Source organism: Oncorhynchus clarkii, chromosome 28, assembly GCF_045791955.1.
Source record: "Oncorhynchus clarkii lewisi isolate Uvic-CL-2024 chromosome 28, UVic_Ocla_1.0, whole genome shotgun sequence".
In the NCBI taxonomy this organism is placed as follows: domain Eukaryota; kingdom Metazoa; phylum Chordata; class Actinopteri; order Salmoniformes; family Salmonidae; genus Oncorhynchus; species Oncorhynchus clarkii.
In genome coordinates, this window is record NC_092174.1 from 6630034 (window position 1) to 6774212 (window position 144179).

At 43.0% G+C, this 144179-nt stretch overlaps 1 protein-coding gene and 1 pseudogene across 2 annotated transcripts; one reads left to right on the top strand and one right to left on the bottom strand.

The window, feature by feature from the left end:
* The first annotated feature begins 48462 nt into the window (after positions 1 to 48462).
* Positions 48463 to 114021, top strand: LOC139387549 (activated CDC42 kinase 1-like). Of its 2 annotated transcripts, XM_071133852.1 has the most exons (16): positions 48463 to 48924; positions 58761 to 58938; positions 73860 to 73930; positions 95263 to 95511; positions 96628 to 96780; positions 97667 to 97950; positions 98346 to 98472; positions 98568 to 98714; positions 99270 to 99364; positions 100632 to 100826; positions 101321 to 101412; positions 101750 to 101794; positions 102492 to 104002; positions 112685 to 112780; positions 113290 to 113417; positions 113778 to 114021. In XM_071133852.1, exons 1-16 carry the CDS (start codon positions 48862 to 48864, stop codon positions 113782 to 113784), a joined length of 3441 nt encoding a protein of 1146 aa, XP_070989953.1. In that variant the 5' UTR covers positions 48463 to 48861; the 3' UTR covers positions 113785 to 114021. The 2 variants fall into 2 exon arrangements, with proteins under 2 accessions (XP_070989953.1, XP_070989955.1); XM_071133854.1 differs by lacking the exon at positions 101750 to 101794.
* A 16820-nt stretch (positions 114022 to 130841) lies between these two features.
* On the bottom strand, positions 130842 to 131923 carry LOC139387543 (uncharacterized; annotated as a pseudogene).
* Between the last annotated feature and the right edge of the window lie 12256 nt (positions 131924 to 144179).

The following is a 144179-nucleotide window of genomic DNA, read 5'->3' on the forward strand; positions in this document are numbered from 1 at the left end:
TTCTCTACTTTTCTGTTCCTTCTTGCTCTCTTTCTGCACACACCTCTCCCTTCATCCTTCCCCATTTGAGCTCATATTCAGTGTTTTTGTTCTCACTGTAATAATATATGCCATTTTAGCAGATGCTTTTATCCAAAGTGATTTAGTCATGCATGCATTCATTTTTACATATGGGTGGTCCTGGGAATGGAACCCACTATCATGCCGTTGCAAGTGCCATGCTCTACCAACTGTCTCCTCTCTCTCCCACATAAGCACACACAGTTCTCGCCTTACCACAGTCAAGGACATGCGGTGTGCCTATTCCGGATATATGTCAGGTGTGTCAGTAACGTGTCCGAAAGCGTGTTCATGTGGCCCTTTTAACGGGGCAGGCTGTTTGCGTTCTCCAGTTATAGGTTGGTGGTGCTGTCTCATTTTCAATGTTCCTCCTCCCCTATGGACTGTGTGTGTTTGTGGGACATTGGTTACATTTTCAACAACATTTTTTTTGTTGGTATGAAATACTGTTAAGAATAATAGCCCACTTGTTTTTCAGTACAGTGTGTGGGGCCCAGTGGTGTGGTGTTCTTAAAGAGATAAATTACCCCAACACATATACAGATGTTTTCATGTATCCTACTCTACTCTGCCCACACACAGGCAGCTGAATTCTGATATTTTTCACCAGTCAGATCAGATCTTTTGCCAATAACCGGGCAAACGCACACCATGTGTTGTCTGCTATAGTATGCTTTAGGAAAAATCTGCAGGCTTCAATACAGTTCTTGTCAGTTGGACAGTGACATGTGTTCCCCAGGACCTCCTGGGAGGGCTGAACTGCTCTAAGCTCGTTGTCACACGTTGGCATGCAGTCAGACAAGCTATCAGAAGGCTGTAACACCACTAGTTACTAACCTTGCCCATATACTCGTGATTCACGGCAACCGGAACCATATCAAGGACGTGCTAGAGATGGAGCGTCTGATAAGCGTACGTACGACTCACTCACTTAGATTGTCTGTCTTAATAGTAACACAGACAGCCCTGTAGTATGTGGGAGACTGCATTCATCTCAATCTCGTGTAATCTATTTTTTTCTCTCCTCTCTAAGATGCCCCTTATTTCTAGACTCTCTCCCTCTCCATGTGTTGCCACCTCTAGAGTCTCTTCATCTTTCCATCTCACAATCTCCATGTCTTGGGTACATTTCTTGCTTCGGCACACCTCTCTTAAAGTTTCTATTTTCTTTCTTCTCTTTCCTTCCTCTCACTCTCTGGTTCATCAGGCTGTTATGTGCTGCTTCTCTTATCTTTTCCTTTTTATTTAACTCGGGAAAACACCGGAAGAGCAGGTAGCACATTGACCAGATTGGCAGTGTAGTCTAGCCCACTCACTGCAGGTGTGATTCAATGCGATCTCTGAAAGAGCACATCAGCAACACCCACACATACGTGTGATTACTCCTACGCGTGTCCACAACCAACCTATCATGAAAAACAGTGTGCCACTGTGCCTGTTCTTAGTTCATCCCATATGAGCACTGTGCACATCAGGAGTATGTCAGTGGACAACAGAGTTGAGAGATGGAAACAGACAGTCAAATGATGCCTTGATTCTCTATAAATAGAACAAATGCCTCAGGCAAGTTCTACAGACAGGGAACTATTAACGTGCAAAGAACTTCAACATGCCAACGAGGCACTCGTAAATGTTTGCACCTTTCTGGTGTTGGTTCTTGATAGTCCAAAATGGCTTCTTTTGATCGTCTCCCGTCCTTCATCCAACTCAGCAGCACAGATCTGAAATAGATCAACAAGTAAAATAAGGCTAGATAGTGAATTGGGAGAGTATTCAGACCCTTTGCCTTTTCTACATTTTGATACGTTACAGCCTTATTCTAAAATGGATTATCAATCTACACACTGCCCCATAATGACAAAGCAGCCTCGAGTCTTCTTGGGTATGACGCTACAAGCTTGGCACATCTTTAGGGCTCCCGGGTGGTGCAGCGGTCTATGTCACTGCATCTCAGTGCAAGAGGTGTCACTACAGTCCCTGGTTAAAATCCAGGATGTATCACAACCAGCCTTGATTGGGAGTCCCATAGGGCGGCGCACAACTGGCTCAGTGTTGTCCGGGTTTGGCCGGTGTAGGCAGTCATTGTAAATAAGAATTTATTCTTAACTGACTTACTTAGTTAAAAGTTAAATAAAATAAATACATGTCAGTGAGGACTGTTCTCTACACAATATCTATATATCTGAAAACTCCATAACGTTGTACTCTACTGTACTCCCTGTTTCAAATCACGTTCTTATTAGAAGATTCATCTATTGTTAATCTAGAGCATTATATTACTTACTTTACTTACCTCTCCCAGGTCATAGAGTGCATGAGTCTGAGAAAATACTGCCCTAATCCACCACCTCTACCTGCCTACATGTCTCAAAGCAAAAAGCTTTTAACCCTCTAGAATTATTGTTATTCAATTTTGAAAGTAGACTAATCCCTGAAAGACAAGTCACAAGTGACGGTGCATCCTACTGAATTCAACAGAAGTGGCTGCACATATTGAGGTTAACGTAGGTTATTTGTTGTTGATGTGATGGTATGATAAGGGGTGGGACTGAGGTGAGCTGGAGGGACAGTGGTGGCAGCAGAATAAGCCAAACAAATGTGTCAGGCTGAAGGTCAAGCTGTGTGTGAAGCTGTGTGTGCCCGTGCAGCAGTTTTTAGCTGCTAGAGAAACTGAATCCATGATATGCCATCAAACCCCAGCAGCTTTGGGACATTTGCTCGGGAAATCATGCAAATCTCTGGGGGATTTTTTGGCCCCTATCTTTGTCATTTTCATGTTATAGCCTATGGAACAAAACAAGTTCCAACTCAGTCAAAGCTATTGTTCTTTTAATTCCTTCAGCGTAAAGTGAGATGAAATGCATGTTTAGGTTCCACCTCCAAGGAATGACAAAGGCTACTTAACCATATTCATGGGTGTGGGTATTTCCACGTGGAGTTGATGAACATCAACAAATAGTGCACTGACCGCTCTGTGTAGCTAACCTTATTTAGCTAGCTTTATGTTATCTATTGTTGCTGGATTTTTTAAAAAACTATACCATATTCAAAAGATTAGCCAGCTGACTCTATTGCTGGTACTAGAACTAGATTTGTTATAAGCATTGATTTAGGGAAAACGTCACCACAGATGGAAAACGTCACCAGAAAATCTTTGACTTCACCATCTATTGTTATCTCAAGTTTGGGCATTTTCCATAACTTGCGGCTGCGAATCTGCCATTAAATAGTTAGGAAGAATAAGAGTAAGCTCTGGTAATATTGATACGTATTGAAAGTTGGCTGAAATGCGTTTTTCTACATTGTAATGGACAAGGTGCAAAGTTTGGTTGGCTGCTGGCAGTCTTTGGCTGTCGTACAGCAAAGCCAAGTCAGGTTCGAGCTCATGGTTCTCGCAGGATAAGTTAAATTATAGGCTACAATGACTTTGCTCATGATCATGCATGCCGCAAATGACATGTAACTAAGTTTCTTGAATTTTCTTTTGCAGGTGCCTTTTCATTATATGGAAAGAAACTCATGGTTTCTAGCTAACGTTGTTACACCAATCAAAGCAGTGGAGCCTGTAGTGAAGCAAAACTTTAGTGGTCAAAACCATTCATCTTGGGGTGACGATGGAGCAGGTTTGCAAAATGCTATCATATCACACAATTATACCATTTTATAAAATGGTCATTATATACACTGAGAGTACAAAACATTAAGAACACCTTCCTAATATTGAGTTGCGCCCCCCTCTTTTGCCCTAAACAGCGTTGATTCGTCAGGGCATGGACTCTACAAGGTATCAAGCATTCCACAGGAATGTTGCCCCATGTTGACTCCAATGCTTCCCACAGTTGTGTCAAATTGCCTGGATGTCCTTTGGGTGGTGGACCATTCTTAATACACACGTGAAACTGTTGAGTGTGAAAAACCCAGGAGTGTTGCAGTTCTTGACAGAAACTGGTACGCCTTGCACTTACTACCATACCCCTTTCAAAGGCACTTCAATATTTTATCTTTCTCATTCACCCTCTGAGTGGCACACATGTACAATCCATGTCTCAAAGCTAAAAAGTCCTTCTTTAACCCGTCTCCTCCCCTTCATCTCCACTGATTTGAAGTGTTTTTATAAAGTGACATCAATAAGGGATCATAGCTTTCACCTGGATTCATCTAGTCAGTCTGTCATGGAAACAGCAGGTGTCCTTAATGTTTTGTACACTCAGTGCATATATTTTTAATACAGACCAGCTCAAAATAAGTGAAAATTGTCAAATTACCCGCTGAAAAATAATAATATACACTATCATTCAAAAGTTTGAGGTCACTTAGAAATGTCCTTTTTTTTTTAAAGAAAGGCTATTTTTCTGTCTATTAAAATAACATCAAATTGATCAGAAATACAGTATAGACATTGTTAATGTTGTAAATGACTATTGTAGCTGGAAACGGCAGATTGTTTAATGGAATATCTACATAGGCGTACAGAGGCCCATTGTCAGCAACCATCACTCCTGTTCCAATAGCATGTTGTGTTAGCTAATCCAAGTTTATAATTTTAAAAGGCTAATTGATCATTAGGAAACCCTTTTGCAATTATGTAAGCACAGCTGAAAACTGTTGTCCTGATTAAAGAAGCAATAAAACTGGCATTTAGACTAGTTGAGTATCCGGAGCATCAGCATTTGTGGGTTCGATTACAGGCTCAAAATGGCCAGAAACAAAAACCTTTCTTCTGAAACTTGTCAGTCTGAGAAATTAAGGCTATTCCATGCGAGAAATTGCCAAGAAATGGGACATTTTGTACAATGCTGTGTGCTACTCCCTTCACAGAACACTCTCCCTAACCAGAATAGAAAGAGGTGCACCGGGGCCTCCCACTCAACTAAGCGAAAGGGGAGAAGGGCCCGTGACCAAGAACCCAATGGTCACTCTGACAGAGCTCCAGAGTTTGTCTGTGGAGATGGTGAAACCTTCCAGAAGGACAACCATTTTTGCAGCACTCCACCAATCAGGCCTTTATGGTAGTGGCCAGACGGAAGCCACTTCTTAGTTAGTAAAAGGCACATGAAGGCCTGCTTGGAGTTTGTCAAAAGGCACTTAACGGACATCTCAGACCACGGGAAACAAGGTTCTCTGGTCTAATGAAACCAAGATTGAACTTTTTGTCCTGAATGCCAAGAGCCACATCTGGAGGAAACCTGACACCATCCCTAGGGAATGCACGGTGGTGGCAGCATTATGCTGTGGGAGTGGCTTCGGAACAAGTCTCTGAATGTCTTTGAGTGACCCAGCCAGAGCCTGGACTTGAACCTGATCAAACATCTCTGGAGAGACCTGAAAATAGGTGTGCAGTGACGCTCCCCCATCCAACCTGACAGAGCTTGAGAGGATCTGCAGATCTCCTCTCTTTTTTTTAAAGTACATTTGCAACAATTTCTATACCTGTTTTTGCTTTGTCATTATGGGGTATTGTGTGTAGTTTGATGAGGAAAACAAGCAATTGAAGAATAAGGCTGCTACATAACAAAATGTGAAAAATGTCAAGTGGTCTGAACTTTCGGAATGCACTGTATATCATATTTTCACTAAAACGATTACTTATTTACTTTAATATGGGAAGTTCTGGACATTGTCTTTCAGCTCTAAAAATTGGATTTATACTGGTGAGGCCGTTAAAAGAAACTATCAGCTATCAGCCCTCTAATTCGTTTCATACGAACAGGCCTAGTAGCCTATTAGCGTTTTAGTTATTTTTGATTATGTTTTTTTATGGGATGTCAATGATAGACTGGAGAACTGAGGCAATGATTATTTGGAAGCACCAGTTTTGTGGGGTTGGTGTTATGACCTGACTTTGAACCTTTCTCTTCCTCCTCACTAAGCTCCTTGCTCTGTGCAGGGATAGGCCACATAGCTGGCTGGCAGCTTGTAGCTCCTGGTTTAGTAAGAAGAATGCCCCTCTCCCCACAGGTGTTATTACTACCTATGAGGGTTTAGAGCTTGAGGTAGTTGCCTCATACAAGTACCTGGGAGTATGGCTAGACGGTACACTGTCCTTCTCTCAGCACATATTAAAGCTGCAGGCTAATGATAAATCTATACTTGGTTTCCTCTATCGTAATCGCTCCTCTATCACCCCAGCTGACAAACTAATCCTGATTCAGATGACCATCCTGCCCATGCTAGACTACTTAGACGTAATATATAGATCAGCAGGTAAGGGTGCTCTCGAGCGGCTAGATGTTCTTTACCATTCGGCCTTCTGATTTGCCACCAATGCTCCTTATAGGACACATCACTGCACTTTGTAAACTGGTCATCTCTGTGTACCCATCGCAAGACCCACTGGTTGATGCTTATTTATAAAATCCTCTTAGGCCTCACACCCCCCTATTCTGAGATACCTACTGCAGCCCTCATCCTCCACATACAACACCCGTTCTGCCAGTCACATTCTGTTAAAGGTCCCCAAAGCGCACACATCCCCAGGTCGCTCTTCTTTTCAGTTCGCTGCAGCTCGTGACTGGAACGAGCTGCAAAAAACGCTCAAACTATACCATTTTATATCTTCATTCAAAGACTCAATCATGGAGACTCTTACTGACAGTTGTGGCTGCTTTGTGTGATGTATTGTTGTCTCTACCTTCTTGTGCTGTTGTCTGTGCCCAATAGTGTTTGTACCATGCTCTGTGCTGCTGCCATGTTGTGCTTCTGCCATGTTGTGTTGTCATGTGTTGCTGCCATGCTATGTTGTTGTATTAGGTCTCTCTTTATGTAGTGTTGTGGTGTCTCTCTTGTCGTGATGTGTGTGTTGTCCTATATATTTATTTTATTTAACATGTTTAATCCCAGCAGGAGTGGTAGGCCGTCAGTGTAAATAAACATTTGTTCTAAACTGACTTGCCTGATTTAAATAAAGGTTCAACTGGGCCATACCTCAGACTGTGACCTTGAGTTCAGCCTGGGCCCTGGCCTCCCGCCCTCTACTGTCCTCCTAATCCTCTCACTGCTTCACTCACGTCCACCCAGAGCCCTGGAAAGACCTCCGAACATAACGTGTCACCCCACTTTCCTAGAAAGGTGCAAGCGAGCAAGGATTAGGCCTATATGGTACGAAACCACACATGCACACACTGACTCTCATGAACATTTGTATTTCCTGGGGATTTTCTCACAGTCACCATGCCGAAGCCCATCCTCCTTTTGTTGCAAAGCGGAAAAGCTTTTCTAGGAAAAGGAATGATGAAAGGGCTTTGTTGTGTTCGTGTTTGGATCTGGATCTGGTGACTCCCCCGCCCTGTCCAGCCAAGTGCTGCGTTCAGTATGATACAGTCAGCTCTCCACGAAACCCAGTAGCCCTCAGAGGGTAAATGAGGGAGGAACCATAGTTCACAGAACTCTTCTGCACTGATGGTTTGTGGTGGTTTGTACCATCACTGCACCGTGGGTATTTTTCCCCTATAACTTCTGCTGGTTGCACTTACTTGAACCTTGAAATGCTTTGAAATGCACTCGATCTGTTCAGTACAGTTACAGCAGTGGTAACCAACCTTTTCATGCTAAAGCATGACTTTAAAAAATGTAAACATATTATTAAAAACATTTCTGTAGCAATTAAGTTTGTGAAGTAGGCTACAGGCCCATTGCATTATCACTGCATATTGGCTATGCTTGAATTGCCCTGCCAATGTTGTTCTTTGGAAATTATATTTAAAAAATATAGTATATATGATCACTCTGGATATAGATCAATTGTTATGTTACATTTATTTTTATTTTTGAACTGGACTGACGGCCTGCATCTGGTCAGTCTGAGGGGAAGGGGGCATCATAGTGGCTGTCTCTGACCATCCCTCCGCCCTTCTTCCTTCCGCTGAGAAAAGGGGACACAGTCTTCCAGCTGATGGCAAAACTGAAGTTGCACTGAATTATTTCTCCCTCATGCACCAATTCATGTTACTCCTATCAACAGAAAAAGTGAAATATTCCTCAATATTAAAAAAGAGAAACACTAATAATAACAACGCAAGCTTATCGGAACACTTTGCTATACCCCTTCATTGCAACTGCAGTGCTGGTTGCAGCGTGTGGAAGTAGGAAGAAAGCACATTTTATGGCTTATAAAGGTGTTGAACAAAGTGTTGACAGTGCTGAATAACAACTTAAACACGAATTACACAAACGGCAGCTCTTTGCTGTATTCGTTGAGTCTCTCTAGTCATGGTTTTAAACATTTTGAAATCTCACAGTATCAACTTTGCTGTGCATTTGAACTTCAAGGCTTCTTTTTACAGTCTACAGCTTGAAGGAAACTGTGCAGACATGGTGATCTGAGCTACCTGATTGGCCAGAGGTAGGCTTGATTTGCTCTCTGGGCCTGCTGGGTAGGCGGAGTTCTATCATCACACACATGAAGTGGTTCAAAATGGGAACAGTTTGCCTTCCTGGCACTAGGGCTGCTGAATCAAGTGCACCTACCGCCAACAGCGCGAAACGAATACAAAAAAAATATATATTTTTTTTAACAGAAATTATCAACTAGGAATGCCTTGGAGAGCGACTGGTAACCACTGAGTTAGCGCATAGGCCTGGATCCTTGTTATACAGAACTAGCACCTAGATGTTTTGCTGTGTAGCTTCTACTGACACACTATTTCCTCAAAGTAAGTTTAGGCACCAATGCCGTTTTGAGTTGTTGCAAAGCTTCTACATCACCCCCTGTTCTTGATCCTACAGAGAAACACGTCTTAATGTCAAGAGTATTTATCTTGTCTTTCGGTCTCCCGCCTTGCAACACATAGTGTGGACTGGGGATATAAGAGGAGAAAAGGACATTTGTTTTCAGATATGACCGCTAGCACATAGCCTGGGAGTCTGGCTTTACCAGTGACCTGCCACTGGCAAGCTATAGCTTTTAGCCTAAAGCAGTAATCAAATGGAAAAGCTACCCAGCTAAATAATTCTCTGCAGTAGAAATCAACAATCTTTACCCCAAGCTCACAATATAAACTGTCATATGATATGACCAGTCATTATTTGTTGTGATAAAGAAGTATAATTTTGTTTCAGAAATATTAGGCCTACATCCTTGGCTGTTATACATCCACCTGTCATCGTAACCTATATAGTTTATAATTCAAGGCTGTCTTACTGTAGCCATAATTGTTCCGCAATCAAAAGAATTTGGGGCTATCGCCATATTGCTATCCAGTGGGTCACATAAGTATAACACCTTGACAGTATCATTTTTGAAGTTCATTTCCTTTAATCAGGAAATCTAACATTAGTAGGACAGTATTGCAATCATTACTACCTCTTCTTTAAAATGGGATTCATACAGTAGCATGTCTGGAGGTTTCACCCTCAAGGATGAATTCATCTACTAATTCAACAGCAGTTGATCTTACACTGGAAAAGTTGGCACACACGCACACACATGGCATTTGCAGTTAACTTGTCGCCACTGATCAGTGGTTACTGTAATCGTGTAGATCTGTTGTTCTTGAATGGCTCTTCCTGTATTCCTGGTGTGCACTAGCGTGATAGTAATGCTGTTCTGCATTAACATGCTCGCCTAAAGGCTAGACGTTAGTTCCGAGGGAAATGGGATAGTGGCGCCATCTTAAGATCTGGGTCACGGTTTCCCAAACTCACAAAGTTCCCCAGATGCCTGCGGGCGTGATAATCTCGGATTCTGTATTGCTGTTCATCTCATGGCGACCAGCATATTGGTCGTCTTCCTGACCTATGAGACGCCACACAGCCACTAACTGTGCTTGACAGATTCTACCGCATGACTTAATGAAGCTCAAGTGTCTATTCTATAAATGCTGCGATGAGTCCTGTGGTTCCAAAGAGGTGTTTTACTTTATACACCCAACTGTGATCGCTCTGGCTATTTCATTGTTTAAGAGAGGATGTAGGCTAATTGTCATAGCAGAGTTGTGAGTGTACATGGGTGTGTATGAATTGAATTGGTCTGGACAGAGCTGATACGATCTCCAAAGGATGATAGGACTTTTGATTCTTCTTGGGGCTCCTCAGGAACTTCCCTCACACCCTAACCGTATTTCCCTAAATGTCATCTCAAACTGCCAAATATAACGATGCACCATCTGCTAGCATCAAGTATGTATGTAAAACAAATTCTAGCGTTGACATACTTTCCTGCATGCGACACGGTCGGCTTTCTGCAGCATCCTTAGTCAAGTCCCTGATTTTAGATTTCCACTATATGAGCCCTAAGCTTTGAGAGTAGACCATGGGAATATCATGCAGTGCTGATTTAAAGCTTACCCCAGTAGTGCCTGCGGTCTATCCACTAAGTGTCTTAAAGAGACTGGTGGGACTGGGAGCCATGTCTTTATTAAGGGTGGCTCCCGCCAAAATGAGCTGTGATGTTGGAGTTCGGAATGATACAATTGGTAGCGTACACTCCCAGCCTGTCTGCGATAGGGAAATAAAAGGCGTAAGCCTACATGTTTCACAGGCCTCGGCTAAATGTCTACTTTGAGACAAAATGGCGGGTAAATGGAACCAGAAAGCCCCCCCACCCCCACACCCTAAACCTGATTTGGCCATTAATGGAGCGTGTTAACTTAATCAGTGAGGCAGTGACCCAGCACGGCTCAGCTCAGCCTGGTCCGGCCTTGGCCCACACAATGCCTCCCCACTTCCTTATGCTCTCTCTCCTACGCTATTTTTCTTTTTTTTCTCGGTCTCTCGCACTCTCCTCCACTTATACCTCTTTCTCTCTCTTATTCTCTCCCCCACTATGTTTTTGTCTCAGTATTGTATGCTTCCTGGAGGGATAAGTGCTGGTGCTGATGTGAGAATGAGGGTAAAGAGATCTGGGGGGGTGGGTGTTTAATGACATTGCTGTTGATTCTGCAGCCATCTGGTGTGTGTGTGTGTGTGTGTGTGTGTGTGTGTGTGTGTGTGTGTGTGTGTGTTTATGAGCGACTGAGTAAAGAAATGTGTCAGAAGTGAGAGAGAGAGAGCGATAACAGATTGAATGTGAGTTGAGGAAAACACATGGAGTGAGATGTTTCTTTATTCTGTATGTCTACCACAATCTCTGTGTGCATTTGACATAAGTCACAAATATAACTATGATCTGTGAATATATACAAATATTTTATAAATAAAACCATAATCTGTAAATATGTAAATATATTTCACCTATATTCACCTTAAGTCACAAATTCACTAATGATCTTTAAATACACTATCCAAAAGTATGTGGACACCTTTAAATGAGTGGATTTGGCGATTTCAGCCACACCCGTTGCTGACAGGTGTATAAAATCGAGCACACAGCCATGTAATCTCCATAGACAAACATTGGCAGTAGACTGGCCTTACTGAAGAGCTCAGTGACTTTCAACGGAGCTAAGGATGCCACCTTTCCAACAAGACAGTTTGTAAAATTTCTGCAATGCTAGAGCTGCCCCGGTCAACTAAGTGCTGCTATTGTGAAGTGGAAACATCTAGGAGCAACAATGGCTCAGCCGCAAAGTGGTAGGTCACACAAGATCACAGAACGGGACCGCCGAGTGCTGAAGAGTGTGGCATGTAAAAACCGTCTGTCCTCGGTTGCAACACTCATTACCAAGTTCCAAACTGTTTCTGGACGCAAGGTCAGCACAATAACTGTTCCTCGGGAGCGTCATGTAATGGGTTTCCATGGCCGAGCAGCCACACGCAAGCCTAAGATCGCCATGTGCAATGCCAAGCGTCGGCTGGAGTGGTGTAAAGCTGGCCGCCTTTGGACTCTGGAGCAGTGGAAACGTGTTCTTTAGAGTGATGAATCATGTTTTACCATCTGGCAGTCCGACGTACAAATCGTGTTTGGCAGATGCCAGGAGAACACTACCTGCCCCAATGCATAGTGCCAACTGGAAAGTTTGGAGGAAGTGGAGGAATAATGGTTTGGGGCTGTTTTTTCATGGTTTGGGCTAGGCCCCTTAGTTCCAGTGAAGGAAAATCTTAACACTACAGTACACAATGACATTATATAGACAACTCTGCTTCCAACTTTGTGGCAACAGTTTGTGGAAGGCCCTTTCCTGGTTCAGCATGACAATGGACACCTTGCACAAAGCGAGGTCCACACAGAAAGGGTTTGTTGGCCTGCACAGAGCCCTGACCTCAACCCCATCGAACACCTTTTGAGATTAATTGGAACGCCGATTCCGAGCCAGGCCTCACTCGCCCAATATCAGTGCCCGGACTCACTAATGCTCTTGTGGCTGAATGGAAGCAAGTCCCTGCAGCAATGTTCCAACATCTAGTGGAAAGCCTTCGCAGAAGAGTGGTGGCTGTTATGCCAGCAAAGGGTACCAACATTGTGGACACCAACGAGCAGGTGTCCACATACTTTTGGTCATGTAGTGTATATTCAACATGGCTCACAAATGAAATGTAGAATGATTTGTGAGTAAATGTTTAGAAATCCCTGACATTAACAACTGTGGAATGTGCATTCAAAAAGTGCTTGTGGATCTCTATTCACCCACTAATTAATTTGTCATTTTTGTGTTCACTTTTAATGTATCAATATTAATATATAGCACAACTTTGGATTTCACCCTGGTGTCATAATCAAATAATTTAGACCGTTTGCAAGTTTTGATGGATTGGGAGTGAGCTTCTCTTCTCCCGCATCGACCATGCAGTGCAGGTAGCTAAAGTGATCGCTGTCTTCATTATGAAATGATCAACTTTACCCTGTATATGGAAAAACGACCATATATTATTTATTTTTTCTCTCAAGCAAAACTACCAAAACTACTGCTGATAGCGAACCTGAACATTCAAAATAAAATGTAATGTAAGCCCTGATGAGCATGTAGCCTACCTATAGCCAGATGAGAGTTGTCTCCGGTGGTAGCTTATTGACAACCAATGTCATTTGTTAGGATATTCTTTTACACAAAAAAAATGATATTGCGCAAACCATTTTACAAACGTTTGAATGCTGAATGTGACATGCAGATGTGTCAGATCAGGAATAGGCCAACAGTGCCTTTTTAGAATGTATTCACACACTTTTACCCTTTTCACATTTTGTTGTTACAGCCTGAATTTCAGATGGATTACATTTCGATTTTGTTTCACTGGCCTACACACACAGTAGAATTTATGTTTTTAAAAAATTATTTACAAATGTATAAATGAAAAGTCATTAAATATATGGTGAGTATTTGTGAAATATTTTTTAATTTACGGATTATGGTTTACTTTACTAAATGTTTTGCTATATTTATAGATCATAGTTTTATTTGTGTTATGTTGAATATACACACGGATTATGGTGGACATAATTACAGAATACAGTAACACATCTCACTACAGAAACTCATCAGCATGGGATAGCCACCTTTATCAAAAGGAGTAGATGAGGATAGACTGAAAGAGGGGGAGAGGAGCAGCAATTTATCTATGAATTACAGATCTATGGAGGCCCCTGCTTCAATAGAGAAAGAATGAGGGAGGATGGAGAGAGGGATGAGAAAGAAGTCAAGCAAGGCAGGGAGGTTTAAGCCCACTGAAAATGTGTGATTACGGATTGAGCTGCGAGAGGGGGTGGGAGAGCCCACAACAGCATATTGCAAGGACAGGACAACAAAGCCTCTCATTTGGGAGAGAGAAAGAGAAGGAGAGGATGGAGCATGGGTGACGAGTCGGCAGGTTACCGTTCTTATCTGTGTGTTTTTCTGGAACTGATTGGACCTTCTGTTTTAACCTTGCCGAGCAACTTGTAGAAGAAAGTATTGTTTGTTATTTAAAGAAATTGTAATAAATTCTTAATTGACTCCTGGACCCTACCCAAATCCTAACATACATGAAGGGGAAAGGGGTTGGAATGGGGCATTCCTCTAGTCCCAAATCTGTAAAACTGTGTGTAGTGTGAGTTGTTTGCAATAATTTCGACTAAATATTTTCTTAGACATACAAAGCTTCAAGCACCATTATATGGGAGGGAAGTCAATGAATCAACATCATTTGCCCAATATCTTGATTAATTGCAGCGCCCAGAAAAGTCACAGGAGCAGAGGACACAACTATGTAGGTGACGATGCCTGTACAGTATGTTTGTGTCTACCTCCGTGTGTGTACAGTATTTGCTCGCTGTACAGGACCAGGAGGGTACAGATTTAGTAACGGAGCTGGAGAGGGGATGAGAGCATTAAGCCTGCTCAGCAGGCTGCGAATAGCAGGCCCCAGGACAGGAACAGGACTGGACTGGACCGGCCAAACATAGAGAGGGGAGAGAGAGACGATCAACAACCGCAGTGCTAATACATTTGTCAGTGCCATCGAGACCATGACTCTGCCGTCAAATTTACACTGCGGAGAGAGAATCAGTGGGCGTGCAGAAGCTGTTTCTGCTTCTTGTTCTAATTCTTTTCACGTTCGTTCTTGCTCTACTACCCCCTTCATCCAGATGTCTGCTCAGCTAGCCTCCAGATGTCCTCTCCCTCCCCTCCCATAGTGGAGAGGTGCTTTCTACGCACACACACACACCACCCATCGTGGCTGTGTTTATCTCCCTCTCCGGGGAGGATTAGTGCTCCTCATCAGTGCCTGCCGCCGCCCTCGTCGGCCTCCTGCCACCTCATTGGCTGCTGCTCTCAGGACCACCGCTGACTGGAGATCACTGTGACGACCAGGAAGGGGGAGTTCTGTTATTGCCGTGGTGGTGGGGAGGCGACCACTCACCAAATCACCGACCAACTGGGACCCCCAAAACATTGTGAGGAAAAAAAGGATTGAAGGAAATATAATAACAAGGGATTAACTGTCGGCTTCAACGGAGCAATCAGGGAGTTCGTTGAAAACGGCACCAAAAAACACCCAGATTCTCTCTCTCTCTCTCTCTCTCTCTCTCTCTCTCTCTCTCTCTCTCTCTCTGCCTCTCTGCCTCTCTCTGTCTCTCTCTGTGTGTGCTAAGTTGCTGGTCGAAGTGGACAGCTGTTCAAAAACAAGGGAAGAGGGATGGAGGAAAAAAACTGTGAAATAAAAAACAGCCCTTGGGTAAAAGACTCATTCTACATCCTCTTGTTTTCTAAAGCCACCATAATATAATGAGAGAGAGGTGCATCGCAGAACGAAGGAAGGAGCGGCGTGTGAGCGAGACGGTGACAGCCTGTGATGAGGGAGGAGGGAGGAGTGCAAGGGAGAGGGAGCGAGAGAGCAGAACTGGAAGGTCATTACCACTAGGCGAGACAGAAATTAACAGGGATCTGTCACCCTTTGACACCTACTCTCTTAAAGGCTACCTTCAACACAAATCAACAAAAGAGCTGAATCCTGCTGCATTCGCATATAGGAAACCCCTCCACAGAACCTGACTCAACCAGCCAATGCATTCCCAGAGGAATGGCCTATGTCCATTGTGAAGAGGACACTCCTACCTTGTTCCTATCCTTCTAAATGTACCTAACCAAAGAATTTGGTCACTTGTTATGACTGTCTGACCACAACATCCTCTTTTGACTGCGACCCAAACCAGGAATTGGCCTCTGTCTACAGAAAGGAAGAAGGGAATATATTTGACCAGCCGCTGCTAAGAGGAATAGCCTCATCTGTTGTTCACGAGAACACACACTGGATTGGTGAATGTGTCTCAAACCAAGACGGACTAGGTGTACTAAAGAGACATCCCTATTCCCAAGAATCCCTACACTGTACTACAAACAGGAATATCTGTATCGGTTGACGTAAACACATACTGGAGGGGTAGGCTGAGGCAATTGGAGAGCTGACAGACAGATTGACCGTCAGACAGGCGGCATTTGATCTCAACATGGGAGAGACAGCCGAGTACCAGCGACTGTCCAGCGATGATGAGGAGGTAGTTCCCTTCACACCCACACCTATCATATAATGATGGTCACTTGTTTTCGAACAGTACTGCTGTCCTGCTAGCTATTTATCGGTAGAATATGCAGCATGCATTATGACATGCCAGGAAGTATGTGTCTGTGTGTCTTTCAGGTCCTCTTCTTGTGGGTGTACCTGAAAGTAGTCAGTGTATTATTTATTAGTCATTATTTTGATTGTGGGCGAGGTATTTCAAGTCTACTGATTCAACAAATTACTGTCTTTTCATGTCTGCCCAAGTCTAGTGCTTTGTATTGTAGTCTGAATTTAAAGCACTCCACTAGGGTTATGTGCCCTTTGTGTGTATACTCAATTTATGCTGTGTGTGTTCCAGGTACCAATCTGGTAGAATAATCATAGCCATCCTTTTTCTCCCATTGGTTGAACAAATGCAATGTTTACGGCTAAGCTAGCTATATTGTTTGTGTCTCTATCTGTAATGGTCTGTGTGTCTGCTCAACCCTTCTGTTCATGACCCAGTCACACACTCACCCAGCCTACGTTATTGAATGCAGAACCATGAGGTCATAGATGAAGTGCTGCTGACTGCGCTTCGTGATAGGACTCACCCACACCCTGCTCTGTCCTCCATCCATCCTTCTCTCTCATTTTCTTTCCCTCCTTTCTCATTAGTGTGATATGCAGTCTCTGCATTGACAGAGTAGCCTGTTCTGTTAGGTCGGGGGAGGAGGGCTATGGTTGCCAAAGAGGAGCTAGCTATGCCAGGGAGTGCCTTCTGAGGAGAAAAGTGTCTTTTGACTTTGTTTTTTCATAACCTGTACATTACCCAGCGTGTGTGTTTTGTCTTTTCCTCGATTGGCTTCTCTTTGTTTTTGCTGGGCATGTAAAGTACATATGGACCTTGCAAAGAAGTCAGGTGTGCGTTGTCTCTGACCAGAATGTTGGTGCTCGGGTTGGTTGGCTGTAGGCTCAATTTTCGTCTGGCTTTAAGGTGGCGCTCGTGTCAAACACACGTTAGTTTGATATTTTGTAATGTAAAAACTGGCGCACTGGCATTTTCCAGCCCTAAAGCCAGGTTTGGCAATTTACCTGTCTTCTATTAGCTCGCTTGCGCTGAGATGCGTGTGGTGGAAATGTTTGAGGTTTGTCCTTAAAAACATGATCCAAAGTGCTCATTTCAGGCAGCGCTGATATTAAGACCAACCAAAAGCTGGTTTTAGCGGTAACACAGTTGGTTATGGCATGAATTTTGACAGAGGATACGAAGCCTATCCATCCGTGAATCACAGTGCCCATATGTGACCCACCATCTGTATCCGGTCCTACGTAGCAACATTTTAATGTTTTTTAACATTTTTTTTACATTGGATAAAAGTAGAGACTCAGAGCTACAAAATGGTATATAATACACTACAGTTGAGGAACAATGGGAAAGTAATCCTGCTTTGAAAGTTGATCAACTTTGGTAAACTCACTTTTGAGAAAATGGCCTTTGAATATTTTGATACTACTACTGGAGAGCCCTTCTTTTTCTACACCCATTCAACATCGTTCACACCCTCTTAAGCCTATGCCCCACCCATCTCTTTAAGGGTTGATCCAAGCATTCTGTACTAAGAGCAGTCAAGCACCCAAGCTAACTTGCTAGCTACTTCCAGACATCTAAGTGAGAGAGAACAGCTCACCTAACATTGCTCACCCTAGCAGAGCTGGTTAGGCTGTTATGTTATCCAGAGTAGAGGTCGACCGATTAATCGGAATGGCTGATTAATTAGGGCCGATTTCAAGTTTTCATAACAATCAGAAATTGGTATTTTACCTCTTTATTTAATCTTTATTTAACGTCTTGGTGACGCGGCAGTATTTTCGTGTCCGGATTAAATGCATGCCCAAATTCAAATGCCTGCTACTCATCCCCAGAAGATAAGATAGGCATATTATTAGTAGATTTGGATAGAAAACACTCTGAAGTTTCTAAAACTCTTTGAATCATGTCTGTGAGTATAACAGAACTTATTTAGCAGGCGAAACCTCGAGGACAAACCATTCAGATTCTTTTTTTTTTAGGTCACTCTCTTTTCAATGGGTTTTCATTGGGAATCAATATTTCTAACGGACCTTCTTGCAGTTCCTATCGCTTCCACTGGATGTCAACCGTCTTTAGAAATTGGTTGAGGTTTTTCCTTTGTGTAATGAAGAAGTACGGCCATCTTGAATGAGGATAACTTTAAATGTACTGTTAGATAGAGGCACGTGACCAGAAAGCATGCTGCAGTTTGTTTTCCTCCTGTATTGAACACAGATCATCCCGTCTTCAATTTTATTGATTATTTACGTTAAAAAAATACCTAAAGTTGTATTACAAAAGTAGTTTGAAATGTTTTGGCAAAGTTTACAGGTAACTTTTGAGATATTTTGTAGTCACGTTGCGCAAGTTAGAACCAGTATTTTTCTGGATCAAACACGCCAAATAAGTTGACATTTTGGATATATATCGACGGAATTAATTGAACAAAGGGACCATTGTGATGTTTATGGGACATATTGGAGTGCCAACAAAAGAAGCTCGTTAAAGGCAAGGCATGAATTATATTTTTATTTCTGCGTTTTGTGTCGCGCCTGAAGGTTTGAAATATGCTTTTCTCTCTTTGTTTATGGTGCTATCCTCAGATAATAGCATCAATTGCTTTAGCCGAAAAGCCTTTTTGAAATCTGACATGTTGGCTGGATTCACAACAAGTGTAGCTTTAATTTGCTATCTTGCATGTGTGATCTCATGAAAGATTGATTTTTATAGTAATTTATTTGAATTTGGTGCTCTGCATTTTGTCTAGCTTTTTGCCAGGTGGGACGCTACCGTCCCACATATCCCAGAGAGGTTACTAGGCAAGTCGGTTAAGAACACATTCTTATTTTCAATGACGGCCTAGGAACGGTGGGTTAACTGCCTCGTTCAGGGGCAGAACGACAGATTTTTACCTTGTCAGCTCGGGGGGATTCAATCTTGCAACCTTACAGTTAACTAGTCCAATGCTCTAACCACCTGATTACATTGCACTCCACGAGGAGTCTGCCTGTTACGCTAATGCAGTAAGCCAAGGTAAGTTGCTAGCTAGCATTAAACTTATAAAAAACAATCAATCAATCATAATCACTAGGTAATCACATGGTTGATGATATTATTAGTTTATCTAGCGGGTCCTGCGTTGCATATAATCGATGCAGTGCGTATTCGCGAAAAAGGACTGTCGTTGCTCCAATGTGTACCTAACCATAAACATCAATGCATTTCTTAAAATCAATACACAGAAGTATATATTTTTAAACCTGCATATTTAGCTAAAAGAAATCTAGGTTAGCAGGCAATATTCACCAGGTAAAATTGTGTCATTTCTCTTGCGTTCATTGCACGCAGAGTCAGTGTATATGCAACAGTTTGGGTCTCCTAATTTGCCAGAATTGTTACGTAATTATGACATAACATTGAAGGTTGTGTAATGTAACAGGAATATTTAGACATATGGATGCCACCCGTTAGATAAAATACGTAATGGGTCCGTATTTCACTGAAAGAATAAACGTCTTGTTTTCGAGATGATAGTTTCCGGATTCGACCATATTAATGACCTAAGGCTCGTATTTCTGTGTGTTGTTATGTTATAACTAAGTCTAGGATTTGATAGAGCAGCCTGACTGAGCGGTGGTAGGCACCAGCAGGCTCGTAAGCACTCATTCAAACAGCACTTTTGTGCGTTTTGCTAGCAGCTCTTCGTTGTGCTTTAAGCATTGTGCTGTTTATGACTTGAAGCCTATCAACTCCCGAGATTAGGCTGGTGTAACCGATGTGAAATGGCTAGCTAGTTAGCGGGGTGCGCGCTAATAGCGTTTCAAACGTCACTCGCTCTGAGACTTGGAGTGGCTGTTCCCCTTGCTCTGCATGGGTAACGCTGCTTCGAGGGTGGCTGTTGTCAATGTGTTCCTGGTTCAAGCCTAGGTAGGAGCTGGGAGAGGGACGGAAGCTATACTGTTACACTGGCAGTACTAAAGTGCCTATAAGAACATCCAATAGTCAAAGGTTAATGAAATACAAATGGTATAGAGAGAAAAAGTCCTATAATAACTACAACCTAAAACCTATTACTTGGGAATATTGAAGAGTCATGTTAAAAGGAACCACCAGCTTTCATATGTTCTCATGTTCTGAGCAAGGAACTTAAACGTTAGCTTTCTTACATGGCACATATTGCACTTTTACTTTCTTCTCCAACACTTTTGTTTTTGCATTATTTAAACCAAATTGAACATGTTTCATTATTTATTTGAGGCTAAATTGATTTTATTGATGTATTATATTAAGTTAAAATAAGTGTTCATTCAGTATTGTTGTAATTGTCATTATTTCAAAAAATCTGCTGATTAATCGGTATCGGCTTTTTTTGTTCCTCAAATAATCGGTATCTGCGTTGAAAAATCATAATCGGTCGACCTCTAATCCAGAGCGTTGGTGACTGCAACTGTGCTGTCAAATTGTCCTTTGGTAAATTCAGAGCGTTTCAGGTTCAGAGCGCACACAGGACGCTCTGGCCGATGAGTAGGGTTGATCTGAACGTTCTGGACCTCACAACAGCAGTCAAGCACCCAAGTTAAGTTAACTGGCTAACATTGGCTAGCTTGCTAGCTACTTCCAGACACATAATGAGAGAACACCCCACTCTGACAATTTTACTCGCCCTAGCAGAGCTGGTTAGGCTGTTTTCATGTTATTCAGAGCGTTAGCGACTAACTGTGCTGCTGGCAACAATTGAATTCAGTTTTTTTGCCAACGTTTACTGACACCGGCCATATTCCACGGGTGTTGAGCATTCATAAATTCACGAGTTATTCTGTGCTCAGACGAGAGTAGACGACCAGGCTGAATATACAAATGCACCCGAAATGGTTACTTGCATAGTGGAGTCTTTTGTTAAGACATGTAGCTAGCTAGGTAAACAATGAACCATAATCCCAACTAATGATGAATCTGCAGGTAGCTAACCGACAAGGTTCAATGTTAGCTAGCTAACATTAGGCTATAGCAAGCCAAACAAATTGCTCTGAAATACGAATAATAATATTATACACGTAATGCTAGCTAGCCAGCCAGCCAGCTAACGTTAACTAGCTAGTTAACAGTGCACTTTAACTTGAAATGAAATGTGTAATATCTAGAAATGTAGCTAGCTAGACTATCTTACCCATATACATCATTCATGGATGGACGCGTCTCCTGTCGGATGTAATGATTGCCCTTAGTTTGAAGATGTAATCCGGAGACGGGTGTTTTCTCCATTTCATTAGATAACATACTCGAAATCCACTGATTTCAGAACATGGTCCTCCAGAAAGTGGAGAGCACCACTTAATGCAGTTTTACTACATGATACCTTTGAAAAAAAAGTTGTGTTAGACAGGATTACCTACATACTGACCAGCTCAAATAGACAGAAGCGTGCTATATGGCATGTCCAGCCCACACATTATCTCAGTCAATCACGACTAGTGGGAAAGTTATATTTTTCCGTGGCTAGCCAGCTAGGCTCGTAATTTATCAATTGTAATTGTATTTACAGATGGCATACAAGTTTGTTAAGGCACATTAAAGTTTACATGTTCCAGAAGGCATTTCTGCGAACAAATGTATCTTGATAACATTTTTAGAAACATTCAAATGCCTCTCCTTTGAAGTAGTGACATGCGACATACAGCTTCTTGAAACGGGTCACATAAGGGCATGGAACAAGAGTAGCCTAATGTGCTTTGAGTGCCTTTTTATACTTCGTATTTAGAAACATAAACAGTTTATTTCCCATTTCGTTGTATTTGATTAAAAACCAAGCAAAGCCTCCCCTCTCAATTAAGGCTCTTTTTTTGTCTGCCCAATGCAATCATGAAGTAGTCGACTGCCGATAAAGGGTTTGGCTCCTGAGACCGCTTGAAAATAAATATTAATCACCAAATCTTTATTAAAATGTCAAGTTTGAGAGGAATAAAACAGTGAGCTGACGTTCCCTTTTTATCTATGGATTGTAGGCAGGTCCTGTTTTTGACGTGTGTAAAACCCCCTCTATGATGTAGAAGTCCACCTACTATATTGAAGACTGGTTCAACAGCAATTTGTATTTTTATCTTGCCGATTTTATATCATTACATGATTGCTTGTTTTTCATTTTAACTATATTGCAACCAAATTTATTAAAATTATTTACCTTCCTGGTTTGATGGTGATAATGTCCGTGGCACGCTTGAACTTCTGGAGATGTCTGGATGCAATCTGATCTGTAAGATGGTTCCGATTTATGTTCATAAAACAAGCCTATTTAGGAGCAGTATAATGCTGAGTGGACATTCTCCCTTTCTCTTTCTATTGGACTTTGTCTAGCTACTGTGAAAAGTTTGTATGTGCGTAAAACCCTCCATAATCTGTGTTGTTTTAATATTATGTGCCCATACAAATGATGGTGCCTGTAAGTGTGACGTAGTCTATTTAAAACAACTAGTTTCATTTAAAGATATTCATGCCTGTCACACCCTGACCTTAGTATTCTTTGTTTTCCTTGTTATTTTGGTTAGGTCAGGGTGTGACATGGGTGATGTATGTGTTTTTTAACTTGTCTAGGGGTTTTGTATGTTTATGGGGCTGTTTCCTTTCTAGGTATATTGTATATCTATGGTTGCCTAGATTGGTTCTCAATTAGAGGCAGCTGTCTATCGTTGTTTCTGATTGGGAACCATATTTAGGCAGTCATATTCTGTGGGTACTTTGTGGGTGATTGTTTCCGTGTCTGTGTTTGTTTCACCACACGGTACTGTTTCGGTTATTCACGTTTCGTTTATTGTTTTGTAGTGTTTCCGTTTATTGTTTTGTAGTGTTTCGGTTTATTCATTAAAAACAACTATGGACACTTACCACGCTGCATTTTGGTCCTCCTCTCCTTCAACGGAAGAAAACCGTGACAATGCCGTCCTGCCTAGTTTCATATTCAGTAGGGAATACACAACAGAAAATGTTTTAAAACATTCTGCATTGCAAAGGAAAATGAGCATAATGACCTGTTTCAGTCCATTTTCTTTCGTCAGTAATAATAAATGGGGACCCTCCGAAATCTCATTACCAGACTGATACGATGTCAATTCGTGCCAATGTGATCTGCATTGTCAGATGAAATTGCAACTATATATATTAGGATGGGTTATCATTCAATTTGCGTTCTTGGCCAGAATAGTATTGCTAAAAAGGAAGTGACTTCATTGAATAGCCTACATCAACTAGGCACTTTGATCAATTGTGTAATGACACTTTTTTAATTTCAAGCCTACCTTACTGGTAGTCTAAATTTGGAAAATTCATGGGACCCACTAATAATACATTATATTATTGTAATTGTCTGATATTTTATGCAAATTGAAAGGCTAATGGCCTATTTCACCCCTGCTGCTTGCTCAGTGGTGATATTTTTTTCAATCCAACTTTAAGGTGATTTACACTAAACAAAAATGTAAATTCAACATGCAACAATTGTAAAAGATTTTACTGAGTTACAGTTCAAATAAGGATTTCACTCAATTGAAATACATTCATAAGGCCCTAATTTATGGTTTTCACATGACTGGGGATACAGATATGCATCTGTTGGTCACAGATACCTTTAAAAAAAAAAAAGTAGGGGAGTGGATCAGAAAACCAGTCGGTATCTGTTGATTGTGGCCTGTGGAATGTTGTCCCACTCTTCATTGGCTATGCGAAGTTGCTGGATATTGGAGGGAACTTGAACACGCTGTTGTACATGTCGATCCAAAGCATCCCTAGCGTGCTCAATGGTGAGTTTGCAGGCCATAGAAGAACTGGAAAAATGTCAGCTTCCAGGAATTGTGTACAGATTCTTGCGACATGGGACCATGCACTATCATGCTGAAACATGCAGTGATGGTGGTGGATGAATGGCACAACAATCTCGTCACGGTATCTCTGTGAATTCAAATTGCCGTCGATGAAATTAAGTTGTGTTCCTTGTCCTTATGCCTGTCCATTCCATAACACCACCGCCACCGCCACGGGGCACTCTGTTCACAATGTTGACATCAGCAAAACAATGCCATACACACGTTCTGCCATCTTCCCAGGTAGAGTTGAAACTGTGATTAATCTGCAACATATTCTTACATGTAAATATATCAAGCAACGACAAAAACAAATCTACATTTAAAAAAAAATCACATCTGCATACAACGATTAAAAAAATATATATATATATTCTCATAATTCACCCACAGACATTGCAGGCATAGAAAGACTGGGATACAGATTATTTTAATTTTATTAATGATTTATAGGAGTGATGTGATGGGGTAGATCCTCATGAAGGACCTCTGAGCACAGAAGACGATCTGGAGCGTAGTTGCCTTCTTGAAGAGTGGTGTGATGGGTCAGATCTGCAGTGAAGAGAATCAGCGCATTACAACTTTATCAATTAGAGATTTTAAAAGAACTAGAAAAGGACATTCCTGAATAAACTTTGGACTCAGCTGCTAAACGTTTTTCCATGGTATTAGTTGTAGTTTGTGGAAGTTAGAGCTTGTCTTCAAAAAAGAGCAACTTGCTGATATACATACTTTGCGTCCTCCTCCAACGCGGCGGTCAGGGGCATATTTTAGGACATTCCAGAGGGCCTGCAACACATTTTCTGGCTTTTCATGGCACTTACTGTAAGCATAAAAATACATTTACGATTGGGATAATGTGGACATGCAGGACACGACAGAATAGTAAAATATATCTTTAACAGTCAGAATCTACTACACATTTCTCATTGTCTATGTCATGGAGCACACACTAGTGGTAGCAAAGGCATGTTATTCTTCTGTCACTTCATGTTGAAGTGGGAGACTAATTCATTGGTTATCAATCTGAAACATTTTAAGAAAGGGTATCAAAATTAGACAGTAGTAAATGCTAATGTTTTGCTTAATCCTAATACATCTAATAATCAAAAAACGTTTTATTAACACACCGCTCAATATTCCTGAGGACATTGTCCCAAACAAAGGTTCCCCCAATTGAGGACAGCATGGCAGTCTTAGAAAAGAAAGTATGTGTAATGAGACAATAAAATATGATATTCTTCAAAAGTGATCCGTCATATCATTCCTGCAACAAACATGGTTAGAAATGGGTGTAATTGGAAAATATGTTCTTCTTCTCTGCAACTGTGCACTTGTTTGAGTGAGCGACAGGAAGAATGATCAAGAGAGAAAGGGGAAAACTTTACATGGCTCACCAAGGAAGGAGCCTTTTGAATCAGGACAAGGGTTTTGCGCCTGAAAATCAAGGCGAGTTAAATAGGTTTTTATTTGCTTTACAACTTATATTATTTAGAAGCGGTGCTATTTCAATTGGATCTACTTACAATAAGATCGGGCAATCATGGGCAGCTGAATAGCGTGTATCTTGGAGAATCCAGTCTCACTCACTTAATGTAGATAATTGTTTTAATGCTCATCTACATAGCTAGTACAAACCATAGCTCTTACCAAGCTGGTTATTAGGAATCAATACAGAGCATCAAAGAGGAAAATAACATTTTGCACACACAACGTACTGTCAATGACTATGGGTTTAGGAAGGGGTTGTTCTGCTCTCTCCTTTCCCTGCGAGGTAGCAGAATAGATCACTGGTAACTGAGTGGGTGGCCAAGCACTGCTGTACAGGCCATGCATCAGGTCGTTGACATGCTTCAGGAACTGTAAAGACTGAGATGAATTATGATTAGCCATTACCTAAGGTTGTCACTAAGTTAGACTTAACCTAGCAACTACATTGACTATGTTGCCCCTCTGAATACTCCATAATGACAGTGAAAACGTGTGCAAATCTCATTTACATAAGTATTACCTTTGTTGCTTTGCACACCTGTATTGTACAATACAGTGCATTCGGAAAGTATTCAGACCCCTTTACCGTTTTCCACATTTTATGTTACAGCCTTATTCTGAAATGAATTAAATAGTTTTTTTCCCCTCATCAATCTACACAAAATACCCCATAATGACAAAGCAAAAATAGGTTATTGGAGCAAATGTATTACAAAATATAAAACTGATATTACATTTACATAAGGATTCAGATCCCTTACTCAGTACTTTGTTGAAGCACCTTTTGTAAGCTATTACAGCCTCGGTCGGGTCTTCTTGAGTACAGTGGTTCGTCCTTTAAAATTTGCAGCATACTGCGGCGCAGCTTGAATGGTACCGCAGAATTCTATGGCAAGTTATTTAAGTGTGAACCACTGGTACCATTCATGCTAGTTTGACCACAAGAAGGCATATTTGAGAAGCATTTGATAGCCTTCAATAATGGATTCATTAATTTTATTAGTATTAAAGTTACGTTTTAGTTTGAACGTGCAGACTGGCACTAAGAACAGAACAGCGTTAACGTTTCCCTAGTCAGCGCCATTATTAGTGCAATGCCCATTAAAGTATTGCCAGTGTGGGGGGGGGGGTGGGGGTCCACCCCCCCTCCCCTTTCCTCCTCCCTTCTCCATGGGCTAGGTCGGTCTTCTATGCACGGCTTCTATGCACAACAGGTTTTTGCATAATTCTAAATTAATAATCACTTTGTTTAAAAAATAACAATTTTGGAGATTTCATTTTCAAATAACGTAAAATGAAAAGGCCATTCTTGAACATTGGGTGAGACATTGTTATTAATTTGTAAATAAAGCCAGTTTGTTATTTATAATTATTTATTTATGTTTTTAGAGGGAGAGAAACCAAAAACCTACAGTCATCTCATGGGTCTACCAGTCGAGGCCGGCACGGGTATTGGAGCAGCCTCTGTAGCAACACAGCTTGCATTGCAGGCGCTGTACCATGTGACCGGTCGGGAGTGGCCTACAGTACTATAGTAAGAGCAAAATAATCCCAATAAAATAATAAAAACCTTAGTGTAACAACAGTTTTAGTAAGTAATAATGAAGTTGTGCACAATTATTAGTTTATATTTAGGTTTATGTCACCCATTCATTGTCAGAGACACAGTAGGACCCAAAAGCATAATCAGTGCTCTTACTCCCCCTTGCGCTGGTCTGGAGCAATCAAGTGGTGATGCAGGGTACCGTACTAAACCACAAGTTACCTCTAAGTCCCGCAGCATAACCGTAAACTTTTAGTGGAGCGACCACTGTATAATGTTACAAGCTTGGCACACCTGTATTTGGAGAGTTTCTCCCATTCTTCTCTGCAGATCCTCTCAAACTCCTTCAGGTTGGATGGGGAGCGTCGCCTCACAGCTATTTTTCAGGTCTCTCCAGAGGTGTTCGATCGGGTTCAGGTCAGTGCTCTGGCTGGGCCACTCAAGGACATTCAGAGACTTGTCCCGAAGCCATTCCTGCATTGTCTTTGCTGTGTGCTTAGTGTCGTTGTCCTATTGGAAGGTGAACCTTTGCGCCAGTCTGAGGTCCTGAGCACTCTGGAGCAGGTTTTCATCAAGGATCTCTGTACTTTTTCCCGTTCGACTTTCCCTCAATCCTGACTAGTCTCCAAGTCCCTGCTGCTGAAAAACATCCCCACAGCATGATGCTGCCACCACCATTCTTAACTGTCGGGATGGTGTCAGGTTTCCTCCATACGTGACGCTTGGCATTCAGGCCAAAGAGTTCAATTGTGGCTTCATCAGACCAGAGAGTCTTGTTTCTCATGGTCTGAGAGTCCTTAGGATGTCTTTTGGCAAACTCCAAGCAGGCTGTCATGTGGCTTCCGTTTGTCCACTCTACCATACAAGCGTGATTGGTGGAGTGCTACAGAAATGGTTGTCCTTCTGACAGGTTCTACTATCTCCACAGAGGAACTCTGGAGCTCTGTCAGAGTGACCATCGGGTTCTAGATCACCTCCCTGAGGTGGGGTATAGTGTGAAGAATGATGGGATTTAAAAAAAATGTTTTAACCCATTTTAGAATAAGGCGGTAACGTAGTCTTTTTAAAAGTCAAAACTGTAGCTAACCCACTCAGGAACATTCAATGCTGTCTTGGTAAGAAACTCCAGTGTATATTTGGCCATGTGTTTAAGATTATGGTCTTACTAAATAGTGAGTTTGTCTCGCAGTGTCGGATGGAAAGCAGACTCAACCAGGTTTTTCTCTTGGATTTTGCTTGTGCTTAGCTCTTCTGTTTTTTCCCCCTAACAAAACTCCATGGTCTTTGCCATTGACAGGCATACCCATAGCATGATGCAGCCACCGCCATGCTTGAACATTTGAAGAGTGGTACTCTATGTTGTATTGGATTTTTATTCAGGACATAAAGTTAATTTCTTTGCCACATTTTTTGTTTTGCAGTTCTACTTTAGTGCCTTATTGCAAACAGGATGCATGTGTTGGAATATTTATATTCTGTAAATTCACTCTGTCAATTAAGTTAGTATTGTGGAGTAACTACAATGTTGTTGACCCATCCTCAGTTCTCTTATGACGGCAATTAAACTCCATAACTGTTTTAAAATCACCATTGGCCTCATGTTGAAATTCCTGAGTGTTTTCCATCCTATCCAGCAACTGAGTTAGGAAGGACGCCTGCATCTTTGTAGTGACTGGGTGTATTGATACACCATCCAAAGTGTAATTAATAACTTCACCATCCTCAAAGGGATATTTAACTTGTTACGGGCAGGTGGGACGGTAGCATCCCATCTCAACAACTTCCAGTGAAGTTGCAGAGCGCAAAATTCTAATGATAGAATTCATGATACAAGTGTCATACATCAAAATAAAGCTTAACTTCTTGTTAATCCAGCCGCTGTGTCAAATTTCAAAAAGGCTTTACGGCGAAAGCACACCATGCGATTATCTGGGGACAGTGCCCCGCATAGAAAGGCATGACATTTTTTTTCAACCAGGCTGGTGCACCACGAAAGTCAGAAATAGCGATAAAATAAATGCCTTACCTATGAAGATCTTCTTCTGTTGGCACTCCAAAAGGTCTCAGCTACATCACAAATGGTCCTTTTGTTCGACAAAGTCCTTCTTTATATACCCAAAAACTCAGTTTAGCTGGTGCACCTTATTCAATAATCCACCTGTTTCCCTCCTTCAAAACGTATACAAAATTAATCCCAAGCGTTACCAATAAACTTCTCCACACAAGTCAAACAATGTTTATAATCAAACCTCAGGTACCCCAATACGTAAATAAACAATAACATTTAAGACGGAGAATCTTTATTGTCTTTACCGGAGATAAACAACAAAGAGCGCGTTCTCATCCACGCGCAATGAAACACTTCAGCCAAAATGGGAGCCAATTAGAAAAACTATTTTTTTTCAAAAAACAAGCCTGAAACTCTTTTTGAAGACTGTTGACATCTATTTGAAGCCCTAGGAACTGCAACCTGGAAGGTTTTCGCCTCTCTAATTGACATGACAGCCATTGGAAATGGTGGTAGGCTGAAATCAATTTTTTTTTTTATGGTTTGTCCTCGGGGTTTCACCTGCCATAGCAGTTCTGTTATACTCAGACATTGTTTTAACAGTTTTAGAAACGTCAGAGTGTTTTCTATCCAATACTACCATGCATATCCTAGCTTCTGGGCCTGAGTAACAGGCAGATAACTTTCTAGTTTAACTAGTTTGTCATCCAAACTTCAAAATACTGCCCCCTACCCCAGAGAGGTTAATGTCTGCTTTTTTTTACCCATCTACCAATGTCCTTCTTTGTGAGTCATTGAAAACCTCCCTGGTCTTTGTGGTTGAACCTGCGCTTTGAAATGTACTGCTTGAATGAGGGACCTTACAATTATCTGTATGTGTGGGGTAAAGAGATGAGGTCATTATTAAAAAATAATGCCATATCAAAAGGAGTACTTATTGACTCGACATTTCAGCTTTTACATTTAGTAATTTGTAAAAATGTGTAAAAACAGAATTCCACTTTGACATGATGGGCTATTGTGGATAGGGACATTGTCATCCTACGGTGCATTGTTTTTGTAGCCAAAATAATGGCCTGCCCAGCATTTGTATACATGACCCTAAGCATGATGGAATGTTAATTGATTAATTAACTTAGGAATCACACCTGCGTTCAATATACTTTGTTTCCCTCATTTACTCAAATGTTTCCATTATTTTGACAGCATGTTAAACATGGTACAATGACTGTACACCCCATGTGAGCCTGATGTTTTGTGCCACCCTGTGGCTGACTGCTAGAGCTACAAGTGGGCTGGCCTGGCATAGACTGGCATCATTATTCCCTTGAACCTCAAAAGTTGTGCATGTGTACTCATAACTGTATTTGTGAACTTTTTTTTTTAAAGAGGTGTGTTCAGGGTTTGTGTATTCTTGTATGTATGACATTATGCAGTACTGTATGTATATATCTTTAGGTCTGTTTTTTTATCCTCTGCCCTAACTGGTCCAAACAGCTATTTTTTTACCCACATGTCATTCATGTAACCCCTCTGTATCTGTCAAGCCTTATTTTCTGGAAAGTTGATCCCAGCATGGGTCTGTTTTCAAAGATTTAAGCCAGCAGTGGCCAGCAGGAGTGCTCCTGTATCATTAGGAGCAGACATTCACTCAGTTTGGCTGGCTCTATCGATGTCAATTGAGTTTGCATATGACCTCTGAGTCAGCATGTATAATGGAGTATCGTTTAGGCCTGAACAGACAGACTGATACATGGACAGGCCTATTGCTGCAAAAGCCTCCTTGCGTTCTCTTGGAGTCGCGCTCTCAAATTTAGTTACTTTATTGGCATGAAATAGAATTTGTAGATATTGCCAAAGCAGTATAGTGGTACAGCATGTCAGTAAATACAGTACAATGCAAAGAGGATAATGAAGTACAGTTCATTTCAGTAGTGATGATGATGATGATGCGTATAATCATGCATACAGGTACAACACTGCTGCTGTTGTATTGTGTAATCTTTTGTCAATACATTTTTATTAGGGATGCACCGATATGACATTTTTGGCCGATACCGATATCCAATATTCTCCTTGCCAAAAACATCAATACCGATAACCGATATTTAAAAATGTAGCGGCCTTAAGCATTCTAGTACAGTTAAATAGTTAACACACACATGGACGCGGCGGTCTAAGGCACTGCATCTTAGTGCAAGAGGTCGCTGGGTCGAATCCAGGGTATATCACATCCGGCCGTGATTGGGAGTCCCATAGGGCGGCGCACAAGCCGGCTGAGGCAGGGGAGCCCGGCGAGCCGGTTGAGGCATGAGAGCCTGTAGCAGTTCCCGGACCCAACGTCATTACTCTGACACAAATATAAAAACACTCCCCGATGCTTCCCTTAGGTGAGGTGTTATTCTGTAAGGAGTGCGTTGAGAGTCGGGAAGCAAGTTCAGGGAGTGAGTGTTTTAATAATTAAATGATACAGTAAACACGTAACACAAACGCACCAACATGAAAAACGAGTCAATAACACTTGAGGAAAGAACCAAGGGGAGTGACAGATATAGGGAAGATAATCAAGGAGGTGATGGAGTCCAGGTAGGAGTGTCATGTGTGCGAGATGATGGTGACAGGTGTGCAGGATAATCAGCACCCTGATGTCCTAGAGGCAGGAGAGGGAGTGTATGTGACAGAATTGCTTGTTTACAGCCTCGAGAACTTTTTGTAAGTTTTAACCCCACAGTCTGTCGGCAGTTTTGTTGAGCAGGCATTTCAATGCCATGACGGAGGGTATCACGTCTGCTGCAGACGCAGTTGATGAGCTTATTTCTCAAGTCAGTTGTTTGAATGGCGCTAGGAGTGTGTTCACGTTTCCAAGTTTGAAACATGTTCACAAATGCCATTGAAATGGCAGCAGCAGTATGAGAACCAGCACATTATTGAGCATGCAATACGCCTTTCCTCAGTACAATATCCTGTGCTGTCAGACTCAGCATGCTCGTGGGGCTGACATCGCTGGTCCAAATGTTGTGAATGTTGTGAAGCTAATAGCAGTGACTCTCATAGCAAGTAGCTCATAGATGTGCATTTCAACAAATACTGTGTAACTCCAGTAGGGCAACATCTGAAAAATAGCACTACTTGATAGTGTGTACTGGAACTCGAGGTGTTCGATCAGTCGGCGAAAGCCAACATCATCCACGACAGAGAATGGTTGATTGTCAAGGGCAAGGAATTCCATTATTTTGAAGGTAATAGATTTCGCATTTGAGTTGTCTCGCTGAAATGTTCTTACTCTTTCAAATGACTGCTCGACTTGGAAGTGCCCGCTTAGTATTTTTCTGCTTTTGTTCTGTGTAGCGCTGTATTTTTCGTGGCATCATTACGTCATCTACCTACGTTATATAGGTATGCTTTGACATCGGTTTTGCAAATCGCCGTTAAACTAGACATCGAGCCGATGCTGATGTTGGCATTTTTAGCTAATATCGGCCGATTCTGATATGCTCACCGACATCGTGCATCCCTAATTTTTATCATTGATTGATTGAGATATTTTCTTGAAAAAAGATTACTGTGAGAAACACTCCCAAATAAGATAGAGGTAAAAGTGCATCTCTGTCTCTACCTCCCCTGTCTTGCAGTGACCACTTAGACACTCCTGATGGTCTGTTTGTTTGGTCTTTAAAAAAAAGACAATCTTGCAGTGGTCAGACAATGGTGTCTGTGGTCTGACAGTAAATGGAGTATGGGTCCAAGTCTGAGATTGCATAGTTAACAACACTGGTCCCAAGAGCTGAGCAGTAGATGCACCTTCGCAAAGAATCCCCTCTAATCCTGTCATTAAGAAAATACAGGCCTAAGGCTCCTTTCCATTTTTGTTCACGACCTTGTAAGGGCTATTTCTTTTACTAGCTTTGATAGATAGCTAGATTTGAACCCAAATTGTTTTCCATTTGTTTGCGTTCTGAACAGAACCATTTCTGTTTGTTTCATTCCACTGTTCCGACCAGCAAAATAAAGTTCTGAACGGGTTCAAACCAATCGTTCCCTTCAGTTCCTTTGCATAAGCGTTTTGTTGCGTTTTGCCGTGAGAATAGAACAAAATGCCTGGAACGTAAAATAACGTTTCTGTTTCGCAACTGTATGGATCACGTTCGTTCCATTTCTGTTACTTGAAAATTGTTGTTGTTTACCGGTTTTCTGTTCCCCGAACCGGTTCCAACCCCCGATTACTAGTGACCGGACTCGGGTATAAGGAGAGCTGTGCAAATACATGTCTATTACCCTCAGGGTCTACATGTTCAGGTTCAGAACCTGTTAATTAAAATCCCCACACAAAAGCTCTCTCTCTATCTGTGTCTTGCTGGCTCTCTCTTACTCGCTGGCACTCACTAGCTCTCGCTCTTTCTCTCACTATCTGTCTTGCTGGCTCGCTCTCTCTCCTGTTCTGTCGCTCTTGCAAAGCAACTTATTTTTTGTTTTGAATATTTTATTTTTGCATTTTCCAATTAAGAACATTCAAAACAAAAGTGAAAAGATATTAGACAGTGACAGTAACAGACGAGCGTAAAAAAAAAAAAATATATATATAATTATATATACAAACATACAATAAGAAAAAAATTATAACGAGACATTGGATCACCTGCCGTAGGCTACATATGTGAAACATTATGTGAGGATTATATATAGATTCAATCAATGAGATGTGGGGGGAGATTCTCCATATAGTCAATAAAAGGTTGCCAAATTCTGTAAAATGTCTTTAACTTATTCCTCAAGCAGTAAGTGATTTTCTCCAAAGGGATACAACTATTAACTTCCGATAGCCACATTGCAACTGGCAGGGAGGAATCCAATTTCCATTTAATTTCAAGGCAATACATTTCTTGGCAATCGCTAGCAATATTTCTGTTAGCTTTATAGTATGGCTTTGCCTAAGATTGGTGTTAGTAAAGTTACCCAGTAGACAGACCTCCGGGTCTAAACCCCGTGAATTGAGGATATGGTATCGCATACCCCCTGCCAGAAACCGTGTAGTTTTGAACACTGCCAAGTGGAATGAAGGAATGTTCCTTCATCTGAGCCACATCTAAAACATAGGGAGGAGATATCTGGGTTGAACTTGTGCAGTCTAGATGGGGTGATATAGAGCTGATGGAGGAAATTAAACTGGATCAGTCTGTATCTGGAGTTCAATGTGGATGTAACACCATCCCTGCATAGGTCACTCCATAGATCCTCATCAAGATCAATACCCAGATCTTTTTCCCATCTAAGTCGGGGTTTATCTATCCCAGGCAGTATTAGTCCTGACATAAGAGCATCGTATACACGGGAAATGGTCTTGAACAGTGGTTGGTCTGCGTGGCAGAGTTGTTCAATAGGTGACATCTTAGGTAGGTTCCATTGTCCCTTGAGAGTCACCCTAATAAAGTTTCGTAGTTGTAGGTAGCTGAAGAAGTCCCTGTTAGGCAAGTGGTATTTCTGTTTCAGCTGATCAAAAGACATAAGAACTCCCTCCTCGTAACAATGTTCCAGAAGACTGATCCCCTTATCAGACCATGGTCTAAAGTTACTATTCTGGAAAAACATAGGGATCAATCTATTGTTCCATAAAGGGGTTTTAGGGGAAAGGAATCCCCCTCGTCCGAACAGCTCATGCAGTTTGCACCATGCCAGGACAGAATGTATGATTAAAGGGTTGTCTGTGATGGTTTTTATAGATTTTCTGTCCCATTTGTAAAACAATTCTGCCCCAGTGTCATCATTTACCTCAAGCTTTTCAATGTTCAACCATGAGGGAGAGGGACCATTGTCAAACCTCTGAGCCAGAAACCTAGACTGTGCCCAGTAGTACATTCTAAAATTGGGGAGGTTTAAGCCCCCTTGACTGTAATCAAGGGTCAGTTTATCCAGGCCAACCCTAGGGGTTTTGCTTGTCAGCTTGTCGAGAGAGGAAAAAAATGCTGCGGGAACAGGGATAGGGAGAGATTGAAACAGATATAGAAATCTGGGCAGGACATTCATTTTAATTACATTGATTCCTTGCAAAGCAACTTGAACGTTGCTCGTCGAAGTTAGCTAGTCAAGCAAGCAAATTTCATTTCCAAAATAAGTCTAGAACTTGTTTGAGAGCAACATTTGATAACGACATAATATCAGTACTGTAGATGACGTAGTACAGGCTTGGGCCTTCAGCAAATTACTTGTGTGAGAATGATACACACAGAAGAGCCTTGTCTAGAATAACCACCTGAGCTGCAAAATAGAAAGTAAATATAATTTAGGCTAGGCCTATTCCACTATCTAAATATGTCGTGTGTTATTTAATGGCCAAATAATTACATAATTTATTTTTATGTGGTGATCATGTAACCTAATGAATTGCATTTTTTCCAGTATTTGAGAGCACTGATTGTAGGCCTTATGTTAGGCATTTTGACTGTTATATTTGCAAATTCCACTCAGCTATCCGAGCAGCTAAACGATCGCTGCAGCTGTACTTAGCCCATCTGTAAATATCCCATCCAATCTACCTACCTCATCCCCATACTGTTTTATTTATTTTTCTGCTCTTTTGCACACCAGTAATTCTACTTGCACATCATCATCTGCACATCTATCACTCGTGTTAATTTTATAAATTGTAATTACTTGCTACTATGGCCTATTTATTGCCTTACCTCCTCACACCATTTGCACACAATGTACAGTCGTGGCCAAAAGTTTTGTTAATGACACAAATATAAATTTTCACAAAGTCTGCTGCCTCAGTTTGTATGATGGCAATTTGCATATACTCCAGAATGTTATGAAGAGTGATCAGATGAATTGCAATTAATTGCAAAGTCCCTCTTTGCCATGCAAATGAACTGAATCCCCCAAAAACATTTCAGCTCTGCCACAAAAGGACCAGCTGACATCATGTCAGTGATTCTCTCGTTAACACAGGTGTGAGTGTTGACGAGGACAAGGCTGGAGATCACTCTGTCATGCTGATTGAGTTTGAATAACAGACTGGAAGCTTCAAAAGGAGCGTGGTGCTTGGAATCATTTCTTCCTCTGTCAACCATGGTTTCCTTGCAAGGAAACACGTGCCGTCATCATTGCTTTGCATAAAAAGGGCTTCAGAGGCAAGGATATTGCTGCCAGTAAGATTGCACCTAAATCAACCATTTATCGGATCATCAAGAACTTCAAGGAGAGTGGTTCAATTGTTGTGAAGAATGCTTCAGGGCGTCCAAGAAAGTCCAGCAAGCACCAGGACCGTCTCCTGAAGTTGATTCAGCTGCGGGATCGGGGCACCACCAGTACAGAGCTTGCTCAGGAATGGCAGCAGGCAGGTGTGAGTGCATCTGCACGCACAGTGAGGCGAAGACTTTTGGAGGATGGCCTTGTGTCAAGAAGGGCAGCAACGAAACCACTTCTCTCCAGGAAAAACATCACAGACAGACTGATATTCTGCAAAAGGTACAGGGATTGGACTGCTGAGGACTGGGGTAAAGTCATTGTCTCTGATGAATCCCCTTTCCAATTGTTTGGGGTATCCGGAAAAAAGCTTGTCCGTCGAAGACGAGGTGAGCGCTACCATCAGTCCTGTGTCATGCCAACAGTAATGCATCCTGAGACCATTCATGTGTGTGGTTGCTTCTCAGCCAAGGGAGTGGGCTCACTCACAATTTTGCCTAAGAACACAGCCATGAATAAAAAATGGTACCAACACATCCACCGAGAGCAACTTCTTCCAACCATCCAGGAACAGTTTGGTGATGAACAATACCTTTTTGCAGCATGATGGAGCACCTTGCCATAAGGCAAAAGTGATAACTAAGTGGCTCGGGGAACAAATCATCAATATTTTGGGTCCATGGCCAGGAAACTCCCCAGACCTTAATCCCATTGAGAACTTGTGGTCAATCCTCAATAGGCGTGTGGACAAACAAAAACCCACAAATTCTGACAAACTCCAAGCATTGATTATGCAAGAATGGGCTGCCATCAGTCAGGATGTGGCCCAGAAGTTAATTGACCGTATGCCAGGGCGGATTGCAGAGGTCTTGAAAAAGAGGGTAAACACTGCAAATATTGACTCTTTGCATCAACTTCATGTAATTGTCAATAAAAGCCTTTGACACTTATGAAATGCTTGTAATTATACTTCATTATTCAATAGTAACATCTGACAAAAATATCTAAAGACACTGAAACAGCAAACTTTGGAAATTAATAATTGTGCCATTCTCAAAACTTTTGGCCACGACTGTATATAAACTTTCTATTGTGTTATTGACTGTACGCTTGTTTATTCCATGTGTAACTCTGTTGTTTGTGCGCACTGCTTTGCTTTATCTTGGCCAGGTCGCAGTTGTAAATGATAACTTGTTCTCAACTACCCTACCTGGTTAAATAAAGGTTAAATAAAATGTTAAAACAAATCTATAGCCTATTCTTAATGCATGCATACATTTTATGTATGGGTGGCCCTGGGAATCGAATCCACAATCCTGCTGTTGCAAATGCCATGCTCTACCAACTGAGATATACAGGACCACCCATAGCTAAAATGTACCCTACTTGTGTGTGAACAGACTTGGCTGTACTAAGGTATGTGTCTGAGTAGAGTGCTCATCTGTTTCACCCTTTTCAATCATAATGAACGAGTCTCTTCGAGACACTGTGAATTTTATTATCTGTTTCAATGAAATGCAACATATATAAGACCTGCTTTTGGCCAATGCAAAAATTCACAAACTTTTGTTTATTTGTGTATTGTACAGATCGGTGTCTAATTTACAGTAGCTATTACAAAAAAAAATACCATACTATTGTTTGAGGAGAGTGCACAACAACAAAACACTTTTCACGGCAACTGGTTTGATACACTCACCTCTGAAGGTAAATAATGTACTTACATTCAATATTCTTGCTCTGATTTGTCTTCTTTTATTTCTTCGAGATAAAATGGAGCATAGATTTGTTTGATAAAATCCATTTTTATATTCAAATGTAGGAACTGGGTTCTACAGTTTGAACCCCTGCTGTCTGAAACTATGCACACACACTGCTTCCATCTGGTGGCCAAAATCTAAATTACACCTAAACTCCTATCTGATAGTATGGCCTTTCTCTTGCATTTCAAAGATGAAGAAAAATATATATATCGAAAACACGTTTCTTTGTTTGAATGATCTTTTACCAGATTTAATGTGTTATATTCTCCTACATTAATTTCACATTTCCACAAACATCAAAGTGTTTCCTTTAAAATGCTATCAAGAATATGCATTTCCTTGCTTCAGGTCCTAAGCTACAGGCAGTTAGATTTGGGTATGTCATTTTAGGCGGACATTGAAAAAAGGGTTCCGATCCATGCAAAAACACTTTTATTTATATGACAGCAGTTCAATTTATCGTGGTTGCCCATTGAGAAATGCTGAGCTGCACTACATTCTGAGGTAGACGTGACCACTGACCAATAAGACCTGCTCACTTGATGGAAAGGTCTCTTTTAAAGCGTCTCTGTCTCTAACCACGCTGTACCGTGGGGAGTTTATTTGCAGACTGTATCCCTGTGCAGTGGGCGTTGGGGAAGGAGAGCTCCCTTTGTCATATCCTGTGGTGATGGTCAGGAGCCAGATGCATGACTTCATCTCACTCTTACACAGAATTTCATCAATTTTAAAGAACACACCATTGTCACCTTTAGTGGGAGTAGCCATTTGGAATGAAAGCAACTCAAAATATATAAACTACAGAGGAACCATTGTGGAACCACCAATTAACTTTTTAGCTCCCCAGCTGTTAGTTTTTTTTCCCATTCAGAGAGGATGAAGAAAGGTGTAGACGGAGTCTGTTAACCTGGACCCAACAAACAGTCATCACCTCAACATTAAAAAACGTTTCAAAAACCGTGCGAAAACATTCTCCTCGTGTTTTCCGAAGTATATCGCCAAGCAGTACAGGCTGGATCCTCCTCGGACATTCCTCCTTTAATTAGAGGCAGACTGTGTGACGACGGGATCCCAGTTTGTTGTAGTTGTAGTCTCTCTCCCCCCGCCTTCCTTCCCTCCCACCCTCTCTACTGTCTGGTAGCCTTCCCGTTCTTTTCCTCTCATAAAGAAAGAGCTGCCTAATTAATAACTTTGGCTGTTATGACTGTGTGCTCAGTGTAGCCTTCTGCTGAAGCCTGAAAGAAGTGTGAGACTGAAAAAGAGGGAGAGAAATGGAAAGCAAGGATAGACAAAGTGTAATAGTTCTGACTCATGGGCAGTGACGGACCAAAAGAAAATAGCCTGCCATTGAGCGGGAGAAAAACAGCTGGTATGGGTTTGTTTATAGTCTGCAGAGAACATTTTTGGAGGGTTAGCAGGCAGGAAATAAAGACCGCACCAAATAAAGAAGAAAATACTGTCTGCCTGTTAGTCCCACAGGAATGGAGAGACTGTAGGGAGGAGGGAATGACAGAAGGGGAGAGGGAGAGAGAGAGTGATGGGTTAGCCGGAGAGGGTGGGAAAAGAGAGAAATGGTGGGGGAGCTGGGGGAAAGAATGGGGGAGAGAGGCAAGAGAAGGGCTGACTGGGTCAGAGGGAGAAGGAAGGAGAGTCAGTGTGTTGGAGTGAGAGAGGGGAGGAGTGTGTGTGGTGGTATTAGTGGTGGTGGGAAGGGGGCCTGTTAAGATCCTAACATAAGTAGGGGGTGCACAGGAAACGAGCTCTCCATCCTGCAGTTAAATCTGACCTCTTGGCTCCGGATCAAATGCTTCTCCAGCCGAATACCATGGTGCCTCTGTCCTCGACACGGGGCACTTCCCTGGCTGTCTGAGAGCGTGAGGGAGGGAGAGAACATGGGGTAGGGGTACACTGTAAACCCCAATGTTATTTCATTACTCAACTTTTGAGGAAACCCATTGCACTTAATATTTCTGAGTACAGTTACTTTGTGATTTTGTAGTCATTACTCAAGCCGATAGTCACTGTGACCAATGTTCCCTCAAAACTTTTCAGTCACTGAGCAAATTTTAGGTCTCTTGAGTGCAAACTTGAACGTTGTGAAAATTCTATGCAACTTTCATTGCGCATTTACTGTGAACACTTTAATTTAGTTTTAACAGTGGCTATTTGATCGTAATGTAGGTCTACCACAGTGGCCTACCATAAAAAGCAATGGAGAAAATGCATCCCATAACATTTTAACATGGAAATAGCTGCTCCATCATTCAGCCTACAGTAGCAGCCAACGTGTGGTGTTCAATGTAGGCCTTACATTCCATAAGATTTGTAAAAAAATATATATATATCCAGGGCTCTCTATGGTACGTGAGACGGTAGCGTCCCACCTCTTCAACAGCCAGTGAAACTGCAGGGTGCCAAAACAGAAATCCCATCATTAAAATTCCAAAACATACATGTATTTTACACCATATTAAAGATACACTTGTTGTAAATCCATCCACAGTCCCATTTTAAAAAGGCTTTACGACGAAAGCAAACCAAAAGATTATGTTAGGTGAGTGCCTATTCACAGAATAACACAGCCCTTTTTCCAGCCAAAGAGAGGATTTACAAAAAGCAGAAGTATAGATCAAATTAATCACTAACCTTTGATGATCTTCATCAGATGACACTCATTTCATTCATGTTACACAATACATGTATGTTTTGTTCAGTAAAGTTAATATTTATATCCAAAAATCTGAGTTTACATTGGCGCCTTACTTTCAGAAGTTCCAAAACAACCTTTGATTTTGCAGAGAGCCACATCAATTTACAGGAATACTCATAATAAACATTGCGAAAAGATACAACTGTAATGCATGGAATTTTAGATGCACTTCTCCTCAATGCAACCGCTGTATCAGATTTCAAAAAAGCTTTACGGTAAAAGCAAACCATACAATAATCTGAGTCGGCGCTCAGAGCCCAATCAAGACACAAATATATCCGACATATTATGCAGTCAACAAAAGTAATAATAGCATTATAAATCTTCACTTACCTTTGCTGATCTTCATCGGAATGCACTCCCAGGACTCCCACTTCCACAATAAATGTTTGTTTTGTTCGGTAATGTCCATCATTTATGTCCAAATAGTTACTTTTGGACATAAAGTCACGAAGCGCGTTCACTAAAAGCAGACGAAATGTCAAAAAGTTCCGTAACAGTCAGTAGAAACATGTCAAACAATGTATTGAATCAATCTTCAGGATGTTTTTAACATAAATCTTCAATAATGTTCCAACCGGAGAATTCATTGTCTTCAGAAGTGCGATGGAACAGAGCTCCCTCTCATGTGAACGTGCATGGTCAGAGCATGGTCAGCTCATGGCAGACCTTACTCATTTCCTTCTCCTTCAGCCCCACTTCACAGTAGAAGCATCAGACACGGTTCTAAAGACTGTTGACATCTAGTGGAAGCCTTAGGAAGTGCAACATTACCAATATCCCACTGTGTCTTCAATAGGAGCTGAGTTGAAAATCGACCAACCTCAGATTTCCCACTTCCTGGTTGGATTTCTTCTCAGGTTTTTGCCTGCCATATGAGTTCTGTTATACTCACAGATATCATTCAAGCAGTTTTAGAAACTTCAGAGTGTTTTCTATCCAAATCAACTAATAAAATGCATATTCTAGCTTTTATGGCTTTGTAGCAGGCCGTTTACTCCTACCCCAAAGAAGTTAACCTGTTTATCCTCTTGTCCTTCAAACAAGGAGGTGACTGAAAATGTTTGATGCAAGAAACCACTTTACAAAATAAAATCCATGATTATTCCCATACCATTATTACAGAGAATCAGACAAATTATGCTACTCTGCCTATTGGCTACTTAGCTTATTCAAGCCTGTCTCAAAATACAGCACTGCCCCTTAACTGGGCTAATAACTCAATAACTAGCAAATATATAAACAAATGTCCACACATCGCTACATGTAGCTCTCGCTTTGATCTCAAAACAAGAGCATCTAATAACAACCGCTCATGCGGTAAAAACAGCCCAAAGTGAATCCATGTATCCATGTATTGCAATCGTCTATTTGCATATAGGCCAACTGCAGCTCTGATTTGGTTATGGCAGACCCGTCTGTGTAGAGTATAGGCCTGAGTCGTGCCTATCAATGCAATATAATTGTACTTCGATGGGTTCTGCCTTCATAGTTCATAGTCTTGCATAGTTAGTTTTGCATACTCAGTCTTGGATAGTTTGTTTTGTTTTGGTATGTTGCATTGAAAGTGGCAAATATTGCATTATTTTAATGTATATGTTATTTAGCCTTTAACTAGGCAAGTCAGTTAAGAACAAATTCTTATTCGACCACAATTCTCACAGTGAAGGGAAACATTGATAGTATTAACTAATGGTGAAAACTCTAGAAAGTTGAGTAAAGTTCAATCTTGTGCTTCTCTGCACGGGCTGATATTCCTTCTGTGCGTCAGTCCCGGGGGAGCTGTGCGCCAGTGCATATGCGCAGTTTAGAGGGAACATTGACTATGACCCAGTAGGGGCTCCAGACGCACCCTCTAAACCACACCTCCAATATAATTTCCCAGTGTGCCTTACCTTTTCGAATGAATTGTAGAGTTACCACCTATGATTTTATTTGTTAGTGACCGAGACATAATTGTTGAATTCGTTCATTTTCTGTCCTGTGGCCTTCGCTAAGTGAATATTCCTAGGCGAATATTATCATTATAGTTAAACTTTTTATGACAATACATTACACATCCCATAAGGCCTTTATTTTTAGGTTTAACTTTACCCTAATACAGTGGCCTGAAACTCATGGTTACAGGCCACTTCAGGCCTGCAAGTAGGGTAATTGTGTTAACTTTCCCAAAATTACCAGATAGAAAACCAAAAATAGTTTGGAGGATTTCCAGCAATCTTCCAACCGTGATTCCTGGGAAAACCTGGAAAAAACAGAAGTTTGCAACGCTACCTTATGCTGGCTTGCAAATGTTATTCCTTTTGGAATCCAGACAGTTAAGATATCTAACAGTTGAAATATTTATTTAACTGCATAATAACTGAAAGGATTAGGTACAGTGTAGTCTCATCGAGAACCATGTTTCCCTCAAACGGGAAGCCTGGGGATGTTCATGCCTCCTCGAACATGTTAACTTTCATGTGCCTTAATAACAAACTTGTAAACCATATGGATATACAATAAAATTGTTAAATTACGAGCCTTGTTGGTTAAGCCACAGAAAAGTCAACAACCTTCCCACTAGCCATGATTGGCTGAGATAATGAGTGGGCAGGACATGCCGAGAGATCAGTTTGGATTGGTCTGCCATATAGAGGGCTTCTGTCTATTTGAGCTCGTCAGTCTATGTTGGTAATCCTGTAGAACGCTGCTTTAAAAAAAATATTTTGAAGTGTTGCTCTCCACTTTCTGGAGGATCAAGTTTTTAAATCAGTGTAATTAGAGTATGATAGATAAAGAGATTGAGAAAACACCTGACTCTGGGTTACATCTTCAAACTAAGGGCAACTGTGGTATGGCATTCCTGACACGGAGACACGTCCATCATGCATGAGGATGTATACAGGTAAGATAGTCTAGCGTTAGCTAGCTACATTTTCAGATATTACATGTTTCAAATTTTGACAAAGTGATTTCATTTCAGGCTAAATTGTACTGTTAGCTAGCTAGATAACATTAGCTGGCTGGCTCCCTTGCCGACATTTTTATTCATATCCCAGAGTTGTATTAATGCAGGTTAGTAACGACATTATTTGGCTCTGTGTTCATTGTTGTTTAACTAGCTAACGTTAGCTGGCTGGCTCGTTAGCTGACGTTACGTGACGTGTGTGTGATCTTAAACGTTGTTTACCTAGCTAGCTAGCTACATTTCTGAAGCTAAAGTGTACTGTTAGCTAGCTTCCCAGAGATGTTTTCATTTCTAGTTAGAGCCTAATGTTAGTCAAATAACATTGAACCTAGTTGGTTAGCTCCCAGCTCTGTGGCATTGTTGGCACTGTTCATTGTTGATCAACTAGCTAACGTTAGCTTGCTTGCTCGTTAGCTAAAGTTGTGTGACGTGTGTACAACACCCATTGAATATGGCTGGTGTAATGAAATTGTTGCCAGCAGAGCTGATTAGGCTGTTTTCATGTTATCCAGAGGTAAACAAATCATCGGCCAGAGTGTCAAGTGTCCACTCTGAGAGTGAAACGAGGGTGGGGCTAAAGCTTAAAAGGGTGTGAACGATGCTGAATTGGTGTAGACAAAGAAGAGCTCTTCACTAGATACCAAAACATTCAAAGGCAATTTTCTCAAAACTGAGTTTACAAGTTGATTAATAACTTTCAAAGCAGAATTACTTTCCCATTGTTCCTCAAATGGAGTGTATGATATACAATTTTGTAGCCCTGAGTCTCTAGTTTTATCCTATGTATAATACACCACTTAAAATGTTACATAAGACCAAATCCAGGTGGTGGACACATTTCAGTAACGGGTGCAAAAAATGTAACTAAATGATTGGATCAGTTTAGAAATTGTATTTATTTGTCTTTGAGTAGCATAATCATTTACTCAAGTGGGTATAGAAAGTCACCGGCCACTTTCAAAATGTTCACCTTTTGCTGTCTTACAGCCTGAAATTAAAACACATAAAAAAGATATTTTTCCCGGCTTTATTTACACACAGTTAACCCACAATATCGAAGTAAAAAATACAAATAAAAACTAATTAATTACAATTAAAACGGTAAAATACTCTATTTGGATAAGTGAAACCCCCCCCTTACAATTGCAATTGCCAACTTGCTCAGGTATAACCGACCACCTTCCAGATCACAAATCAAGCTAATTGGCTTCCATCTATGATCAATTGTACTGACTTTAATTAGTTCAGAATAAAAGCATTTGTTCATAGAGGACTCCACTGCTTAGTAGTGCAATTCAAAGCAAAGAATCCACGAAGGGCAGAAAGGTACTTTCAAAAGATCTACGAGATAAAGTTGTGGAAAGGCACAAGTCAGGGGATGGATATAAAAGGATTTCAAAGGCTTTGTCCCTCGGAGCACAGTTAAGACCATTATTAAGAAGTGGAAGGCGTATGGCACCACCCAGACCCTGCATAGATCAGGCCATCCCTCCAAACTGGATGACCGGGCAAGGAGGAGACTTCAGGCCTTCAGGAGCTTCAGGCCTTTATGGCAAAGACTGGTCAATGTGTGCATGTGACCAGAATATCACAAGAGCTCCACTAATCTGGCCTCTATGGGAGAGTGGCAAGTAAGAAAAAAAAATACCCAAAAGCCACATCAAGTCTCATTTGAGCTTTGCCAAATAGCACATTGTAGATTCCGAGACTAAGTGGCAAAAGGTGGTGTGGTCAGATGAGAGACAAATTGAACTTTTGGCCTGAATGCAAAACCCAATACATCTTACCACCCGAAGAACACCATGCCTACAGTAAAGCATGGCTGTGGTAGCATCCTTTTGTGGGGGTATTAATCTTCAGCAGGGACTGGATAGACTCGAAAATGGACAGTGCAAAATACTGACAGATTCTTGGAGAAGAGGGCTGCAGGTTATTACTCACATGCGCCAGATACAACTTGTGTAGACATTACTGTGAAATGCTTACTTACAAGCAATTAACCAACACTGCAGTTCAAGAAAGAGTTAAGAAAATATTTATTGAATAAACTAGGAAGATGGTTTACGTTTCAACATGACAATGGCACAAAGCACACCGCCAATGCAACCGTACAGTGACTGAAGGACAAGAAGGTCCTTGAGTGGCCTAGTCAGAGCCCTGACCTAAATCCCATCAAGAATCTGTGGAATGACTTGAAGAGTGCAGTCCATGAGCGGTCACCACGCAGTTTGACTGAGCTTGAACAATTCTGCAAGGAAGAATGGGCAAATATTGCACAATATAGGTAGTCAAATATTGCAAAGTTAGTAGAGTTGTATTCAAAGAGACTCATGGCTGTAATTAAGACAAAAGGTGGTTCCACCAAGTATTAACTCGGGGGTGGTCACTTATCCAAATAGGTTATTTTACTGTTTTTACTTTGAATACATTTTCAGATTTTATAAACATTTTTCACTTGGATATTTTGGGTTACTGTGTGTAAATAAAGCGGGAAAAAGTCTGATTTTTATGTGTTTTCATTTTAGGCTGTAAGGCAACAAAAGGTGAACATTTTCAAAGGGGGTGGTGATGTTCTATACCCACCGTACATGCAAGACATGTTTTTAGGATGTTCTTGGGATGATGTGTCATGGTCCCCTGGAGGTTTTGTTTAGTTCCCGGTTTGTCCCAGGGACATCCCAAAGGATATTTTTAGGACATAAGATCAGCATACCCCAAATCCAGATGTTGTGAGTTTAATCTCAGGTGGGGTCATATTGACAAGTCAGTTAGTGGTCATGCCAAATGTAATCATATTGCCATTGATTTAAGAGTTATACACTATATTTTAGCTGAACAGCGTACCACTTACCTTAAAACCCCCATACCATTGAATTACTTTATACTTTATAATTACTTTATAATGGCTTGGCACACCTGGGACCATGAAGTGACAAAAACCTCCGGGGACCATGACACAACGTCTTAAAAACGTCTTTGGGGACGTTTTTACACAAGGTCCTGATCACTTTAGGGGACCATTTTGTGACATTCCTGGGACGTCCTAACAACAAATGTTTGTTTGCAGAGACATTCCCTTGGGACCATCACGCAACATCCTAATGACTAGTAAAATGAAAGTTCTGAGAACGTCCTACAATGGTCCGGACATAGTCCTCAGTGACGTTCTGGTAACTTAAAGGGCATTACTTACAGGGCACTAGACACTCCGACCAAACAGGGACCTGTATTGAACGTCCTCTTATGGTCCTGAGGTTAACTTTGTGTTTTAATGTTCCTAGAGTGGGATAACGTCTTGCTGAAACCTTTAAAGGGACCTAATGGGAACGTCATACAATGTCCTTAGGACATCCGGTTTGCTAGGAACCCAGTTTTAGACTGAACTGAAACTTACCAGAGAGAGGGAGGCAATGCAAGAGTCATATCTTTGCCCTAAATCTGTCCGTGTTAAGCAGAGCCTTAATTATTAAGCTGGTGAGATTTTTTTGTATGGGGGTAATGAATGTCGAATTTAGTCAAGATTAACACAAATTACTATATGTGAGGCTTATTTGATCCAATATAAGTTGCGTAATACCTAGGTTGTGTACTAATATACGTGTGAGGCATGTGACATACTGAAATTCAAGACGGGCTATGCATATCACGCCGATGAATTTAAAATGCCTTCACCATATACATCCTTATCAAATATTCAACTCCCCCTCATCTTTATATCAGAGTTGTGCCTGTTGTTCACATGCGTATCTATCCCCTCATTGTGGGAGGGGGGTGTTGACATGAGTCTGGTTCCATCTCCACTCTGTAAGGCAATGTGGTCTTACAGAAAGGCCTTTTGAATATATTTGTGATCATTAATCATCAAATGTATCATTTGCTAATCCCATGACTGAAATGTGTGTCTTCAAATTGAGGATTGTTATTATACATTTTTCTTGACGACCCGATGTTTGCTAAGTAAGAATGGAAGTAAAATAGTACCCCCCCCCCCTTCACCCCCCAATGGATGCAGATGCAAAGTGTTCCTCAAATGTCTGACAGTTAGTAGGCATGCCATTAAAGAAAGAGTTATTTTAGTTATTACATTATTGGTTCAAGTTATTACTCTATAGATTTTTTTACAACTTTATAATGTAACAATCAGCGCATAATGTAATATAATTACAATCAGCGCATAATGCAATATAATTACTATCAGCGCATAATGTAATATAATTATTTAATTATTACATTATGCACACAAACTTTACTGCATTGTGTTCAGCATCTTTATAACTTTATTAGCTTTATTACATTATATATATATATAAATATATATATATATATACAAAAGTTATTACATTATTAGCAGTTATTACATATATGGCAGTTATTACATTATCAGTTGTGACAGGGTTTACAGTGTTTAGAGGGTGAGGGAAAGGGAGATAAAGGGGAGGGCAGGGGAGGTAGCGAGACAGGGGTTAGAGGAAAAGGGAGATGGGCAGAGATTGAAAGGGAAAGAGAGCGAGGGAAGGAGAGAATAGCAGGGAGAGCGGGAATACCAGGAATTACCAAACTGTCTGCACCAGCCATCCAGCAAGAGAAAGAGTAGAGAGTGAGGAGAGAGCCAGAGCGACACAGAAGGAACAGCTCATCCTTCCACTGCACACACACACTAACGTGCATACATACACACAAACACATTAATGTGCACCACAAACAAATAAATACACAAACTCACTCACTTAAATAACTTACCACACATACACACACACACTGTGAGTCAAACGCTCCGCTGCTCCCCACTTTCCTTTTCTCTCTTCTGCAGCTGGCTGCTCTGAGTGAACTGAGACCAGGTCGCTACTATTTTTAGCCCCACGATGGAGGGGATGGATAAACGAATGGGTGGAGAAGAGGCGGGGTAGGGGGGGGTAGGAGAGAGAGACTTGTTTTTTTAGAAGTTTTGCTATAGAGACCTTGCTGCTTTGCATGGAAGACTGTCAGAGTACTCTTACAAACTCGACGTAAACTGACATACCTTGGCTACTGGACAGTATTGAGATAGATCTCAGCCCACCTCGGAATGCTGCCAGACAAACTAACAGTCCCTCAAAGCGCTTTCCTCTGGATTTATCCCTCTGATTCGACCATTGTGTAGGTTTCTTTTGATTTTTTTCCTGTGTTGTGTCGAGGAACTAAAGGAGCTTATGTGGATTGCCCCGCGATGGAATGTAGCCTGGCTCCAAAAGCTCACAAAGTTGACCTTTTCCTTTCCCGGGATTGGGATTCGGATCGGTGGACGCACAATGTTCCCCCTCCGGTGGTAGACCTGGGACTCCCGCTGCTCTGATACTGTCAGGCCACAGGAGAAGGCGCCTCTGAGGATTTAAAAACAGACAATTATACACGGAATTCGGGATGCGGCGTTTCGACAAGCTCAAAAAGTCGTTCCCTTTCCTGGCACACTTCCATGTGTACGGAGTAAGTCTACTTGTTTCCTCTCGTTGGCAAGTTGTTTTGATATTGGTGATATGGTAATGAAATTAATGGGTATAATCGTGGCTGGTCTGGTAATAGAATTGTGAGTGTATCCAAGGCATTTCTACCAAGGTGGAGGAAGTTGGGTGAAGATAAGGTTCCTCAAATGAAATATTTTTGTGTCGCCTATGCCTGTATGGGTCTATCCTATGTCAAAGTGTACGCACCTGACACAAACACATGCGTTCAGTGACATGTCTCAACATTGATATATGCAGTGGTAGGCTGAACCTGTCCACATCCAATGTATTTTGATATGTAAGATCAATTAACATTACTAAGCTATATACTATTAGTTAATTTTAGTATATTGTAAGCAAACGGTATCCTTTCAGTTGTGCGTACTATGGCTTTGCATGTCTACAGGAAGTTGATGCTGTTGCTATGCAACCTCTTGCTAGCTTGAAGCATAGCAAATTACTAACTAGACTTTGGGTGTGTTTGTCAATTCAATAAGGAGTGTCATAGTGCGCTCTGGGCGTTCGTAAATTCAGGGCGTGGTCAGATTGTCCGTTCAAAAATTCGGAGCATTTTGTTCTGGGAGCATTCAGAGCGCACACTGGACGCTCTGGCCAAGGAGTAGGAGGGTTGATCCGAGCCTTCTGACTGGCAGTCAAGCACCCAAGCTAACTTGCTTGCTACTTTCAGACACAAATGAGAGAACATCTCACTCTGACCATTTTACTCACCCTAACAGAGCTAGTTAGACTGTTTTTGTTATCCAGAGGGTATGGTTATTAACTGTTGTGTTTGTCAATAATTTAAATGTAAAAAAAATTGCAGACGTTTACTGACACCAGCCACATTCAATGGGTGTTGAGCATTTGTAAATTCATCAGTTATTCTGCGCTCTGCCTCTGGCAGTCAGACGAGAGTGCTCTGAAATCGGAGTAGATAGCCAGAGCGAATTTACGAACGGGCCCGAATGACGTGAATAATCTAGTCAATAAACATTGGGTAGTTAGTTAGCATAAAGTAAATATACTGGCAAGTTCAATGTACTAGTAACCAACTAACAACGTTACTGTAAGTAGGTGGCTAGCATACCCGGTACATACTGCTGCTGTAATGATATGCTGTAAGGATAGCGTAGCTAACAAATTGTCAGCCAACGTGTAATTTACTTTATTACTGTATTCCATTGCTCAACATTTTCTTAACATTTGTCATAATTAGTTAAAGCAAAGAATTTATATCCCTTCTCGTCAGACTTCGGCTGCATATTTTCCGCCATTTTCTTAAAATCTGAAAACGTTGTGAAGCCAGAATTGCATTATGTGCCCTAAAAGCACGGAAATAGTGTCCACTGCGTGTATACTTCGTATTTTGATGAATTTAGTACTACATCCGGGAACTTTTGGCATACTAACTATATCCATACTATGAGCAATAAGCATACTATATACTTAATTTATGTCACAAATAGTACGGTTAGTGTGGTTAGTACACTATTCGTACACAGCTTAGATCTTTTGAACGTAGGCAAATCTCACTGTAGTTCTAGTGTACGGTTAATGTTGGCAGGGCTGGACAATATGGCCTTAAAATAATTTTTACTTATGGGCAATTTCACAATATACACTGAGTATACAAAACATTAAGGACACCTGCTCTTTCCATGACAAATACTGATCAGGTGAATCCAGGTAATCCAGCTATGATCCCTTATGGATGGCACTTGTTAAATCCACTTCAATCAGTGTAGTTGAAGGGGAGGTGACTGCCTCTAATGACTCCCCATCCCGCATGAGGGAGTGTAATCATCGCCTGACACTAATTAGCATAACGCAACAGACATAAATATTCCTAGAAAATATTCCTATTCATGAAAATCACAAATGAAATATATTGAGAAACAGCTTAGCCGTTTGTTAATCACCCTGTCATCTCATATTTTCAAAATATGCTTTACAGCCAAAGCTAGACAACCATTTGTGTAAGTTTATCAATAGCCTAGCATAGCATTTGTCCAGCTAGCAGCAGGTAACTTGGTCACAGAAATCAGAAAAGCAATCAAATTAAATCGTTTACCTTTGAGCTTCGGATGTTTTCACTCACGAGACTCCCAGTTAGATAGCAAATGTTCCTTTTTTCCAAAAATATAATTTTTGTAGGCGAAATAGCTCCGTTTGTTCTTCACGTTTGGCTGAGAAATCGGCCGGAAATTGCAGTCACGAAAACGGCAAAAAATATTCCAAATTAGCTCCATAATATCGACAGAAACATGGCAAACGTTGTTTATAATCAATCCTCAAGGTGTTTTTCAAATATCTATTCGATAATATATCCATCGGGACAATTCGTTTTTCAGTAGGACTGATTGGAGTAATGGCTACCTCTGTATTTTACGCGAGAATCTCTCTTGGAGCATCAGGTGACCACTTGCGCAATGTAGCCACTTACGGGTATTCTTCAACATAAATGCGTAAAACTACGTCACAATTCTGTAGACCCCTTCGGGAATACGGAGAAAGAGTCATCTTTTTGATAGCCCATTCACTGCTCAATAGGGACGCATAGGAACGCAGTGCTTTCAAAACATGAGGCACTACCGGATTGGATTTTTCTCAGGCTTTCGCCTGCAACATCAGTTCTGTTATACTCACAGACAATATTTTTACAGTTTTGGAAACTTTAGTGTTTTCTATCCTAAGCTGTCAATTATATGCATATTCTTTGAGGCTGTGTTTTGCAATATTGCACTTGTGATTTCATGAATATGAATATTTTTTAGTAATATTATTTGACTGTGGCGCTATGCTATTCAGCGGTTGCTGATGACAATTATCCCACTTAAGGGATGGGTAAGCATCAATAAGTTAACTAACTAGAAAGTTGAGTGAAGTTCAATCTGATATTTCTTCTGCGTGGCAGTACCGGGGAGCTATGTACCCTCGGGAACATTGGTTATGAACACACCCTTCTGTCCGTCTTCAACTGTTTGAACAGCATGCTTGTCCACTTTGTGAAAATGTTGAAATCAAGTGGCCTACCTTATTTCATGGAATGAGAACGAGTTGCGAATTCCTTATATAATATTTTTTTTATGCTCATTGCACTTTTTTTATAAAACACAGACTACAGCTAGTATAAGTCTGGCTAAAATGCTGCTAGCAGTACGTGGTACCGGAATGTTGCTCACAACAGAAACTGAGCATTAATTTTCCAGAATCAATCATCCCATTTTAGTAGGGTCTGCTCTTCACACAATTTGAGGAGTTAAAACACAACCTTTCTAACAATACCCTTTTTAACTTCTCCTCTGTTACCATAAAATAATGTCTCAATGTGTTTCGGTGTCCATATGACAGATTCTGTTGGATCAAACCTCAAATGCAAATAACGAGTTCAAGCTGATTGTTGTCAGAAAGGAAGAAGTGATCTTTAATCTTTGTTGCTCTGAGTGGCAGGGGAGGGGTTTGGTATCTGTGTCTGTGGGAAGATACACAGAAAAGGAGGAGTGAAGGAGACGACCAAAAAGTCAACATGAGAACAAGCGGACATATAAGCTCATAAAAACTAAAAATAAGAAAAAAACTTAATTCTTGCGATACAGGCGTTTGGAATATTGCTCAAAATTAACTTGATATACTGCCCGCGGGCCAAAATGTAAATTAGCTTGGATTGCATAAATTCCTGACCCAAAGATGGTTTATTGCCAATGAAAACTCAAGTAACTTCTGCAGCTGGGTATTTTTGAAGCAACAGAGACACTCTGAGACAGACAACAGGTCATGATGTTCATTGCTTCACTTTGCCAAATGTCAAAGCCCTTCCACATGACGGTCATTGTTTCACATTGCGAGGCCAATGCTAAATGCCTTTACCCAGTTATGAACTGCAATGATGAGTCCCATTTGCCCGTTTAAAAAAACTTGCTTAATAATTTTCTCTGGCTTGACCGAACTTAACCACAACAGCTGTGCTTGCTCTTCTTGAGTTTAGGATGACATACTAACACAATCTACCCACTAAATGTATTCTACTAAACACACTAATGAATACACTATATAAACAAAAGTATGTGGACACAATTCAAATTAGTTGATTCAGCTATTTCAGCCACACCCGTTGCTTCACCATCTGGCAGTCTGACGAACGAATCTGGGTTTGGTGGATGCCAGGAGAACGCTACCTGCCCGAATACATAGTGCAAACTGTAAAGGTTGGTAGAGGAGGAATAATGGTCTGGGGCTGTTTTTCATGGTTCAGTCTAGGCCCCTTAGTTCCAGTGAAATAAATCTTAACGCTAAGGCATACAATGACATTCTAGACAATTATGTGCTTCCAACTTTGTGGCAACAGTTTGGGGAAGGCCCTTTCCTGTTTCAGAATGACAATGTCCCCATGCACAAAGTGAGGTCCATACAGAAATGGTTTGTCAAAGTCGGTGTGGAAGAACTTGACTGGCCTGCACAGAGCCCTGAACTCAACCCCATCGAACACCTTTGAGATTAATTGTAACTCCAACTGCGAGCCAGGCCTAATCACCCAATATCAGTGCCCAACCTCACCAATGCTCTTGTGGCTGAATGGAAGCAAGTCCCCACAGCATTGTTCCAACATCTAGTAGAAAGCCTTCCCAGAAGAGTGGAAGCTGTTATAGCAGCAATGCCAATGATTTTGGAAAGAGATGTTTTGAAGAGCAGGTGTCCACATACTTTTGAGTATGTAGTGAACAAGTCTAGACATCCTATGTCTCGATTAATTCTTGAGACGCTCTGACTTTAAGGCTAATGTTACAAGTGGTTGAAGTAGGCATCCACAGATCCAGTTGAGGAAAGCACTGCTTGCTTTTGCCTGGCTCTGTCTCTTTTTGTTGCCTGACTCATTTTGACTCAGGAACACTGAGACAAATTCCTCTGGGCTGACTTGTGGAGACTACAGGGAGGGTTTTTGAGCAGCATGTCTTGAGAGCAGTCCAGGACCTTTTGCATTTCTTCATTCCGACTAGGGGAATGAGTTCTGGCCAGAAGCATTTTTCACCAGGGACTTCTTGTAGCTCTTCCAACTCCATTCCATTACTCCAAACCCTCCCTCCCTCCACTTGGAGGTGAAAGTTAGTGAGCTCAATCCTCAAGGAAAAGACAGCATTCTGAAAACTTGTGGTGGATTTGTCATTATACTGCACTTCATATCCAATTGTTTCAGACCAGAAGGTGCAGATGAAAGAAAGGTGACAGAGACCTGACCAGTTTTTTTCATACCAGACACTGCAAGTCTAGGGAAGGAGACGAGCAGAGAAAGCCACTTTAGACCATTGAGATGCAGCCTTTTCTGTTGGCCAGCATTCCCCACCGCCCCGTGACAAGTGACACCTAGCAGCGGAACACCTCGTCCAGCTTCCGCCCCTCGTGCCTCCTAAGCGCCAAATCCGTGTACACAACGTCAATATTTCTCTTTCTACTGCCAACTGCCTTGCTCCAAAAAGGTCAGTGGAAACTTACTACCAGGGCACAAGACTGATACCATTTAGTGGCATTTTGCGACCCTTTGACTTGACTGTGTGACTTGCGATTGGTGTGAGCTGCACATTCTACATAGTCACCTCACTCAAAGCGTCCTATTTCTAGGAGGCTAATTACATGATTTGGTCAAACAGTAAAGTGCATTATCCTCATGATTCCTGTAATGAAAGTGTCTGTCCTGAGTCAGATGCTGTGCCTGTTTCGCTGGGGCCTGCTGCTGTGATGAGCGAGCTGCTCTCACTGCCTCTCCCATTGCGCTCCAGGAGAAAAAGAAAAGTGTCCTGATTTGTATAACATTTCAAAATCCAATAGTGGGAAAACACAACTTGTTTAATATTTGTTTGTTTAATGAAGAGATGTTCCTGAGTGTGGATGTTTGTGTGTGCGTGCGTGCTGACAGCTTCGTTGAAGAGAGGAGGTTCTCAGCGTTCTGTAGGTATACCTTTGAGCTCTATAGCACCTATTTTACAACCAATTAATTTGATATGGCTTTGAGATACGGAGCATGCAAAATGCACGTTGGCCATTGCGTGTGTATGGGCCTCATTGGGTAGTATGCTACAACTGCAAAGTTTATTTTTAGGACATTACATTTACTGTTAGATTATTACATAGCTTATACCAGTGGGTATTACATTTAGTATGGAATCTAGCTAGTGTGTTTTGAGTTTTCGCTTACTCGGGTGGTGAATTAGCCCCAAATAAATTAGCCTATGATGAAGATCTAGGCAAATTAATCTTGATTGAACAAAAGTCTGTAGTCCTATTTTTAACAGTAAAATATAACAAAACCCTAATTGCCAACCCATAATTCATGACAATCACTGGATTAGTTTGCACATCAATATATCTCGAGTCATGCATTCTTGCTTGAACTTGTTAGATGAAACGTATTTATTGAATACCATCTCTGTAGTCTATTACACTTTTTAAAGCACTGTTGAATGACATAAAATTATTAGGCCTACTAATTAGTTCTATTCCCTGACGCCGTGAAAAAACTGAAAAGGTTAGTGGCACCAAGGGAATATGTTAGTCTGGAGCCCCAACAGTCTCCTCTCTTTCCTTTGACTCCTGCTTGTTCTCGTGTTGGACTGGACAGATGCTAAGATTGTTTAAACGTTTCAACCCCGACATTTAACCTCTTTTAGGTATCAGCTCTGACAAGCCTGGCTGCCAGGCAAGGGATGTCGACTCATGTCTTAGGCACTTTGGTTTCAACAGCTAAGCAGGGAAGTTTCAGCATCGTGACCAAAATGAAGATTTACAGAAGTTAATGCATGAATAAAGTACCTTGTAGAAAAAATAAAGTACCTTGTAGAGCAATTTCTTTTTCCGTTTTCCACAATACAGCTTAGCATAGTGGCTTTTATTCAAACACCTGACTTCAGCGAATGAATTATCTGAGGATAGCACCCCAGTAAACAAAGAGAGAAAAGCATATTTAAACCCTGCAGGCGCGACACAAAACGCAGAAATAAAAATATAATTCATGCTTTACCTTTGACGAGCTTCTTCTGTTGGCTCTCTAATATGTCCCATAAACATCACAAATGGTCCTTTTGTTCGATTAATTCCATCGATATATATATATATATATATATACAAAATATCCTTTTATTTTGCGCGTTTGATCCAGAAAAACACCGGTACCAACTTGCGCAACGTGACTACAAAATATCTCAAAAGTTACCTGTAAGCATTGTCCAAACATTTCAAACTACTTTTGTAATAGGTATTTTTTTAACGTAAATAATCGATAAAATTGAAGACGGCATATACTGTGTTCAATACCGGAGGAAAACCAAAGCGGAGCGTGCTTTCAGGTCACGCGCCTCTAACAAAGAGTACACTTGCCTCGAGCCTCATTCTGAACAGTGTTACTTCTTCATTTCTCAAAGGAAAAACCTCAACAAATTTCTAAGACTGTTGACATCCAGTGGATACGATAGGACCTGTAGAAAAGTTGATTAGAAATCTGGATTCTCAATGAAAACCCATTGAAAAGAGAGTGACCTCAAAACAAAACAAAAAATCTGAATGATTTCTCTTCTGCGTTTCACCTGCCAAATAAGTTCTATTATACTCACAGACATGATTTAAACAATTTTAGAAACTTCAGAGTGTTTTCTATCCAAATCTACTAATATGCATATCTTAGCTTCTGGGTCTGAGTAGCAGGCCGTTTACTTTGGACACGCTTTTCATCCGGATGTGAAAATACTGCCCCCTGTCCCAAAGACTACTTTCTACTTGGGGGTTGTCGAAGTGGATAAAGCCCTGTTGCCAGACCACTAAGAGGTGTGAAATTCCAAAGTGCTGCTTGGAACATTGAGACAGGAATATTACTGCATGTGACCTTGTAGTGGATTCGTATCAGGATGCAAACATCTGCTGTAACCATTTTGAAACACATCTGAATTAAAATAGAAGTAATCTCTTCTCATGTCACTCATTTGAGTGATGTGTCTATGTCTTGCTAGTTAGTGAAAGGTTTTTGGACTTGGTCATAAAGACCTGTGTGTGTACATGGTGCATAAGTGTGGATGCGCTATCAGGTGTGTGTCTGCAAAAATTATGAGTTGAGATTGTACTTCATTGTCTGCTTGACTGACTAATCGTAGACTCATTTTAACTATGAAACTAAAAGAAGCGACACTCCAGTCTCCAACCCAAACCCATTAACTGTTGAACTGCGAAAGAGGAAGTCATGACCCCCTTTGCTCCTTAACCTATGACCCTGCCTTGGTCAATACCGGAATCCCATCAGTCACAAAAGGCTGATTGAGTCCTCTGACCTAAATGACATACAACTTAAAAACCTGAGTGACATCATATAATTTTGCAATGTCTAACTTTTCTGGAGATCTTAACTGCAAAGCCATCGAAGTTGGTTTCATGTATGCTCGTGAGAATTGTTGTGAAGTTGCAATTTTATAGATCCGTTTCAGTACAACAGTTTTTGGGAAACCAATCAGATGCTACCAATGCGTGTGACATCAAGGAGTTGTCAACTTGTCATTGAGGAAACTTCCAGGCTTTTCACATAGCATTAGAAGTTTAAACAGCATAGCACAGGAGCTACTGTAGCATGATGTCTGTTTTTCTGCAGTAGACCACACACACACACCACACTTATGAGGCACTCACTGAGGCACTTAAAGACTTCCTGACACTCAGGTGACCCCTTGCTTGTCTTCTTATGGGGTCAGGTCTAGATGGGATACAGCTTTTTGTCAAAAGCTGATTTAACATTTTTTTTAATGTATTTATTTATTATTTTCTCAATTTTAGCTAAGCCTAACCCTTTTCCTAACCTTAACCTAATTCTCCTAACCTGCTGCGTTATCTTAAACCTGCTACGGATAGTCCATTTTGACAAAAGTTGTATCCCTTCTAGACAAAACCCTCTTACGAAAGAGGAGACCCCGTATCTGAGGTACTAGTAATTGCTGCTCTTCAGCAGCCAATCACATAAAACTTCTCCCTCTCTCTTTTTCCCCCTCACTATCGTCACCGTTTCCGAGCCTCTGTCTGTCTGTCTGTCTGTTTGTTTGTCTGTCAGTCCTTTTTCTCTCTCTCCCTCTTGATCTCTATCAGGACTAGATAGGTGGATAATTGAAAGCACCTGATATCCGACAAACGCTCTGAGTCAAATAGAGAGGAGAGCATCCGGACATGTTTGATAGAAGTCAAAACAACTCTTGGTATCCTTATGACATTTGTTTGTCAGTTTCAGTTGACTGCTTTCGCCACATAGACAACTCGGCACAGTAGTCGATGTGTAGGCTATCAACCAAGAGCATGCAGCTCTATATACAGCTCTATATATTCTATGCATGGTATGTTTGAGAATTATGAAAAGGGCATCAATTGTTTGGATAGATAGGATATCTGGATAGATTGTCTGTTTGGATAGATTGACTGTGACTTTTGAGGGATGTAATGTAGGCAGGCCTACAGTACATCATGGTACAATCTGATGAGCGGTGCACAGTAGGATACGTGAAGCCTGTTGTGTATCATCTGGACAGCAGATGCTCGTTTTCTTTTCCTGTGTCTATGTGTACTGATGTGTCTGTCTACCAATCCATGACAGTGCTAGTGTATTATTGGGGGGGGGGACGGACGGACGACGACTGGTGTGGTAAATTGCTGTATCTGGTTCTGACTGAAGAGGTTGTGTAGTCTTCTAGTTTTGAGTGTTTTTTTTTTTGTACAGGTAATGTGTGCATGCGTGCGAGGAGTGCACATAATGGCTCAATGTTTAAACCCGGTTTCTCCTCCATTTTTCGTGTGTGTTTTATCCAGAAGCTAGGCAGTAATATGCAGTCGGAGGAGGGCACAGAATGGCTCCTGGAGTTGCTGATGGAGGTGCAGCTGCAGCAGTACTTCCTGCGTATCCGTGACGACCTCAACGTGACGCGACTCTCCCACTTCGACTACGTCAAGAACGAGGACCTGGAGAAGGTCGGCATGGGGCGGCCCGGTGAGTTTTATAGTGGGGGTGGATTGTATGTGCATTCATGCTGTGCATTTTTCGTCCAAGTGCATTAATGTAGTATTTGTTTGTGTATATAAGGTGAGGGCTCAACCAAGTGTGTGTGTGTGTGTGTGTGTGTCCACATTTTTCTTTTAGATACCCCTACCCGATGTGTAACAAAACACAACCATGCTTTTCCATATGTCTAAGGTCTCCTATATATTAAATTATGTTCTTTTTTTTCTTTCTTTTTTTACTGCAAAAGTTGTTACATTTCTATATTATGTGACACACTCCCTTAACTCAAACAGCACAGAATAATACCTGGCTGGAGGGGGAGTGGGCCACAAAAGCTCACGTTACCTAATATCGCAAGCTTTGATATGGCACATTTTTTTAGTACAAGTAGTCAATTGGCTGCTCTACATACAGAAATAAACAACATTACAGTATCTTAAAGCATTTTGGAAATATAAACCTGTAAACACACAGATACAATAAGCAGAAATATAAACTATGAATATTTATGGTGAATGTTAACTTCTCTTTTTGGTAGATGTTCAATTGACCACTTTCCAAGTCAATTTTGCTGTCATTCACTGCTGAATGCGTACAGTTACACGTTTTTAAAATATTTTGTGGCTATTGTTATTGGTTCCAAGGTAACCAAGTGGGCTCAGACATCGAAATCCAATTTTGGGGTCCAGGTTTCATTAAAGGGTGTTGTGTATTTAGCCCCTAATTACAGGGGCAATCACAGATATTTTATATTTTTTCTCAAATCCAATATGGTGTCCAAAGTCAAATATTGCTGCCATAATAACATTTGATGGAGGTTAAATCACCTGTAAAGAGGAGTTTTTTTCAGAATTGTGTATAACACTCATTCATGCCTACAAAGACTGGTAGGAATCCATTTTATTCTAAATCCAATATGGCCAACATGATTACACTCAAACACCTTAGCCCTTGTTCATTTTGTATTGTGTTATTCTGTATTTAAAATGGTTTCATATGGCTCTTGGCATACTTAGGACTATGAGTGGCACTGCCATGCCTGTTGTTTGAATAGCCAAAGCCTTTTGGTCCCCTAAAAGGAGGGGACTATGTACAAAAAGTGCTTTAATTTCGAAACAGTTTACCCGATATGGATGAAAATTCCCTAAAATGTAACCTCATAATTTCAAATCCAAAGTGCTGGAGTACAGAGCCAAAACAACAACAAATGTGTCACTGTCCAAATACTGCTGAAACTTTGATTCAGTGTGTGTGTGAGCCTGTGTGTGTGTGTGTGTGCCTGTGTGTGTGTGAGCCTGTGTGTGTGTGAGCCTGTGTGTGTGTGTGAGCCTGTGTGTGTGTGTGAGCCTGTGTGTGTGTGTGTGAGCCTGTGTGTGTGTGTGTGTGAGCCTGTGTGTGTGTGTGTGTGAGCCTGTGTGTGTGTGTGAGCCTGTGTGTGTGTGTGAGCCTGTGTGTGTATGTGTGTGTGTGAGCCTGTGTGTGTGTGTGTGAGCCTGTGTGTGTGTGTGTGTGTGAACCTGTGTGTGTGTGTGAGCCTGTGTGTGTGTGTGAGCCTGTGTGTGTGTGTGTGAGCCTGTGTGTGTGTGTGTGAGCCTGTGTGTGTGTGCGTGTGTGTGTGTGTGTGTGCCTGTGTGTGTGTGAGCCTGTGTGTGTGTGAGCCTGTGTGTGTGTGAGCCTGTGTGTGTGTGTGAGCCTGTGTGTGTGTGTGAGCCTGTGTGTGTGTGTGTGAGCCTGTGTGTGTGTGTGTGTGAGCCTGTGTGTGTGTGTGTGAGCCTGTGTGTGTGTGTGAGCCTGTGTGTGTGTGTGTGAGCCTGTGTGTGTGTGAGCCTGTGTGTGTATGTGTGTGTGTGAGCCTGTGTGTGTGTGTGTGAGCCTGTGTGTGTGTGTGTGTGAACCTGTGTGTGTGTGTGAGCCTGTGTGTGTGTGTGAGCCTGTGTGTGTGTGTGTGAGCCTGTGTGTGTGTGTGTGAGCCTGTGTGTGTGTGTGTGTGAGCCTGTGTGTGTGTGCGTGTGTGTGTGTGTGTGAGCCTGTGTGTGTGTGCGTGTGTGTGTGTGTGTGAGCCTGTGTGTGTGTGTGTGTGTGAGCCTGTGTGTGTGTGTGTGTGTGAGCCTGTGTGTGTGTGTGTGTGTGTGTGTGTGAGCGCATGTGTGTGTGTGTGAGCCTGTGTGTGTGTGTGTGTCTGTGAGCCTGTGTGTGTATGTGAGCCTGTGTGTGCGTGAGCCTGTGTGTTTGTGTGAGCCTGTGTGTGTGTGTGTGAGCCTGTGTGTGTGTGTGTGAGCCTGTGTGTGCGTGTGTGTGAGCCTGTGTGTGTGTGTGTGTGTGAGCCTGTATGTGTGAGCCTGTCCGTGTGTGAGCCTGTCCGTATGTGAGCCTGTCCGTGTGTGAGCCTGTCCATGTGTGAGCCTGTGTGTGTGAGCCTGTGTTTGTGTAAAGGGAAGGGGCTCGACCATAGCCTTCCAAAAAGCCACCACCAGTAAAACAAAAGGCCATATGCTTGTGTTAATCTCTGGGTTATACCAGTGTGTTAGGGCCTTTTGCCTCCAGTGCGTGCCAGGCACACAACCAACCAAGGGAATGAATGGCAGCCTCAGGAAGAAGTAGGGAAATTCCAGGCAGGGGAAACTACACTAAACAAAAATATAAACGCAACATGTAAAGTGCTGGTCCTATGTTTCATTTGCTGAAGTTAAAGTTCCCATACATTTTCCATACACACAAAAAATATTATTTCTCTCACATTTTGTGCATGAATTTGTTACTTCCCTGTTAGTGAGCATTTTATCCTTTGGCAAGATAATCCATTCACCTAACCGGTGTGGCATATCAATAAGCTAATTAAACTGCACGATCATTACACAACTGCACCTTGTGCTGGGGACAATAAAAGGCCACTCTAAAATGTGCAGTTTTGTCACACAACACAATGCAACAGATGTCTCAAGTTTTGAGTGCAATTATTATGCTGAATGCAGGAATGTCCACCAGAGCTGTTTCCAGAAAATGTAATGTTAATTTCTCTACCATAAGCTGCCTCCAACATCGTTTTAGAGAATTTGGCAATACGTCCAACCGGTCTCACAACTGCACACCATGTGTAACCACACCAGCCCAGGACCTCCACATCCGGCTTCTGCACCTGCGGAATCGTCAGATGGGGGAGGACGGGGTGCTGAGGAGTATTTCTGTCTGTAATAAGGCCCTTTTGTGGGGAAATCTTTTAAATTGTTGCATGTTACTTTTTATATTTCTGTTCAGTATTAAACAATGGCTAGCAGAGTACCATAATGAGTCAATCTTAAAACGTAAGCTTTTTTGTACGTTTAAATCTAAGGATACTTCAGCTAGTATAAGGGACTGCAGATTACATTTGGCTATGTAGCTAAAACTGGTGCAATGTTTGTACATGGTCCCTGTCGAATAAACAAATAAAACAAATAACTTCTCCCTCTAGTTAGCATTCGAATGGTAACAATATTTTATGGTTATTTATCTGATGCCTTCATCCAAAGCAGCAAATCAGTCAACAGAAGTGCCATGCATTATTACAATAACATTTGGGAGGCAAACAACAAATCTATAAACCATATTGTGATATCTCAAGGAGCCCTGCTGCCAAAGAGAAGCTTTGTCTTCAGTAGGCCACTCTCTTTCTGTCCTCTCTCTGCTTTGTCATATAATATTTTTTATTTGTCACATGCTTCGTAAACAACAGGTGTAGACAGTGAATTGCTTACTTACGGGCCCTTCCCAACAACGCAGAGAGAAAAAATATAAAATAACACAAGGAATAAATACACAACAAGTAACATAACTTGGCTATATAGACAGGGTACCAGTACCAAGTCGATGTTCAGGGGTACAAGGTAATTGAGATAGATACACTATATATACAAACGTATGTGGACAGGTGTATAAAATCGAGCACACAGCCATGCAATCTCCATAGACAGACATTGGCAGTAGAATGGCCTGACCGAAGAGCTCAGTGACTTTCAGCGTGGCACCGTCATAGGATGCCACCTTTCAAATCAAATCAAACTTTATTTGTCACATGCGCCGAATACAACAAGTGTAGACCTTAACATGAAATGCTTACTTACAAGCCTTTAACCAACATTGCAGTTCAAGAAGAGTTGACAATATTTACCAAATAAACTAAAGTAAAAAATAGATTTTTTAAAGTAACAAAATAACATAACAATAACGAGGCTATATACAGGGGGTACTGGTACCGAGTGTGTGGGTTGGTACAGGTTATTTGAGGTAATTTCTACATGTATGTAGGGGTGAAGTGACTGTGCATAGATCATGAACAGCGAGTAGCAGCAGTGTACAAAACAAATGGGAGGGGGGTGTCAATGTAATGTCCGGTAGCCATTTGACTAATTGTTCAGCAGTCTTTTGGCTTTGGGGTAGAAGCTGTTTAAGGAGCCTTTTGGTCCTATACTTGGCGCTCCGGTACTGCTTGCCGCGCGGTAGGTGAGAAAACAGTCTATGACTTGGGTGACTGGAGTCTCTGATACTTTTATGGCCTTTCCTCTGACACCGCCTATTATATAGGTCCTGGATTACAGGAGGCTTGGCCCCGGTGATGTACTGGGCCATATGCACTACCCTCTGTAGCGCCTTGCGGTCAGATGCCGAGCAGTTGCCATACCAGGCGGTGATGCAACCTGTCAGGATGCTCTCGATGGTGCCGCTGTAGAACTTTTTGAGGATCTGGGGACCTATGCCAAATCTTTTCAGTCTCCTGAGGAAGAAAAGGTTTTGTTGTGCCCTCTTCACGACTGTCTTGGTGTGGAGGAGGAATAATGGTAATGGGGAATTTTTTCATGGTTCAGGCTAGGCCCCTTTGTTCCAGTGAAGGGAAATCTTAACGCTACAGCGTACAATGACATTCTAGAAAATTCTGTGCTTCCAACTTTGTGGCAACAGTTTGGGGAAGGCCCTTTCTTGTTTCAGCATTACAATGCCTCCTTGCACAAAGTGAGGTCCATACAGAGATGCTTTGTCGAAATCGGTGTGGCCTGCTCAGAGTCCTGACCTCAACCCCATTGAACACCTTTGGGATGAATTGGAATGCCGGCTGCGAGCCAGGCCTAATTGCGCGACATCAGTGCCTGACCTCACTAATGCTATTGTGGCTGAATGGAAGCAGGTCCCCACAGCAATGTTCCAATATCTAGTTGACAGCCTTCCCAGAAGAGTGGAGGCTGTTATAGCAACAACCAAGGGACCAACTCCATATCAATGCCCATGATTTTAGAATGAGATGTTCGACGAGCAGGTGTCCACATACTTTTGGTCATGCAGTGTACATATGGGTAGGGATAAAGTGACTAGGCAACAGGCTAGATAATAAACAGCAACAGCAGGGTGTCTGAAGAGTGAAAAGATTTGGTGCCAAAAGGGTCAACGCAGAGAGTCTGGGTAGCTATTGGTTAACGATTTAACTAACTATGTAGCAGTCTTATGGCTTGGGGGTAGAAGCTGTTCAGGGTCCTGTTTGTTACAGACTTGATGTATCGGCACCGCTTGTCGTGCGGTAGGAGAGAGAACGGTCTATGACTTGGGTGGCTGGAGTCTTTCACCGTTTTTAGGGACTTCCTTTGACACCGCCTGGTATAGAGCTCCTGGATGGCAGGGAGCTCGGCCGCAGTGATGTACTGGGCCGTACGCACTACCCTCTGTAGTTCCTTGCAGTCGGATGCCAAGCAGCGGTGTTGCAGCCAGTCAAGATGCTGTCAATGGTGCAGCTGTAGAACCGTTTGAGGATCTGAAGACCCATGCCAAATATTTTCAGGCTCCTGAGGGGGAAGAGGTGTTGTCGTGCCCACTTCACTCTGTTGTTGGTATGTGTAGACCAATATTAATTCCTTAGAGATTTGGACACCAAGGAACTTGAAGCTCTCAACCTGCTCCACTACAGCCCAGTCAATGTGGATGGGGGTGTGTTCTGTTCCTTGTTAACGCTGAGGTTGTTATCCAGGCAACACAGTGCCAGGTCTCTGACCTCCCTATAGACTGTCTCATCATGGTCGGTAATCAGGCCTACCACTGTTGTTGTTTACAAACTTAATGATGGTGTTTGAGTCGTGCAGTTGTGGGTGAACAGGGAGTAGAGGGGACTAGGCACGCACCCCTGACCCGCCCCCCGTGTTGAGGGTCACGTGGCGGATGTGTTTTTGCCTACCCTCACCACCGGTGGTGACCTGCCGGGAAGTCCAGAATCCAGTTGCAGAGAGAGGTGTTTAATTTTAGGGTCCTTAGCTTAGAAATGAGCTTGGAGTGCACTATGTTGTTGAACGCTGAGCTGTAGTCAATTAACAGCCTTCTTTCATAGGTGTTCTTTTTGTCCAGGTGGGAAAGGGCAGTGTGGAGTGCAATCGAGATTGCGTCATCTATGGATCTGTTGGGGCGGTATGCAAATTAGAGTGGGTCCATGGTATCTGGGATGATGTTGTGAGCCATGACCAACCGTTTCAAACCATTTCATGGCTGCAGATGTGAGTGCTACAGGGCGATAGTAATTTAGACTGATTATCTTGGTATTCTTGGGCACAGAGACTATGGTGGTCTGCTTGAAACGTAGGTATTAGAGACTGGGTCAGGGAGAAGTTGAAAATGTCAGTGAGGACAGTTGCCAGCTGGTCAGCGCATGCTCTGAGTATGCATGCTGGTAATCCGCCCGGCCTAGTGAATGTTAACCTGTTTAAAGGTGTTAACCTCTCTACGCACCGAACCCGTTAGCGGGATTAAATTCGACAACATACGGTGATCGCTACATAAATAGTCATATTAAACATTCATGAAAATACAAGTGTCTCACATGTTTCGAAAGCCTAGAATCTTGCTAATCCAACTGCGTTGTCAGATTTAAAAAAGGAGTTACTGCGAAAGGATATGATGCGATTATCTGAGCATAGAGCCCCATTAAAAAAAACTATTTCAACCAGCACAGGCGTAACAAAATCCCAAATTGCAATAAAATAAATAGTTTACCTTTGACGATCTTCCTCTGTTTGCTATCCCAATGCTCATTGTTACACAATGAATTGTCTTTTGTTTGATAAAATCCATTTTTATAGCCTAACACAAAACATTTTGTGAACCGCTTGTGTCATGAGTTCCGTCTCCATTAAATTTTCGACGACACATTCGATGTAAATACACACACTAAACGTGACTTTTCCAGTCATATTTGGTTTCATTGCAATCAACTGGTTGTTTGTAACACAACCAAACGTGATGGGTAATTTCGCAGGACGTATTGACTGAAAGAAACCGATTTGAAGACAACAAGTAATTACATCATTGTGCACCAATGATATGACCGCAGTTTCGTTGATTGACTGTTTTTTAACCCAATGACCACTGATTGTCTTGAAATCTAGCTTGGTCGATAGCCAATGAGCTGAGGTAAATGGCAATATGTAATGGTTATGTGTTGGAAGACCAACCCATGTAGTAAACTCCGGCGTAAAGAGGGTCATTCGCCATTGAAGATTCATACTGGAAGGAGCATGTTACGCACAGCACTATGTTGGAAAAGCGCATCTTCAGCTGTTTATGTATCAATCAGTATGGCGACTAAGCCAGGGAAAGCTAAATCTAAGTCTAGATATACAGATGTACACACAATTTTAGAAGAAATTGATCGGGAAAGTGAGACAGATTGTTGGAGGACGATTCATTTAGCTAGCATAGCTTTGATTCCCAAATGGAGGAATATTTTTTGAACGGAGAGGACATCGTTTTGGACTGGTAAGTTCTTCTCATGCTAATGCCGTTGTTTGAAATTAATAATATAAAATATTATTTGTGATTTATTTATTTTTTGTAGCAATATATAAAAATGTAATCAAATGTGTAAAGTACACGTTGGCTATACATTGTGGGTGGGGGTATGTTTGTATGTATGTGTATGACCAATAGCCTATGTTTGTGTGTATATATACATATTGTGGATTAGAAAGAGCATGGCCGAGATGCGTGTGTCTGCCGCTCCATCCCACCCCTACATGAAATAGCCTATTTGAGGCTGTTGAGGGGAGGGCAGGCCCACAACTATGGCCAAAGTGAAATGGAGACAGTAGATACAGCTGGTCTGTTGTAATATAATAAAGACAGTAGATGTAGCTGGTCTCTCATAATATAATAGAGACAGTAGATCTAGCAGGTCTATAATAATATATTCAACCTTATGTTCCCTGTACTCCATATACAGAAGGGCAAAAAAGAATTTAGTCAGCCACCAATTGTGCAAGTTCTCCCATTTAAAAAGATGAGAGAGGCCTGTCATTTTCATCATAGGTATACTTCAACTATGACAGACAAAATGAGAAAAAAATCCAGAAAATCACATTGTAGGATTTTTAATAAATGTATTTTCAAATTATGGTGGAAAATAAGTATTTGGTCAATAACAAAAGTTTATCCAATACTTTGTTATATACCCTTTGTTGGCAATGACAGAGGTCAAACGTTTTCTGTAAGTCTTCACAAGGTTTTCACACACTGTTGCTGGTATTTTGGCCCATTCCTCCATGCAGATCTCCTCTAGAGCAGTGATGTTTTGGGGCTGTTGGGATCATTGTCATGCTGAAAGACCCAGCCACGTTTCATCTTCAATGCCCTTGCTGATGGTAGGCTTTGTTACTTTGGTCCCAGCTCTCTGCAGGTCATTCACTAGGTCCCCCCGTGTGGTTCTGGGATTTTTGCTCACCGTTCTTGTGATCATTTTGACCCCACGGGGTGAGATCTTGCGTGGAGCCCCAGATCGAGGGAGATTATCAGTGGTCTTGTATGTCTTCCATTTCCTAATAATTGCTCCCACAGTTGATTTCTTCAAAACAAGCTGCTTACTTATTGCAGATTCAGTCTTCCCAGCTTGGTGCAGGTCTACAATTTTGTTTCTGGTGTCCTTTGACAGTTCTTTGGTCTTGGCCATAGTGGAGTTTGGAGTGTGACTGTTTGAGGTTGTGGACAGGTGTCTTTTATACTGATAACAAGTTCAAACAGGTGCCATTAATACAGGTAACGAGTGGAGGACATAGGAGCCTCTTAAAGAAGAAGTTACAGGTCTGTGAGAGCCAGAAATCTTGTTTGTTTGTAGGTGACCAAATACTTATTTTCCACCATAATTTGCAAATAAATTCATTAAAAATCCTACAATGTGATTTTCTGGATTTTTTTTCTCATTTTGTCTGTCATAGTTGAAGTGTACCTATGATGAAAATTACAGGCCTCTCTCATCTTTTTAAGTGGGAGAACTTGCACAATTGGTGGCTGACTAAATATTTTTTTGCCCCACTGTATCTGTTTATTATACCTGTTGATATAGGGCTCATATGTGAAACTATTCTAACTGAACATTTTCTTTCACAGTGACACTGACTCCGAATGTGAGCCCCAGTGCCAAGGTGTCCATCCCCACTGAAGCTGGTTCATCCAGCCGGACACCTGTTGTCTCAGCGCTACTGGGGCATGGACCGCAAAAAATGTCCCCATTCCAACTGCAACAAAGGACTACAACAAGAGCATGGGAGGTGTGGACCTGTCAGATGCGCTGATAGGCTATTACAATGTTCTCCATAAGACGATGAAATGGTACAAGACCTTCTATCATTTCATTGACATTGCTGTGGTGAATGCATTCATCCTACACAAGGAAATGACTAAGAGCTGTGGAAAGCCCCCCATCTCACAGCTAGCCTTCAGAGAGCTGCTCATCAAGGAGCTACAGCACCACTGCACCACGTTCTGGCCCCTCTACCTCTGTCCCTTCTGCTCCTGCCACAAGTGGTGTTCATCTGCCCAAATGTATTTCTGCAGGCATGGATGTGCCTCAGGGCCAAAAGGGCACAGCATGGAGGCGTCGCTGTGTTCTTTGCAAAATGAAGTCCCCCATCACCTGCACCACATGCTTGGTGACCCTCTGCTTTACAGCAGAAAGAGACTGCTATGGCACCTGGCATCAGCAGCACAATATTGTGTAGAGGACTGAGGGTCTTCCAAATATTGAAAGTTTTATTTCGTAAATGTATATATTTTTTTTCATGTTTTTTCTCCATTATTTGGGGGTGTGTGTTAGAATACCATTTTGTTATTTTGTATATAGTTATTCCATCCAAAATTTATAACTTCACCAATTTGGCCACTTGGGTACATTTGGGCTACTTGTGTGGGACACCTGGGTGACTTTGTGATAAATGTCATGTAGCACACTCATTTTGGAAGTTATCATTCTGAAACTTTGCACAAGTACTGTTGCCCTCTTATGTTTTTCACTGAATTTGTCCCCATCATCCTATCTGAATGTTTGTTTTGTCTTGTTCATTTTAAAGATGATGATACAACAATAAAAATGAAAATACTTATGGTCTTTTCATTGTATTATCTAAACCAGATCTATTGTGTTATTCTCTTACATTCAATTCACATTTACACAAACTTCAGAGTGTTTTCTTTCAAATGAAACCAAGAATATGCATATCCTTGGTTCTGGGCCTGAGCTACAGGCAGTTAGATTTGGGTGTGTCTTCAGGCGGAAATTGAAAAAAGTAGGGGGGTAGCTGTAAGAGGTTTTAATAGCATTGACTACAAAGAGAGCGATCACACAATCGTCTGGAACAGCTGGTGCTCTCATGCATGGTTCAGTGTTGCTAGCCTCGAAGTGAGCATAGAAGGCATTTTGCTCGTCTGGTAGGCTCGCATCACTGGACAGCTCGCGGCTGGGTTTCCCTTTGTAATCCATGATATCCAACGAGTGTCAGAGCCTGTGTAGGAAGATTCGATCTTGGTCCTGTATTGACACTGTCTGGTTTGATGGTTCGTCTGAGTGCGTTGAAGCACCTTTGGCAGTGATTACAGCATTGAGTTTTCTAGGGTATGACATTACACTTTTGGCACACCTGTATTTGGGAAGATTCTCCCATTCTTCTTTGCAGATCCTCTCAAGCCCTGTCAGGTTGGATGGGGAGCGTTGCTGCACAGCTATTTTAAGGTCTCTCCAGAGATGTTCGATCGGGTTCAAGTCCGGGTTCTGGCTGGGCCACTCAAGGGCATTCAGAGACTTGTCCCGAAGCCAATCCTACTTTGTCTTGGCTGTGTGCTTAGTGCGTTCTCCTGTTGGAAGGTGAACCTTCGCCCCAATCTGAGGTCGTGAGCGCTCCCAGTCCCTGCCGCTGAAAAACATTCCCACAGCATGATTCTGCCACCACCGTGCATCCTCGTAGGGATGGTGTCAGGTTTCCTCCAGACCTGACGCTTGGCTTTCAGGCTAAAGAGTTCAATCTTGGTTTCATCAGACCAGAGAATCTTATTTCTCATGGTCTGGGAGTCTTTAGGTGCCTTTGGGCAAACTCCAAGCAGGCCTTCATGTGCCTTTTACTGAGGAGTGGCTTCCGTCTGGCCACTGCCATAAAGGCCTGATTGGTAGAATGCAGCAGAGATACTTGTCCTTCTGGAAGGTTCTCCCATCTCCACAAAGGAACTCTCGAGCTCTGTCAGTGACCATCAGGTTCTTGGTCACCTCCCTGACCTAGGCCCTTCTCCCCCAATTGCTCAGTTTGGCTGGGCGGCCAGCTCTAGGAAGAGTCTTGGTGGTTCCAACTAACTGTATTCTGTTAGGCTAGATTCCACTCTTTTGTCGTGGAGTTACGCAAACTTGGAAGTGAAACAGAATATCAATAGAGCAGATATTTTCTTTCCATCACGAATGCCCTTAATATCTTTTCACAATTCACATTTAACCGGTAATTACACCCTTAAAATGTAATTTCCCCTAACACAGGCGTGCGTCCTTAAGCACATTAGTGGGAGAGCAAAAAAAGTAGTCTTCCTTTCCATTTGTCACTCTCTAAGCCCCCCTCTCAATGCCTCTCTACTCACTCGGATTTCCATTGTCCTCCCTTTTCTCTCTTTTTTTCTGGTTTTCACTCCTTCCATTTACATTGTCTGTAGCTGAGCTCAGAGATGCAACCTGTGAGTTGATTCTTTAAAAAAAAGTTGTAAATCATTCATATACATTGAGTATACAAAATATCAGCTACTACAGCGATTTCATTCACTGCAACACTTAACAAATAGCTGCAGTTGGTTTCAGAATGGGTGGCGAGGAATAAGTTAGAACTAAATATTTCAAAAACTGAAAGCATTGTATTTGGGACAAATCATTCACTAAACCTCAAGTAAACTGTTCACTGCGGACATACCAATAATGTGGAAATTGAGCAAACCTGTCATGGTCAAACTTGTTGATACAACAGTAATTTAGTGATGTCACTTGTTAAATTGATGTCAGGTTACATGGGTGTATTTATTTGTATTATTTTTTTAAAACATTTTATTTAACTAGGTAAGTCAATTAAAAAATATATTATTTTCAATTATGGCCTAGGAACAGTGGGTTAACTGCCTTGTTCAAGGGCAGAATGACAGATTTTTACCTTGTCAGCTCTGGGAATTGATCTTGCAACTTTCCAGTTACTAGTCCAACACTCTAACCACTAGGCTACTTGCCACCCCATTGGAATGTAGCCAACATACACTCTATGTGTTCCATTCAGGGTGAATGGGTAAGACAAAATGTTGAAATGCCTTTGAATGGGGTATGGTAGTATGTGCCAGGCGCACTGTTTTGTGTCAAGAACTGCAAAGCTCCTGTGTTTTTCACACTCAACAGTTTCCCATGTTTATCAAGATTGGTCCACCACTCAAAGGACATCCTGCCAACTTCACTTTAGGAAGCATTGGAGTCAAGGGTGTTTAGTATAGAGTGTATGTTGGCTACATTCCAATGACCATATTAGGATGCCACTTAAAATACATACCCAATCAATCAAATGTATTTACTAATATTACAAAATAAAACTTTGATCACTGCACTACACAAATTGTAACCAATCACAGCACAATCACTGCATAAAATGGTTCGATCAAGCCGCACGTCAACAAAACTTTCCCCCGTCAGCGCATTTTCATAATAACTTGATGTTAAGGGATTTTTTATCAATAATGACTAATTATGTATACATTTCAATCAGGACTGACTAATCAGAATACTATTATGTTACTGTATAGATGTATGAATTTTCTTTTAATCCTAGTACTGAATATAATGTGTGTAATTATAATCAAGAATTAGAACAAAGACTGTCTGTTCCTTGGTAGAAACGAATGAACTTATCGTCAGACTGGCTAGAATGCTTATCTACACAGGGAGACCTTGGCCTGGTCTTAAATTATCTAAACTAGTGGAGGACGATGTAGGAAGGCTTGAGAACTATACTGCCATTGTACCGGAATGGAGCAGGGACGGGACAGTTTGAAACCTAATGATGTCATTTTCAGTTTATAACCTGTTGTAAATTATATCATGTTCAAGATTCTCGAGAATAAATGCAATTGCTTGATTTTGAGACTGGTCTCCGCCCATTTTATGCAAATAAGTATCTTACAAATCCTTAGAAATGGGCTGAGTGCATTAATTGAATTGGGTAATAAACATATAGGAATTTAATTCCTCTATCACTTGAAGAAAATCATCTCAAATTGCAATGCAAAATGTCAGAAGTGCTACATCTAAATCGAGCAGAATCCTGGAGGGACTGAACAGTACAGAACAGTGCAGAACAGGGGATGCTTTTCTTATGTATCAAGTACAGCAATGGTGCCCAACTCTCCTCCGTGAGGGCTACCCCTTCTGGAAGCTTTTGCGACAACCCTAATCTTGCCTGATTCTACTAATTAGCGGACCAGGACCTTGATTAGCTGAGTTGAAGGAGTTACAGCACAACAGGGTTGGAGCAAAAGCTTGCATTGCCAGTTGCTTTCCAGGAAGAGGGTTTGCCAACCCTGAAGTATAAACGCAACATGCAACAATTTTAATTGTTTTACTAAGATACAGTTCATATAAGGAAATCAGTCAATCAAAATGTATTCAGTAGGCTCTAATTTATGGATTTCACATGAATGGGCAGGGGCACAGTAATAGGTCCACCCACTTGGGAGCCAGGTCCAGCCAATCCGTTTTCCCCCACAAAAGGGTTTTATTACAGACAGAAATACTCCTCAGTTTCATCAGCTGTCTGGGTGGCTGGTCTCAGATCATACCGCAGGTGAAGAAGCTGGATGTGGAGGTCCTGGGCTGGTGTGGTAAAACATGGTCTGTGGTTGTGAGGCAGGTTGGACTTACTGCCAAATTCTCTAAAATGATTTTGGAGGCGGCTTATGGTAGAGAAATTAACTTTACATTCTCTGGCAACAACTCTGGTGGGCATTCTTGCAGTCAGCATGCCAATTGCACGCTCCCTCAAAACTTGAGACATCTGTGGCATTGTGTTGTGACAAAACTGCACATTTTAGAGTTGCCTTTTATTGTCCCTAGCACATATTGCACCTGGGTAATGATCATGCTGTTTAATCAGCTTCTTGATATGGCACACCTGTCAGGTGGATAGATTATCTTGGCAAAGGAGAAATGCTCACTAACAGGGATGTAAACAAATTTGTAGACACAATATGAGAGAAATTAGCTTTTTCTGGGATCTTTTATTTTGACATTTCTGGGATCTTTTATTTCAGCTCATGAAACATGGGACCAACACTTGACTTGTTGCGTTTATATTTTTGTTCAGCATAGAATAGGATATTCACATATGAACAGGTCCAGAGAGTTTAGCATTAGCATAACACTGATTGTTATGTAAGCAAATCAATGTTTGGTTTAGAACACTCTTCTTCCCATACATTAATGAATGATGATGAATTGAATATGACTATCACTATCACATGCCATAGTGATATCACTGTAGTTTGGGAGAAGTAGTTTCTGATTCTTGGTCTACATAGTCAGTGACATTATCCTTCTCGCTCCCTCCCTCTCTCTGTCGTGGGTGTCGCTACAGGGCAGAGACGGCTGTGGGAGGCGGTCAAGAGGAGGAAAGCCATGTGCAAGCGGAAGTCCTGGATGAGCAAAGTACAGTACACAAACGCATACATGCAGATACCCTACATACGAATATAATACATGCAGTACACTCACTCTACAGTACAAACTATCTGTCTCGCACATGCACAATGACCCTAACATATTAACATGTGATCGTGTGTATATGTTCGTTTGCTCATACTGTGTCTTGATCCATCCTCTCGCACATTGTCAATCTCTGTTCCTTGTGGACAATAGGACGTGTTATCTTTGGTCTGAATTCACTGTTCCCATAGCTTGGTTTTACATTTACATCAATTGAGCTGAGCAGTTGTGTATACTATGGAGTTGTATGGGGAGGTTAGATGTCTGATTCATTTGTGTGAGCATGCACATGTACAGGTGACTGCCAAAATAAAGGAAATACCAACAAAGTGTCTTTAAAGTGTCACACTGATCCTCAACATGGGGGGGCCCTCAGCTGTGCATGCTTAGTCCCCTCCTGTACTCCCTGTTCACCCACGAATGCGTGGCCAAGCACGACGCCAACACCACCATTAAGTTTTCTGACGACACGACAATGGTAGGCCTGATCACCGACAACGATTAGACAGCCTATAGGGAGGAGGTCGGAGACCTGGCACTGTGTTCAAATCCCATTCATTTATATAGCCCTTCTTACATCAGCTGATATCTCAAAGTGCTGTACAGAAACCCAGCCTAAAACCCCAAACAGCAAGCAATGCAGGTGTAGAAGCACGGCGGCTAGGAAAAACTCCCTAGAAAGGCCAAAACCTAGGAAGAAACCTAGAGAGGAACCAGGCTATGAGGGGTGGCCAGTCCTCTTCTGTCTGTGCTGGGTGGAGATTATAATAGAACATGGCCAAGATGTTCAAATGTTCATAAATGACCAGCATGGTCAAATAATAACAATCACAGTAGTTGTCGAGGGTGCAGCAAGTCAGCACCTCAGGAGTAAATGTCAGTTGGCTTTTCATAGCCGATCATTAAGAGTATCTCTACCGCTCCTGCTGTCTCTAGAGAGTTTAAAACAGCAGGTCTGGGACAGGTAGCATGTCTGGTGAAGAGGTCAGGGTTCCATAGCCGCAGGCAACACAGTTGAAACTGGAGCAGCAGCACGGCCAGGTGGACTGGGGACAGCAAGGAGTCATCATCCCAGGTAGTCCTGAGGCATAGTCCTAGGGCTCAGGTCCTCCTCCGAGAGAAAGAGAGAATTAGAGAGAGCATACTTAAATTCACACTGGACACCGGATAAGACAGAAGAAGTTCTCCAGATATAACTGACTGACCCTAGCTCCCCGACACATAAACTACTGGAGGATGAGACAGGGTCAGGAGACACTGTGGCCCCATCTGATGATATATAGGATATAACCCCACCCACTTTGCCAAAGCACAGCCCCCACACCACTAGAGGGATATCTTCAACCACCAACTTACCATCCTGAGACAAGGCTGAGTATAGCCCACAAAGATCTTCGCCACGGCACAACCCAAGGGGGGGGGGGGGGGGCGCCAACCCAGACAGGAAGATCACGTCAGTGACTCAACCCACTCAAGTGATGCACCCCAGTAAGCCAGTGACTCAGCCCCTGTAATAGGGGCTGAGTCACTGTGGAGAGAGGGGAACCGGCCAGGCAGAGACAGCAAGGGCGGTTCGTTGCTCCAGAGCCTTTCCGTTCACCTTCACACTCCTGGGCCAGACTACACTCAATCATATGATCCACTGAAGAGATGAGTCTTCAGTAAAGACTTAAAGGTTGAGACCGAGTCTGCGTCTTTCACATGGGTAGGCTGACCATTCCATAAAAAGTTAGCTCTATAGGAGAAAGCCCTGCCTCCAGCTGTTTGCTTAGAAATTCTAGGGACAATTAGGAGGCCTGCGTCTTGTGACCGTAGCGTACGTGTAGGTATTTACGGCAGGACCAAACGGAAAGATAGGTAGGAGCAAGCCCATGTAATGCTTTGTAGGTTAGCAGTAAAACCTTGAAATCAGCCCTTGCCTTAACAATAAGCCAGTGTAGGGAGGCTAGCACTGGAGTAAAGGATCACATTTTTTGGTTCTAGTCAGGATTTTAGCAGCCGTAGTTAGCACTAACTGACGTTTATTTAGTGCTTTCTCCGGGTAGCCGGAAAGTAGAGCATTGCAGTAGTCTAACCTAGAAGTAACAAAAGCATGGATTAATTTTTCTGCATAATTTTTGGACAGAAATCTTCTGGTTTTTGCAATGTTACGTAGATGGAAAAAAGCTGTCCTTGAAACAGTCTTGATATGTTTGTCAAAAGAGAGATCAGGGTCCAGAGTAACGCCGAGGTCCTTCACAGTTTTATTTGAGACGACTGTACAACCGTCAAGATTAATTGTCAGATTCAACAGAAGATCTCTTTGTTTCTTGGGACCTAGAACAAGCATCTCTGTTTTTCCCGAGTTTAAAAGTAGAATGTTTGCTGCCATCCACTTCCTTATGTCTGAAACACAGGCTTCTAGTGAGGGCAATTTTGGGGCTTCACCATGTTTCATTGAAATGTACAGCCTTGTGTCATCCGCATAGCAATGAAAGTTAACATTATGTTTTCGAATGACATCCCCAAGAGGTAAAATATATAGTGAAAACAATAGTGGTCCTAAAACAGAACCTTGAGGAACATCAAAATGTACATTTGATTTGTCAGAGGACAAACCATTCACAGAGACAAACTGATATCTTTCTGACAGATAAGATCTAAACCAGACCAGAACTTGTCCGTGTAGACCAATTTTGGGTTTCCAATCTCTCCAAAAGAATGTGGTGATCGATGGTATCAAAAGAGCACAAAGGTCTAGGAGCACGATGACAGATGCAGAGCCTCAGTCTGACACCATTAAAAGGTCATTTACCACATTCACAAGTGCAGTCTCGGTGCTATGATGGGGTCTAAAACCAGACTGAAGCATTTCATATACATTGTTTGTCTTCAGGAAGGAAGTGAGTTGCTGGGCAACAGCTTTTTCTAAAATCTTTGAGAGTAATGGAAGATTCGATATAAGCCGATAGTTTGTTATAGTTTCTGGGTCAAGGTTTGGCTTTTTCAAGAGAGGCTTTATTACTGCCACTTTTAGTGAGTTTGGTACACATCCGGTGGATAGAGAGCCGTTTATTATGTTCAAGTGTTTTAGTACTATATCTCTTGACAATGCTGAAAATAATAATGACCTCTAAACCAAGCACAGGAAGCAGCTCTTTCAGTAGTTTAGTTGGAATAGGGTCCAGTATGCAGCTTGAAGGTTTAGAGGTCATGATTATTTTCATCATTGTGTCAAGAGATATAGTACTAAAACACTTGAGCGTCTCTCTTGATCCTAGGTCCTGGCAGAGTTGTGCAGACTCAGGACAACTGAGCTTTGGAGGAATATGCAGATTTAAAGAGGAGTCCGTAATTTGCTTTCTAATGATCATGATCTTTTCCTTAAAGAAGTTAATGAATTTATTACTGCTGAAGTGAACTCCATCCTCTCTTGGGGAATGCTGCTTTTCAGTTAGCTTTGCGACAGTATCAAAAATACATTTCGGATTGTTCTCATTTTCCTCAATTGGAAAAATAGGATGATCGAGCAGCAGTGAGGGCTCTTCGATACTGCACGGTACTGTCTTTCCAAGCTAGTCGGAGGAGGTGAGGCCTCATTTAACACAATAAATTCATCAGGCTTAAGCCATGTTTCAGTCAGGCTAATCACATCAAGATTATGATCAGTGATTAGTTCATTGACTATAACTGCCTTTGAAGTGAGGGATCTAACATTAAGTAGCCCTATTTTGAGATGTGAGGTATCACAATCTCTTTCAATAATGGCAGGAATGGAGGTCTGTATCCTTGTGAGATTTCTAAGGCGAACACCGTCATGTTTAGTTTTGCCCATCCTAGGTCGAGGCACAGACACGGTCTCAATGGGGATCGCTGAGCTGACTACACTGACTGTGCTTGTGGCAGGCTGGCTAACAGCCTGCTGCCTGGCCTGCACCCTATTTCATTGTGGAGCTAGAGGAGTTAGAGCCCTGTCTATGTTGGTAGATAAGATGAGAGCACCCCACCAGGGTTGCCAGGACAACAACGAAATGTGAGCAAGACAAAGGAGCTGATTGTGTACTACAGGAAAAGGAGGTCCAAATATGCCCGCATTCACATCGACGGGGCTATAGTGGAGCGGGTCGAGAGTTTCAAGTTCCTTGGTATCCACATCACCAACAAACTATCATGGTCCAAACACACCAAGACACTAGTGATGAGGGCTTGACAACACCATTTCCCCCTCAGGAGACTAAAAAGATTTGGCATGGGATCCTCAAAAAGTTATACAGCTGCTCCATCCAGAGCATCCTGACCGGTTGCATCACCACCTGGTATGGTAGCTGCTTGACATCCGACCGTAAGGTGTTACAGAGGGTAGTACGTACGGCCCTGTACATCACTGGGGCCAAGCTTCCTGCCATCCAGGACCTATATACCAGGCGGTGTCAGAGGATACCATGTTCGAGACACTTAAATATTTTAAAGGGCACACATACACAATCCATGTCTCAATTGTCTCAATGCTTAAAAATCCTTATTTAACCTGTCCCCTCCCCTTCATCTACACTGATTGAAACAGATTTAACAAGTGACATCAATAAGGGATCATCGCTTTCACATGGATTCACCTGGTCATTCTTTGTCTTGGAAAGAGCACGTGTTCTTAATGTGTTGTACACTCAGTGTACACAGAACGCATAGAGACGGACAGACTCTAGTATGCTCACAAACTTACAGTGCACACATACTAATGCATGCACACATTCAGCTTGGCTGACTCTATCGTTGTCAATTGAGTTTGCATATGACCCCTGAGTCGGCTATACCTCTGAACTGTACCCCAAACTGTCTGCTGAATAACCACACACACACACACACACACACACTTACTCACTGCCATGTCACTCTCTGATGTCTAGTAGTAGGGAGCTGCAGGCCTCTGGGATGCAGACTGCAGTGTTGGCCGCTCCAGCCAGAATGCAGCCAGGCTGAGGAGATGATAGCTTTCTAAAATTACACGTGTGTGTTTCCGCTTCTGGCACCAACCACCCGTCCAAATAATCTGCCTCCTCAGCCACTGACTGTGTTTGTGTGTGTGTGTGTGTGGGGGGGGGGGCTCGGAGTGTTTGTTTGTGTGTACGGCTATCTGTGTGCGTGGTTAGTTTAGGGTTGTGTGCTGGTCTTCCATCTTCACTATTTAAAAAACTGTCCCATCCCCCATTTAGAACACCAGACTCACCACCGAGACATACACGCACACACTGAAGAAGACTCATTGATACACACACCACACCACAGACATGTGGAGCTGTAAAAATCCCCTCAGCCAGTAATGTCCAACTCCAGCTTTAGACACGGAGGAAAGGGGCTTGATTTTTGTTCCTACTCACTGACACTGGGCCTCCCTGCTACCTAAGACTTCAGCCCCTGCCTCCACTTTAACCAAGTCCAAGGCTTTAATCTAATAGGGTGCTCTAACGAATGCTCTTCCGATCGGCAGTCTAATTCTTGCCTTGTTCAATCAATCAAATGTATTTATAAAGCCCTTCTTACATCAGCTGATGTCACAAAGTGCTGTACAGAAACCCAGCCTAAAACCCCAAACAGCAAGCAATGCAGGTGTAGAAGTACGGTGGCTAGGAAAAACTCCCTAGAAAGGCCAGAACCTAGAAATAAACCTAGAGGAACCAGGCTTAATAATGTTGCCTGTTGCCTGCTCTTAAGCCAATATTCAAGTTTCCTTCTTCCTCTCATAAAGATAATGGAACATCGTGGAGTTATTGGGGAATATAGAATTTTGTGTGTGCATGTGTGTTTGTTAATTCTGTGTTAACTAATGTGTGTCTGAGTTTTGATTTCATCCATGTGTCTTGCGTGCACGCTCGTGTATTTGTGTTAATGCGTGTGTGTGTGTTTAGTAATTGTGTGTTGGTTCATGTTTGTGGCAGTATTGTTTGTGGATGTGTTTAACTATTCTCCACAAGAATAGTAAACAAACAAATGTGACTAACTGGGGACATTTTATTAGTCTCCGTGAGGTCAAATGCTATTTCTAGTTTTTTTTGTAGGGTTAACATTTTAATTCGTGTTAGGGTTAGAATTACAATAAGGGTTAGGAGGGTCAGTTTTAGGGTTAGTGTTAGGAGTTAGGGTTAAGGTTAGTTCTTGGGGTTAGGGTAAGATTACGGGTTAGGGTTAGGTTTAGTGTTAGGGGTTAGGGAATATAGGATTTTGAATGGGACTGAATTGTGTGTCCCCACAAGGTTAGTTGTACAAGTGTGTGTGTGTGGATATGCATACACCCCTGCCCACACCACCCCCCATAACAAGATAACAGGCTAGGGATCACTCTGCACCCTCCCTGCTGTGGCACCCCTGGCCAAGTGAGCCGACCGCGGGGCGCTGGACATAATTGAGCCCTGGCTCTCCTCAACACACACCTGCTACAGCACACACACACTGGCTGGTAGGGGGAAGAAGGGGAGGGAGTGAAGAGAGAAAAGAGAGTGAGGAGAATAACCCTTCACACAACTGGGGCTGGGGAGAGGGCTAGGGAGAGGAAGAAACGAGATAGAGGGAGATGGGTGGGGGGATCGTGATACAGAGACAGAAATGGGGAGACGGAAAGAGGGAAGGCAATATCAGGCCACTTCCCCCTCTACACAGCACACGCCCATGTCTCCCCTTTACAAAGTGCCTCAGCAGATAGCTCAATGAACGTTAGAGTTGAAAGACATGCTATCTCAACTCAACTAGATGATGCGGTCCTACCACCGTGCATCCACACAGACAACCAATGTTACTCTCCTTCTTTGAATACTGTACAACTAAATCAAACCAAATCATATTTTATTGGTCACATACAAATGGTTAGCAGATGTTAATGCGAGTGTAGCGAAATGCTTGTGCTTCTAGTTCCGACCATGCAGTAATATCTAACAAGTAATCTACCAATTTCACAACAACGACCTTATACACACAAGTGTAAAGGAATGAATAAGAATATGTACATATAAATATATGGATGAGCGATGGCCGAACGGCATAGGCAAGATGCAGTAGATGGTATAGAGTACAGTATATACATATGAGATGAGTAATGTAGGTTATCTAAACATTATATAAAGTGGCATTGTTTAAAGGGACTAGTGATACATTTATTACATCCAATTTTTTATTATTAAAGTGGCTAGAGATTTGAGTCAGTATGTTGGCAGCAGCCACTCAATGTTAGTGATGGCCTTGAGATAGAAGCTGTTTTTCAGTCTCTCAGTCCCAGCTTTGATGCACCTGTACTGACCTCCCCTTCTGGATGATAGCGGGGTGAACAGGCAGTGGCTCGAGTGGTTGTTGTCCTTGATGATCTTTTTGGCCTTCCTGTGACATCGGGTGGTGTAGGTGTCCTGGAGGGCAGGTAGTTTGCCCCCGGTGATGCGTTGTACAGACCTCACAACCCTCTGGAGAGCCTTGCGGTTGTGGGCGGAGCAGTTACCGTACCAGGCGGTGATACAGCCTGACAGGATGCTCTCGATAGTGCATCTGTAAAAGTTTGTCAGGGTTTTTCGGGTTTCGGTGACTAGCCAAATTTCTTCATCCTCCTGAGGTTGAAGAGGCACTGTTGCATCTTCTTCACCACGCTGTCTGTGTGGGTGGACCATTTCAGTTTGTTTGTGATGTGTACGCCGACAAACTTAAAACTTACCACCTTCTCCACTACTGTCACATCGATGTGGATAGGGGGCTGCTCCCTTTGCTGTTTCCTGAAGTCCACGATCATCTCCTTTGTTTTGTTGACGTTGAGTGTGAGGTTATTTTCCTGACACCACACTCCGAGGGCCCTCACCTCCTGCCTGTAGGCCGTCTAGTCGTTGTTGGTAATCAAGCCTACCACTGTCTTTTCGTCTGCAAACTTGATGATTGAGTTGGAGGCGTGCATGGCCACGCAGTCATGGGTGAACAGGTAGTACAGGAGAAGGCTGAGCATGGGTGTTTCCTGTTTTAGTTTCTGTCTATAGACTGGGAGCAACAAAATGGAGTCGCGGTCATATTTGGCGGGGGAGGGCTTTGTATGCGTCGTGGAAGTTAGAGTAACAATGATCCAGAATTTTTCCATCTCGGGTCGCGCTTTCGATATGCTGATAAACATTTAGGGAGCCTTGTTTTCAGATTAGCCTTGTTAAAATCCCCAACTACAATAAATGCAGCCTCAGGATATGTGGTTTCCACTTTACTTAGAGTCCAATTAAGTTATTTCAGGGCCGTCGAGGTGTCTGCTTGGGGGAGGATATACACGACTGTGCTTATAATCGAAGAGAATTCTCTTGGTAGATAATGCGGTCAGCATTTGATTGTAAGGAATTCTAGGTCAGGTGAACAAAAAGACTTGAGTTCCTGTATGTTGTTATGATCACACCATGTCTCGTTAATCATAAGGCATACACCCCGCCCTTCTTCTTACCAGAGAGATGTTTGTTTCAGTCAGCGCGATGCGTGAAGAAACCAGGTGGCTGTACAGACACTGACAACTTATCCTGAGCGAGCCATATTTTCCTGAAACAGAGAATGTTACAATCTCTGATGTCTCTCTGGAAGGCAACCATTGCTCGGTTTTCGTCTACCTTGTTGTCAAGAGACTGGACATTGGCGAGTAGTATACTCGGGAGAGGTGGGCGATGTGTCCATCTACGGAGCCTGAGCAGAAGACCACTCCGTCTGCCCCTTCTGCGGCGCCGTTGTTTTGGGGTCGCCTTCTGGGATCTGATCCATTGTCCTGGGTGGTGGACCAAACAGAGGATCCGCTTCGGGAAAGTCGTATTCCTGGTTGTAATGTTGGTAAGTTGACTTATATCCAATAGTTCCTCTCAGCTGTATGTAATAAGACTTAAGATTTCCTGGGGTTACAGTCTAAGAAATAATTCATAAAAAAACAAAATACTGCATTGTTTCCTAAGAACGTGAAGCGAGGCGGCCATCTCTGTCGGCGCTGGATGGTCAAAGTGCAGGGCTGCCTTGGAAAAAAATAAGTTGTTCTCAATGGGACTCCCTGCTTTAATAATAAAATACAAATAAAGTAATACCTTGGCTGTCCACTAAAGTTAAACCTGCTCTTGTCTTTTGTGACTGTTCCATATGGATATACACTAGGTACATCTAGTACCAGGCCGGACCCCCCTTTTCCTCCAGAACAGCCAGATTTCATCAGGGCATTCTACAAGGTGTCGGAAACGATGGTCCATGCTGATGCGATGGCCTCAGCTAATTGCTGTAGATTGGACAGCGGTACATTTATGCTACGGACAGCCCATTCCATCTCATCCCATAGATACTCTATTGGGTTGAAGTCTGGGGACTGCGCAGTCCACTCAGGTAAAATGAACTTGCTGTCATGTTCCATAAAATATTTTTCCACTTCTCAATTGTCCAGTGTCGGCCCACTGGAGCCCCTTCTTGTTTTTATCTGATAGGAGTGGAACCCGTCTGCTGCAATAGCCCGTCTGTGACAAGGATCGACGAGTTGTGTGTTCCGAGATTCCAATATAAAATCCAATATTTCCATAATAGAATCATAACTTAGTCCATTACCCGTGGCTGAGATTAATTTCCCATCGTAAACAAGGACATTTCAAGTGTACTCACACAGAATTTGGCCAAAACAAACAGTTTGTAACCCCATATTGTTGGCTTGTTACGCATATATTGTTTCAGACCAATTCTAGCCTTTAAGACTACCATCCTCATCTATGGACAGGTTCTGGGCGGGCTGAAAATGGGTCTTGCAGGCCTCAACAATGCTGGAGTAGAGAGGTTTGATTTTGCAGAGACTATCAAAGCTGGCTGTGCCTCTCTTCTTCTCAGTGTCGGTGTCAGCTTGTGAGTCACTGATATGAAGTGCCCATGAAATAGTCAGAAACCTGTTAGAAGACATGACAGTGGTGGGGGAAGGCAGTTGGTAGTCTTCAGCTTCTCCAGTAGTCCTTCAGGTATTTCAACTTCACAAGCCCCATGTAAATGACCGGTGAGATGTGACAGTATAGTAATTGGATAGAAATGGGCTTCCATGCCTCTTTCTTGCCTACTTGCTTCTTAGCCCCATACTTGTTGGTGTTAGACACCAGCGAACCAAGAACTGACAACAATAAAAACATCTGGAAAAGATGAAGGAAGGGGGCTGTACTTTCCAGTCATGTCCAGCTGAGGTCCTGGCTGCCTTTTAGGTCAAAATGTTGGTAGAAATGGCTCCACAGCATCCTCTAGCACAGTGTGCCAACAGTCCTCTCTTTTGGTGATAGTCACTGCTGTTGCACTGGCCCTCCTCCACTTCTGGGTTGGTCTCTTCACACCTCTAGATGGCTGGGCAGGGTGGTTGTGGAGCCAGAGACAGCAGCAGGGATTAGACTGGAGAAACCAGTTCCTGTGTTTGAATGAGTTGGGGATGGAGGACTTGAATGTGGTCTCTTTGGAGTTGACTCCCAGAGGTCATCTGAGTCAGTCTCTACCACTATTGAAGATTTTTTATAATTCAGTTAGAACTCAAGTTTACTATTACTTATTTTATTTAACCTGTTGCGACAACCAAACCCGGATCCGGGATTCTATTTATAGACCTAAGCTCATTACCATAACGCAACGTTAACTATTCATGAAAATCGCAAATGAAATGAAATAAATATGCTATCTCTCAAGCTTAGCATTTTGTTAACAACACTGTCATCTCAGATTTTCAAAATATGCTTTTCAACCATAGGAAAACAATCATTTGTGTAACAGTAGCTAGCTAGCGTAGCATTTAGCGTTAGCATTTAGCAGGCAACTATCACAAAAACAAGTAAAGCCTTCAAATAAAATAACTTACCGTTGAAGAACTTCTGATGTTTTCAATGAGGAGACTCTCAGTTAGATAGCAGATGCTCAGTTTTTCCAAAAAGATTCTTTGTGTATTAGAAATAGCTCCGTTTTGTACATCACATTTGGCTACCAAAAAAAGAAAAAAAAAAAACGAAAATTCAGCCCTCAAAACGCGAACTTTTTTCCAAATTAACTCCATAATATCGACTGAAACATGGCAAACGTGGTTTAGAATCAATCCTCAAGGTGTTTTTCCACATATCTCTTCGATGATATATCCTTCGTGGAAGCCTGGTTTCTCCTTGCTCTCAAATGGAAAAATAATTGCACCTGGCTTTGCGCTCCAATTTCGACGCAGGGACACCAGGCGGACACTTGGAAAATGTAGTCTCTTATGGTCAATCTTCCAATGATATGCCTACAAATACGTCACAATGCTGCAAACACCTTGGGGAAACGACAGAAAGTGTAGGCTCATTCCTTGCGCAATCACAGCCATATAAGGAGACATTGGAAAACAGAGCTTCAGAGATTCTGCTCATTTCCTGGTTGACTTATCATCTTGGTTTCGCCTGTAGAATGAGTTCTGGGGCACTTACAGACAATATCTTTGCAGATTCTGAAACTTCAGAGTGTTTTCTTTCCAAAACGGTCAATAATATGCATAGTCGAGCATCTTTTCATGACAAAATATTGCGCTTAAAACGGGAACGTTTTTTTATCCAAAAATGAAATAGCGCCCCTAGAGATCCAAGAGGTTAACCTTTTGCATGTAGGGGGCAGTATTGTTGTTTTTGGCTAAGAACGTACCAATTTGAAACAGCCTATTTCTCAGCCCCAGAAACTAGAATATGCATATAATTGTCAGATTAGGATAGAAAACTGTAAGTCAGTATAACAGAACTGATATTGCAGGCGAAAACCTGATGAAAATCCAATCAGGAAGTGCCTCTTATTTTGAAACCCTTCTGTTCCTATGCATGCCTATCCTCCATTTAAAGGGATATCAACCAGATTCCTTTTTCTATGGCTTCCCTAAGGTGTCAACGGTCTTTAGACATAGTTTCTGGCTTTTATTTTGAAAAATGAGCGTGAAAGATCAAGTGGATCGGTGGGGGCTTTCAGAGTGAGTTTTGCGCTACAGAGTAAAGCGGCCATTGTTCCACCTGGTGTTATTGAAAAACCTACACACTCGGTTGATATATTATCGAATATATATTTTAAAAACAACCTGAGGAATGATTATAAAAAACTTTTGACATGTTTCTCTGGACATTATGGAGACTATTTGGAATTTCCGTCTGCGTTGTCGTGACTGCTCTTTCCTGTGGATTTCTGAACCTAACGCAACAAGAGGTATTTTGGGTATAAAAATAATCTTTATGGAATAAAAGGAACATTTGTTGTGTAACCGGGAGTCTCGTGAGTGAAAACATCCAAAGATCAAAGGTAAACTATTAATTTGATTGCTTTTCTGATTTTCGTGACCAAGCTTCCTGATGCTAAGTGTACATAATGCTATGCTAGGCTATCGATAAACACTTGGATTGCTTTCGCTGTAAAGCATAATTTCAAAATCTGAGACGACATGTGGATTAACAAAAGGCTAAGCTGTGTTTTGCAATATTGCACTTGTGATTTCATGAATATGAATATATTATTTGACTGTGGCGCTATGCTATTCAGCGGTTGCTGATGAAAATGATCCTGCGACAGGGATGGGTAGCGTCAAGAAGTTAACCTTTATTTTATCAGGGGGTGAGCCCTGCATCAAATACACAGCACATACCTATAAACATATACAGTACCAGTCAAAAGTTTGAACACCTACTCATTCGAGATTCTTTATTTTTACTATTTTCTACATTGTAGAATAATATCAAAGACATCAAAACTATGAAATAACACATATGGAATCATGTAGTAACAAATAGTGTTAAACAATGAAATTCTTCATAGTAGCCACCCTTTGCCTTGATGACAGCTTTGGCTTTCTCAACAAGCTTCAAGCTTCATGAGTCACCTGGAATGCATTTCAATTAACAGGTGCACATAGTGAAAAACGCTGCTGCTTCTTTATGGGACCAAACTATTTAAAACTTTTTTTTATGAAATGTTTTAAAACAGAAATCGAATCATAAATGGAGGTAGCTGAAGTCTGAATCCCGTGAGGGTGACAGTCAGACATACTTGCATTACATTTAGCTGGCTATCTAACGTTACCTTGAACAGCAATAACAGAAACACTTAACCGTTAAAAACATATGGACTCCGGTAGAAATCTATGCAGTTGTGAGAAAAGTATGGAGCTGAATTTATCAAAGAAAGAAAGTGCCAATAGCATGGCTAATCTCAAGACGGAGATAAGGAGTCTATGTACAACAATGAAAAAAAAATAGGGACAAAATGAAGCTGAGTATTGAAAAAGGAATGAATAGTAAAGTTGAAAGCTTACGTGCATCTTTGGAGAAAGCCATTCATGATGATCGTACAACTTTCCTGACTCGAGAATAATAACAAGCATCTACAAGACCACATACCTCTTGAAGTTGGACGTCTGGAGTAGAGGTCGACCGATTAATCAGGGCCGATTTTCAAGTTTTCATAACAATCGGAAATCGGTATTTTTGAACACCGATTTGGCCAATTCAAAAAAATAAATATATATATTTGTTTACACCTTTATTTATCATTTATTTAACTAGGCAAGTCAGTTAAGAACACATTCTTATTTTCAATGACGGCCTTGTTCAGGGGCAGAATGACAGATGTTTACCTTGTCAGCTCGGGGGATTCGATCCTGCAACCTTGCAGTTAACTAGTCCAACGCTCTAACCACCTGATTACATTGCACTTAAACGTTAGCTTTTTTACATGGCACATATTGCACTTTTACTTTCTTCTCCAACACTTTGTTTTTGCATTATTTAAACCATATTGAAAATGTTTAATTTTATTTGAGGCTAAATTAATTTTATTGATGTATTATATTAAGTTAAAATAAGTGTTCATTTAGTATTGTCATTGTTACAAATTTTAAACAATTAAATCTGCCGATTAATCGGCATCGGCGTTGAAAAATCATAATCGGTCGACCACTAGTCTGGAGTCCTGTGTAGAATTCCTAGAATCTGGGAGAATAGGCGCTGCGAAAACAACAAAGTTAGACCAAGACGTGTCTATCATAGTGGCAGGACTGCCAGCTGATGAAAACGAGGACCTAATCTCTAAAGTGAACCAGTTGATATCAGTAGGCCTAGGCTGCAAACAGAGGTGATTGCAGTTGAGAGGATGAGGGAGAAAGGTAAAGGTCTCTGGGTTGTGAAGGTGGAGTGTCGGTCTGTGGAGGAGAAAGTGGCTCTGTTTACAAGGACTTTATTCCTTTACACGGTAATATGGGGAAAAGGGGCTGGACGGAACCAAAGCAAAGAAAGTAAATCTCAAACCTGAGAAAAATCCAATCAGGAAGTAGAAAATCTGAGGTTTGTAGTTTTTCAAAGCTTGGCCTATCAAAAACACAGTGTCTATGGGGTCAAATTGCACTTCCTATGGCTTCCACTAGATGTCAACAGTCTTTAGAAACTTGTTTGAGGCTTCTACTGTAAAGGAGTGGCTCATAAGGGCTCTTTGAGTCAGTCAGTGTAACGGCGTTCTTCGTTTGTTGAAAGAGAGGACCGAAATGCAGCGTGGTGGTTACTCATGTTCTTTAATGAAATAAATGACGATACATGAAATAACTAAATGAATACGAAAACAACAAACGGAACGTGAAACCTAATACAGCCTATCTGGTGAACACTACACAAAGACAGGAACAATCACCCACAAACAAACAGTGAAACCCAGGCTACCTAAGTATGATTCTCAATCAGAGACAACTAATGACACCTGCCTCTGATTGAGAACCATACTAGGCCGAAAACATAGAACTGCCCCAAAACATAGAAAAACAAACATAGACTGCCCACCCAACTCACGCCCTGACCATACTAAATAAATGCAAAACAAAGGAAATAGAGGTCAGAACGTGACAGTACCCCCCCCCCCCCAAAGGTGCGGACTCCGGCCGCAAAACCTTGACCTATAGGGGAGGGTCTGGGTGGGCGTCTGTCCGCGGTGGCGGCTCTGGCGCGGGACGCGGACCCCACTTCGCCATTGTCTTAGTCCGCCTTATTGTCCGCCTCCGTGGCTTACTCACCATGCCCACCCCTCTCAATGACCCCACTGGACAGAGGGGCTGCTTGGGACAGAGGGGCAGCTCGGGACAGAGGTGAAGCAGCTGCTCGGGACAGAGGGGTGGCAGCTGCTCGGGACAGAGGGGCGGCAGCAGCTCGGGACAGAGGGGCGGCAGCTGCTCGGGACCGAGGGGCGGCAGCAGCTCGGGACAGAGGGGCGGCAGCAGCTCGGGACAGAGGGGCAGCTGCTCGGGACAGAGGGGCAGCTGCTCCGGGCGGAGGGGCTCTAGCGGCCCCTGGCTGACTGGCGGCACTGGCGGCCCCTGGCTGACTGGCGGCCTCTGGCTGACTGGCGGCACTGGCGGCCCCTGGTTGACTGGCGGCACTGGCGGCCCCTGGCTGACTGGCGGCACTGGCGGCCCCTGGCTGACGGGCGGCACTGGCGGCCCCTGGTTGACTGGCGGCACTGGCGGCCCCTGGCTGACTGGCGGCACTGGCGGCCCCTGGCTGACGGGCGGCACTGGCGGCCCCTGGCTGACGGGCGGCACTGGCGGCGCTGGGCAGACGGGCGGCACTGGCGGCGCTGGGCAGACGGGCGGCACTGGCGGCGCTGGGCAGACGGGCGGCACTGGCGGCGCTGGGCAGACGGGCGGCGCTGGCGGCGTTGGGCAGACGGGCGGCGCTGGCGCTGGGCAGACGGGCGGCACTGGCGGCGCTGGGCAGACGGGAAGCTCCGGCAACGCTGAGCTGAGTAGCTCTCCTAGCGCCGAACAGGCGGGAGACTCCAGCAGCGCTGGAGAGGAGGAAGGCTCTGGTAGCGCCGGAGAGGCGGGAGGCTCCGGCAGAGGCGCCGGACAGGCGGGAGGCTCCGGACAGGCGGGAGGCTCCGGCAGAGGCGCCGGACAGGCGGGAGGCTCCGGCAGTGCTGGACAGGCGAGGCGCACTGTAGGCCTGATGCGTGGTGCTGGCACTGGTGGTACTGGGCCGAGGACACGCACAGGAAGCCTTGTGCGGGGAGCTGCTACCGGAGGGCTGGGGTGTGGAGGTGGTACTGGGAAGACCGGACCGTGCAGGCGCACTGGAGCTCTTGAGCACCGAGCCTGCCCAACCTTACCTGGTTGAATGCTCACGGTCGCCCTGCCAGTGCGGCGTGGTGGAATAGCCCGCACTGGGCTATGCAGGCGAACCGGAGACACCGAGCGCAAGGCTGGTGCCATGTAAGCCGGCCCAAGGAGACGCACTGGGGACCAGCTGCGTAGAGCCGGCTTCATGGCATCAGGCTCGACGCTCAATCTAGCCCGGCCGACACGCGGAGCTGGAATATACCGCACCGGGCTATGCACCCGCACTGGAGACACCGTGCGCACCACTGCATAACACGGTGCCTGTCCGGTCTCTCTAGCCCCCCGGTAAGCACAGGGAGTCTGCCCAGGTCTCCTACCTGGCGTAGCCATACTCCCTGTTAGCCCCCCCCCAAGAAATTTTTGGGGCTGCCTCTCGGGCTTCCTTCCGCGCCGCCGTGCCTGCTTCGCCAACTCCATTCTCTGATAACCTTCCGCGCACTGCTCCATCGAATCCCAGGCGGGCTCCGGCACTCTCCCTGGGTCGGCCGCCCACCTGTCGATCTCCTCCCAAGTAGTATACTCCATGCCATTGCTGTCCATAACGTCCTCCTTTCGCTGCTGCCTGTTAACACGCTGCTCGGTCCGAGTGTGGTGGGTGATTCTGTAACGGCGTTCTTCGTTTGTTGAAAGAGAGGACCGAAATGCAGCGTGGTGGTTACTCATGTTCTTTAATGAAATAAATGACGATACATGAAATAACTAAATGAATACGAAAACAACAAACGGAACGTGAAACCTAATACAGCCTATCTGGTGAACACTACACAAAGACAGGAACAATCACCCACAAACAAACAGTGAAACCCAGGCTACCTAAGTATGATTCTCAATCAGAGACAACTAATGACACCTGCCTCTGATTGAGAACCATACTAGGCCGAAAACATAGAACTGCCCCAAAACATAGAAAAACAAACATAGACTGCCCACCCAACTCACGCCCTGACCATACTAAATAAATGCAAAACAAAGGAAATAGAGGTCAGAACGTGACAGTCAGTGGTCTGGCAGAGTGCCACAAGCTCGCGACGCTCGTTCACTTAAGAGGTAGCTCACGTTCCATTGCTTTTCTACAGACAAAGGAATTATCAGATTGGAACTTTATTGAGATTATTGAGATATATGTTAAAAACCTCCTAAAGAATAATTCTATACATCGTTTGACATGTTTCTACGGACTGTAACGGAACTTTTGGACTTTTTGTCTGGACCTAGTGCTCGCGCCTCATGAAGATGGATTACTGGGCTGAACGCGCTAACAACAAGGAGGAATTTGGACATAAATTATTAACTTTATCGAACAAATCAAACATTTATTGTGGAACTGGGAGTGCATTCTGATGAAGATCATCAAAGGTAAGTGAATATTTCTAATGCTATTTCTGACTAATGTTGACTCCACAACATGGCGGATATTTCTTTGGCTGGTTTGGTCTCTGAGCGCCGTACTCAGATTGTTGCATGGTGTGGTTTTTCCATAAGGTTTTTTGAAATCTGACACAGCGGTTGCATTAAGGAGAAGTCTATCCTTAATTCTGTGAACAACACTTGTATCTTTTATCAATGTTTATTATGAGTATTTCTGGAAATTCATGTGGCTCTGCAAAATCACATGATGTTTTGGAAGCAAAACATTGCTGAACGTAATGCGCCAATGTAAACTGAGAGTTTTGGATATAAATATGCACTTTATCGAACAAAACATACATGTATTGTGTAACATGTTGTCCTATGAGTGTCATCTGATGAAGATCATCAAAGGTTAGTGATTAATTTTATCTATATTTCAGCTTTTTGTGACTCCTCTCTTTGGCTCGAAAAATGGCTGTGTGTGTTTTTGTGACTTGGCTCTGACCTAACATAATCATATGTTGTGCTTTCGCTGTAAAGCCTTTTTGAAACCGGTCACAATGGGTAGTTTAACAAGAATTGTATCTTTCATTTGGTGTATTGCACTTGTTAATGTGTGAAAGTTAGATATTTTGAAAAAAATATTTTTGAATTTTGCGCGCTGCCTATGTTGTCGAGTCTAGCCATAAGAAGTGTTAAGAGAAAACAGCATGTGTTTGATAAAAGACTGTGCCTATTTAAATGGAGATATCAGGGAGGTCAGCTATTACACCTTGAGGAATTACAGACAAGAAATCCTCAACAGTTTTGGAGCCAAATAAATAAGTTAGGACCAAAACGAAATAAGAAGATTCCAATGGAAGTCAGGGAAGAGCAGGGGGGCTGAGTTCTGATTTTACACAGGTACTTAAGGAGTGGGAGACGGGGTGTGCTAGTTTGTTCTCATGTAACGAAAATGTGGCATATTTTGAGGATTAATTTTATAAAGACATATGTTCCCTGAGGACTAAACTGGAAAATACAATGTTAGAACCCTCTTATATATGTAACCCATACTTAAATGTGGAGCTGTCTGTGGCAGAATTTAAGAAGCTGATTGAGCCTGCAAAAAATGGGAAATCATTTCATATTGATGAATTGCCTAATGAGGTTTTAAAATCCCCTAAATTAATTGACGTCCTATATAATTTGCTCCAAATATGTTTTGAGTACAGTATACTGCCATCCACTTGGTATACGTTTATAGTGAATCCCATTCCCAAATCTTCAAAAAAATGACCCGAGAGTGCCACTGAACTATAGTGGCATAAGTTTATTAAGTACAGTTTATAAATTATATTTATCCATCCTCAACAATAGGCTAATTACAATTTCATTACACAAAAACATTCTGGTGGAAGACCAAAATGGTTTTCGTAAATCCAGAGCCTGTAATTAGTAATAGATTACATGAAGAGAAGCCTATTTTGCATGTTTCATTGATTTACAGAAAGCTTTTGATTTTGTAAATAGGGATCTTTTAGCCTATAGTTTGTTAAAGATGGGTTGATGAGAAATGTTATCAAGCAATCCAGTCTCTTTACAAAGTACCAGTTGCTGGTGTGCGTGTTAATGAATATTGTACAGATTGGTTTCCCACACCCTCGGGTGTAAAACAAGGAGACGCCTTATCACCGATTTTGTTTGCTTTGTTTATAAATGATTTGGCAAAATAAATTAAACAATTAAATATTGGAGTAAGATATGATGATGAAATGCTAAGTTTTCTTTTATATGCTGATTATATTATTTTGATGGCAGACCCTGAACAAGACCTGCAGAACATGTTATTATGTGCAGTCAATTGGTGTAAAAGATGGAGACTCATGATTATCAGACAAAAACACAGATAATGCATTTTAGAAAACCAGCTACTAAGAGAAGTATTTTTCAGTTTTGTTTTGGTGAAGATAGCATTTATAAATATTTGGGTATTTCTATTGATGAACATATTACCTTTCTATACGGACCATCTGCCCTGGCCGTCTCAGCAAGTAGAGCTCTTGGGGGAGTTATAGGAAAAACAAAAACACTCAAAGATATAGGTTATGCTGCGTATTCCAAACGTTATCAGACATGCGTGTGTCCCGTTCTGGACTATTCAGCACGAGTGTGGGGTGCCAAGAGGTATTTTAAAAACAAACATGTTCATCCAAAACTTCACTAGCTATTCTGGCAGTTGGCATATCCAACAGTCTATTCCAACGTCTCACCATACATGGGAATCCTGTGAGGTGAGATGGAAGGTATGTATGGTGAGACGTTGGAATAGACTGTTGGATATGCCAACTGCCAGAATAGCTAGTAAAGTTTTGGATCTATCCATAGGGGGAGCCTGGGCAACAGTCTGACTGTGAACATCTGTATGAAAACCAAATCAAGGGAGACAGAGATATGATTAAAAAACAACTGTTGATGCAATATGGAAAAAAATGGGTGGAGGAGATTAATCACAAACCCAAATTGAGAACATTTTGTTTGATTAAGGGTGAATAAGTGTGTGAGAAATATATTATGTGTAACCTACCTAAAAACGAGAGACCGTGATGTGCACAGGTAAGATCAGGGATATTGCACAATAATGAAAAATATCTCAAATGAATATGCAACCATTAAATTAACTGCATTAGCATGAGAAGCAAAAAATTATTTGACTTGCTGATCTAAAAGTGGACCTTTTCCTTCCAAAAACATTTATTCCGCACTGGAATCAAAACTGTGCTCACTCGCTCTCACGACAAGTTTCTGCAATAATCTCATCCAAATGTGTATATTTTGACTTCGATCGAGCTTTTCCACTATTAGTAGCTATTTTGAACTTTTTTCAGTTTTGAGAAAAGTTTGTAGAAGAGAATGAACAGCTGCATAATGTAAACTACCGTGCGTCCTGTTTGCTTTCACATGAAAATGAAACTGTTGCGCACAGCTCTAGCATGATGGATGTTTGTCGTACAAAGGGTGTTCACATACTTCTGGAAAGCCCAGATCATTGGCTATCTAGCTAGCTATGAGCACAAAACGATAGGTGGTCATTGGACCAAGTGAACACTGTCAATAGAGTGAAAACCGCTCGACTCATTGGTACGTAATAATGGCTGACCTTCATGGGCTAATTTGAAGTGTTGTGTAGCCAATACGTAATGTAGAATGATTAAACAAGTTTGGTTGCCTTCTAGAGTGTCTGAGGATTGCACAGAAACCGAACATAACCGGGTTAAACAATGTTTTGCCAATTTTTTTATTCCATTTTGTTGGAAGAGTTGGAATTCACTCAAAACAACATGGATCGGGTTAGGATATAGAAATGTATTTTATCAAACAAATCTATGCTACATTATATCTCTGGGACCCTCAGGATGACAAATCAGAGCAAGATTACTGAATATAAGTAGATTATTTACTGTCAGAGGTGAATGTATCGAACCAGTTGCCTTGATAAGTGTTTTGTTGTGCATTATCTTCAAACGATGGCATGGTATTTCTTCGCTGTAATAGCGACTGTAAATTGGACACTGCAGTTAGATGAACAGTCGTTTTAAGCTTTCTGACAATATAAGACATGTCTATCCTGGAAAGTTGCCTGTTGTTTACAACACCATTCTAGTCACATATCGCATATTGAGCAGCAACTGTCCCGATTTTGGGACACTGATCCTGTGGAGGATAACTCCTGGGCTAGAGCACCCAAAGACTCATTTACAGAATTTAGTAAGAGTGGAGCACATATTTTTGTTCATGTTGTATTAACACTCTCTTTCCCTCTCTTCTCTTTCTCCAGGTGTTCAGTGGGAAGCGTCCGGATGGCGGGGACTTCCAGCAGGCGGCGCCCACCACCTCCTTCCGCAAGCTGTCCCCCACGCCACCCCCAGCGGTTGAGGGGGGTCCTCAGTCCCTGTCCCAGCCCCCCCAGCACCAGGCCCTCACCTGTCTGATCAGCGAGAAGGACCTTGCTCTCTTCGAGAAGCTCGGCGATGGCTCCTTCGGGGTGGTCAAGAGGGGCGAGTGGTTCACGCCCGCCGGGAAAGTGGTGAGAGGGACTGGGGTATGGGAGTGTAGTGTGTGGGTACTGTACTGTTTGTGTGTGTGTATGTGTGTTGGAAAGGCTGGTAGTGGGAGAGGTATCTGTCTGCATCGTACCCCTATAGGCCTCCGTTTAGAAAACAGGGTCCCATCTAGACACACCTAATAACACACATGCTTCTGGAACACTTATGGAACGCTTGATGTATACAGTAGTAGGGATCAGGATAGAAAGACAGAGGAAGAGAGGGAATATGATATAAAAGTCCCTCATGATCACCCTGGGAAACAAAGTATCAGTGGGTTCAGTGGGTTCAAAGTTGACAGCGTGTGAAAAAATGACCAAAACACCCTCCCTTCAACATCTGTTCTGGTCAAACCCTTGACCACTAACCCCTATAGATTTGACCTTGAGAGAGGGAAGGAGCAAGGGAGTGATGAAGAGAGAATCTTGTCCAAACACTCTCCAGCAGTGACCACAACATGGCCAGATGGAAATAGTAAAGCCAGGTGCAGTGTCACAACAGAACGGTATCCAAGGAAATAGTTTACAAAACATTTAAGAACAGGGGTATTCAAATCTTACCCTCTGAGGTCCGGAGCCTGCTTATTTTCTGTTCTATCTGATAATTAATTGCACCTACATGGTGACCCAGGTCTCAATCACTCCCTGATTTTGGGGAAGAATGAAAATAAGCAGTGGAACTGGCTTTGAGGTCCAGATTTGAATTTGAGGGCCATAGAACATCTAGTCCAGTGGCTAACCACCAATCTAATGGGAATAAGATCAGCTGATCTCCTATGTTATGCTGTAGTAGGACCTCCATTCCCGTCTTTTATATCCTACTGCATCATTTAGAATAATTCACCTCATAATTTCAGCAAGTTGCCGCTGTCCTTAACAACATTTAGATTAGCGTGTAGGGCAGGCCAACTTGTACAACAAACAATAAAGTAAAAAATAATCTTGTTCAGGAAGTGCAACCTGGTGCTCTATTGTCTCCTTGTTTAAGACTGTTCTGCGGCCTCCAGACTGTTAGTAAGTGCAACTGGCTATCAATAGCTTTCCCTTTGGATTTTGATTTCGCATTTTGCTAACATGGTCTCCCATCTTTCTCTCCAGTTGACTGTAGCGGTCAAGTGTCTGAAGACAGACATGCTGAGCCAGCCGGAGGCGTTGGACGACTTCATCTGCGAGGTCAATGCCATGCACTCCCTGGACCACCAGAACCTCATCAGGCTGTACGGAGTGGTGCTCACACAACCCATGAAGATGGTATGGACGGGCACACACAACACATGTTAAATACTTAATTTGAGTCCCCAAATCAGATTACATTTGCAAAGGATCATGGATACAAAATGCACCTTCTTCACCCATGACAGTTGACACGGGGCGATATCTTTCCAGCTGCTTTGCTTTTCTTTGTTTTGCTTTGTGTACATGCTTGTGTACATGCTTTGTGTACATGCTTGTGTACATGCTTTGTGTACATGCTTGTGTACATGCTTTGTGTACATGCTTGTGTACATGCTTTGTGTACATGCTTGTGTACATGCTTGTGTACATGCCTAAATAGCAGCACCACCAGCTTACACTCAACACCTATACTGTTCATAAGTGCAGACAATGTCAAGTTTACAAACTGTGTGAACCCTTTAAATAATATCAAGGGCAGAATCTCAAGGCCTCCGGTCCACACCCGACAGAGCGATTGAGACAAAGGACAAAAATAAGGGCGGATGACGCTCTGTTCTTTTCATCTCTGCGTCATTACCTCCCAGTACTTCCTCAGTATTATTTTGTATTGATGTGGAGTACATTGTGTTTGGAGTCGACCAATAATGCTATTGTTGTCACCTCCTTACCCCTCCCCCGGCGCTCTCCTCAGCCCCACTCCTTGTAAAGCAGGGTTTCCCAAACCTCTCTTAAAGTACCACCAGCTGTTCTACTTATTTTGCGTATTGCCAGACTGGTAGCAGATTCAATCAGTCAACAAGCCCTTCATTAGTTGAATTTTGTGTGTTAGCTCAGGAATAAATCAAATTACCTGGAGGTACTCGAGAAGAGGTTTGGGAAACACTGCTCTAAACTCTTGGGAGCTCACAGACATTACAGTTTTGTTCCAGCCCAGCACTAACAACACACCCTCCTTCTCCAGGTGACCGAACTAGCCCCGCTTGGCTCCCTCCTGGAGCGCCTGCGCTGCGTTCGGCCGCAGGGCCCCATCCTCATCCACATGCTATGCCAGTACGCCGTGCAGGTGGCGTGCGGCATGGCCTACCTAGAGCAGCGGCGCTTCATCCACCGTGACCTGGCCGCCCGCAACATCCTGCTGGCGTCGGCCCAGAGGGTAAAGATTGGCGACTTCGGTCTGATGCGGGCGCTGCCCAACAACCACGAACACTACGTCATGCAGGAGCACCGCAAGGTGCCGTTCGCGTGGTGAGTGGGATGGGGAAAGGGGGTGGTGGTTGAGGGGGAGAGTGCAGTGGGAAAGGGAGTGTGTGTGTTGCCACCGGAGGAGGAAAGGTTGGCGTGTATTTGTGTGTCTGTGTTATCAGGGCCACATTCAGTAGGCAAACGTTGTCTGACGTTGCAGATAAATTGCCAAGAATAGAGCTGACATGATTCTGTTATTTTACATGCATGAGACATGTTTGTTCTAAGTAAAGTCTTTTTTATATGAACATTCTACAACATTGTGCCCTGGGGAATAAGCCCCTGATGTGGCTATGCATAGTGTGTGTTGTGTTTTGTGTGTGTTTTTTCCACCTTCTCATCACCTTCTTAAGGTGTGTTTGCTGTGTGTGTTTGCTGTGTGTGTCCTCCACCTCCAGGTGTGCCCCGGAGAGCCTGAAGACGCGGACATTCTCCCACGCCACAGACACCTGGATGTTCGGGGTGACGCTGTGGGAGATGTATACCCACGGACAGGAGCCCTGGCTGGGCCTCAATGGCAGCCAGGTACACGCATACACACACACAAAATAAAAATACTAATATTTTATGTCAATGGTTCATTGTGGGTTCAATTTAAGTATTTTGTGTATGTGTTTCAGATCTTACACAAGATTGACAAGGGGGGTGAGCGTCTACCCAAGCCAGAGGACTGTCCGCAGGACATCTACAACGTCATGCTGCAGTGCTGGGCCCAGAAACCTGATGACAGGCCCACCTTTGTCGCCCTCAGGGAGTTCCTGCTCGAGGTACCCACTTCCCTGTGTGTGTGTGTGTTATTGTTTTTTTGTTTTTTTTACTTGGCAAGTCAGAAAATTCTTATTTTCAATGGCAGCCTAGGAACAGTGAACTGCCTGTTCAGGGGCAGAACGACCAATTGGACCTTGTCAGCTCAGGGATTTGAACTTGCAACCTTTCGGTTACTAGTCCAACACTCTAACCACTAGGCTACCCTGCCGTGTGGGGGGTACATCAGTGTTAAACCAGTGTTAGTTGTCTGCAAGTCTATTTTCAATGTTTACGTTTGAGATTGAATACACAACCTTCATGTGTTAAATGGACCTATAGCCCCACCTAGTGAATCTTCTACTGTATGGGCATTACCAACTGAGGAATCCTAACTTGATGTTCGCGCTGAACTGATGTCAATGGAAGTTTTTTGGGGGAAAAACTCAATGTAGATTTTGGGCCCAAATGACTACATTTTTATGCCTTGTGCCCCACTGTTGGGGTGTAGTGTTAGTTAAACGTTCTCAAACTTGGTGTTTGTGTGCGTATGTATGTGTGTGTCCGTTCCATTCCAGACCATGCCAACAGACATGTGCGCGCTGCAGGACTTTGAAGAGTCCGACAAGCTTCAGATTCAGGTCAATGACGTGATCACCATCATCGAGGGCAGGTATGTGTGATCAACTAATGAACTGTAAATCAATATTCTGTCATTGTGTTTTTCTATGCATGCTTGTGTATTGTGCATGTGTCTGCAACTTCTTGCATGCCTTTGGGAGTGTGTCTGTGTTAGTGGGTGTATGCGTGTGTGAAAGAGAAGAAGACGAGGGCGAGAGAATGGAATAAATAAAGTACAACCACGGAGACGGACAAACAAATAAAGAGCAAAAAGGGACGAGTACAAGTCAGATTGGACTCATTGTGTAAACAGTCAAGTTTAGAAAAGACAGAATAAGAGGGAGCTCAACCACAAAAAAAGATAAACCACAAAAGACAATACTTTAGCCTAGTAGGTTGTTTAGGAATGGGACACTCACTTTTAGCTCTCCTGGTAGCGGAGTAGGCCGGGCAGCGTTGAGGTCCAACCCCAAGAAATCTGGTGGGTCCATGGGGTTCCCTAGGTACAGGCTAGAAAGAGAGGAGGAGGGAAAGAGGGAGAGAAAGGGAGAGAGAGAGAAAGTGGGAGATAGTGGAAGAGAAAGGATGAGAGGGATAGCGGATGAGATCAATAGAGGGGTTAGAAAGGAGAGAGAGAGAGGGGACATTTATTGACTTACCTTACCAAGAGGTTCTGGACCCGAGTCTAGCTAGCCATAAATCAGGTGTACAGCGGTTCGCACCAGGTTTCACAACTGCTTATCCAACCTGCCTGTGTGTATAATATTCATATTTTATTAGGATCACCATCAGCTGTTGCTGAAGTAGCAACTGCTTTTCCTGGGGTCCATACAAAGCACAACACATTACATAATACAGAACATTAAAGGGGCAAACAGCAGTTGCTACATACTTTTTTTTCATACATTTTTAGTTCAACAGTCGTACCCCATCAGAACCCAAAATATAAGCTTGTTTATCTCCAATGTTTGTAAACAAAGTAAATGTAAACAAACACTATATAGCCTCAAAACATGGTTAAAACTATAGTTGTGATATCATGGAAGGTCAGTCCTTGCATCCATAGCTCCCTCTATTCATCCGAGAGTGGTTACGTTTCCCCAGCTCCATCCCTCAGCTTTTTACTAAAACGAGTGGGGAGAACCGGTTTGTTATAGTTTGTTATTGCCTATTTTTATGTCTATATGTTTATATGCCTGCTTGTGGTGGATGCGTGCTTGCCACGTGTATATATCTGCACCCACTTGTGTGTGTCTGTCTGTACCTGAATGTTTTCTCACATTCACCTGTACGTCGACCCACCTCCCTCTCTTTCTCAGAGCGGAGAACTACTGGTGGCGGGGCCAGAACAAGCGCACGCTGAAGTTGGGCCAGTTCCCTAGGAACGTGGTGACCTCAGTTGCAGGCCTGTCGGCCCATGACATCAGCAGACCCCTCAAACACAGCTTCATCCACACAGGCCATGGAGACACAGACCCACACCGCTGCTGGGGCTTCCCGGACCGTATCGACGAGTAAGACATATCCTCAGAACTTGTGCTTCTATCTACTTGTAGCGATATGTGCCGCTTACAGTGCACATTTTTAGGTAATTGTTTGTTATACTTGCAGGACCCACAGCCTTGGCAAAAAAAAAGTAGAGTTGTTTTTTTACCACTAGAGGGCAGTAGACTATTGTTCATATTACTGTCTATTCATGAAATTTCTATCTGCAACGTTCGACAACTGAACATGGCCCAGGGTTGGATAAGCAGATGTGAAACCTGGGGCGAGCCTCTGTACACCTGATTTATGGCTAGCCCCGGGTAGAGAACCTCTTGGTATGGTAAGTCAATAAATGTCCCTTCTCTCTCTCTGACTCGCTTGCTGCATCTCTCTCTCTCTTTCCTTTCTACCCCTTCTCTTGCTCTCATCCGCTATCTCTCTCATCCTCTCTCTCTATCACCCACTTTCTCTCTTTCCCTCCTCTTCTTTTGCTCTCTCGCTCTCATCCCCTCTCTCTTTCTAGTCTGTACCTAGGGAACCCCATGGACCCACCAGATGTCTTGGGGTTGGACCTCAATGCTGCCCGGCCTACTCAGCTACCAGGACGAGCAAAAAGTGAGTGGCCCATTCCTAAACAACCTACCACGCTACATTTTTGTCGGTGACTCAAGCAATTATCGTCACAAGGGCATGTTTTTCTTCGTGGTTTATCTTTTTTGGGGTTGATATTTTTTGGTTGAGCTGTTCTGAACTTGACTGTTTACACAATGAGTCCAATCTGACTTGTACTCGTCCCTTTTTGTTTTTTATTTGTTTGTCCTTCTCCGTGGTTGTACTTTATTTATTCCATTCTCCCGCCCTCTTCTTCTTCTCTTTCACACACTTTTGTGATCTCCCTCTATCGCTCTCTCCTGTACCCCTCTCCTTCTCTCTCTGGTGGTGGCATTTTCAGAGGAGGCACCTACTCGTCCCCCCCAGCCGTTGGTGCTTGTCAAGAGTAAGTGTAGTGTCTCGCTCCAGCTCACCCATTGCTCCTGCCCTCTCTGTTATCTCCTAGCTCCAGTCTTCAAAGGTACACCGTGTGCAATTGCTCCTCTCATCTCTCTCTCTTCCTCTTCTCCCCATCCCTCCCTTTTTCTCTTTCCTTCTCTTCCCAGTTACTCCATTTCTCTTCTTCCTCCGTAACCTTGTTGTTTCTCCACCTCTCTCACTCACAGGTGTGCAGTCTGGGTTTCTGTGCATTGAGTGGTTAACACCTAACCAGAGAGTTGAGGAATTAAGTGTGTGTGGACCAACTTGTTGTGTATTGCAGCCTGGCTTAAAATAAATGTAATGTTTGTTTTTAACGTTTGTGTATGATTCCATCACCAAAAATATTCTTATCTTCTCTGTAAGATGTTTGTTTCCGTTCATGTACATTGTATGAAATGGAAACAATTTATTTATATCCACACATTACAAATAGACACACTGAGGATTATTACCTTTTCATTTCAGGGACAACTACAGAGTCATTCATTATGTACTTAAATAAATCTTGCATCAAAGGCAGGCTTAAGGTTGATCACTCAAGGTAGACCGTTGGGGCATTGTGGATGGACTACAGTGCTACATGAGTAATGAGCAGTTACGGCGTAGAAGTATTGTAAAGTTGCCAAAGTCATTAAGTTGCATTTGTCTGTTTGTTTTTCCAGAGCCGTGCTACGACTCGGTGACTGAGGACAAGGAGCTGACCGCCTCAGGCCTCAAGGGGCTGTCGCTACTGAAAGCGGGCTCCATCAAAGGCCTCAAGCTGAAACCCGCCACATGTGTCTCCGCCTCCAAACAGGGGGGCCATACTATGGGCTCAGGCCACACCCCCAGTGATGTGTCACTCATCGACTTTGGGGAGGAGGTTCCCCCGGCCGCATCCTCCCCCTCTCCGGTGGTGGAGCTCCAGGTGCCCTCGTTGGCCAAGCTGGCCCTGGACGCAGAGTTTATTCTGGATCGTACTCCTACCCAGAGCCCGTGGCGCTCGCTGCCCCGCCCCTTACACCCCACGCCAGTGGTGGACTGGGACGCCCGGCCCTTACCTCCACCTCCTGTGTACGATGACGTGGCGCAGGACGAGGAGGACATGGAGGTGAGCTCCATCAACTGCCTGAATCAGCAGCAGGGGGGGATGGGTGAGAGCCACAGCCCCACAGAGACCTTGCCGGCTGGTGAGGAGAAGGCCATGGCCGGTGCAGCCGACAAACCCCTGGAGGACAACCTCTTCCTGCCCTCTAAGCAGGGCCTGGCCTCCACATCCTTCTCTCAGTCAGCTGAGATATTTCAGGAGCTCCAGCAGGAGTGCATGAGGAGGCTCAATGTGCCCACGGGAGGAGGTCCCCAGCCCCCCTTGCTGTCCCCAATCTCCGGCCTCCAGTCAATGGACGTCCACCGCCAGATCATCTTGTTCTTCTCTGAGGACAAGCCCCAGATCCCTCCACGCGTACCCATCCCGCCTCGCCCTGTCAAACGGGGGGACTACACCCGCTGGTCCGGTGACCTCTCCCTGTCCCTGACTCCAGCTTCTGAGGAAGTCCAGGACCGCCCCCCTCAGATCCCCCCGCGGGACCCCCTGTCCCAGCCGGGCTCGCGCACCCCCAGTCCCATGGGCCAACAGGTGGGCTCCCCCCAGCAAAGGACAATGGTTTTCCCCAGTGCCCCTCCTCCGCCCACATACGGATCCTACCTCTCCACGTCCCCGGGGAAACTCATGCCCACCACACATAGCTTTGCCTTGGACCCCAAATATGCCGCACCCAAGGTCATCCAAGCACAAGCCCAGGGTAAGGACCTGGCCAAGGGGCCCTGCATCCTGCCCATTGTCCGCGACGGCCGCAAAATCAGCAACACGCACTACTACCTCCTGCCCGAGAGGCCGCCTTACCTGGACCGCTACGACCGCTTCTTCAGGGAAGCGGAAAATGTGCCGACTGGTGGCAGCGGTGGGATATGCGAGGAGAGGCGGCAGGCCAACACGGCCACAGTCAGGCCCATGATGGTGAACCAGCAGCCGCAGAACCATTGGGGAGACCTCAAGCCCAACTTTTCCTGCAACAACAACACTAGCCTGGGCTTTCGGCTCGGCATGAAGTCCTCCCTCAGCCTGCCCAGGGTCAGCTCTGACGGGTCAGCCGGCAGGGCAGAGGGGGGAACCACAGCAGACGGGGTCAAGATGGTGAGTAGTACCAAAGGCTCCAGCCTCAGATTTGTATTTTTTAATCAGTAATCAGTTGATTTGATTTTCAATAACAAACGAACACAGGAAAGAACATGGACTAACACACAAAATCAAAGGGGGGAGGAAACCACTACTGTTATATTACAAAAACTAGAATGAGTAATGAAGAACACAAGAAAAGGTATACAAAAAAGTAGAAATAAATAAGAAATTAAGGATTTTTTTGCAGTGTTTGTTTGTGCTGCGTTTGTAATTTTGTTCTGTGATGCCAAATCAAAGGCTTGGCTATAGGGACTTCGGACTTTTATGATGTAAATAAACCACAGCAGGGCAGTGTATTCAAGTACTGAGATTTTTTTCGCAGACACACACACGCCTTAACTTTTTGCATCAATGCGCAAAACTTTCTAACCAATCAATCTAAATCAACACTCTCAACCAATCAAGTATCCATCAAAGCTGATTTAAAAGATTACACTCTGGAATGACATTCTGAAAAATATTTGTTGTATTTTTTTTAATTCAGGGAATATCCATTGAGACCTGGGTTTAATTCACAAGGTGAATTAATCACAGTAAGATAACAATCAAATACAATTTGAAACCAAACAGCGATCAATACAATGTAAAAGAAATTCAAAATACAGAACACAATGTAAGAATAGCATTCCTCAGCTACTATGTCCTCAATAGTTTTAAATTGGGTTCCCTAGGTACAGACTAGAAAGAAAGAGAATGAGAGAGAGAGTAAGAGAGGAGGATGGAAAGAGAGAGAGAAAGTGGGAGATGTGGTGGATGAAAGCAAGAGAGGGGGTGGAAAGGAATGAGAGAGATATACAGCAAGCGGGTCAGAGAGAGACATTTATTGACATACCATACCAAGAGGTTCTCTACCTGGGGCTAGCCATAAATCAGGTGTAGAGTGTACAATTGCGAGCGACACTAATACAGTACATCTTTGCCCCCAACCCATGCCATTGGCACAGTCTTAAGGTAAGCTCTAGGAATAACACTCCTAAAGGCAAGTCTGTGGGTTAAGTTGCAATAAACACCTAAATTGAATATAATATTGTTGTGCTCTTGATCAATTGATGAAAGTATGGCTGCGTCTGAAATGGCACCCAAAAGTAGGGCATTATATAGGGAAGAAGGTGTCATTTCGGACACCAATCCCAATCTGCCTTCAGAACGTGCCTTCAGAAAGTATTCACACGCCATTGACTTTTTCCACATTGTGTTACAGCCTGAATTTAAAATGTATGACATTAATAATTTTTTTGTAACTGGCCTACACACAATACACCATAATGTCAAAGTGTAATTATATCTTTTTTGTAACTTTTTTTTTTACAAATGTTTTAAAAATGAAAAGCTGAAATGTCTTGACTCAATAAGTATCTGACCCCTTTGTCATGGCAAGCCTTAATGCTGCATGGACTCAAGCTCACAGAAGGGGACCGCTGAAGCGCGTAGCGCCTAAAAATAATTCTGCGCTCGGTTGAAACACTCACTACCAAGTTCCAAACTGCCTCTGGAAGCAACATCAGCAGAAGCACTGTTCGTAGGGAGCGTCATGAAATGGCTTTCCATGACCAACCAGCTTCACACAAGACTGAGATCACCATGCGCAATGCCAAGCATCGGCTGGAGTCGTGTAAAGCTCGCCGTCATTGGACTCTGGAGCAGTGGAAACGTGTTCTCTGAAGTGATGAATCATGTTTCACCATCTGGTAGTCCGATGGACAAATCTGTGTTTGGCTACTTGCCCGAATCGAGCAGTGAATTTCAAACACAGATTCCAGGGAGGTTTTCCAATGCCTCGCAAAGAAGGGCTCCTATTGGTAGATGGAGAAGGGAAAAAAGGCATTTGATTATCCCTTTGAGCATGGTATAAATTACACTTTGGAGGGTTTATCAATACACCCAGTCAATACAAAGATACAGGCATCCTTCCTTACTCAGTTGCCGGAGAGGAAGGAAACCACTTGGGATTTCACCATGAGGCCAATGGTGACTTAAAACAGTTACATAGTTTAGTGGCTGTGATAGGAGAACTGAGGATGAACAACATTGTAGTTACTCCACAATACTAAGGGACAGATAGGAATTTACAGAATGACTACCTGGAGGAAAATGGGGGAGGGTCCTGCTTTTTCAATTTCAGTCAAGGGGAAGGTTTAGTATTTAAATCTAGTCCAGGGGAGGGTCATGTAATTGAATTGATAAAATGTAAATATTTGTCAGTGTTAGTATTAGTTGCTTATTAGGCTATATATCGATGTGTGCCCGATGCCGCCCCTCATCTCTGATTCTCCACTGGGCGCGTAATATCAATTGTTTAGTGTGGTCTTGATCAAATGATCCATAGGGTATGAAGTACATGCTCAGAGAAGCATAGCGCAAACTTATATTTCTAAGATAGCTGCTGGGAAGGTGTAAATAAAACTTGGTTGCATTACACACCAACCCTTAGCCTGTTCTTGCTGATCGATCAAATACTTGTTTTGTGTGCTGCTTAACCAGGAGCAGAGTCAAACATTTATTCTGATTTCATTTTTTTTTTTTGATTAGGCCTAGTCCAAAAAATGCACCATCTTGCTCATGGACTAGCCTCTGTTCTGTTCAATTTGAGAAGGAGTGTGCGAAGATGAGAAGGTGGACCGGTGTTCAACTTTGATAATTAAATTTATTAAAGACAATATGTTTCTTGCCCATTCATGTATTTATCAGAGTTATTGACCTCACAATAAGCCAGATTTGAGTAACTTGAAGCAGCAGCCGCAGCACAATCTATCGGAAAAGGACAGCTCATATATACTGAAAGTAGGCAAATTCAGGTAGGCATAATTCATTTAAACCGTCTACATTTTAATTAGACTTTACTAACAGCAAGTTGGCTTTGTGTTGGAGCATATTTCCTTCTGTTTAAGAAATTAAAGGTATTCCTACCTGTTTGACAGATGAAATTAGGCTAATAGTCTAGCTCGGCTAGGGGTGAAAAATCCCCCAATTTGTGCCACAGTTTAGACTACCGATAGATGCTGCGGTCAGTCAGAGTTGAGTGTAGCCTAATGGCTAAAAAGGGCAAAGGTGCAATGTATTCAAGGTTTAAGTCATCTAAAGTTTTATATGTCTAACTCAATATCACAAACCTGATTTGCCCTAACAAAAAAAGCATCCCTACAAATATATAAATGTATTATAATCCACATAATTCAAACGAAATGAGCTGTAGCAAGAGGAGAGAGACTGCATATGCTAAAGACAATCAGAAAGAATGTCTTTAACCCTACATTATCATATAACTTATTTTGAACAAAAGCCAGGAATGAGTGAGTCACTCAGCCCTATGTTTCTTTTCCTGCATCTGTTGCCTATTTGAGTGTTTGTTTTTAATATCCTAGTGAATCTGTGATCACCAAGCCTCATGCAACTTCAAAATGTTGGATAAAGCAATTTCACAAGTCCATCTGTTTTTATTTGTTGCTATTCTGTATTAAAGGCTTTAAAAAAAAAATCTCATTAGAACAGACTCTCTGGTATTATTTCAGTTATTTAGTGTTGTTTACACTGTTCCAAATGGGCAGAAAAATAACATTGTAATCTAACAGCACCTGTTTGTCATGCAACAGTATCTCTTGCGCTTTTGACAATCAATTGGAATGAGGCCTAACTCACATGATATGCCTAAAATACTTATATCCACTAGGCTAATAAATAATCCAATTTTTCCTTTTGATTATTTAATGAACCTATATTAACCTAATTACTATGGGAATAAATATCACTGAATGATGGAAATATTTGAATAAAGTAGGCTAATGCAATTGAAGGCAACAAATTGTTGCTGACTGAAATACCCAAAGTCATCCAATTGTTATAATAGGATTTGAAGCAATAGCCTACCAGTGTGTGGTCAACTATTTCAGCACCGGTTGGTGCTGCTTTGAGACAAGCATGGGGACTGGTCTTGATAAATCAATCCGATTTTTATTTTCACTACATCTCCATTTGGATATTGGTTAGCCTACAATTAGGCTGTGGAAATGTTAGGATTGTTTTGCTCTTCACTCTGTCGCTTAGTAGCCTAGGCCTACTCCCAACCGGTCACGGTGTACAGCACCATATTTTCCTAACGGAAACCATGAGGCCTACATAGGCTACTGTAAAATGCATTTCTGTTTTCTTGAAACACCATAATATTAATCAATTTAATTAAGCAGAATTGCTAACAATATAAACAACAAAACTTTACAATAATAATTTGCAAACAAATGGATAATCGATCCCATATGGTCTGTTCTAACAAAAAAGGTTTTAAAGTCTTGTACAGCCAATATACAAACAGTCAAATGCATTTGTGAATTCATTCGCTTTACCCAACGTTGCGGTTTATTCAAAGCTCCCTTTATTATTTTATTTTATAACTAAAATGATTGACTGTATTTAAAGACATGGATGACTGGTGTGCTGTGCAACGACGTGCCCAAATTAATGATTTGATTGATATACTGTATATTGTAGTAGGCCTTTATGCCAATAAGTAAGTTATGTTAAAACAGATACAGCAAACAGGACTCTTAGGCCTAAAGCTCCATGTAATTTCAATAACTTAATTTTAATAAAAACCTTGAACCCACCTGTCCCTGACATTTCCTAAATATTTATATGTTCCACTCTAGTAGTAGGCCTACATAGAGATAAATATGGTAAAACACTAAAACTTCCTGAGCATTTCTTCCTCCAAGCACCATGAAGGTCTACTGCGCAATATTAACAGTAGAATAGATGGGACTCGATGAGTAGCCTACCAATAGCCACCAGTCTAATAAATTATTTAATTTACACAATCACAAAGAAATCCTTTTTTTATGTATAAGGAGGTCATAAAACAATGGTACTAAGACAATTTATTTAAAAATAACAGAATAGCATGTATGCATCTGTGCTATAGTAGCTGAGGCTATGGCTGCGCAATGTCAATGAAATGAACGTGTTAATTTAGCAGACATCACATGCTTATATTCCCCAGCACGTTACAATATGAACATGATGGAATATAACAGAATACAATAAAAAGGATATTTTCCCCAAATCTGTATTTACTGATTGTAGTCAGTAGACATGTAGCTGTGATTATTCTATGAAAACATTGTATTTTGAAAGAGAGACCATCTGTAAAACAATTTGTGTTTGGCAAAATTAGGTTAATTAAAAACTTGGCATATGCTCTTTCGGATAGGGTATAGCAATCAAAGCATCTGACCTGCATGGACCTCTGTTGGATTATTTGGAAAAGTAAGCAAGCACCAACTTTTAAATGAGGACCCACTGTATAAGCACAAGCAAAGTCCTAGAGGACAACCTGATTCATCAGACACTGGGAGATGATTAATCTTTCAGTAGGCCAATAACCTAAAACACAAGGCCAAATCTACACGAGTTTCTTACCAAGAGTTAAAGTGGCTGAGTTACAGTTTTGACATAAATCTACTTGAAAATCTATGGCAAGACCTGAAAATGTATAGCAATGACCAACAACCAATTTGACAGATCTTGAAGAATTTTGAAAGGAATAATAGGCAAATGTTGCACAATCCAGGTGTTGGTTCTACTAAGTATTGACTCCGGGGTTAAATTTGCAAACATTTCTAAAAACATGTTTTCACTTTGTATAGCGTGTAGATGGGTGAGAAAATCAATTTGAGCAATTTTAGGCTGTAACAACAAAATGTGGAATAAGTCAAAGGCGTATGAATACTGTATATTATAGGGAAAAGAGTGCCATTTCAGACGCAGCCGTTGTTTTGTTGTTGCATGTGCCATCATTGGGGGCAACAGAAGGCAATTCTTGACCAGTCTTTACATAACATTAACTCCTATTTAGGCACTATTTGTGTGCTTACTGTTTTGTTTGCTTGCTTGCATCTACTCCTTACTGGTGGATTGATTGCTTCCTCACTAAACTGAAATTCAATATTACAAACTGTAACCAAATTGCAATTGATGTATAACAACCAAATATATAATTTGTGCACAGAGACCACTTGGGTGATGGATATACTGCGCAAAAGGCCTTGGAAAATGATCAATAGGGAGTCTGGATTAAAGCAGTCTGTCAGTCACTCACTCTCACACATTAAAGATAGTGATGCACTGCTATGACATTTTTGGCCAATGCCGATATCCAATATTTTCCTTGCCCCCCCAAAAACGATACCGATAATGATAACCGATATTTAAAAAAAATCGGCATTTTAAGCGTTCTAGTACAGTTAAATAGTTAACACACACACGCGCACATGGACGCAGTGGTCTAAGGCACTGCATCTCAATACAAGAGGCGTCAATACAGTCCCTAGTTCGAATCCAGGCTGTATCACATCCGGCCGTGATTGGAAGTCCCATAGGGCGACGCACAATTGGCCCAGTGTCGTCCGGGTTTGGCCGGGGTAGGCCGTCATTGTAAAGAAGAATCTGTTCCTAACTGACTTGCCTAGTTAAATAAAGGTTACACACACACCACACTGACCAAAACGTCATTTTGTTAATAACATAATAATTTAATGCGTTCATACATTGTTTTATATAGTTATTACACATTGATTACACTATCACTCGTATTTCAAATTCACACCGATTCGTCGATAAGTATGCTGATACTGGTAAAGTTGTCTCGTGCACCTACAGTGCTGGTCATTAAAAAAGCTAGCTAGTTCATGGATGCCAACAATGTTCTTCCTCAAAAACATAGCAAAACGAAATTACTGTTCCAGTAGCTAAATATATAGCTAGGTGTCATCATCTAAAATAACCCGCATTTATAAGACGGTTCTTATTTGATTAATGGTGGTCGGACCCATCTATGTGAAGCTAGCCATATTAAGGATTAGCCACAAAAATCAAAATAAAAGTGTGTCTTTGACAGTGATGCAAATGAATACAAATAGTAGAATTATCCCATAATTGAATAGATCATGCTAAATGAGGTTGGAATGTTTCTATATAAAATCAACAAGACAATTTATTAATTTGACAAAATTATTTTGAAATCACACTGGATGTATTATACTTTAGAATTGCATTAGGGGCATACTTATTTCATTGTACAGCCTTACCCCATGTCATTGATCCACAATCCATAGGTATCAGTCTACTCCGTGACACCCAGAGAACATTAGTGTTGTAGCTCTTATTGCGGGACTCTGAAACAACTGTGAATTGAGCCACATTTAATGGCAACCTTTGTGTATTGAACACTATTCCCCGAGGAAAAACAATACTGCGTGGATGTTTTGGAGACTGATAACTCTGAGGAGGACGTTGGGGAAAAAAATATATTGGGTATTGAGTAGACTGATACCCCATTTCTTCCCCAATCCTTAGGTAAAGCTGTACAGCGCAATATGAATGTAAATACACACAATAGGCTGACTTGGGATGTGATTTTACAGTCACAGTCTCACCATAAGCGCTACAACGATAATTTTGGCATAAACTCTTCACAGTTGTGTTCTGTGGGTGTCAGCGAGTAGACTGATACCCCATTTCATTGCTTCACATTCCAACCTTGTTTAACATTATCTAGCGTAAATATGGCATGATTCCACCCACTGTAACATTCTGCATCACTTTCAAATGTGTACTTTTATTTTGAAGGCAAATTCCACTATTGTGCCTAATCCTTATTGTGGCTAGCTTCACAACACATAACACGGTCAGGTCGAGCCTCACTAGCCAGATGAAGCTAGCTGGCTGCTTATAACGTTAGCTTTGGGCAACAGGGTTAAGTAGCTGGCTAGCTATTATTTTCATGAACTGAAATTCAATTCCAGTAAGCGAACAACAAGTGGCTACCTAGCTAATATTTACTCACAAGGAGTCCTTGTTTTCAGGTTGGTTGTATTGGTGCTAGCTAGGTAACGCTACCAAGCTAAAGCTAGCTAGCTACCCCAGAAGTTGCGTTCGAACAAATAATGCTTTATTACCAACGCGGTATTGTAAACACGTCGTTCGTGGCCGGTGGTTGCTTGCTGCAGACTTTTTTGCACAGCTTTGACAGTGCTACTGATTAGTGGTGGCACTTGGCTTGCACGTGGAAATTCAGAACACACAACATTCTATATTAGAACTGTGTTATTTGACGTGTCAAATTAAAAACGTATGTAACGTGTCAAATAGTGTTATTGTAAAATAGTGTATATTTTTTGACACTCAGAAAGTCCCAAACGCCGATATGTTCACCGATATATCGTGCATCCCTAATTAAAGCACTCACTCACTCATAGAATTTACTCATTCACTGCAATCTGATTCACTACCCTTCTCCAAAAGTGTGCACTCATTTACTCCCTCATGCATTTAACAGCATTGGATTGGTGCAAGGATGGCTGCAGACACTTTCCACCATATTCCTCACACCAGTCTCTATTCCTTTTAAATCCATGAGGGGGAGTGTATGAGTGCACACTCATACACATACCCGGGATAAGGGTAGAGAAACATAATGTAGCCAATCACTCACACCAAAAGAATGACAGACACTCAAAAATGCATAATTGAATTACTCTTGATAAGTTTTTGTTTATGTTGTTTTGATTGACAGCAGAGATCTGCCCAGCTGATTGGTCAGTGTAGCAGCAACATTGACCTAATTTGTTGTTTGTGTGGCATCCACAGGTGCAGGAGGCGGTCCATGGCGTGACTATAGAGGAGTGTCACACAGCCCTCCAGAACCACAACTGGAACGTGCAGAAAGCTGTGCACTACCTCAAGGTAGAGGCCCATGGCGGTAGTACACTATTACCTTGCCACACTATTGAGCTGTACTTCGTTGGCCTGGTTACACATCCACCTTAATTGCTGAAACCGTACTGGAAAGGATCGTGCAGATGCAACAAATCTGATCACAGCACAGTTTGAGTGGGCACAATAGTGTATAAAGGGTCTATTATACCAGTGATCACCACAGCCCTAGTAAACCTTCTACAAGTCAAGAGTAAATAATTAGATCTGAGCCTTAGGAAGTTGTGTAAAAAGCATGAGTTGACCCACAGTTGGAGAGTTGCTGAGTAAAGGAATAGTAAACTTATGAAAAAATATTCACAGGCAAAAAAAACTCTATGATTTGTAAACAGGCAGTTGTAGATGTAGATTGTGTGACTTCATTTTTCTTTAGGACATTGTGCAAATAGAACAGCACTAGCTTAAAAACGGTATTGAAATATCTGATGATGGATACATAAGTTCTGATGGTGAGTTGTAACTGATCCTGTTGCTCTCAGGTTGAGCAGCTTTTCTGTCTTGGCCTGAAGACCAGGACGGAGTGTCTAAAGGTGCTGGAGATGCATGACTGGAACCTGGAGGTGGCCAGCACTCAGCTCCTGGACTCCTACGGCTCCGTCCGGCAAAGGTAAAATAGGGACCCCATGGGCAGGCTTTTGCTCCAGACAAGCAGGCATGTTCAGTAAGGCACACTCACTGTTACAAAATGTTTTTAAATTAAAAATGTAAATTAACTTTTCTTATTGGACACGTCAAAGTAGTCCCCATCTCAGTCAGTTTTATTCAGTTTGGTACAAGACACTGATTCTACTAATCAAGAATCAGTTAGTTGTGTGTTGCTGCTTGGTCAAGCCCTATAACCTCTGTCTATCCACAACTTCAACTGTATTGACTCACGTTAATCTAGCACCAAATAAACTAGATGGAATTGTGAATTTACTTTGATTTGTTTTCGAAACATCAATATATACCTCTCCCCCGATTGCAGGCGGTGACCGATGTCACAAGGAGCAACGGCTGAGTCCGTTCAGAACTCTTTTCATTCATCAGCGGTCTTTGAAGGGGCGGAGTCTGCTCCCGTCTCTCCGTTACGATTTGCCAGATGCATCCAATATGCAGTCTTCCCCACACTGAGGACCTGGAAGCTAACCCGCACTAACCCCGAATAGGAGCGGAAGTCTGCTTAGAATGCAAGGAGTGGAACCATACTCTTGAAGGGACCATGTTGTCTGCTGGTCCCTTACCTATAGCTCAGCACTGAAGGAAAAATGTCCTCTTTCGGTGCTGGTCTACCCAATTCAGTTATATCACTGCCACAATAGACCAACCTAGAGCACCCCTTTGTGTTTTTACTAACTTATATGAATCAGGGTCGTATTGCATCCCTTTGAAAATCAACAGAAACGGCAGTACCATAGTAAAAGAGTAGACCTCTCCTCTGCCAAAGCACTCCCCTACACCCCTACTGTATGTGTGCTGTGTTAGGCCCCTCAGTTTGGATAGGGACTTTGTTTTCGGGTTGTCAGCATCTTTCTGCTGCAATGCCCGCCTTCCCAGGCCTCCCAAGGTGCTCTACTGCGTTTCAGCAGAGGTCAAAGTTCAAAAAGCGCACCTGGAAGGAGGGAACGAACATTAAAGAGAACTAAACAATATGCATCTGGTCCACGTTTAAGTGGACTCCTTCTTTTATGTTCTGTTCTACAGAGTTCTATTTGATTTATATTAAGGAGAGGAATTACTTTTTTATGCACACATACAGTATATTATATATAAGAAGAGTTCAGATGTTTTGAGTTTATATATTTGCAGCGAATATGTGCTGAAATGTGGTGTTTTTTCTTTTTTGTTCTCTGTTCTTTCATATATTTTGCTTTTGAACCGGTTGTTTGAAAAGGGGGACATATTGAAAATGTTCAACTCTCTTGAGATGTTTTATTTTCATTTGATCAGTTAAGCCGTTTGTTAGAATGTGCTCCCCCTGAATTGAGTTCACTTGTGGCTCTAAGTACTATTAATTTGATCCACCCAAATGTCCATTTAATCGTTCCCTACTGGTGAACAGAACAATTTGACACCTGACTCTTTTTTTGTGCTCCCTCACTATCTACTCTAAGTACTTTTCCCACACAAAACTACTGTTGAAAATGGCCCACTGGCTTGCTTATTTTCAAAGCACATTGATACTTAAATAATTAATTAAGAACGTTGCCAGTGCTCCAGGACAAAGATTTCCCGAGCAGAGACAATACCCCTAGTAACTAGTCTTTACCTCAACTATTAGGAGCTAAAAACTTTAGTCAGCACCCATAGGTTGCAGAGAATTTTGAGGGGAACAAATGTCAGTACTGGCCCTAGTTGGTTACTCACATCAAGCACATGCAAGATCCAAAATGTCACAATACTGGATTAGACTCGGCCAATAAAGTATGCAGACCTCTCAAAACCTAGAACAAACTGTAATGTAAAATGTGAGTGTCTGTTTTCGATGTATTTTCTATACTGTGCTATCCTCTATATTCATCATAGACCAGTGGAGCAGCGATTCTGCAATGGTTGCACGCAACCTGCTGTTTTCCGTGTGTTATGATTCAAATTATGTTTTTGAACATTAAGATCTTTTATAGTTGATTCCAATATGTAAATAAGTCTTACCTGAGAAGGCCTGAAAACTGAACTCAAATCAGTTAAAATTCCAGCACAGACCAACACGGTTAAACTGGCAGACTCCAAGTAGACCACTCCTACCAGTGTAGCGGGCTTGCAGGCTGGTCTTTCCCCAGTCTTTCTGTAGTCACTACCAATTTGGACGTTTGACTGGGTTTGTGCCTGTCTCTGTGTGTGAAACAGACTGTCTAGACATTCTCCAGTGTCTGTTTGTGAACACAGTGTACTGTCTCATAAACACTTTGCTCGTGTTACAAACTCAAACTTTGTCTTTTTGCCCTGTTCTTTCAGTCGTTTGCCCTCGCAGATAAGGTCTGGATGTGTTAAATCAATTTGACAGTACGCCCCATAGCCTATTGCAGGATTTAACCTGTAGTGACGCCCAACCTGTGAACGGGACCGTTATCATCATCTGACACTAATTAGCATAACGCAACGGACATAAATCTTCCTTGAAAATATTCCTATTCATGAAAATCACAAGTTAAATATATTGGAACACAGCTTAGCCTTTTGTCAATCACCCTGTCATCTTAGATTTTCAAAATATGCTTTACAGCCAACGCTAGACAAGCATTTGTGTAAGTTTATCATAGCCTAGCATAGCATTATGCCTTGCTGGCAGCAGGCAAACTTGTCACGGAAATCAGAAAAGCAATCAAATTAAGTCGTTTACCTTTGATGAACTTCGGATGTTTTCACTCACAAGACTCCCAGGTAGACAGCCAAAGTTCATTTTTTCCCAAAATATTATTTTTGTAGACGAAATCGCTCCGTTTGTTCTTCACGTTTGGCTGAGAAATCGCCCGGAAATTGCGGTCACCACATAATATCGACAGAAACATGGCAAACGTTGTTTAGAATCCATCCTCAAGGTGTTTTTCTAATATCTATTCGATAATATATCCGTCGGGACAATTCCTTTTTCTCTAGGACCGATTGGAGTAATGGCTACCTCTGCACTTTACACGAGAATCTCTCTCGGAGCCACCATGTGACCACTTACGCAATGTGCCCCCATACGGCTATTCTTCAACAGAAATGCGTAAAACTACGTCACAATGCTGTAGACACCTTGGGGAATACGTAGAAAGCGTAAACTCGTTGATGGTACATTCACAGCCATATAGGGAGTCATTGGAACGCAGCGCTTTCAAAACCTGGGGCACTTCCGGACTGGATTTTTCTCAGGCTTTCGCCTGCAACATCAGTTCTGTTATACTCACAGACAATATCTTTACAGTTTTGGAAACGTTAGAGTGTTTTCTATCCAAAGCTGTCAATTATATTGCATATTCTAGCATCTTTTCCTGACAAAATATCCCGTTTAAAACGGGAACGTTTTTTTTCCAAAAATGAAAATACTGCCCCCTAACATCAAGAGGTTATTAATAGAGTGAGGCGGTCTGTCTTACCTATCCTCCCGTAAAGATTTATGCAAGCCAATCCTCAAAGGGCTGCAGTAAAGGGTACACGTTTTTGGTTTGGAACACAGCCATTGTAGAACTTTCTGAACGCAATAATAATTATCCTCTTCCAAACAGTCAAGGCCATCCAGCCGTGACAAAAAGAGAATGCTTCCATTGCTGTGAACTCCTTGATATACATCAAAATCCATGTTGTAGTTCCATGTCCCCATGTCTTACACCGTTGATATATTTGATACCAAGCTGCTGTAGTTGTAGAAGGACTGAAGCGACCTTGTGGTATTATTACCCAAATTAATGTTCTCCTGTTCATGTTTTTTAAATGTTTTATGGTTGTATTACCTTTTTGTTGGTTTGTTAGTTCAATCCGACGTACCTGTACCAATGTACTTTCCCAGAAAGTGTTTTATTTTCACATGGCTGTACAGTAGATTTTCCCCCTGGGTGTTCGGAATTGTTCAAGAGGGCAAATGCAAGTTAATGCTGATGATCTCAAATGTATAAATGTATTTTTTATTAAAGAATTAACTTTTTTTTTTATACCTTGCTCTCATTATGTCTGATTCTTTCTCTTGGAACATCTTGATGACCGTTGATTGGGTAGCATTTAATGTACAGCGAGGAAAGTGCCAATTATCACGCTCTTAGTTTGAAGTCAGAAAAGCATCTTACACAACACTTAGAAGAATGTGCAGCTAATTACTCACCTAGGACTAATTAGCAATAACGAGCTAAAGGGTAGCCTGACAGCTCTGTATGCTCTTAATTTAGCTGAAAGAGATTCTGTAACTACATATTTTTAATAAAGCCTCAAATGAAATGCACTTAGCTAGCTTTGGGGCATCTTACTCGAGTCCCCATGACATGTGCATCGTTTGTATGCACCTAAAGGACCAAATGGCCAAATCGATGGTTACGGTTTAATTTCAGTCTGTGTGCATGAAATGTGTGTACAGTAAAGTCCACCTTCTGTGTGTCTTGTGTTTGTGTGCGTATCCACCCTTTAATGGCCTTGGTTTGTGAGTGATCAATCTGAATCAATTAGGTTGATTGACTCAACCTTTTGACAGATGGCTTTGCTCTCTACAAGGACACAGACCTTGATTTATATTGATCCTAGTTTCCCCATTATAAATTAGTATCTTTCTTATTATAAAACGATGCCACTTGTGTGAGTACATAAAGTGATCTTCCTTTACAACTGATATGAAAATGTCCCATTTGTGTTTTATGATACAGTGGGATTCCTGATGATGATTTAAAATGACTCGCAGTCAATAAAAAGGAAAATGTAACTTTATTATGCAATAAATGTCAGTTATGTAGCTATGGAGTCGCTTGTTATAAATATTGGAGGTTGGCATTTCCAAGATAGAGGGCCTGAACATACTCTTTTTCATACACACACACTGCCACTTTCTGGGCTGCTGAACTTTTGCTTACTAATGAAAAGTGCATGTCCTCCATTCGTCTTTGTGATGTCTGCACAGTATGGTTGCCGTTCCCAGGCAAAATTATTAATATCTGTCGTCCCGATCATTATGGGCTAGAGGAGGCATCGGCGTTAGAAGATTCCCCAGAGAAATTATTTTGTTTCTCGCAAATAAAAAGGGAGAAAAGGAAAGGCTGGAGAGGAAAGATGTAGAAATAAATTGAATCAAGTAAAATGTTATGTCATATGCTTAGAAAAAAACTGGTGTAGACGAACAGTGAAATGCTTACTTGCAGCCCCCTTCCCAACAATGCAGAGAAAAAAAGAGAAATAATAGAAAAATAATAACACGAGGAATAGCTAAATGCACAATGAGTGACGCTAACTTGGCTATTTTCATGGGCTACCAGTACTGAGTCGATGTGCAGGGGTACGAAGTAATTGAGCTAGATATGTACATATAGGTAGGGATAAAATGACTCGGCAACAAGATAGATATAATCAGCGTATGTGATGAGTTAGTGCAAAAAGAGTCCATGAAGATTGTTCCGGTTGCTATTGGTTAACTATTAAACTACCTATTTAGCAGTCTTATGGCTTGGGGGTACAGTAGAAGCTCTACATAGTCCTGTTGATTCCAGACTTGGAGCATCGGTACCACTTGCCATGCGGTAGCAGAGAGAGAAATGTCTATGACTTGGGTGGTTGGAGTCTTTAACAATTTCTAGGGCCTTCCTCTGACACTGCTTAGTATAGAGGTCCTTGATGGCAGGGAGCTCGGCCCCAGTGATGTACTGGGCCGTACGCACCACCCTCTGTAGCGTCTTGCGGTCGGGTGCCAAGCATTTGCCATACCAAGCGGTGAAAGCCACCAGTCAAGATGCTCTCAATGTTGCAGCTGTAGAACTTTTTGAAGATCTGAGGGCCCATGCCGAATATTTTCGATCTCCTGAGGGGAAAGAAGCATTGTCGTGCCTTCTTCACGACTGTGTTGGTGTGTGTTGACCATGATAATTCCTTAGTGATATGGCTCTCGACCCTCTCCAGTACAGCCCCATCGAAGTGTTCAGTCCCAGGGTGATGAGCTTTGTGATTAACTTGAGTGCGCAAGGGTGTTGAACACTGAGCTATAATCAATGAACACCATTCTCATGTAGGAGTTCCTCTTGTCCTGGTGGGAGAGGGCAATGTGGAGTGCAATAGAGATTGCATTACTGTGGATCTGTTAGGGTGGTATTTCGAAATGGAGTGGGTCCAGGGTGTCTGGGCTGATTGTGTTAATTTGAGTGATGACCAGCTTTTAAAGCATTCCATGGCTACAGATGGGAGTGCTGACAGGTAACCTGTCATTTGGACATCTTGGGTACATGGACTATGGTGGTCTGCTTGAAACATGTAGGTATTACAGACTGGTCACACAATGCAGATAGCCCGGTTAGCCAATGTGCGGGAGCACTGGTTGGTCGGCCCAATTGAGGTAGTATGTACATCAGAACGCAAACCTGTGTGTAAAGCCATCATTGACATCATAAATGCATGGTTTGTGTGAAAATATACGTGAAATGTACATATCTCAAGATGATCTTCGGCCCCAGGCGCCACCTGACATCAAGCCATCATATTGCTCTAAAAACAATGCCATCACTACCTAATGCTGGCAAAATAATGACAGACTGCTCTGGGGAATGGTTAGCTAAAATGTTGCGGTTGTCCCCAATGCTACTCAAACACTCAACCTTGTGATTGCTAGACAGTCACGGTATACGCTCAGCCATCCTCCCTGACCAATCACCCTACTTTATTTTCTGTCTAAAGTAACCAGACCAGACCTACATACATGATATTATCATACATCTTGGAGTTACACAAAAATATGTATAATGTCCTTCACATGGCTCTGAGGCGGCAGGGTAGCCTAGTGGTTAGAGCGTTGGACTAGTAACTGGAAGGTTGCAAGTTCAAACCCCTGAGGTACAAATCTGTAGTTCTGCCCCTGAACAGGCAGTTAACACACTGTTCCTAGGCCATCATTGAAAATAAGAATTTGTTCTTAAGTTAAATAAAGGGAAAATAAACATGTATCTGAGGCCTGGCTGTTTATCTGGGAATGATCTGTCCATATTATTGTTTTAAATTACACTTTCAGTTCCTAATATCAGTCATTGTATTTCAATTTACCTTGTCCCATTTAGATTACATTTACTTTGCGGACTCATTGCTATGGTCAGTACTTTTTTATTTAACCTTTACCTTTATGCAAGTCAAATTCTTATTTGCAATGACGGCCTACCCCGATCAAACCAGGATAACGCTGGGCCAATTGTGCGCCAACCTATGGGACTCCCAATCACAGCCAGATGTGATACAGCCTGGATTCGAATCAGGGACTGTAGTGACACCTCTTGCACTGAGATGCCGTGCCTTAGACCGCTGTTCCACTCAGGAGCGAGTGTACTGTTGGAGGCTCTCTCTCTTTATCTGTTTGTTTTGGTCTCTCACTCTCCTTTTCCCTCAAACTCTGTGCATCTTCTCCTTTAATTTCTCTTTCCCTTGAAGCGCAGCCCTTCCGTAAAGAATCACCTTGTGACATAGCCCCATGATCACTAGCCTGAGGATAGGAGGAGAGAGGCAGTTAACTGTGAAATGGAACTAGTAGTCGACAGTGCTTAAAAATAATAAAAAATTTTATATAGGCAGAGCAGATGATTTAGTGAGCGCAGTCACTACTTGCCAGCGCCACTTCCCCTCTTCATGATCCCTTTCTATTAACTCGCAAAGTTCAGTCACCGGGCAGTCCCATGTGTCTTGCCGCTTGCTCTCTCTCTCTCCCTCACTGGCTATTTCTCTTTCTCTCCCTCTCCCTCTGTCATTTGCTATATTTTGAGTAAAGTGTGTATAGTTCCTAAATGAACAATGGGATTGACTGTGGTGAAATTCTGTACACATCAGTACACATCAGCATAGTCTACCGACTTTGTGGAGGAGTGGGTCTGCATGCATGTGTGTTTGTTTGTGATGTGTACATGCAATCAAAACCTTTATTTGAGTTTGTGACAGGTGTATGCGTGTGTACAAGAAAATGTGTTATGGTCTGTGTGTGTCCGCCTGTCTGTGTGTGCTTTGTCTGTTGTATTGTCTGGTATGGGTGGCGGTAGGTAGTTAGGTGCACATACTCTTTCTAGCTTTCCACACAGTGACAGGCCACTACTGTGAGAACACACTTAGTGGAACGCTTAGACCACTTGGCCATCACCTACAGCATAATAGCATGATAAGTGAGGAAGTACTAATATAATGGACTGCCAGATCCAATCTCAAAATGTACTAAACATCAAGGTCAGAGGTACGTTCAGTGGTCATGAGGCCAGGTGGCTGTCTTCCAGCCATTACCCCTTTAGTGCCAATGCAATGCCCGATTTAGCACTGGTATCGATCGCTCGCTCCTCTCCTCTTTCACACTCTCTCTTCCTCACTCTCATCTCTTTCTCTACACCCCATTAAGGTTCTAAGATCCACAGTGAGTTCTCATCAGAGAGGGCCCAGGCTGGGAGCTGAACCGAAGAACTCACTGACAGAGGGAGAGATCCGAGGGAAGGAGGGATAAAGAAGGAAGAGGGAGGGAAATTTGATAAGCTTCATATGAGCGCAGAGTAACTTTTCTGAATCCACAGACAGTGAGACACACAAACAAGCACAAACATATATTACATGACCAAAAGTATGTGGACACCTGCTCGTCGAACATCTCATTCCGAAATAATGGGCATTAATATGGAGTTGGTCCTGTGGGGACTTGCTTCCATTCAGTCACGAGCATTAGTGAGGTCGGGCACTGATGTTGAGCAATTAGGCCTGTCTTGCAGTCAGCGTTCAAATTCATCCCAATGGTTTTCGATAAGGTTGAGGTCAGGGCTCTGTGCAGGCCAGTCAAGATCTTCCACACCGATCTCGACAAGCCATTTCTGTACGGACCTCACTTTGTGCATGGGGACATTGTCATCCTGGAACAGGAAAGGGCCTTCCCTATACTGTTGCCACAAAGTTGAACGCACAGAATGATCTAGAATGTCATTGTATGCAGTAGCGTTAAGGTTTACCTTCACTGGAACTAAGGGGCCTAACCCAAACTATGAAAAACAGCATCAGACCATAATTCCTTCTCAAACAAACTTTACAATTGGCACTATGCATTGGGGCAGGTAGTGTTCTCCTGGCATCCACCAAACCCAGAATCGTCCGCCAGACAGCCAGATGGTGAAGCGTGTTTCATCACTCCAGAGAACGCGTTTCCACTGCTCCATTGCGCATAGCAGCTACTCGGGCAAGGAAACCAATTTCATGAAGCTCCCAACGAACAGTTCTTGCGCTGACATTGCTTCCAGAGGAAGTTTGAAACTCGGTAGTGAGGGTTGATTTTTACGCGCTTCAGCACATTGGTAGACACAATGTGAGTAACCTAATTTATGTCCCTCTAAATGCCTCTGCTGATCCTACAGCTATTGTATGCAGTAATCATGTGCCTATAAACCAGAGTTATACTGTTAGCACTGAGGCAGTGTGCCCTAGAAGGAAGTCCACTGTGTGCAGCTCACCTTGCACTAACATAACATGAGCAAGTCAAGCATACCAGAAAGTGCTAAAATAGCCCATGTTAAAATATGTAGCTTAAGAAACAAGGTTCATGAAATCAGTAACTTACTACTAACATATGACATTCCTATTCTGACAATCAATCTCAAATTCTCTTTGATAATACAATGGTAGCATTACATGGTTATAACATCTACAGAAAATACAAAACTCCCAATGCTAGAGGTGTTGCTGTTTATATTCAGAACCACATTCCTGTAAAGCTTAGAGAGGATCTCGTGTTAAATACTGTTGAAGTAATATGGCTACAGGTTCATCTGCCTCACCTAAAAGCCATTATTGTGGGAAGCTGCTATAGACCACCAAGTGCTAACAGTCAGTATTTGTATAACATGTATGAAATGCTTGATAATGTATATGATATCAACAGAGAACTATATCTTCTGGGTGATTTAAATATTAACTGGCTCTCATCAAGCTGCCCACTCAAGAAAAACCTTCAAACTGTAACCAGTGGCTGCAACCTGGTTTAGGTTATCAGTCAACCTACCAGGGTTACAAATAGCACAGGAATGAACTCATCAACACGTATTGATCACATCTTTGCTGATGCTGCAAGAAATTTGCTTTAAAGCAGTATCGATATCCATCAGATGTCGTGATCACAATATAGTAGCCATGTCTAGGAAAACAAAAGTTCCAAATCCTGGGCCTGATATAATGTATGAGGTCATACAAGAGGTTTTGTAGTGATTCCTATGCTGTTGATGTAAATAATATTTGTTGGTCTGTGGTGTGTAATGCGGAGCAACTAGACGCTGCACTTGACGCGTTTATGAAATTGCATATTCCAGTTATTATTAAGCATGCACCCATTAAGGAAATGACTGTAAAAACTGTTAAAATTAAAAAATTGTATGGTTGAGAGGGATGAGGCAAAAATAATGGCAAATAAGTCTGGCTGCACAACCCATTGGCAAACGCACTGTGACTAAACTGAATAAGAAATAAACTATATTATGAAACAAAGATAAATGATATATCTATTGATAGAAAAAAGCTTTTGATCAATTTATAAATGAAACAATAAATGAAATTTCACCTCCATCATTCAATGAATCGGATAGCTCATTCATCACAAAACCCACTGATATTGCCAATTACTTTATAATGATTTTTTCATTTGCAAGATTAGCAAATTTAGGCATGACATGCCAGCAATAACCGCTGACATTACACATCAAATTATGAGACAAGCATTGTAATTTTGAATTCTGTAAAGTGAGTGTGGAAGAGGTGAAAAAGTTGTCTCTCAACAATGACAAGCCTCCGGCATCTGACAATTTGGATGGAAAATTACTGAGGATACTAGCGGATGATATTGTCACTCCTATTTGCCATATCTTCAATCTAAGCCTACTAGAACATGTGTGCCCTCAGGCCTGGAGGGAAGCAAAAGTAATTCCGCTACCCAAGAATAGTAAAATCCCCTTTACTGGCTCAAATAGCCGACCAATCAGCCTGTTACCAACCCTTAGTAAACTTTGGGAAAAATGGTGTTTGACCAGATACAATGCTATTTTACTGTAAACAAATTGACAACAGACTTTCAGCATGCTTATTGGAAAGGACATTCAACAAGCACTGCACTTACACCAAATGACTGATGATTGGCTGAGAGAAATTAATGATAAAAAAAGATTGTGGGAGCTATTTTGTTAGACTTCAATGCGGGTTTTGACATTATCGATCATAGTACGTCGCTGGAAAAAAACATGTGTTATAGCAGAACACAGAGGGTGTTCTTTAATGGAAGCCTCTGACATAATCCAGGTAGAATCAGGAATTCCCCAGGGCAGCTGCCTAGGCCCCTCACTTTTTTTCAAACTTTACTGATGACATGCCATTGGCTTTGAGTTAAGCCAGTGTGTCTATGTGTGCGGATGACTCAACACTATACATGTCAGCTACTACAACACTTAACAAGGAACTGCAGTTAGTTTCAGAATGGTTCCTAAATAATTAAAAACTAAAAGTATTGTATTTGGGACTAATCATTCACTAAACCCTAAACTTCTACTAAATCTTGCAATTAACAATGTACAAATTGAGCTAGTTGAGATGACTCTGCTGCTTTTAGTAACCCTGGATTGTAAACTGTCATGGTCAAAACATGTTGATACAACAGTAGCTAAGCTGGGGAGAAGTCTGTCCATAATAAAGCGCTGCTGTGCCTTTTTAATCACACTATCAACATGGCAGGTACAACAGGTGTAGACCATTATAGTGAAATGCTTACTTACAAGCCCTTAATTAACCAACAATGCAGTTAAGAAAATATGAAAAAAGTAAGAAGTAAAAGTAACACTTTAAATTAAAATAACAATAGTGAGGCTATATACAGGGGGTACCGGTACAGTCAATGTGCGGGAGCACCGGTTAGTCGAGGTGATTGATATAATATATACATGTAGTTATTAAAGTGACTATGCATAGATAATAACAGAGAGTAGATGCAGTTTAAAAGGGGGGAGCAATGCAAATAGTCTAGGTAGCCATTGATTAGATGTTCAGGAGTCTTATGGCTTGCGGGTAGAAGCTTTTTAGAATCCTCTTGGACCTAGACTTGGCGCTCCGGTACCGCTTGCCGTGCGGTAGCAGAGAGAACAGTCTATGACTAGGGTGGCTGGATTCTTTGACAATTTTTAGGGCCTTCCTCTGACACCGCCTGGTATAGAGGTCCTGGGTGGCAGGAAGCTTGGCCCCAGTGATGTACTGGGACGTTCGCCTTGCAGTCTGAAGCCGAGCAGTTGCCATACAGTGATGCCACCATCACTGTATGGCATCACTCATGGCTCAAGTGGAGGAGAGATTGACTTCATCACTACTCGTTTTTGTAAGAAGTGTTGACATGCTGAGGTGTCTGTTTGTTTAAACTACTAGCACACAGCTCATACACCCATGCATACCCCACAAGATATGCCACCAGACGTCTCTTCACAATCCCCAAGTCAAGAGCAGGCTATGGGAGGCGCACAGTACTACACAGAGCCATGGCTACATGGTAATTCTATTCCACATCAGGTAACTGATGCAAGCAGTAGAATCAGATTTAAAAAGCAGATAAAAATACCATTTATGGAACAGCAAGGACTGTGAAGAGACGCAGACACGCTTACATATACACATGAGAAGACGTACTACACACGTACACATTAATTTTGTATTGTAGATACATGTGTTAGTAGAGTAGTGTCTTGAGGGAGCACACTTAATGTGTTGTGAAAAGTGTTATGGAATGTAATGTAATATTTTAAATTATATAACTGCCTTAATGTTGCTGGACCCTGTCATCAAGTTAAAGGGTGGCTACTTTGAAGAATCTCAAATATAAAATATATTTTGATTTGTTTAACTTTTTTTTTTTTTTTACTATATGTGTAGTGGCTTCCTTTCCTCTTGACCATAGCCTCTGCCCTAGCCTGAAAGCGGGGTTGTTTTGTACTCACACAGTCCACATTCAAAGTTTCCAAACGGCCAAAACATTCAATGAGATCCAGGGATATGGTGCAACAAAAACGTTTATTCTCCTTATATCTATCAAAAAAATTATTCTCCAGTCAACTTAAGGCCCAACTACCTGCCTTTATCCTAACACACTTACCACAGTACAATGAATGGGCAAGAGGGGGGGGCAAAAACTAAGTTACACTAATAACAAATGAATATATCTCAATCAGGTGAATATAAATCATAAAAGTACGTACCTAATATTTCATCATATACATTAATATTTAATATATTTACACAAACGTACATGGAGCTCTGTATGTTCTGTCTTTTATACAAATATGTTCAAATCGTCTCTAACATACCGGCCCCTAATTGTTAACTGCACTGAATGTAAAACAATTACTTAATATTCAAACTTAGAGCCAATACACAAAATATTCTATACCAGAGCACTATTACAGATCATAGCTACAGTTGAAGTCAGGAGTTTACATACACTTAGGTTGGAGACATTAAAACTCGTTTTTCAACCACTCCACACATTTCTTGTTAACAAACAATTGTGTTGGCAAGTCAATTAGGACATCTACTTTGTGCATGACACAAGTAATTGTTCCAAAAATTGTTTACAGACAGATTATTTCACGTATTAACATCTGTATCACAATTCCAGTGGGTCAGAAGTTTACATACACTAAGTTGACTGTGCCAGTAAAACATTTTGGAAAATTCCAGAAAATTATGTCACGCATTTAGAAGCTTCTGATAGGCTAATTGACATCATTTGAGTCAATTGGAGGTGTACAACAGCAAAGGACCTTGTGAAGATGCTGGAGGAAACAGATACAAAAGTATCTATATCTACAGTTAAACACGTCCTATATCGACATAACCTGAAAGGCCGCTCAGCAAGGAAGAAGCCACTGCTCCAAAACCACCATAAGAAAAGCCAGGCTACGGTTTGCAACTGCACATGGGGACAAAGATCGTACTATTCTGAGAAATGTCCTCTGGTCTGATGAAACAAAAATAATATGTTTGGAGGAAAAAGGTGGAGGTTTGCAAGCCGAAAAACACCATCCCACCCGTGAAGCACGGGGGTGGCAGCATCATGTTGTGGGGATGCGTTGCTGCAGGAGGGACTGGTGCAGTTAACGAAATAGATGGCATCATGAGGTAAGAAAAGTATGTGGATATATATTGAAGCAACATCTCAAGACATCAGTCAGGAAGTTAAAGCTTGGTCGCAAATGGGTCTTCCAAGTGGACAATGACCCCAAGCATACTTCCAAAGTTGTGGCAAAATGGCTTAAGGACAACAAAGTCAAGATATTGGAGTGGCCATCATAAAGCCCGGACCTCAATCCTATAGAAAATTTGTGGGCAGAACTGAAAAAGTGTGTGAGAGCCAGGAGGCATACAAACCTGACTCAGTTACACCAGCTCTGTCAGTAGGAATGGGCCAAAATTCACCCAAATTACTCTGGGAATCTTGTGGAAGGCTACCTGAAAAGTTTGACCTAAGTTAAACAATTTAAAGGCAATGCTACCAAATACTAATTGAGTGTATGTAAACTTCTGACCCACTGGGAATGTGATGAAAGAAATAAAGATGAAATAAATAATTATTTCTACTATTATTCTGACATTTCACATTCTAAAATAAAGTGGGGATCCTAACTGACCTAAAACAGAGAATTGTTACTAGGATTAAATGTCAGGAATTGTGAAAACTGAGTTGGAATGTATTTGGCTAAGGTGTATATACAAATATACAAGGTCCCATGTAGGAAAAGAGTCCATAGATCTCAGTCTGAGTTGAAGTGTTCAGGTGTTCAACTTCCAAAAATGTCACGAGTTTGACATCCAAAAAATAAGAGTAGGACATCAAAGAATCAGAGGTGCACGTGATTCAAAGATGGAGCACTGTGTATACATGTATGTGTGTGTGTCTCACTCAGCCGCCTCAAGGAGCAGACAGAGTTTATTGATAGGTCTCTGTAAGATATTGGTCTTGGTCTTAACTATGACGCTCCGGACAAGACCATTGGCCCTTGGCAAAGCCTCCAGCATGCACCCCATTAGCCAAGAGTTTATTGGGGCGGTGTCATCGACAATGACAACAAGGTCTCCAGGACTGAAGGTTATCTTAGTTTTGTTCCACTTGTTCCGCTCCTGCATATGTGGAAGATACTCCCTTATCCATCTCTTCCAGAAGAGGTCAGTGATATATTGTTATATCCTTCCTGTTTGGCCCTGTCCGGGGGTGTCCTCGGATGGGGCCACAGTGTCTCCTGACCCATCCTGTCTCAGCCTCCAGTATTTATGCTGCAGTAGTTTATGTGTCGGGGGGCTAGGGTCAGTTTGTTATATCTGGAGTACTTCTCCTGTCCTATTCGGTGTCCTGTGTGAATCTAAGTGTGCGTTCTCTAATTCTCTCCTTCTCTCTTTCTTTCTCTCTCTCGGAGGACCTGAGCTCTAGGACCATGCCCCAGGACTACCTGACATGATGACTCCTTGCTGTCCCCAGTCCACCTGGTCGTGCTGCTGCTCCAGTTTCAACTGTTCTGCCTTATTATTATTCAACCATGCTGGTCATTTATGAACATTTGAACATATTGGCCATGTTCTGTTATAATCTCCACCCGGCACAGCCAGAAGAGAACTGGCCATCCCACATATGCTCTCTCTAATTCTCTCTTGCTTTCTCTCTCTCGGAGGACCTGAGCCCTAGGACCATGCCCCAGGAATACCTGACATGATGACTCCTTGCTGTCCCCAGTCCACCTGACTGTGCTGCTGCTCCAGTTTCAACTGTTCTGCCTTATTATTATTCGACCATTCTGGTCATTTATGAACATTTGAACATCTTGGCCATGTTCTGTTATAATCTCCACCCGGCACAGCCAGAAGAGGACTGGCCACCCCACATAGCCTGGTTCCTCTCTAGGTTTCTTCCTAGGTTTTGGCCTTTCTAGGGAGTTTTTCCTAGCCACCGTGCTTCTACACCTGCATTGCTTGCTGTTTGGGGTTTTAGGCTGGGTTTCTGTACAGCACTTTGAGATATCAGCTGATGTACGAAGGGCTATATAAATAAATTTGATTTGATTTGATATATTGTACGTGCTTCCATCTCAGGGACACCCGATCTTGTGTAAGGTCAGCCATCGTCTGTTCTCCAGCTCTAGCTTGAATCCGCCTGTAGAAGACACAGCTCTTAAGGATCTTCCTTGCTAAGGATTTGGGACAGGGTTTCCAATATCGCTGGTGAGTCTAGAAAGCATGTGACCTTTCCCAGAGTGGCCAACCTGCTCATGGATGTGGAGTAAGATCAGTCTGTAAATGTTGGAGTCTTTGGGCAGGATCATTAGTTCCGAAGGCATAGCAGCTTTGCTTAACCTTCCTCCCACTCTTAGAATACCATTGTCAACAATTGGATCAAGCTTACAGATTGAGCCGATTCTCTTGGCACATTGTTTTCCTTTCACAACTAGTGCAATTTCTTGTTTAAAGTGCTGTCCTTGCTCAAATCGAATGATGACCTTTTCTGCGTCATCTAGGTCATCCACAGACAGACTTTCTTTTCAAAATGTCAGTTTGAACTTGTCAATTTGTTCCTTCAGTGAGTTTGTTAAACTCTGATCTGATCCTGGATCAGTTTTTGTGAGAAATGTCCTTTTCTGGCTTAACTGTAGAATAAGTCTCTTCAGTTTCAGCATCCAGGAAACTGCTTTCTTTAAGCTGTTCCATGTTGAATAGTACTCAATCAGTTTGCTGGTCAGACTCTTTTCTTCCACACTTGTACTGCTTACGATGATGTCTTTTCTCACCTCTGGATTATCCGGAGGGATGGAGCCAAGTTCCTCGGGGACTTTCGGCCATTGTTTCTGCTTTCTCCAGGAATTCTGGTCCTTTGCGCCATCTCTTTGAGTTCAGTAAAGTTTCAATATGTAACTCTCTTGAGGCATCGTTGGCTGGGTTGTGTTTGGAGTTCAAATACCTCCAGCTGTTTTGCTTTTGATAGGTCACGGATCATAGCAATCCTATTAGCCACAAATGTATGTAATCTCTTGGTATCGTTGTGGATGTATTTTAGCACAGACTGGCTGTCTGTCCAGAAAGTTGACTCCTCATGTTCAATCTGGAGCTCCAACCTTAACATCCAGTCCACTCGCACTGCCAATGTTTCTGCGGAAAGTTCCAGTCTGGGGTTCGTCATCTGCTTGAGTGGAGTCACCCTTGATTTCCCCAGTATGAATGCGATGTGGACCTTTTCCATATTGTTTGTGAACCTAAGGTAACTTGCCGTGCCATAACCTTGTTCACTTGCGTCACCGAAGTGATGCAGCTGTGCGGTCTTGATTTGACCAAAGTTCTCAGGCATCATACACCTGTCAATCTGGAATCTGGACAGATGGTTCAGCTCTCAGAGCCATCTCTTCCATGAAATAGAGTATTCTTCGGGGATGACTTCGTCCCATCCACACTTTTGCTTGCAGAGCACTTGAAGAATTTGCTTTGCCTTTAATATGAACGGGGAGAGGAAACCTAATGGATCATAAATAGAGCTGACAGTTGAGAGAATACCTCTTCTTGTAAGGGGTCTCGGAAGGTAAACGCATCACTTTCAATGTTCCATCGGATTCCAAGTGCTCTTTCAACAGGCAGCTTTTCTCTGTCCATGTCCAGTTCTTTTATCTGCTTGGCTTTGTGTTCACCAGGGATAGAAGGCAGCACATCGCAGCTGTTGCTGACCCACTTGGTCAATTTGAACCCACCCTGAGAGCACACATCTGAGTTTTTTCTGTGAGAGCTATGGCTTGTTCTTATGTGGCCACTGACTTGAGGCAGTCATCAACATAGAAGTTGGACTTGACTGTTTGAATCACCTCTTCATCATACCTCTCACAGTTGTCTGCAGTCTTTCGCAGTGCAAAGTTTGCACAACTTGGAGAGGATATAGCACCAAAAAGATGTACCGTCGTTCTGTACTCCTATAATCTTTTGTTAGTATCACCATCGGGCCACCATAGGAATGAGCACATTGCCATGGCCAACAATGAAGGAATGTTCCATCAACTACGTGTCCATGAAGATGACTTAGGCTTCCTTCGCAGGAAGCCTAAGTCATGTTCATGGACACGTACTTGATGGAACATTCCTTCGATGTTTGCCATCATGGCAATGTGCTCTTGCTGAAATCTTAGCAAGACTCCTATAAGCGTGTTTGCCAGGTCAGGGGCTTGAAGGAGTTCACTGTTGAGAGATGTGCCTTTATAGGATGATGAACAGTCAAACACCACTCATATTGTTCCTTTGCACTTATGGTGAATGCCATGGTGTGGTATGTACCATACCTTGCCTTTTTCTCTGAGGATTTGTTCTTGTGGTACCTTCTCTGCAAAAACCTTTTGTTAACATCTCTTCCATGAAGCCTTTGTACTCTGCAGCGCAACCTTCGTCCTTCTTGAACGTCCTGATCATATTTAGAGCCCGCTGCTCTGCCATGTCATGATTGTTTGGCAGGACTACATCTTTGTTGCGAAAGGGCAATGGTAAGTAGTATTGATGTAATGCTCCGGGTGTCGTGGGTGTGGAGTCAAATGCAGGAGACAGAGAGTTCAATGCTGCGCGTCCTTTAATCGCACCAATGCACCACAGGGTGCTCACAAAACGTACGTTCCCAAAACACAGGGAATCAAAATGTACAAATGGGACACAACGTGCCTATACCACAGAGCCGAAGGTTTACAATGAAATAATCCCGCACAACAACCAGGCGGGCCGGCTGTCTAATAAAGACAAACTAATTACACACTCACAGGTGCTACCACTCAACAAACAAGGAGGGGAAGGAAAAACAATCAGTGGCAGCTAATAGGCCGGTGACGACGACCGCCGAGCGCCACCTGCCCGGGAAAGGGAAACACCCTCGGTCGGACTCGTGACAGTACCCCCCCCCTGACGCGTGGCTCCCGCAGCGCGCCGACACCGGCCTCGAGGTCGCCCCGGAGGACGAGGCGCAGGGCGATCCGGATGGAGGCGATGGAAATCCCTCAACATGGAGGGATCCAAGATGTCCCCCACCGGTACCCAGCACCTCTCCTCCGGACCGTACCCCTCCCAGTCCACGAGGTACTGCAGGCCCCTCACCCGGCGTCTTGAGTCCAGAATGGCCCGGATCGTGTACGCCGGGGACCCCTCGATGTCCAGCGGGGGGGGAGGGACCTCCGGTACCTCACTGTCCTGCAGGGGACCAGCTACCACCGGCCTGAGGAGAGACACATGAAACGAGGGGTTAATACGATAATAGGAAGGGAGTTGTAATCGATAACACACCTCGTTTATCCTCCTCAGGACTTTAAAGGGCCCTACACACTGCGGACCCAGCTTCCGGCAGGGCAAGCGGAGAGGTAGGTTTCGGGTCGAGAGCCAGACCCTGTCCCCCGGTACAAACACGGGGGCCTCACTGCGGTGGCGGTCAGCACTCCTCTTCTGCCGTCCACTCGCTTGTCGTAGAGATTCCTGGACGGCCCTCCAGGTCTCCTTGGAGCGCTGTACCCATTCCTCCACCGCAGGAGCCTCGGTCTGGCTCGGATGCCATGGTGCCAGGACCGGCTGGTACCCCAACACACACTGAAAAGGGGACACGTTAGTAGAGGAGTGGCGTAGTGAGTTCTGAGCCATCTCAGCCCAGGGAATGTATCGTGCCCACTCCCCTGGCCGATCCTGGCAATACGACCGCAGAAACCTACCCACCTCCTGGTTCACTCTCTCCACCTGCCCATTACTCTCGGGGTGATAACCGGAGGTCAGGCTGACAGAGACCCCCAAACGTTCCATGAACGCTCTCCATACCCGGGACGTGAATTGGGGGCCCCGATCAGAAACGATGTCCTCCGGCACCCCGTAGTGCCGGAAGACATGGGTGAATAACGCCTCCGCAGTCTGTAGGGCTGTAGGGATACCGGGCAACGGGAGGAGACGGCAGGACTTAGAGAACCGATCCACAATCACCAGAACCGTGGTGTTCCCCTGAGACGGCGGGAGATCGGTTAGGAAATCTATGGACAGATGTGACCATGGCCGCTGTGGAACAGGGAGGGGTTGTAGCTTCCCTCTAGGAAGGTGCCTAGGAGCCTTACTCTGAGCGCACACTGAACAGGAGGAGACATAACCCTTAACGTCCTTAGCCAACGTAGGCCACCAATACTTCCCCTGGAGGCTCCCCACTGTCCTCGTCACCCCAGGGTGACCCGAGGAGGGTAGAACGTGAGCCCACCGAATCAGTTTGTCCCGAACACCAAGCGGCACGTACCTTCGCCCCGCTGGACACTGAGAAGGCGCGGGTTCAGCCCGTAACGCCCGCTCGATGTCCGAGTCCACCTCCCATACCACTGGGGCTACCAGCTTCGATGCGGGAAGGATGGGAGTAGGTTCGGTGGACCCATCCTCCGTGTCATAAAGGCGGGACAGTGCGTCAGCCTTCACGTTCTGGGAGCCCGGTCTATAAGACAAAGTAAATCGGAACCGGGTGAAGAACATGGCCCACCTTGCCTGACGTGGGTTAAGTCTCCTAGCTGCCCGAATATACTCCAGATTCTGGTGGTCGGTCCAGATGAGAAAGGGGTGTTTAGCCCCCTCAAGCCAGTGTCTCCACACCTTCAGAGCTCTAACCACCGCTAGCAACTCCCGGTCCCCCACATCATAGTTACGCTCCGCTGGGCTGAGCTTCCTTGAGAAGAAAGCGCAGGGTCGGAGTTTTGGTGGCGTACCCGAGCGCTGTGATAGCACGGCACCCACCCCAGCCTCGGACGCGTCCACCTCCACTATGAATGCTAGAGAGGGGTCCGGATGCGCCAACACGGGCGCATCAGTAAACAGCGCCTTCAACTTGTTGAATGCTCCGTCCGCCTCTGCTGACCACTGCAAACGCACCGGGCCCCCCTTCAGCAGTGAGGTGATGGGAGCCGCTACCTGGCCAAAACCCCGGATAAACCTCCGGTAGTAGTTGGCAAAACCCAGAAAACGCTGCACCTCCTTTACCGTGGTCGGAGTCGGCCAATTACGCACGGCCCTAATGCGGTCACCCTCCATCACTACCCCCGAGGTGGAAATGCGATATCCCAGAAAAGAGACGGCTCGTTTAGAGAACACGCATTTCTCAGCCTTGACGTATAGGTCATGCTCCAGCAGTCTACCAAGCACCTTGCGCACCAGAGACACATGCGCGGTGTGAGTGGCCGAGTAGATCAGAATGTCATCGATATAAACCACCACTCCCTGCCCGCACAGGTCCCTGAGAATCTCGTCTACAAAGGATTGGAAAACGGCTGGAGCATTCTTTAACCCATACGGCATGACGAGGTACTCATAGTGGCCTGATGTAGTACTAAATGCGGTTTTCCACTCGTCTCCCTTCCGAATACGCACCAAACTATACGCGCTCCTGAGATCCAGTTTTGTGAAGAACTGCGCTCCGTGGAACGATTCCACCGCCGTAGCGATGAGAGGTAGAGGGTAACTATACCCCACTGTGATGGCGTTTAGACCTCTATAATCGATACACGGACGCAAGCCTCCCTCCTTTTTCCTCACAAAAAAGAAACTTGAGGAGACGGGTGAAATGGAGGACCGAATGTACCCCTGTCCCAGCGCCTCCGTGACATATGTCTCCATTGCCAACGTCTCCTCCTGGGACAGCGGGTACACGTGACTCTTGGGAAGCGCAGCGTCTACCTGGAGATCTATCGTACAATCCCTTCCCGGTCGATAAGGTGGTAATTTAGTCGCTTTCACTTTACTGAAAGCGATTGCCAAATCGGCATACTCGGGGGGAATGCACACCGTGGAACCCTGGTCTGGACTCTCCACCGACGTGGCACCGATGGAAACTCCCAAACACCTTCCAGAACACTCCTCTGACCACCCCTGGAGAACCCCCTGTTTCCACGAAATTTTAGGATTGTGCCGGGCCAGCCAGGGAGTTCCCAGCACCACTGGAAACGCAGGCGAGTCAATAATAAAGAAACTGATACGCTCCCTATGATTCCCCTGGGTCACCATGTCCAGTGGGACCGTGGTCTCCCTGACCATCCCTGACCCTAATGGCCGGCTATCTAGGGAGTGCACGGGGAAAGGAGAATCTATCGGCACCAGCGGAACCCCTAACTTAAGGGCGAGTCCGCGATCCATAAAGTTCCCAGCTGCGCCTGAATCGACGAGCGCCCTATGCTGGGAAGAGGGAAAAAAGCGAAGGAAAAAAGTTAAGACAAACATGTGGCCAACAGGGGGTTCTGGGTGAGTTTGATGCTGACTCACCTGGGGTGACCGAGAAGCGTTCCGCCTGCCATCTCTACTCCCAGACGGACCCCCCCAGCACCGATCAGACGTGTGTCCTCTCCGACCACAGTTGGTGCAGGGAAGGCCTCCTCCTCCGGTACCCCTCGGCGCAGCCCCTCCCAACTCCATCGGAATGGGAGCGGAGGGGCTGGGTGGTGGAACGCACAGGACCCTCTCTGAACGCCCGCGGGCAGCCAGCAGATTATCCAGTCGAATGGACATGTCAATCAGCTGATCCAGTGACAGAGTGGTGTCCCGACACGCTAACTCCCGGCGGACATCCTCTCGGAGACTACACCTGTAGTGGTCCATGAGAGCCCTGTCGTTCCACCCAGATCCGGCTGCCAAGGTCCGGAACTCCAGCGCGTAATCCTGGGCGCTCCTCCTCTCCTGCCTGAGGTGAAATAGTCGTTCTCCCGCCGCTCGGCCGTCTAGAGGGTGATCAAACACGGCGCGGAAGCGACGGGAAAACTCTGGGTAGTGCTCCCGCGCTGAGTCTGGACCATTCCAGACCGCGTTCGCCCATTCCAGGGCACGACCCGTGAGGCAGGAGATGAGGACACTCACCCTCTCTTCTCCTGAGGGAGTGGGTCTGATGGTGGCCAGGTATAGCTCCAGCTGGAGCAGAAACCCCTGGCAACCCGCCGCGGCTCCATCATAAGCCCTCGGTAGCGTCAGACGGAGGGTGCTGGAGTCGGGAGATGGGGAGTCCGGAACCGTGGGTGCCGAAGGTGGAGAGAGGAGCCCACTCCTCTCCCATCTGTCCATTCTCTCCATCACTTGATCCATCGCGGATCCGATCCGATGAAGGACGGTGGTGTGGTGGAGAACCCGTTCCTCCATCGATGGGAGAGGGTTGTCCGCTGCTCCTGCTGACTCCATCAATTTGATAGGTGCGGGATTCTGTAATGCTCCGGGTGTCGTGGGTGTGGAGTCAAATGCAGGAGACAGAGAGTTCAATGCTGCGCGTCCTTTAATCGCACCAATGCACCACAGGGTGCTCACAAAACGTACGTTCCCAAAACACAGGGAATCAAAATGTACAAATGGGACACAACGTGCCTATACCACAGAGCCGAAGGTTTACAATGAAATAATCCCGCACAACAACCAGGCGGGCCGGCTGTCTAATAAAGACAAACTAATTACACACTCACAGGTGCTACCACTCAACAAACAAGGAGGGGAAGGAAAAACAATCAGTGGCAGCTAATAGGCCGGTGACGACGACCGCCGAGCGCCACCTGCCCGGGAAAGGGAAACACCCTCGGTCGGACTCGTGACAATTGACAGTCTGAGAGTTATTGAGCTTGATACTATCTCCATAAACTTACGATCCTCAACTAACATCTCACTTTTCTCTTCATACTCTCTCTCAGGGAAGTCATGGTTGTACTGATTTACAAGAAGAACCCCCAGGTCGGCCATTGAGATACGATTGGCCATCACAGTAGGACGCCCAGATTCTTCTGCCGTGGTACAATTGTTAAGAGGACCGTTCATCACCCATCCAAAGAGTGTTTTCACTGTATACGGTCCGTTGCCTTGGCTATTTATGATTTGCCAGGGTGCCATTGCCTTTGGAGCATTTACACCAATCAGGAGTTCAACGTCGGCATCAATCTCCTTCAACTGAACCTATTTCAGGTATGGCCACCTTTTGAGATATTTCGGAATGTGGGAATGTTCTCGCTTGTCACTGGGATCTTATTCTGGGTGTAGACCTTTGGTAATGCAAGAAATGTGTCGCCTTCCACGTTGCCAATCTCTAATCCAGATATCTCCAAGCTCTTGGTAGGACTCGCCCTCCCCATTGTGCGTAGCAGAATTTCAGTCTTACTGCCTTTAGCTTTCATTGGCCTTATGAGTCTCTCCGTACAACATGTTGCTGAGCTACCAGAATCGAGAAACGTATAGGTTAACACAGACTTGCTTCCATTTGCCATCTTTACTTGAACTGGCACAATTGCAAGTGCACAATCTCACCGGCCCCGGTATCTTCACCAGCTTCCAGTGAAACAAGAGCACTGCAGACAGTCTCCTCCCTCTTTACTGCTACACTACTGCCTTTTGAGACCTAAATCTCTCTCTTCCTTCAATGTGCAGGACAGTGGGGTGCTTTCTTTGATAGCTCTGACAGGTCATCCTTCTTTTATATCCTTTGCTTAAGTGTTCTTTCATCAAACAGCCAAAACAAATACTTTTTGATCTCAGAAACTCAACCTTGGATTCGTGTGGCTGTGCCTTCACCTGTTGGCAGTCAACCAGTAAATGCTCACCAGCACAAAATAAACATGAGATATTGGGAGCATCAGAAGGGTAGGTGCATGGTCTCTTTACTTTGAATGTTTGTTATTTTAGAGGTTTTTCAGAGTCACAATCTGCCACTACAGCTACTGCAGTGGCAAAGCTGCTTCCCCTACTCTTTGACTTGAACTGCTGTTTAAAACTTCTAGTGACTCCCCATCCCGCATGCAGGAGCGTAATCATCGCCTGACACTAATTAGCATAACGCAACGGACATACATATCCCTAGAAAATATTCCTATTTGTTAATCACCCTGTCATCTCAGATTTTCAAAATATGCTTTACAGCCAAAGCTAGACAAGCATTTGTGTAAGTTTATCGATAGCCTAGCATAGCATTTTGTCCAGCTAGCAGCAGGTAACTTGGTCACGGAAATCAAAAAAGCAATCAAATTAAATCGTTACCTTTGATGAGCTTCGAGACTCCCAGTTAGATAGCAAATGTTCCTTTTTTCAAAAAATATTATTTTTGTAGGCGAAATAGCTCTGTTTGTTCTTCACGTTTGGCTGAGAAATCGCCCGGAAATTGCAATCACGAAAACGGCGAAAAATATTCCAAATTAGCTCCACAATATCGACAGAAACATAGCAAACGTAGTTTATAGTCAAGCCTCAAGGTGTTTTTCAAATATCTATTCGATAATATATCCATCGGGACAATTCGTTTTTCAGTAGGACTGATTGGAGTAATGGCTACCTCTGTATTTTACGCAAGAATCTCTCTGGGAGCATCAGGTGACCACTTGCGCAATGTAGCCGCTTACGGGTATTCTTCAACATAAATGCGTAAAACTACGTCACAATGATGCAGACACCTTGGGGAGTACGTAGAAAAAGTAATCTGGTTGATAGCCCATTCACTGCTCAATAGGGACTCATTGGAACGCAGCGCTTTCAAAACAGAAGGCACTTCCGGATAGGATTTTTCTCAGGCTTTCGCCTGCAACATCAGTTCTGTTCACAGACAATATTTTTACAGTTTTGGAAACTTTAGAGTGTTTTCTATCCTAAGCTGTTAATTATATGCATATTCTAGCACAGTCACCAGGTCACTGAACTGGGAGCTCAGGTGGCTTCTCTCTAAAATATCACATGCTGTAGACCGCCATTTTCCCCTTAGTTTGTAGGGAAGTTTTGACATAACCAACTTTATGTTGGAGGGAAGATTAAGCTCTTCCATGTTCTGTAAGTCTTGCATAGCGTTACAGAAACCTCTTAGAGTGCATAGCCACCCAGTCCCTTTCCATCATCCGGTTTGATGTTTGTCCAGTACCAAACTTTTTCCATGTAAGCAGTAGTGACTTTGATTGCCAAAGTGTTCCTTTAACAACCTCTTAGCCTCTGCATAGCCTCTTCTGGCTTCCAAATGCAGACAACTACGGACCAGATCCTTGGGCTGACCAGAGGTGTACTGTTCCAGTATAGAGCCTATCCTGGTGGCTGCTTGTCTTATCTTCTATGCCATGCTCAAATGCACACATGAATGGCCTAAAGTTTAGAGGATCACCATCAAACATAGGTATCTCCCTAACAGGGAGTGTGGCCTGTTTGTGCTGTAGTACAAGGAGGTCAGCAATTTCATTCTGCCTTTGCATGACAGTAGAGAGGTCGTCATGGCTGGTATTATGGCTGATACCCGTAGTGTTGATTCTGTGTTGATTGCTAGTGTCACGTTCTGACCTCTATTTCCTTTGTTTTGCATTTATTTAGTATGGTCAGGGCGTGAGTTGGGTGGGCAGTCTATGTTTGTTTTTCTATGTTTTGGGGCAGTTCTATGTTTTCGGCCTAGTATGGTTCTCAATCAGAGGCAGGTGTCATTAGTTGTCTCTGATTGAGAATCATACTTAGGTAGCCTGGGTTTCACTGTTTGTTTGTGGGTGACTGTTCCTGTCTTTGTGTAGTGTTCACCAGATAGGCTGTATTAGGTTTCACGTTCCGTTTGTTGTTTTCGTATTCATTTAGTTATTTCATGTATCGTCATTTATTTCATTAAAGAACATGAGTAACCACCACGCTGCATTTCGGTCCTCTCTTTCAACAAACGAAGAACGCCGTTACAGAATCACCCACCACACTCGGACCGAGCAGCGTGTTAACAGGCAGCAGCGAAAGGAGGACACGCATAAGTCCTCAATCTTGGTTGATAATATTTAATGCTCTCATTTTCCTGTTCCTCTTTTGTGACTACCTCTAGCACAGATTCATGAGCATTCTTAAAGTCATTGAGAACAGCATCAAATGCTTCAAAACCCTCATTCACCATTTCAACGTTTCCTCTATCAACAAGAATAACTTTTATTTCATTCATTTTGCGTGTACCTACTCCAAGTTTGTCTCCCCGAGCTGCATAGAGTGAATTTAAATGCTCCTCTGCCCTCTCCAATTGGGTCTTATTTGGGATTTCATCCTCTATTATTCACTTTTAGTTCACTCAATTTGCAATGACACAGTTGTTGGTTTGATTGTTAAACGCAATGCCCCTTTAGACCTTCTTTAACGCTTTAAAACACGGTCATCCATTTCAGCATATTGACCCATTTTGAATTGAACATGTACAAGTTCGGCATTTTAGGTGCGTTTTAAAAATGTCATCCCATTATATGTTTTGTTCCCCTTTTAATAAAGTTTAAACACGCAGTATCTTAGATCCTTTAGTTGCGTTCCATTGATGCATTGCATTTCCACGTTAGGCCAAATATTAGACATATGATTAGGCTACATCGTGCATAGGATCTCAGTGTTTCCCAAACTCAAACTTCTTAATTGTTTTCACAGCGCTGTGTTTTGAATTCCATTCCCAAGTTTATCAAACGTTACAATTATAAGCACATTTGCGCTTCCATAATATGCATGATCAAACGATCGCATTGAACAGGGCAGCTCATTCATTTGCAGCTGGTGAATTCTAGGAGTTCAAGTCCTTCCAAGCGAGCTGTCCTTATGGTCCGAATGCAATGACAAATAGAACAATATCCAGCGTGTGTCCGAAACGGAGCTTTCCTTCCGATAGTAATCCTTCACGGAGTCTTTTGACTTGAATGTAGTAGCTTCCTTTCCTCTTGACCATAGCCACTGCCCTAGCCTGAAAGCAGGGTTGTTTCATACGCATACAGTCCACTTTCAAAGTTTCCAAACGGCCAAAACATTCAATGAAATCCAGGGATATGGTGCAACAAAAAGGTTTATTCTTCTTATATCTTAACAAAAACTGTGGGGGGGGGGGGGGGGGGCAAGAGGGGGGGGGCAAAAACTGAATGGGCAAGAGGGGGGGGCAAAAACTAAGTTACACTAATAACAAATGAATATATCTCAATCAGGTGAATATAAATCATAAAGGTCGGAACGGAAACCTAATATTTCATCATATACATTAATATTTAATATATTTACACAAACGTACATGGGGCTCTGTATGTTCTGTCTTTTATACAAATCGGCTCTAACAACATGATTCCATGTGTTATTTCATAGTTTTCATGTCTTCACTATTATTCTACAATGTTGAAAATAGTAAAAAATAAAGAAAAACCCTTGAATGAGTGAGAGAGATCTTAGCTGTGGTCGTCAGGCGTGCTGGTGTACTGTATGTTAAAGCTTCGCAAAAGGTTGCTACTAATCCATGCGATCCATAACGGGCGCGGTCCCAAACGAAAACAACCACGAACTAGAGCGATCACACCGATGATTGAGTTAAATACTTTATAAACTACACACGCTGAAAACAAACAAAACTTCTGCAGCACAGCACACACAATCAAACTGTCGCGCCACCCAAGAGCCCCTCCCCAAAGAGCTGTACGAGCTCTCTTTATTTCCTCCTTCCTTACTGCTCATGAAATCTTATAGTGGCAGCGCACGGTGAAGGCACCGTGCAGACTTCGCCACAACATAACCGGATATTGTGGGCCCATTCTCTGTACTGCATAAAGCTCACACCGGACACAGGGCATGTAACCACTGTTGCACTTCAGAAGCAAAAGGAAGAGGCAAAAATGGAAAAAGCTCATAAGCTAAGGACCAGTAGGACAAAGGACTTTCTGGGCGAAAGCCACATTTGGACACAATGTCACCTTAGAGTCGCCTGGAGCGAAGTGAGTACAGGAAGGGTGTACGGATAACGCTTGGAGGGCCCCAACACGTTTAGCCAAAGCCATGAGCAGGGAGGTTTTGTAGGAGAAGATCTTCAAATCCACCAACTACAGAGGCACACAGTGCCTACTAGACCAGTGCCAAGTCCCATGTGGGCACAATATGTTAAAAGACTGGCCTGAGATGATGTACACATTTCAGAAAACGCACCACCAGGGAGTGAGCTCCTTGTGAGCTTCCATCAATTCCTACATGACACCCACATACAGTGGCCATGTACACTTTTAAAGTGGAGAATGCTTGAAAAGCTGCCGTAGGAACATAAGGATGTCCCTCACAGAGCACTGAAAAGAAACAAGTACTTTATCTTGGCACCAAACGCTTGCCACTTGTACGCATACAGCCTTCTCATGAAGGGTCCCCTTGCAGCTGAATGGTAGCAATAACATTCAGAGGTAAACCTCTAGCTATCAAATTGAATCTCTTAGGGGCCAGGTCCATAGTATCCACATCTCTGGTGTGCCTGGGACAACAGGTCCCTGCGCAACTGAAGCTTCCATGGGTCCCCGCCTAAAAGGCAAATGATCACCGTGAACCAAGGCTGCCTGGGTCAACGGGGAGCCACAAGAATCAACGGTAAGCCCTCCCGGTGCACCCACTCCAACGTGGGCTGAATCAGAACCACGGGACGGAAACATGCAAAGGAGGGTCTGAGGCCACTGGTGCACCAGAGCGTCCATTCCCAAAGGTGCACTCTCGTCCCTCATGAGAAAAATAGATGACACTGCTTGTTTTCTTGCGATGCGTAAATATCTACATTGGCCCTGCCGAAAATATCCCATACCTGGGAGAGCTTCCACTCGTGAGAGAGAGGGTCCCACCTGGATTAAAGATCTGCCCCCAAGTTGAGGCAACCAGGGAGATGCGTTGCCCAAAACGCACCGCTCCCCAACAATAGGGCACAAGCCAATGTTTGGAGACATTCTCTCCCCATCTCTTGATGCACACCACCACTGACATATTGTCGGTTCTTACTAGCACAAGCAAGCCTGCAAAAACAGGGGAAAGCACCTGAGTGCCAGATACTCCGGGTAATTGACATGCAGTTCTTTCCGCACTAGTGTCAGTACCCCCCAGAATCTAGTTGCCTTCATACAGCACACCCCACCCTCGGGGGGATACAACTCAGCCCATGAGAGCCCCCTGACAGTAGCAGAGGGTCCCACCATTGGGTCATGGCCCGAAAGGCCTGACAGGGACACCCGAAGCAACCGGTTGCGAAATGCGTCCAGGTAAGTGGCAGGCAATCACCACTGGAAGGGCTGTATCAACAATAGCCCCACGGGAATGACTTTCATCACAAAAGCCATCATCTTAAGTAGGCATAGGCACTGGCGAAAACACACTGTGTGACCCAGAAAAATTTTGGCTAAGCAGAGCCGGACACCCTTCGTGGGGATAGAAAAGTGTGATACGCAAGTGAGTCTAGCTCGAGACCCAGAAACGGAATGCGGAAAGATGGAGTCAGACATCTCTTTCTAATGAAGTCAGACATCTCTTTCTAATGAAGTCTAGAGACTGAATACGGCACATTGGATGTGTGTTACAATGCTTGCCAGCTGTTTTCCAGTGGCATTTATTCGGATACATCCATAACAATGAGGTAATGAAGCGCAATTTAACCTGACATAGCAAACGCCCTCTCTCATCAGGACAATGTTGTTTGAGAGATAGCCAACAACACAGCTAACAATAACTTCTGAAGCTGGAAAGACTACTAACTAACTGCACTTTGTTTCGTTTGACCTGTTTTCTATTGATAGTTCTTTGTATATATCCCCAAAATTATGCTGATTCATGATTTTGACTGGCTGAGAAAAGCTGCCTGTCTGTCTGTCTCATCCTGACTCGTTCATTACTATACGACAGCTGGAAATCGAATTTGAATATTGAAACAATGTTGCAAATGTCAGAGAGACAGCAAGGTTTATACAAATCTCTGCTGTTGAAAACTAAATGGCAGTCT

What these genes read in the sequence shown, in the direction of transcription:
- LOC139387549 (XM_071133852.1), top strand. Translation starts at nt 48,862, where the DNA reads ATGCGGCGTTTCGACAAGCTCAAAAAGTCGTTCCCTTTCCTGGCACAC. An exon ending in TCACGCCCGCCGGGAAAGTG is followed by an intron (nt 95,512 to 96,627) that starts GTGAGAGGGACT and finishes CTTTCTCTCCAG; the next exon opens with TTGACTGTAGCGGTCAAGTG. An exon ending in ATCACCATCATCGAGGGCAG is followed by an intron (nt 99,365 to 100,631) that starts GTATGTGTGATC and finishes TCTCTTTCTCAG; the next exon opens with AGCGGAGAACTACTGGTGGC.